The sequence below is a fragment of the Coturnix japonica genome, chromosome 23 (genome assembly GCF_001577835.2).
Source record: "Coturnix japonica isolate 7356 chromosome 23, Coturnix japonica 2.1, whole genome shotgun sequence".
NCBI lineage: Eukaryota > Metazoa > Chordata > Aves > Galliformes > Phasianidae > Coturnix > Coturnix japonica.
The window spans coordinates 3,386,456-3,530,634 of NC_029538.1; the positions used below are offsets into that span (position 1 = coordinate 3,386,456).

The window sequence follows — 144,179 nt, forward strand, 5'->3', positions numbered from 1 at the left end:
TTCTGGTCCTCACGTCTCTGTGTTAATTCAACAGGGGAACTTCAGAAACCCAGCACTGCCCCCCCAGGTAGGGCAGGAGGGGAATCACATTGTGTGCTACTGCCACAGGGCTTCCCTCCAACAGCTCATGCAAAGCAAGATGCCTGCAGAGAGCTGGGTGGTATTTATCTGATGAATAAAGTACTCAGTAAAATGCAGCTTTAGGATGATTGAGATTATTCATTATTGTATGACGAATTCAGAAAACATTTTCAGGCAAAAAAAAAAAGGAAAAAAAAAAGAATATAATTTTGTTAAATGTTAAAGATATCAAATTCTTCTAAAGGGAGCACTGCCATTTTTCATTTGGAAATGAAATGATTGGGGATTTTATTTCTGCTATTTACCGAAGAAAGAAATCCTGAATGGAAAGAGCACTGAAAGCTTTCATTTCATACTACCCACAAATTATCTTTTAATTGTTTCTGGCTGCCACCATTGCTGTGAAGCAGTGGAGCTGCTTCCTATCCTTTGTCCTTCCCTGAATGATCCATGCCTGTCCCACACCCTACCCCTACCCCTACCCTGCTGCAAAGGGAATTGGGGCTGAGGAGCTTGTGTGAGTCCCTTTGTATGTGAGTGGATGCCTACAAGGATTTCTCATCTCTGTAATACTTACCGTTTCCAAACTGCCTGGAAATAACTGTGTGCTATAAAGCCCTGTATATTCTAGGGGTACAAATCAACCACTGCCATATTTCTTTACTTCTGCTTTATTTCTGACTTCTTTAAAGCTCAGTCGTTATTTATTGCTCCTATTTCAACACAGTGAAAGCTTAATGGATATTTTAAGGCTAGGACCGTTCCGACGTATTAACGCAAGCCTACGCCTGGCTGCCCTTTTGTGTTTTTTTTTAAACACCCCATGTAAATACCATAGGAAATGTGTTGCTCAGGATTCCTATCTGGCACACCATGAAGCCTGGGTTCAGCACCGGGAGCAGTCCATTGGTGGACCTTCCAACCACCCGCTCACGGCTGCTGTTGGATATGAAGGATTTCTGGGTGCTACTGGATCCAGCAGGGATTTCTGGGTGCTTAAAGCATCAACATACATGCAGCAATGGAGACATTCCCGCTGCTCAGCCCTGCTGGTACCAGGAGCCGCTCTGACGGCCATAAATTCACAGTACTGCTTGGAAATTAAGAAAAAGATAATGAGAGAACAGTTGACATCATTTAATTCCCCAAATCCCAAGCTCTGGAGCCAGAAGGAAAAGAGCATTTTCTTTGTCCTTTGTTTCACAGGAGCATGCTGCAGTGCTGAGAGGTGCCATAGAGCGGCCTTGGGATGAACCGCGAGCAGTCAGCAGGCCATGGGTCACCCTGGGGTTTTGGTATAATTGCATTTTGATGGATGGGTGGATCAGGGATTTACATGGGCTGTTTTCTAATCTTAAACTGCTAATTCATGCCTGAGTTCCCCTCTTCTCTATTGTTTCTACAAATTCAGTCAAGTGCTGATGAGATGAAGATTTAATATCGAGCAAGAAAGAACAACTGGCTGCAATGAGAGCATCTGTCAGAGTGCAAGATTAATGGGGAGCATATGCAGGAACATGAGCTGTATCTGGCACTCAGGTGCCAGCTGTGGGCTGTGCTTGGGATGCAGAGAACATGGCACTGCCCAGGCCCTGTCACCAACCTTTCTGTGCTGGGGTTTCCATGTGCATTCATACACATAGAATCATAGATGTAAAGAATCTTAGAGATACCCTAACTTGGAAGGGACACATAAAGATCCCTGACACAGCTTTCATAGAATCACATAATGGCCTGGGTTGGAAAGAACCATAATGATCACCTACTTTTAACCCCCTGCTATGTGCAGAGTCACCAACCACAATCACTTTCAGCCAGTAGATACCCAGGACTCCTCCTAACCTCAGAGCCAAACCTAGGTAGTTAGTTTAGGAAAAACACAAGGTTTATAATCACTTCTATAACATCCATTGTTTGCCTATGTATGATATATAAGATGAAATATATGTATTGATGCATTGCTCTTTATCATGTAATATTCAAATAATGAAACAAAGAAGTGAGTGAGTAGAGAGACTTGGAAGAAACAGGAAAAGTTCAGATCTAAAAGTGAGAAAATCGTAGTAGCTTAATGAATAAGTCAACTGGGAATTAATAGGTAAAGGGTGAACTGATTACAGAACAGAGTTAGGGGCACCTTGACCCAGAGCAAGACAGATGGAAAAAGATCTACAAAAAAGGTTTGGAAGAAATAATTAACCACCAGTAAGTCAAAAATGAAGACAAGGAGCTGCTGAGAAAGACCCATGTGTCCATGGATGGATGGTTGGATACATGGGCCTTCCTCACCTGCCTGCAGCTTCACCCAGGGCCAGCAGTGCTCCCATTGCTCATCCATAAACATGGACCATCCATAATGCATACCTTCCTCCTTCGGAGGGGAGATGTGGCTGGACCTGTCTGTGTTATCTTTCCGTTTCCATGGTAATAAAAGTAGCATCTGATAATGGCTATTTCCTACGTGCGGTGAGGGCTGGCCATTTTAGAAGCATTACAGCACTGACTTCACACTGCTGCATAGGGTCGTTTGCTCCCAGCTTTAATTGCAGGTGGGTTGTAGCAGGAGGCCGTGGGGCAGAGCTCTCCTGGCTGTTGGTGACCCATCCCTGCTGCCATGCAGACTGGTGCTGCTTTGCTCTCGCTGAGCCCTGCAGGGAGCCGCCAGCACCCAAAGAGCCGGGAGCTGATTTACTGATTAGCATTAAAAAGAACTAATGCCTCCTATTTCCCAATGCGTGTAATACAACTGTGTAATAGTGATATCCAATTAATGTACTGTAGGATGACATCCAGCTCTGCTTGGATCATAACGATGCCTGCTGTGAGAGGCTTCCCCACAGCCCAGTGGCTCACAGTGAAACGATCCCGAAATGAGGAAATATTCCATTTATTCCTTCACATCTCTGGAGGCCAGCTGGGTGGTTCCATAGCAGCTTCATTCCTTGCCGGGGGCATAAAGATCTTCCCCAGGGACATCGCAGGGCTAGGATGGAGAATGAGGGCGGTGGCAATGCTTAATGGAACCAACAGATCCGCTGGGAACGATCCTCCAACACACACAACTGCATTTCTCCTGCTCTCGCTAAGCCGATCTCCAACACAAGGAGTGAGCTTTCTAATTTAGCTTCATATCAAATAATGACTGTCGCACTTAAGCTGTTGCTAATATTAGTCCAACAATCCCAGATAAGACCCAGAGGCGCCGCGTCTCTCCCGTCACCACGTACTCGCAATTAATATTTATAAACCGGGAGGGATGTGGGTTTTTTATTTTTTCTATTTATTTTAAAGGGAATTTTAAGTTGTCCTTCGCATTTTCACACACGGGCTGCAAAATTTATGGGCTCTCCTTCAGTTCTGCTTGGAGAGAACTTTGCTTTTCACCTGACTTATTTATAACATCAGCCTGTAGGGATCAACCAGTTGGGGTGCCAGTGGCAATGTGACTCCATTCCCCCAATGGACCTTGAAGCACCCGAATCCATGCATTTCTACCCCAGATTTTGCTGCAGCCACCTGCATGGGCTCAGTGCAAACACCCTCAGGCTTTGGGGTGGGAGAGGTGATGCTCAGAGCATTGTTAAAACCTGAAATCTTCTCCTGCTCTGCTCAGAGCAGCCCCACTTGAAGCCTCATCCTTCATTCATTAACTTACCTCGGCTACCTCTGGTGCAGATTTTAATAGCGTCCCATTGCTCTACGTGGAAACTTCACAATTATTTATTCACAGTATTTTCTGAACGCCTCGTTGTAGAACTGGAATTAAAATATCCCAACAGACGATGGCAGAAACCTTTGCATAAACCTTGATAGGGTTTGCCCGACAGTAACAAGTCCCCAAGTAAAACAAATTACAGAAGGAAATGTATCAAAATAACAGTTCCCAATTAAAACTTCACCCAGGGTTTGCAGTTCAACAGTAGCCTTTGTGGGGTTTTTTTGGTTTTTTTGGGTTTTTTTGCAACACAATGAGCATAAAAATGACACAGGGGAAGCCAATGAGAACAGTGCAGTAAATCAAGCGAGGTATTCACCTTGCTTCTCTACAACATGGGGGGCAGGAGCCTGGGCATGTGCATGCATTTGTTTGCAATCCCACCTGTGCACCAGTGGGCTGCAAGCACCACAGGTAGCACCAACATGTGCTCCATCCATGCACACATAGGGATGCACAAATGCATGCACACCAGCAAGCGGTCACTACAGCAGCAACAGGACAAGGCTTTATCTGCACCATGTGCCAACTATGCATGCAACTCCTCCCTTATAGACACTCCTTTGCAAAGCACGCAGAGATGCACGGGGAATAAAGCAGAAATACCCACTGATGGGGCCAAGCCCCTTAGGGAGCACAGCCAGCACAGGGGGAGGGAGCAGCACTGCACACCTCACTGCTCTCCCTTGCATTTCTTAATTAATATCAATAGAAGATAAACATTAGAAATGCAGGAATGGTGGAAATGTCAAACATCTCTCACTCACTTTGGGAAGAAGTTTGTTAAGTACCAAATGCAAATGTACAGCTGGTGCCTTTGACATTTGGGTTCCTTCTCTGGCACGGGGCTAATCAATTCCGCTCCTCTCATTTGAATTTTATCAGCAGCAAATCTGTTAAGATTTTTCAGGCTCCGATGTCGCCCAATTAATTTCTAATCAAATTACTGCTGTTCTGATGGCTTCTGCTGGTGCTCTGGGCAGCAGCTGTGAATCGTGGTCGCAGGTCCACGACGGATGGGAGCGACTCGACCACGAGCTGTGCTTGATGAGGAGGCTTTAATTAATCACCCCATTAGCATGGCGCTGGGGCAGGGCTGCAGGCCCCTCCTTATACCGCTGTGCTCACACTCCAGCCCCCCAGACCCCACTGTTCTGCCTTGGGAACGCACTGTTCTCATGTTTATTGCCATTTTTTATGGGTTGCTTTTTTTTTCCTTGTTATTTTATTTTTTGCCCGCGAGTCTCTTTGATGAAGGGTGTTATTAGTGCAGCAATTAACCAACCCGGCTATCAAACTTGTGCAATGCGGTGTTAAATAAATCTCAGCAATCATTGCTTCCCAGTTCTGAACTGTCTGTGTCTATGTGTGCATATATATATGCAGAATAGCTGCGCCTATGTGTGTTCTGCTTGATTGTCAAGTGGGGATGAATCAAGGAAAAGCTTGATTTCCCTGAGAGATACCTTTAAAAAGAAACACTCCTGGAGATCAACGATCTCACTTCTGTGAAGTATTTCCTAGAAAAATCCCATGTTTTTGGCACAGTGTGGGTTCCACATGGCCACACTGATCCAGAGCTGCTCAGAGGGACATTGCAAGGCTTCAGCATTGCAGGGATCTTTCAAGTATTAATAAAGCCCATTCTGCTGTGGGATGCAGCATGGGATGCAGCCATTCAGCTGGGACCTGTGATTTTCCCCCTTTGGAATCATTTATAGGGAGCATTTCAGGCCCATTTGGGTGGTGAATGAGCTGAGCAGAAGCAGAACCATTTGTTTCTTAAGGGGGCTTAAGCTACCTGTATTCTGAATGCTCAACCACCCAGGCTGCAGTGTCTTAGATGGACTTAACCCATTCACATCCCATTCAGTGCCCCAAATCCTGCACAGGGAAGGGATGTGCTGCAGAACATCCCACTGCCTGAGGGAGATGAGGAGGATCTGCCCCACACAGGGGTGGTTTCCATGCCCCCTATGTTTTGTGCCCTGGGATGTTGTGCTCAGAAGGAAAGGATGGACAGCACAGCTTCACTGTTTCAGTTGCACCACTCCAGGTCTGGGGCTGCTGCATTGTGATCCGCAGCCAGTAGCAATCTTTCATCTTTGTGCTTTAATTTGTAAGTCAGACAAAGAGATCCTTCAGCCTTTCATGTGCTGAATGACATGCTCAGCTCCCTCCCCCGGCATTTCCTCGCTGACTCACTCATTAGAAGCTATATAAAAGCGTGCTAATGACAAAAAATATGTTTTGATCTTTCCTCTTCCAGGCAAATACAGAGGCTCCCTTTGGGGTACATCAGCAGGATTTGCCTCTCTTCCCACCCCACGTCCACAGACCCCACAGTGATGGCCATGGATGAGTCTATGGGGTGCCAGGGAAGGGGCATCCCATAGTTATCCCTGCTCTCCATCAGCCCTCAGGCAGCTGCAGGAGATGTCTGCAGGCAGCTGAAAGCCCCGACAGCAGTTTGTGGAGGGCCAGAATCAGCTCTGAGTTATTCTGGATGCACACACACAGGTGTAAAGGAGAGCCAAGCGTTGCCCAGAGTTTGCAGGATGCTTCAGATCCTCTGGAAAGAAGGGGAGATATAAACCACTGGGTGGGTGCCAGCTGGTATCAGTGAGCAGATGGCAGGGAGGCTGCTGAGAGAGGACTGCTTTATTTCCTTGCTTATTCCTCTACAGATCATATTTTGGGTGAAAGTAAAGTAACCCGCCTTTGCTTTAACCTCACCTCCAACTCTGGAGTCTTCATCCAAGAGCAGAACAGCCCAGAGAGCCCACATAGAATAAACCCCTGAGCAATGCACGAGCTGGAATTAAGGAGACTTACCCTTAAACCCATCCACTATTTGAGGGGCAAACTCTGGAATTTGGGAGCTGGAGGGAAAGCAGCCCTCCAACCTGAGAAGGATCCCCTTCCCATCCCTCTATTGCTGAACGCTATTCCCCTTCTTGATGAAAAGAAGTTCTTTTCTGATTGAACTAATTATCCTGATTGAATTTCCTCCCTCTCTCTGTCTCTGAGTGTGAAAGGTGTCCTTAATTTGATGGGGGTAATTGTTATGCACACACTGTCAGATGTTAATGCAGTTCCTTGACTGACAGGTAATCAGCACATCAGCTGTACAAAAAGAGGGGATAGATCTGTAATTTCATTTTCCTTGATTCCATGGGGTTGGATGGCAGGGAAAGCTAGAGGAGCCAGCAGGGGATGCACTACTGGCAGCTGGGGGTGTGGGGTCCCACCCTGGGTACTGGGCTGTCTGATTGAACACTAGCAGCTGGCAACCCTGACTGTGGCAGGAGGGCTGGAACTCGATGATGCTTGAGGTCCCTTCCAGCCTGAGCCATTCTATGATTCTATCCTCTGATTCAGGAACACCTGGACCAGAATGATCTGCCTTCACAGTGGAGATGGAGGGACAATCCCATGCCAGACAGTGCCCTAAGGAGAGGAGTGAGACACCCCCCACCCGGCAGCAGGAGCATCTCAGGTCCCTCAGGTGCTCATGGCAGACAATGAGAAGAAATGGAGAGCAGCGCTAGCAGCATCCTCTGAACACCGGCATTAACATAATAAAGGGTCAAATCCCATGTATGAAGTGCAGGGAGTGAATAGCTGGATTTACCATTAGTAAGGTTTATCTGAAATACTGAAAATCCCTTTTGGAAGGATTTCTGCCTTTTAGGAGGAGATTCTGTTCCCCGGAGCCTATTCAGGGCACAGAACAGCGTTGATTTGGACCTGCAGAGCTGCCAGTCAAATTGGATGGAGCAGGGCAGGAAGCAGCAGAGCTCTGCCCACAGTGGGATGATCCAGAGCCTCGGTGAGCTTAGGGCTGTAGGGAAAGGACAGGCTGTGAGAGATTAGGCTGAGACCTCACTGTACTCAATAAATCCCATGGAAAAGAAGAAAGAGCCGTGCTGATGAAGCTCCCATCATATATAAAGTGTACAACGTGGTCTCCAGCAAAAGGGATGTTTGGCAGAAGGGAAAATCAGATATATATACATTTAATCCAGTGTAAATTACATGCAAAAGAAATTGCAAGAGGCAGCAGCAGGAGCAGCTGGTAAAAACAGATTACAAATCGGGTTGAAACAAGCATCTCCAGGAAAAAAAAACACGTAAGATTGGTTGGATTAGGCTGCTAATTTGCAATCACAGATGGGGATGGGGCTGCCCAGGAGTTGTGTTTCCAGGCAGCACAAACAGGGGGAGAAGTGGGGCTGCAAACACTGTGTTCAGTTCTGCTCCCACTGCACTGCACTGCACTCAGTGCGTGGGTCTTCGTTTCCTTTACAGCATATAATGAATGATTAAGCAGCAATTAAGCCTAACTCTAAAGCGTGCAAAGGGCCTGACGGTGGGGTTGAAGGTAATGTAAGCACTTTGGAGCAATAGAGATCCACGTAAACTCTTTTCCCTTATGATGAAAGTAACTTCCATTCCAGCACAGCTTTCAATTGTTGTTCTTTTCTTATGACTTGAATCAGAATAAACAGAAGTGAGGATGCAGCACCTCTGGGTCTCAGTGGGTGTCTGTACCCTGGAGTCCTGCAGATGGATGTGACACAGGCACTGCATTCCCTGGCTCCTCTCTCCCACCAATGCTGATATTTCCCTAGGCTGGGAACCCATCAGGCTCCACTTACTTCAGCAGGATTCACTGCTTCATCCCTTCCTATTACACCCCATCCCACTCCATCCTTCTCAAACCCACCTGACCCTATCAGATCCCATCCGATCCCATCCCAGTTCCAGGCAGCGGGTGCTTCTCCAGGCAGATCAGTGCTACCAGCACTGCTGCAGCCCACAGCTCCATCTCCTGCAATGGCTCAGCACTCAGCTGCAGGCACACACAAAACTTACAGGCTCCTTTCCCTCCAGCAGTGGCACAATGCAGCTGTAGGGTCTGTAGGTGGCAATCACACCGTGTGAAGCTGCTGTGGCCACACAGTGCCCCAGGGCAGTGTGCAGAGAACAGATCCCCTCTGCTACCCCTTCCCTCTTGCAGCCTTTGCATGCTGGCTGTTGCACCCAGAAGCCTTTCTTCCAACCCAGGGATGCTACAAAACCTGAATCAGGCTCACACCACGCTGTGCTTATCCCCTCCAGACATTGCTTTCCTGGTACCATCCTCCCCAGACACAAGCACTGCCAAAATGTGGGTCACCAGCGATCCTGCACAACAGTTAGATGGTGGTCACAGCACTGAAAATAGGACTGAAAGGCAGCGATGCCTGTGAGGTGTTTCCATGTGAGCATCTGCCACGCAGCCCTCTGACAAATATTTGCAAATCCAAACATCTCCCCAGCAAACATTGCTTTCTTGCAAACAAATAAAACACAGAGAAAACACAGAGGTGAACCGTGGTGTTATTTAGCAGGCACGCTATGACTGAGGCACTATAATGAAAGGAAAGTGTAAAAGAGTGAGGCTGTGCTGGTGCTGGAGCCAGGCTGCATGGAACAGACCAACCTACCATAGGAACATCCCATAGGGACACATGTCCATAGAGACCCCTTAGTAGGCCAGGAGAGAAGCTCTGTATCCCGGTTCCCATCCCATGCCCACACTCATAAGAGAAATATAACCCCTCCCTCCAAACCTGGAGCAGCAGACAGCCAAAGACCCCCAGCTCTCCACCCCACCCCCTTATCTCAAAGAACAACCTGATGGGGAAAGCAAATTCCTGCCCCTCTGGAAGCAGCTGTTAAGGCAAATATTAGACTGAAAGGAACATCTGCTGAGAGTCCCCAAAGAGAAGCATCCCACAGTCCCCAAAGAGGAGCATCACAGCCATCCCTGCTCTCATAGTGGGGCCATGCATGAGGACAGAGCACACAGTGGATGGAGCTTCAGCACCCCCCATTCCAGGGCTGTCCCCTTTCTTTAAACATTTAAAACCTTTGTTCAAACAAAAACACAAGCACAAAAAAAGGCTGACAACTCCCAGCCGCGCTCTCTTGGACTCGCTTCTCACTCTCTGCAGCTTCCAGCCAACATTTTTCAGTGGGTTTTGGCAGAAAAACCTTCGGGTTTTGACAGTTGTTCTTTTCTCAGCGACAAGCTGACATCGCCCGCTAAGTTTTGTGATGGTTTTTGTTGTTGGTGGTGGGTTTTTTATTCTTTTTTTCTGTTTTTAAGAGCACTTCTGGAGTTTGCTGGTTGAAACATGACACGAGGGGAAGGTTCCCCCCCAGCCATGCCATGGAGCCATATCCCTGGGCTGCATCCATCACACAGTGCCACCACTGCACTGAGGCTCCAGACCCTCCTTGTTGCAAACCTGCCCATCAGCATCAACCCCATCCCAACGTGGGGTTCTGCTATTTATTGCACGTGGACAGACCCTGGAAATGTGGCTGTTTTAATTATGGAGGAGCCCTGGAGATTGAGTATGTGAGCCAATAAATCACTCGGCTGCACTGATTAAACAAGAGTAATATTTTGAATAAGTGACTGTCTCAGGCACGATCATTGCTATATTACATTATCATTCCTCTCTACGTGTATATTGCAAACAAAATTAAATGAAGATGTCAAGTTGCAATGGAGACCAGATACTAATTAAAAGAAAACCTTCCTCAAAAGGGAAGAACCAAGCAACAGCATGGAGCATGGGAAGGGCAGGAGAGGGGAAAAGGCAGAAGGTGTTCATGCACTGCATGGGCACACAGCTATGGGGGGCAGCTCTCAGTGCAGGAGGAGCCCCAGTTCTGCTGCTCTGCTTCAGGCACTGTGCAGGAGGTGAGGTTTGATGGCTGAGTTATAAATGAGGCAAGAGCTGACGAGCTGCTGGCCCTCCCTAAACTCTCTGAAATGATGAGTTATGTCCCGGTATTCCAGGAGAACGTTATTTATTTGATCTGATTTTCACAGATAATGAATCTCCCTGAAAAGAACTACCGGTGCCTTTAGGAAACATTGGCATTTCATTATATTTATAGCTTCTTCCCAGGTAATTACTAATACATGAAGGACCGATGGTCCCTGCTGTGGTCTCTTGGGAAGGAGCACATTGCCTGCATCGGGTGGGAGAAAAGCCCACATCAAACCTTCCCATAATGATGGTAACGGCGCATCTCAGCCCACTGCCAGCAAGGATACAAGAGAACATGATGAAGGTGAATTATCCTGAACACCTTTTATCCTGTGGAGTTCTGGTGCTAGAAAACCTCACCCCAGCAAAGAGCTACCAGCCAGCAGAGCCTTATTTACAGTGTTGATGCCAGAGTGCCCCTGTGCAAGTGAATGAAACATTCGGTGTCAATAAAAGACTCATAATTCTGATAAGGAAAGCAGAGCAGTGGAATGGCAGAGGGTGGACACGTCACTGGGGTTGGCTTCCAGAGCTGTGTTCTCTTCTTTGTTGGCTTTTTGGGTTCGTTTCTGATTCTGTTCATCTCTTCAGGAAAGCTGCTTTCTTGCCCGTGTGCAGCATTTATTTGGCACAGAGGGATCTGTTGAGAGCATCACGGGGAGAAAATGTGGTGCATACGGAGAACAGTGAGTGTTCTGGCTGAGAAAGGGGAGAGAAAAAGCAGGGTGTGCAGCATGGGGCTCTGGTTGTGGGATGGCTCAGCATCATGGCAAAGGAGGGCTGCCAGCAGCGCCTGTGCTTGTACCAATGTGATCTGGGAGGCTGCTGGCACTGTGCAGCAGCTCTTGTGATGGCTGTGATGTAATGGGACCAGGGCAAGAACTGGGCAGGAGAAGGGCAGGGCCAGAAGCAGGACAGGATTAGGGCAGGACTGAACTAGGGTAAGACCAGGATCAGAATAGGATCAGATCAGGGTCAGGGCAGGATGCGAATGAAGACAGGACCAGGAACACAGCAGGACAAGGACAAAGACAGGACTAGCACAGGGCCAGAATCAGACCAGGACCAAGGCAGGATCAGAACCAGGGCAAGACCAGGATCACAACAGGACCAGAACAGGACAGAAACCTGACCAGGACCAGAACCAGAACTAAGGCAGGATCAGAACCAGGGCACAACCAGAACCAGGATCACAACAGGACCAGGACAGGACAGAAACCAGGACCAGAACCAGAACTAAAGCAAGATCAGAACCAGGGCAGAACCAGGACCAGAACAGGATCAGCACCATAATCAGAACAGGACCAAGACCAGGACCAGGCCTGGACCAGGATGAGTACAGAACCCACACCACCTCTGTCCCCCTCCTCCTGCTGCCTCCAGTTTCAGATCTTCAATGGTTAAAACAGAGATATTGCCTTTCTGCTCAGTGAACCAAGTGATAGGATTGCAGTTAATGGTAATTCAAGCATGTTTGGTCAACTAGAAATGCATAACTAGATTGAAACATGAAAATGCCCTATGAATTTATACAACTGATGTATTTGAACGCAGTCAGCTGTTAACTTCATTGCAAGAAGGATGGTAGAAATAATTTGCAACAACCCACACATTTTTTATTGAACCTTTGCAAATAGGAATAATGTATCAAACGTACATATATGTCTGCCTTACACCTACACACAGCATCACTGCTCAGATATTAGTAAGCTGCAGTGTTCAGGAGGAGCTAGAGGAGGTTTTCAGCTACAAAAGCTCTCTCCCATCTGACCTTGCTGCTGTGATTGCTGGTGCTGGCAGTACATGCTCACAGTACATCCCCTCCTTCCTGAGCCAGGGATCTCGCTCTGAAGTGGAGCCTTGGCTCTGTGAGCACCAGGCAGTCCTGCCCATCAGTTCTGTCATCTAAAGAAGGCTCTGCTGGTGTCACGGCCACATGCAGAACAAAGGACCTAAACCTTTTCCCATCTGCAGTTGTCAGCGATGCTGGCTAGGATACTACCTGTATCTAATACTGCCTAGAAAAGGTGTGAGTGCAACACAAGCCGTGCTGCCTGCTCCCCAGGCTCCAGGAAAGCAGCTGGAAGCAGCTCGAGCTGGGAACAGCCCCATAGAAAGAGCTCCAGACCCTTAGTGCTGAGAGCAAAGACTTGGATGTTTCCATGGGGATGTGCTCACGGTGGGACACCTAAACCTCTCCCCACCCCAATGGGAGCCCTGGTGCTCTGCTGGACCTCATCCCCATCACTCTGTATGTCCCCTGAGATGGAGATGAAGCTCCCAGAGGGCACATGGGAAGGCAGTGCCATACAGAGCAAAGCTGAAGCCCAATGCATTTCTGATAAGCCTTCCAGCCTTCCTTATTTAGACTTCACCATTTTCTCTTCTCGCCTTGTTAAAGGATGTAATTTATGTTGTATGCGTCCATTTATGAGCCATTATATCCTAAATGAAAGAAGAGACGAAACATATTCTCCATCTCAAGCTTCCAAAATAGGCCTGATTAATATGTCCAATTGATTGTTCAGCTGTTCTACTTGCTAATCTACAAAAACTAATTAGGCAAGTGGGAAACCAAAATACTGGGTCATTTCCATAGCTTGCTAATGAATGTTCTTCAGTTTAGCAAATGTTTTGTTTCCACCATGGGAAAAGAGTAACACTGGAGACAGATCTGCATGCAGGGAGGGAAGGCTGTGCCAACAGTTCCCACTGTTACGGATGGACACAAGTATCCTGCCCTGCAAGCAAGGTATGCTATGAAACCCATGTTTGGGGCCAGGATATAAGCTGGGTTTCTGGGTTAAATCCATTCCATAAAGGTTGCATTTTAATCAGGTTCCTATCATAATTATTTCAGGGATCGTTTCCTTCAACTTCCCATTTGCAATCTGCTGCTGAAAGAGTGAGTGCATTTGGTCGTGGTGCTCAGAGCTGGAACATCTGCGCATCACATCCTTAATTACCCCAATTGCTAACGAAGCTGATGGGAGCTGCCCAATCTCGGGCTTAAGAATGGGCACCTGAAAACATGGGCACTAACGATGGGCAAAGGAAGGGAAAGCAAAGCAGGGTGCAGAGGGGATCCACTTTCATTAAGCTGAGGAAAGAGCTGAGATGCAAATGTAAGTACTTGGTAAACAACCTTTTCACTGCAGGTTAAAAGCCAGTTTGTGGAATTACACAGAGAGCAGACAACGAAAGCAGGAGATCCTGGAGAATAAAGAGCCCGGCTCCGATCAGCGTTATCCTCTCTTGTTTGATCTGGAACTCACATTGAATACCTAATGTTGGCGCAGCCAGTGCTGGGGACTCCTTAAAATTGAATAACTGATTCCATTAAAAGGGCATTAGCGCTGCTCACTCGTAATTAATCTCCTCGAGAGAACTAATAGTTCAAAAGACTTCTATGGAGCAAGGACGTTTCACGGCGCACAGCTCGTTTTTCCTAATTGATTAATTTAAGGCGATCTCCGGAGCGGAGCTTTGTGGTGCTCCATGTATGAGGACCACAAGCAGCCAGCAGCTGCTGGCCCATGTCTTCAGCCTTGGGGACAAGCAGGGGTGCAACCAATGGAGCATGGGGACAGCATGGAGAAACAGCCTCTTCTCTGCTCTGTAGCTCTGCTCCATCCCTTTCTGCTCCGTGCAGCAGCTCCAAGCAGAGAGCATTTGCAATACACTCACTGCAGCCTTTGCCCTTTCACAAGCATGTTTTGGAGAGCGATGGCTCTTTCCTTGCAGGCACAACTCAGCCAGATGAGAGGCGAGTGCGAAGGTCGCAGCTGGAGCTGCGTTATCTCTCTGCAGCACTTTCCAGGAAGAATTGCTCCTTTCTATCTCCTCTCTCAGTGTTTCCAACAAGCACATTGCTCCATCCTCAATGCCATCCTCACTGCCATCCTCACAGGCATCCTCACTGCCTCCCCGGCCACTGGGCACCATGGGGATGCTGCACACAGCGGGGATGCGGCGTGGCATTGGGATGCTGCACACAGTGGGGATTTCTGCTGAACATCTTGGGGCTGCCCTCATTTTCTCCTTGTGTTTTGAACCAGCAAAGTTAGCCCTGCCCTTCATCTGAGCATCATGATCTGGAAGCTTTGCAGGGCATCCTATTGCAGAGGGTTTTGGAATGGCAACATGGTGCTGATGGCACCAGTTAACCCAGTTGCCACTTTGCTGCATCCTATAACTTGCCAGGGAAAACTTTTATCATGAGCAGCGAGCTTCGTGCAGCTGATCACATCAATTACTTTTCAGAGCGTGATTTTGATCCCAATGCTGCTTCAGTGGATCAGTAAATAGAAAGTGCTCTCAGAGAAAAATGGCCTTTTTATAACTGGCAAAATGCTATTGCTGCTGATGAGAGAAACCACCCAGAGAGTGCGGTGCAGCACGTATGATACATAGCTAACCAGAAGTATCATCTGCTAAATTGAAAACAGTAATATTTGCAGCTAAAACCGAACATTAACGTGGCTTTGTACCACGCTTGCCCTCCTGGGGGTGCTCACTTAGTGGGATGTTGCCATCATCTTTAAGTTATTTCATTATATTCTTATCATTGGAATTAAGAAACGTGGTGTTTTATTGCAAAGTAAAGGCATGGAAGCGATGAGTTGGGGGCAACACAGGGACACAGAGAACAGCAGAGAGGTGGCCTTCCCATCTCCAAAATGAACTTCATTAAATGATAGACACACTGAGGTCAGAAAAGACCCCTAATATCACCACGTCTGAGCCCACCCCATCCCACCACGGCCCTTCATTTCACATGGGGCAGAACTCTTCCTCACACCGTGAGCCTGGTACCAGCTGCATGCAGCTCTGTGCCACACAAAGTTGTATTTACAGCAGCGGTTTGCAGGACAGACAGGCATTAACAGCGGCGTCAGATGCGCTGTAATGATTCCTGTTATTCAATTCTCCGGGAGGTTGGATGCCTGTCCATAAGTCAGGGTTTATTTGCCTCCCGTCGGATGTCACACGTGATTCCTGGGGATATCTTTATTTGCCTAATGCAACTTTTAGTGTCCAGGTTATTTATCCCTTCTATTTGTCAGCTGGGAGGAAGGTTGCCTGGAGCCCCGAGCCTGATTACTTAAAGTAATACAGCGGCTCCAGCTCTTTCATCTTCTCAGTGTGACTGAAATGCATTTACAGCTGAATGGCTTATCACAAAAAAAATATATATCTAATTTTAAGGAGTATGGTACATTTTAACACACCTTGCATTGTGCAGAAGTAATCCACGAGCTGCAACCTGATCAGAAGGCGCTCACAGTTAAATGTGAGCATAAACTAATACAGAATGCAGACAGGGATGTGCAGAACAGGGCACGGCTGATTCCCATTGCTGCTGTTTGTGGATGGGATGTAACCAACACCCACCTGGCAAGGAAAAGACAGAACACCCCCCTGGGAGAAATCACTGCACATCAGGGATAAAACTTTACCCCCGGACTTTCTGCTCCCACTGATGATGAATCATCACTCAGCATTAAGCAGCCGCCTCGTTCTTATTAACGATGAGTGCCAACACAACACACCCAGAACTTAATGAAGCACAATGACTGCATGGAACACAGCGGCCGAGGAGCATACAGAGCGTGGGGCCGTGGGGTGACACATGGATGGGAGCAGTGCCTGCCGTGGCTCACAGCTTAATTTAGATGTCCAACGCCACGGAATTAACTCGCTGCAAAATAGCAATTAGCATCACAATCCTTCCTGCAATTAAGTACAAAAGAGCTCTGTCCAAGAGGAAATTATAGAGGGAAGTCTTGCTGCCTGCTGGCATCAGGATGTAGCAGGGCTCGGTGCTCATCACTGCCATGGGATGGGGACAGTGTTCTGTCTGCAGGCTCATTCTGATGTTATTTGTGCATACATTAAAAGCTCCGCTTTGTGCACAGTGTGAAAACGAACGGGGCTTTGTGAGCGAGCTGTCACCTGCTCTGAGAGGTGTGAAAAAATTATGAGCCACATCGTAGGGGAAACCACAAACAGTGTTTGCTCCCCGGATTAAACATACAACGGAGCTATGAAGTTGAAATTAAGTCGTATGCAGAACATGGATTTATTTGCCAGGAATTGGCACATAGAATCATAGAATGGCCTGGGTTGAAAAGGACCATTATCATCTGTTTTCAACCCCCTGCTATGTGCAGGGTCACCAACCAGCAGCCCAGGCTGCCCAGAGCCACATCCAGCCTGGCCTTGGATGCCTGCAGGGATGGGGCATCCACAGCCTCTTTGGGCAGCCTGTTCCAGTGCATCACCACAAAGTTCCACTCATGGAAATGGGGGCTCCTGTCTATCATTCACAAAATCACTCCTATCCATCGCCCTCCTTCATGTCCAGCTCCTCCAGCACTTCTGGAGCCTCACCTCTGCATAGAATTTCAGGGGTCATGGAGACAGGGAGCACTGCAAGGGACAGGTCTCTGAGGTGTTGGAGTTGTGGCACCAGGATGATGCCCTCAGAACACATCATCCCACACAGGTACAAGGACCAGCCCCAGACCCCAGTGTCTCCATCCCCTGGGCCAGACTTGGGGCTTCTTCTCCCTTTTTCCTCCTTGTCCCACTCTCAGCTGCATTATGCCTCATTTCTTCCTCTATGCTTGATGCAAATGGCGCAGATGGGAAAAACTTGGCCTATTTTCAGCCTCCTGCACTGCACAGAGTGTTTACTTTTGGAGAAGCAACACAGCTCTGCTGCTCCCCAGTCCAGGCTGGAGCCCACATCCTCACACCTCTCTGGGAGTGAATTCAGAGGTGAATGCAGGAGTAATGCAGGCTCTGAGTGCTGCCAAGTGGGGAGAGCACGGCCACAGGGAACGCCTGGCTGCTGCTTACCAAGCAAACATGCAGAACCTCATGATTTTGATATAAAACATTTCTTGGTGGCTGGTCACGAAGGAACGCTTAAAATCGCTTTAGAAATCCAAATTGTTGTTGCTGCTGTTGCTGCTTTCAGGCCACAAACAAGCAAAGGAAGTATGACCGCAAACGTCCCAGTTCTGCTGCACCAGCAGAATTGCTGAAACCAATCAACCAGTGGCAAATGTGTGCATCCAGGAGAGGCTTAAGGGCTGCCAAATGCAAAGCATTATTGTTTTTAAAAGAAGCATTAAAAAAACTCACCACTTAAGCATTACTGTGGCTTCCACAACCACATATGGGTTATTTGCCTTGTGAAAGCCATGCAACCTCACGTTCACACTGCAGTGGTTCTTCATGCAGTTGGGCTGAATGCAGAGGTGGGGAGGGAAAATACTGAGCACCCAGGTCTGAAAATCAATGTGCAAACTGCATCCTCACTGCACACAGGTAGACATCACCATCCCAGCTCTACTCTGTAGGGGAAGGGAGCAACCAGAGAAAGGAATGGGAGCCCTAAGAGCAGCCCTGCAGCACCCCAAGCTGCCCCCGCATCAGACCCCTCACCCATGTACAAAGAAGGGGAAGGAAGCTGAGGAGCTGCGGAGGGGCTGCTATGTAATTAATCTTCAAACATTAAGAACTGAAATTATATCTTTCTTATTGGAAACAGGCATTTAAGAGCTCACAGTCCTGGAAGCATCTCAAAGGTAATGGCAGCCACTCATTAAAGCAGACAATGGAAGCACAAACTCTAATTTGTCTTGAGTCAACTGTCTTGGGCTTGAAGGCCCCGGAGCTGGTTGGAAATGCAGTACAGTAATGAAGAAATTATGGGGGTTCTAAAATTAACCCAAATGATTTTACCTCTGTGCGTGAGGTTGATCTAAATATAAGCAGAAAGGAAAGAAAACTCTGTGTTACATATCTAAAGCATTTCCACGTCGTCAGAATTGATCCTTGCACTTCATTCTCTAATTGTCATTAAGTTCCTACCATCATCACGACCAAAATGCTGGATATTTTCTTACTTTTGCTTAGTTTTGAATATTTTGCTTGAGTTTTATTTAAATAGAGACCTAAATTCTCATTCAATGCACCCGTTGCCTAAACAGGCCAGTGAAGGATGCTAATTAGCAGCTTATTCCAGCAAGAACATGCATGTGGAGCTTCTGATAGGCTCTAGAAGTAAGAAGAAAGCTCCCACCCCATCCCATCATATCTCATCCCATCCCATCCCATCCCATCCCATCCCATCCCAACCCATCCCATCCCATCCCATCCCATCCCATCCCATCCCATCCCATCCCCTGAAAGCACCATATCAAAGGATTCTGGACTGGTTTTTACTAGCTTGTGAGACTGCAAAAATTAGATGTTCTGTGATGGGTCCGAAGCCACTGTACTGCTCCAGAAGAAGGGCAGCCCCATCATCTGAGAGCACACAGCAGTGATGTCCCCATTGCAGGCAGCCCCCTGAGCCCTGCTTGCAGCAGGTGCCCGGCATTGTGCTCAGCACCCCAGGGAGCAAAGCTTTTGAAATCTATAGGTTTTAAAGTGGCCTGTATGGATTTTCGATTTCCTTTGCATGTTAGAATGGAGATTACATGCTCATTTCTTAGAAGCTGAGGAGCTGCACACAAAAGCCTTAACAACGCCTATTGTCAGCGGAGAAAAACACTCCCCATCCATCTTCGATCAGCTTCATCTGAGCCCTTTCAGAGTGAGATTGTGCTCCAGCACAACGAGGAGGAGTACGTGCTGATGGTGGGATGGCAGCAGGCAGAGAATTATGGGGTGGGAACACAGCATTTCCCTGCAGAACCCAGAGGGCAATTCATAGAAGCCATCTCCTCCCTTACTTAAGCCATAAAGTGCATTTATAGGCAGGAATGGGGCTTTGCCACAGAACAGCTGCACTAGAATCTGCTTTGTGCTGCTCCCTTCCTCACCAACCCTGGGTTCAGCCAGGACAGGGTGGTCCTGCAAGGGGAATCATGAAGTCAATGCATTGCTATGGTTGGAAGAGACCTCCAAGGCCATCAAGTCCAATCTCTGACCCTCCCCATCGTGCCCACTGAACCCCACACCTAGAGAACCATAGACTCATTGAATCTGGAAAACACCTCTATGATCATCCAGAATGTGCTGGAATGTGCTGGAAACAACACCACATTGGTGCTGGAGCTGTGGGAAGCGCCTCTGCGTTCTTCACACACAGTTCAGTTGCCAATGAAGTATTGCCATATGTAAGATGTGCTAATATGGAGCTGTTACTGCTATGCAAATCCTCCCCACTAATCCCTCGTTCTTTATTTAGTGACTTGCACCGTGCACTCATGTGCCCACATTCGTGGCTTATTGCATTCACATTAATGCTGAGCTAATTCTTCAGTATCAGCATCCAGAGGTTTGACGATTGGATACTTACTTAAAAATCTAGCAAAATAATGAAGCACCAGGAGACTGGGCATTGGCAGCAACAAAACACACTGCAGGTAATCACAATGTAAGCAAAGCCTGGGGAGCAGCGCAGTATGAGACTCCTTATTCCTGCACTTCATGCAATGACCTTCACTAGGCAGAAGATGCACAGATGTGTTGCACTGTGCATGGGCTGCGTTTGCTGTCTCTCACTCTCCTTCCCCAGCCAAGGAATTGGTGCTGGGCAGAGCAGGGGCTGGGAAAGGAGCCGGGCGATGCTCCAGCCAGCAGTGCTCATTCATTTCCCATTCAGCTCCACCTGTGCATGGGGAAATTAGCTGCCGCATTCATTTTCTCACGGCACGTCAGTTCAGATCTCGTGCCTGTTCCTGGGAAACAATTTTATCTCTGTCCACACCAACAAGAAGCAGCAGGAGAACGTCGCTCCCTGACATGGGATGCAGCACCTGGAGCAGCACCTCCCAGCACAGTGCAATGCTATGCATGGCTCCTGTCCCACAGCTCTGCTCCTGTAACAAAGCAAAGAGCAGCAGCTTTGGCTGCTGAGCCAAACAGAGCATCCTGCTGGGGCTGGGACAGTCTGCAGGACCAAAGGATGCCCACAGCACAGTGCATCATGGCCAGCTCTGTGCACCACGCAGAGCCCCTTTGCAGTGTGCATCCTGCACGGTCCCCTGGGCTCCATCCTGCTTTTAAGATGTTCTGACCTGTTTCAGCCCTGACAGCCCGATATACCCTCCTCTCATTTAATGAGATCAACGTCGCTGTGAGGAGCTGCCCCTCCTTTCATTGCAGTCCAGAGGGGTGAGAAACTGCTGACCCTGGTGGTAAAATGTTCAGAATCCTCAGAGGCGGTTTGGTAGCGGATCATTACGAGCACATTTCTGCTCAGTGATTAATTTAATCACAGTAAGTGGCTCCGCCGTTCACTTTCTGGGAGCAGATGAAATAAGAGAATTCACTTCTTACCCGACTGACGTTCTTGAAGAGCAAAATTTGGGGCACAAAGGAGAAGTTTAATCTAATTACAAAACGAGATGCACTGGCAGAAGCACGACTTCCTTCGAAATGTCAGAAAGCAATGATGGAAATAAAAGCCTCACAGCGTGCAGACTGCCAGACCCAGAGCCCAAATCTACAACTGCAAGCATCAGTAAAAAGCAAAAACATGTGAGCATCCAGCTCAGGTACAAAGTGCTGCTGCTGCCCGTGTATCACAATGGGAGGAAGGAAACAGATTCTGCACAGACATCTGCAGAGCGTTGCTGAGCCAGAACTCAGGCTCTGGCCATGGTACACACACAGCAGCAGCTCTGTTGCTTCCATCCTGAATGCATCTGAAGCAATTTTCCTTCCTCAGAGCCATCTCAGCTCCCCTTCCTGAGCCAAGTATGATGCTGATGCTGAAAGCTTTGTACCCCCCACAGGCCAAGCAAGCTGCACTTCCCTGAAATGTGCCTCGGAGCTACCTAATGCCAGTATTAGAACAGCAAAAAACCCTACAAACAATTATTTATTGACTCATAATTTAAGAAAATGTTTCCTCTCTCGAGCAGAACAAAGGAGAACCAGGCTCTAATGCTACTTCTCCCACTCTTCAATCAATAACTTCAACAATAACTCAGCCCTGCTCGCCCCATCCCACACATCCAGCCTCATTTCTTGGAGCTTTAGATGAGCCTGGGAGAATAAAGGGATGAGGAATTACCCCAACTGCCTCGTATATGTGAAAGCTGCTGCCGTGCCCTCCCCATCACACACGTGTTTATTGCAGTGGTTCTGGACACCCAGCTCCAGGATGGATCGCTTTGCTCCATGATGGAACAAAGGGCCCATAGGGAACAGTGGGCAGAAGCTCCCTATCTCCTCCATAGCAGGGCCTACCTTTGTGGATCTGTCAGGGAGATCCTCTGGGAGGCTGTAGAAGCCAATAATTAACGTGTCACATCTCAATAAATCCCTGAGCCCATCGTGGTGCTGACAGCTCCAATGCTGCATGATTGGCCTGCATGGAACCCTCCAATAAAATGCCCACCAGCATCACCATAGAGATTTTGTCTTAGAGAGCCACGTCCCCCACCCCTATTAATATGATTAACAATTAGAGGGGGGGAAAAAAAGCCCCACACCTCATCTTGGAATATAATAAACATTTGAGTTAAAGACAGATCTAATAAAGCTGGGTAGAATTGATGATTAGTTCAGACATCGCTCCGCAAGAGATAATGTTGCACTGTAATGTTGATTTGCTGTACGAGAACCATATAATTTATCCTGTCACTGCTCGTAAGAAATCTTATCTGTGTGAGGCAATGACTGATGGCCTCGTGAAAACCTGCAGGGAAGCAAATAAAATCATTCTGCCCCTTTAAAAAATGCCTAATTATCACATCCTTGCTTATGACAACGCCGAGGATTGCGCCCATACCCACAAGGCAGTTTTGCTTTGAAGCTGGAAGTTTCTTTTCCTTTCAGTTCGTTTTCAGATTGGATCATTTTAGGAACCAATCCTTGAAGATGATGGATGTGATGTGGGTTAGGAAGCAGTGCAGCATCGCTTGGTGCCCAACCCAAGAGCAAAGCACAGGGTCAGGGCAGCTTGGGATGCTCAGGTGCTCATGGTACAGCCATTGGGACCAGCATCATGCCCTGGGCATAGCAGCACAGCAACAGCAAACCTCTGTGCACCAACAGCTGGGAGCTGGGGCAGAGATTCACATTGCCTTTCACATTGGGAAGAAAAATACTCCGTGATGTGTGTTTTCTCCCCACGATTTCCCTTCTGTTTGCTGTTGAAAGGATACATGGCGACGAATGAGGCTACAAAGAGAAAAAGGAGCTCCCCATCACGTCTTCCTTCCTTCAAATTTAGACGTTGCAGAGCAGGAGAAAGAGATGATTCATTTCATGTGAGGCTGTGGCAACAGAGGGAAATCATCATCAACAAAAATCCTGACAGATCCTGAAAGGAAAGCGCCGGTTCCTTTTTAACACGCTGAAAATAGGGACAATTTTTAAATTACAAATGTTTTCCCCACGCTGCAACGCTTCTGTTTGCCAGCCCTGCTGAGCCGCAGCAAGCTGCTCCTTCTGCACACAGAGCTGCACAACGTTGGGCCATCCCAGCCCGCAACCAAATGGGGCACCCCTGCATGCAGGGGAGGGCACTGAGCAAAGGGAGCAGGAGGGATGCAAAAAGCACCTTGAGGTCCTGGTGGAGAAAAGGGGCTGCTTCTCTTTCTCACAGCCCCAGCAGCTCGGAGCATGGAAGGTCATAGGTTTTGCATTTGTCTTGCTGCTGGAACGCCGCTAATCGCTGTTTAAGCAGGGTTCATTGGTGAAGAATGGTTTCGTTTCTCGCCGGGAGGAGGAGAGCTGGGTTAATAACACCTTATTTTGCAGAAAATTCCACTTCACTGGAGCATGTTTGAGAAGGACTTTGATTGGAATGAGGATTGATATCAGTCCCGCAAAGCAGGGCGGCCAAAACAGTAACAAAATGAAGCGTTTATCACCGGGTTCTGTGCTAAACTGTGACCGTATCCCCCAGCCTGACTGGTGTGCAATGAACTCAGGAGCAGCTTTGTGCTCCATCACCAGGTCATGGAGCCTTCCTGGAGCCGTGTGCATGAGCTAATTGGCATAATTACATCTGATTGATTGCTCAGAGAGGAGCCACCTCTATGGTTCAGAACCATCCTCATCCCATGTCCCCATGGCATCACCCCCAGTGCAGAACTCAATGCAGAAATCCCTTCTGGCACATCCCAGGGGCAGAGAAGCAGACTGTGGTGGCAGCAAGTCTTCATCCCCAGGGCTGCACCCACAGGGACATGGAAAACTGAGGGGTCCCACCACTGCTCATCCATCACTATCAGGTCATTGGAACAGAGCTCTGCCCTGGGTGGATCTGCAGCACTATGATGCAGAAATGTGTGGGTTTCATGGTGCTCTCTCTGTTACTTCCTTATGAAAGCAGGGAACGACACGGGTGTGCCTCATCCTCACACAGAGGGTGTGATGGGATGGGAAGTGGCAGGTGCAGCGAAGGGAAGAAAAATTGGAAATAATAAACAGGTACAACAGCGCAATAAATAAAGGGGATTAAATCGGAACAAAATCGGGCGACATTTATGTAGAGCATCTTCCCCTTAGATTACTCATGTGAAAGATGTGCCCGTATCATCACACACATCACTTTAGCTCCACGATTAGATAATACTCCGGCAAACAGCCCTCATATTTCTGCATTTTATGTGCAAGGAGTGAATTCTGCAGGGCTCTGGCAGCACAGCGTGCAGCAGTAGCCTATGAATCCGGGCTGCTGAGGTCCTTGGGTTCACCCCTGTGCTATAGGGTTGCTATGGGGCAGCAGTGGGCTTGGCATGGCATGGGGATGACCCGGCACTGATGGGATGGCCTCACTGTGGTCTCACCTCCTACTCCTATCACCTCCTGCCATCAGGCACAGCACTCACAACACCAGCCTTCCCTGTATGTCCAGCTTCTCATTGCATGCATGTACTGCTTAACGAAGCCAGAGCCTAACAAGTATCTTCAAGCACCACCGTGATGCTGAAAGCTGCCACAGTACGGGGACAGAGCCAGCACCATATCCCTTCCATCCCATTGCAGTGAGGTGTTTGGGGCTGTTGTTCTCAGGAGCGAGCGATAAGGGCCATAATTTCCCTTTTTTATTCCCGCTCTGTTCCTGGCTGGCACCTTGCATGGCTCTGTCTGTCATTTTTATTGTGACTTACAATGGTCCCAGCGGAGTCGGCTGTGATTCACTCGGACAAGAGGTGCTTCTGTCTGCTTAGAGCTGAAGTGGAAACGCTGCCATTGTTGAGACCTGGATGGCACTTAGCTAAATAAACATAAAGAAGCAACCACCAATAGCCACTTCTTCCTCAGAACGATACCATTGACACCCGTGTTTATGTGCTCCTGTGACAGTCGTGTAAGGACTGCAAAGTGCTCCTGTATGCTGCAGGTGCTTCTAGCTTGGTGTCCTCCAATGCCTTGATATGAACATGAGGACCAATGCACAATCCCATTGGGCCCATTATGCTGATCCCAGTTGTGTTCTGCACCCTACAGGAGCAGAGGCAATGCTTAAAGGCAGCATTGCCCCGTGCAGAACACTGCCCTGCTCAAGCACAGCATCCATGCTGCCTCTTTCTCAAGGTTCATTTGCAAAGTCACCAAAGCCTGTGCTGTCCATAAGGTGTAAATGCCTTTTGCAAGAGAGGAGCAGGAGATACCATCACTGTACCTCCTTTAAAAACTGACACAAATCAGATGGAAGAGACGCCTCTGGCAGCGAGCCTCCATCACTGTGTTAACATTCTCCTTCACCCAAACTGCCTTTACACCTTTTGACAGTTTTAACTTCTTCCTATTGACGAATTACACTCAGAAACGCACGTGCTAATGAGCTGAGGTCCTTCATTTCACCCATGAAAAGATTCCTTATCGACAATAAGCGCTGAGCAGGTCTGCAGCGGTGCAAGCTGAGTTAATTCTGTTACACAGGAGAACATTGATTTGTTGTCGCAAGGCATTTGTTAACCAAAAGGCATTTCCAGATGAAAAAGGTGAGAAAGAGAAAAAAAACCCTGCCCCAAGTTTCAAGTTCTGACAAATGTAACAAACTGCTTCACAACCGAGTGCACATTTCCCAATGGAGAGAAGCCCAGAGACTGATAGATGCCTCTTCTCATCGTGTGCATGTGAGCACATTGAAAGCAGCATCCCCACATTTGGCATCATTGCTTCTCTTCTACCTCTGCAAAACCCCACTGCTACTGTCTGTCTGTCCATCTGCAGGCTGCTCGGTGATGGAGGAGCCAACATTGTGCCTCTCAACTCCAGCACTAATGGACACCAATGGACACTGCCTGCAGAGTGACACCAATATGAGCATCACTGCTGTGACCCAGCAGGGATATGGGGACTCCCCTCCCTACCCCCCCCCTTCCAGGTGCTCTGCAGAGGAGTTAGCTTTGCTTTCCAGTTACATTTATTCAAATGTAAAATCCTCAGCTTAAATTGCAGAGGGTTTCGTGATATTTAATATCCAGAGCTGGGAAAGGTCATCTCTGCCTGAAAATAAAACGAGGTTTAATCTGGAGATTGTGTGTGGCAGGGTTTTTTTTATGAAAATTTGGCTTAGAAATAGATCTTAAATCCATAAGGTCACGAAGAAGAACGTTTTCCTTTCTCTGAGACTTATCGTGTTGGGATCTCAGAGGAGCTGAGGGCATTTCAGGGGAGGAAAACAAAACCCTGCACCTTCTGTTCATTCTACACCTGCATTCGGAGCTGCCTCCTTCAGTACCCATTCAGTTCTATTTATTGGAATGTTTGTGTTTAAGGTGTATCAGATGAGAAGCCTTCGTTGCGTTTTAATGCTATTTTTCAGCACCTGGATGTGAAGTTTGGGGCATTTTTTCTGCATCTTGCCAAGCAGCCCACTGTGCTGAGCATGAGGACTTCATCTCTCACAGCACAAACCTCATTCTGCATGCTTCCCGGTGGAGAACACATTGGGCTGGAGGGGAAAGGCACAGCAATACACTGCAGGGATGCCCTGCAAGCCAGGCTCCCTGCAAACCCCTCCTGCCTTGCAGGTCAGCACAGAGCTCCATGGAGCTGCACTATGCATGACAGCATCCCATGTGTGCAGACAGCACTAGGTAACACTGTAGATATGCACTCCCCCAACCACTGCTCCCTCAGCCCAAACTGGGCTCAACAATAAACCCCTCTGCCCTCATATCTTTATCAGCATCAGTTCTGGAGGTGCTGCCTGACACTGTGGAGCACCTCCCTGCAATCCATGATGCCTTTAAGAGCAAGAAACTGATGCACGCATCTGCTCCATAACGCATCTCCCAGAACCTTCCACCGGTTGTTCTGTCGTCCTGTTTGATCTAGTTAAGAATCAAAGGAAGCAATTACATCCTTAATCTTGTACTCTAAAACTGTAGCTACAGATAAAACCACCACGGGCAATGTATACTATAGCATCAACACAAAACAAAAGAGACAAACTGATACGCGATCTTTGATGTCGGATTTGTGACACCTATAAAAGGAGCTTCAGGACTTCTGAAAGCTACAGATCCTCTGTGACAGCTGAGCATGAGGTGCACACTTGCAAAACGCCTTCTTGCACTTGTGTACGAGGAACAGCAAACAGCAGCAAGGCCTGGAGATGGGGTTTCCTGCAGCTGTGGGTACGTTAAGTGATACAGAGATGGATCCACACAAGGAAGAGAAAAGGAAAGGAAAACCCAATGAGGAACTGCAGCTTTAGAAGCACGGGGACGAGATGGGACTCAGAGAGCTGTGTGTACAGTATGTCTTCTGCCTTAAAAGGGACTTTTTAATGTTCAGGTGATGCTCAGTACAGCATTAGCACCAATGAGTTCTTAGGGTTGCTCTCAACAGCACACAGTGACGGCAGAGCCCTGCACAGAGCAGCCCCACGGGGCATCCTGTGCTGCTCTGCTCACTGCAGAGCTCCCGCACTATTTGCTTTGCACAAAGCAGCTGAATCCTTGAAAAATATCTGCTCTAAACCCAGAATTACTGCAGAGAAGGTGCTCGTTGTGCCTGGAGATGGCAGACACCTGGTATCCATGGGCAGGGGACCTCATGGCTGCTCCCCAGCAGAGAGCCCTGGGGCAGAAACCCTTCAGGAAAGCTGCAAGGACCTGGTGGGACCCAGCATGGCCTCAAGCATCACTGGGTCTGTGCTCCCAGCACGACCCTCCCCACCCCAGGTACATCCCATAGTGATGGGCACAGGACAACCACAGCACCCAGCTCAGCAGAGAGGGCTGGGAAAGCATTAAGGCAGGCGCTGGGAGAGGAAATGTGACACCTGGATATTACACCGTGTAATGGAATCAGCCAAGTGGTAAATGTAGCTCTTAAATAGGTTTTGTGCTCCCCATTAGCTCCCGTGACGCTGATCAGTGCTGACGGGGAAGGGGATGGCTGCAGTGCTCCCCCCATCTCCAAGCGGGCACCGTGCTGCAGCAATGGGCCCTGGGGAACAGCAGAACCCAAAGGGGAGAGATAGGAAACTGATGGATGCAAATTTGTGGGAAGATGTTGGAATTGTGTCATTGCTTGTGAGTGCAGATAAGCAACGGCTGGTGCTGACACATACTGACACTGTGTACCAGCTCTGCAGGCTGCAGCCTGGTGTTAACATTGCTCAGCCCCGAACCAGAAGTGTGTTTTGTTATATTTAACACCTAAATGGTATTCCAGGCTATTCCCAAACACAACAAGGTGGGCTTTAACTCCGCACCCTGTCCCAGCCAGCCGTGCTTTGTGCAAAGGTTTTTATCTCCATTCACAGTTTCATGTTAGAGCAGAGCAAACGTTTCTTCACTGCTTTGCTTTTTACTACGCGCTTCCCAATACAGAACAGATTTTCCGAGCGGTGCAGCAGCTGCCTTTATTCTCCTCACTTGCAGTCAAAGCTCTCATGTTTTTTTCCCAGGATAAAGCTAATTAAAAATGCATAGAGAACAGAGGCTTATGGAGGAAAAAAACACTATGGGAAAAAAATAAAATAAAATAAAGCCAAGTTAATTGGAATTTGGAAAGAGTTGTACGATCACACGTTTAAATCCCCCAACCAGATTCCTCACCCCAAGCTGCTTGTCGGCCCCAAACCCCTTCTGAAGAAACACACTCAATAAAGTGTTAATGCAAACATCGAGTTGGAGCTCCTTAAAATTCTGGAGCAAAGATGTTCCAAGTGAAAAAGCCATTTGGATCCAACACCTCCAGCCTGAATGTTCCAGCAGAAACCCAGTTCAAGGAGGGCACTGATGCTCCCAGCTGTGTTGTGCCTTGAGATGGGAATGCCCATTCAACAGCATCAGGCTGCACCATCGTTTTCTATTCTAACCAAACATTGCATGGCTTCTCATGTAAAAACCCATATTTTAATTGCACTGCAAACATCTTTCATAAGCAGTCACAGAATTCAGCGACTCATTTCCTTTTTAAATGAGGAACACTCATTCCAAGTAGGTAGAGCACCCTCTGCCCAGTGTGATGCTGAGGAAAGAATTCTGCTTTTTGCTCCTGGAGCAGCTCCTGCTATTTATGCAAACTGAGATGTGCTGCTGCTACGCTGGGAGTCTGCATCGTCTGTTTATGAACTTGCAAAGCTTGAAATCGCTCCCGTTCGATCTAAAGCAGGCACTGCCTTACACGTGTGCACTGAGTTCCCAACCAGGCTCTAAAACAATAGCTCAGAGAACTAATTAGAGTCCTCGTTAAGCAGCAAACAGAACGCAAAGCTCCAACTGAGATGGGCTTCAGGAGAGTGCCCTGCTGGGAGCTGGGTGGTGTTTTGAGTCTGATGTGAGACCTGGAAAGTATGGGGAGAGCTCCAGCATTCTGCTTTCAATGCCCAGCCCCATATCCCCATGCTGTCACCTCGCAGTGCTGCAGAAGAGGCAGCAGAAGGACCTTCCCATGTAGCACAGCAGCTGGAAACAATGACATCCACTGGAACAAACCCAAATTCTTCTTTATGGACTCAAGGGCTTCAAGTCATCCATAAAACATCACTGCAGATGTACCTGTGCTGCAGCCCCTTTGCCTTGGCTTTGTGGTTCGGCAGTATCTCTGCTGTGGGTTTCTGGCTGTAGTGATGCTCCTGGCACTCCCAACCTGTGCTGCATCACTCTGCCCACTGCAGGAGGGTTTTGCTGGGCATCAGCCAGCCGTGTGCCATGGAAACACACCTGGCACCAGGGCTGAATGATGGACTGGTTTATCCCTATTGCTTTCTGCCAGTAATATCCTAAATAACACGCTCTCTGGCCACAGGCCCACTTCAGGTGCATCAATGCTGATGTAAGCCCGGGGCTGTCATGGGGTTGTTGGGGACCAGCCAGCGTCATCCAGCTCCTCCCCTCCATCCCATCTTCAGCCCAAACTTCCCCATGCTCCCCAGTGACAAAACACAATGGCACAGCCCCTCATCTACCACAATGCTGCTCTTCCTGCTGTGAAACTGGGGAAGGAGAGAGTGCACACTGCAATGCCCCGTGGGTTGGTCAGGGATGCAGTATGAGAACACCACAGAAGCTGGTATATATGAGCTCAGCATCAACCACTAGAAAAGAATCAGATCCAGCACAAAGCAGCAGCAGGAACTCGAACTCGAGTTCCCCTTTCCTTCCACAGAGCATGCAAAACCAACACGTTGCACGACCCTTCCAGCAGGGCATGGATGTGCAAAGCCCACCCCCAACCCCCCCAACCATCCCCAGCCCTTTGCACAGCAGCAGTAAATCTGGGACAGTTCCCTTTTATTAAGCTAATGAAATAACGGCCCTATAAAGCTCCTGGACCTTAAAGGTCATTCAGCCAAGCACAGGGCACAGCAGTGCTCCCCAAAGGGTGGAAAAACCATGGGGGAAAAACTCATCCCCTACTCACCTCCAAGTTCCCCCTCCCCAACCCTGTTTATATTAACCACAAATGGGCCGATCTCCCGCAATATGACACAAGTCACATTAACGTGGCACGTTTGGCTGAGACTTTAAGCACTCCAAATCTGGAATTGAAAAGTTATGGTTCCCACAGCAACCACAGGTAGCAATTATCCCAGCGCTGCAGATTTCCAGCACAGAAGGACTATTTGCTTTCTGCAGCCCTCCCCTACCCATACAGCAATGTGTTCGAGTACAGAATTCAATGTATTTTCCCTTTTTTTCCTGTGTTTTCAGCTGTTTGCACCTTGCAAGTCTTTTCTTTATCAACATTTTTGAACAGCAATTTTTTATATTCTTTTTTTTAAAGAGAAAGAACCCTGCTACGAAATACAGGCCGTCCTAAACAACATCATGCTTCATTGATTTCCACTTGGCCCCACTCTTTGCAACACGCAGAACTGCCTGCCTTGCCTGCACAGCGCTTTCTCTCCTCGTATCACATGCAATGAATATCACTGCAATAAAACTCATTGTTCCTGACACCCCTTATTAATAGCAGCTTCTCACGGAGCAGAACCATCACTGTGGCTGTTGTGGATGTGTGCAGCCCATGTGTTTCCTGGCAGGGATACACAGCAACACTGCTGTATGGAGGCACTGCAGATAACACGTTTGCAATGAAGTGCAATGTTTCCACCAGGATTTTTAGGAACCCCCAAAGTGAGCTCATGGCATCAATGTGGGTAACGGATCAGGAGCTTGCTGCAGGGTTAGTGCTTTAGTTTGTCTTTAATTAGCCAAGCTCTCCTAATGAACAGCCCCTTATCTACACAACCCGCTCTCCTGAGTGCAGATCCATCCCTGCCCTCCTTTGGGAGATGCTCTTCCATTTGGTGAAGTTCAGAAACATTGCAGCCACCTGGAAAACACTCCTGCTTGCTTCCAGCTTAAGACGCAGCTAGATGCTCACTCTGCCTCTTCAAACTGCTTTTGGTCCCCTCCCTGCATCACCAGCAAAGACTGAGCCCTGCTTTCTAACCCAGCTTTGCTTTCTTCCTGCTTCATTGGTGGCACTTGTTAGGACCAGGAGCAGCCCCAGCGCCTCCATCCCACACAGCTCAGCTCAGCTCTTCCCATGGCGCTCAGCTTGGTGGCAGAGGATGAATAATTAAAGCCCACAGCTCAGCAGCTCGCCTCTGTTTAACGTGTATTAATGTTGCAAACTGTCTCGCCGAGTTTAGAACATTTGTTATAGACTCGGTCCTCTTACAGCCACGATGCAGCACCTGAATTAAATTTCTACTGTCAGATTTGATTAAAAATTAAGCTGAACACAGTTGTAGGGAAATTAAATTAACATTCTTCTTGAATAATACCATATAATTTAGTGCAACAATTAATACAATTGAGTCACGCAAGAGCTGATGTATGCGCAGTGCAGCCCAGGCTTGGAGGCAGCAGGGAAAGCTTGCCATGTCCTGCTATGAGGAGCCTGAAATGGAGAGTGGATCCACTGCCATGTGAGCATCCCCACCACAGGGCAGCATTGCACCTCTGCAGCCACAGCCATCCTGCAAGGTGGGCTTCTCCTGTATGGCTTTTGGTTAACATACAGCCAGCAAACAACAGAGATGTCTGCAAATCCCCCTTAGCCCAATGGCAGCTGCTGTGATCAGCACGGCCATCCTCATCCTGCCCATCCAACACGACGCATATCCCAGTTGCAGAGGATTTATGCCATCCTGACGGGATGAGCGTAAAGTAATTTGTTCCCCATCATTCTGATGAAACATCCGCATCCCCAGGCGCTGCAGACAATGGAAATTGCAAAAGCACATCTTGACCACGTCCCAGGTGCTGCTCATTCTGCTCAAATACAGTGTGATTGATTTCCAGCCCTTAGCTCAGAGCACATCAAGATAATCAGAAAGGCAGAGATATGAGCACAGTGCCCAGACATCTCTCTTCTGTGGTCACTGGGGCAGTTGAGAGCCCAGTGTCTGGTAATGCAGCCAATCCTTTCAGTCCCCTATGCTTGGAATGGCTGCTGCTCTGGTAGTGCAGAGAGAAGAGAGCCCTTCTCAGCCTGGCACCCTCGACTGCCCCATTCTACAACCCCAGCAGCTCACCACGTGTGCACCAAACACCTCGTTGTGATGCTCCATGTGCCACAGCCCAAAGAAATACATGGGGCCAGAGATCAGCCTCAACACCCATCACCAGATCACAGAGCCATAGAATCATCACAGCCTTGCAACAAGGCATCTACAGGCATTGCCTCTCTCCAGGGGCTGAGCAATTCCGGATGGTTTCTATTTCTTTGCAGCTTTCACAGTGAATGGAGACAGCTCACACACCGAGCTTTCAATACACGGCCCATTTAGGATTGAAAAATAGAGATAGGTTTATACACAGAACGGGAGCGTTTCACAGAAGCTCTGCCTCTCACTATCTCTTCAAGAATTATTGTTCCTTATTATCCCCCAACAATAGGAGGATCTGCTTTCTTGCCAAGGTGAGAGCGATCACTTCTCCCGTCATTCTGCAAAATGGAAGGGGAAAATAAAGCCAACCCCAGGGCTGGGGCACGGCCATGCACTGCTCCCAGCCCATGCAACCCAGTGCCACTGGGAGCAGCGGGCAGATCAGCCCAAAGCTGATTCACCCGCTGTGGGTTTGTGCCATTAGTAGCATTCTGCAAACGTCACTCCGACTGCCCGCCGTTCTGAGGGTATTTTTGGCTGCTGTGAGCTCTGAGGGCCGTCGCACAACCCGCTCATTGCTGTGGCTCTGAGCATCTATTTATACCCGCATGCATGCAGGCACAGAGGTCTGGCTCTTCAGGCAGCAATGAATTAACAAGTTTCCATTCAGCCTGCTTCCTATTGCTGCTTTCTGTGCTGTTCTCAGCTCTTTCACAATGGTCTGGCTGGGCACTCTGTTCACTTCCAGCTGGACAAGGTGTGCACCCAGGGATGGGTCACAGTGCTGCATCCCCCTCCAGGTGACACTGCACAGCAGAGCTGCTCAGATGGGAGCTGAGCACAGTGCATCCCAACACACATCCAGCTGGTTGGTGTCTATTAGGACAGAGCTTACTATGGAGCCAAGGCAGCACCCACACCTTCCCCCACATCCCTCACTCACCATGTGGGTCACAGCATCACATCCCCATGCATTGGGCACTTCCCAAACCTTTTCCCTGTCATCATTTCCCAGTAGGGCTCCCCTCCCCTCTCCCCAACCCATTGATGCTGACAGAACCCAATGCTCACATTCTTCCTCCCACCAGGCTCCCAGTTGTGTTCAATGCATCTCAGCCCACATCTGCCCACGGTGCCTCTGCTCCATCCTCCATCAGCCGAACGCTTTTGCCTCAGGTCTTTAATAAGAGGAGTTTTGCCGTAGCTTATTATCACTAAAATTAAATGTCACCTTGGGTTTTCCTCGCTCACTTTAGCACGCTCTGCTGCTGCCTGCTACCTCTATAAAGGGAGATTTTATGGCTCTTCGCTCTCCGCTTCTTAAAAACTGCATGCAAAGAGGAAAACATCACCTTTTCTTCTTTTTGCTTAAAGATACGCACAAATTGTTCAGCTGCACATTGCACTGAACAGCAGCTTTCTGGGAAAACTGCAGCACTGTGCAGCACTGATGCAAATGGATTATCAGTGGCAAGGAAAGAAAGGCAGGTGGGAAGCAAATATCCTGCACTGCTTTATTCAGACCCATAGGACTTCACGTCATCCTAAGTGTGGGCAGTGTTCACCTACAAACCCTCATCTCAGCCTGCTCTGCTGCCCTGACCATGGCTTTAGGGGCTGTCTGTACAGCTGATGGGGTTGAGATCAGTGGTGTGGGGGTGTTGCTCTTTCAAGCCCAAAGAATCATAAACCCTGCATTAAACTGCTCCCCTCGCTGCTCTCCTTTCTCAAAGCAGGCTTAGGGCTGGGCGAGCTCAGATGCTGCACATCTCTGTGCAGCTCTGTAACACCTGCAGATGGATTTCCATCCGTTTGTTTTCAGGAGGATCCCCAGGTGGCCTTCCTGCTCCTGCCACCAACCCTGCCTTTAAACTATTCCCAATTGGATTCTTTCATCCTGGGAGAACACACAGCTCCTCTCCCCCAAAATAAGCGGGGTACGTTTGAAGTTGTTTTGCCAAGCATCCAGATCGAGCCGGGTTCATTTTTAATGACATCCTCCCGCTCCTGTTACACAGCTACAAAGATTGTTTTGATACTTCAAGAATACTTAACTCATCCATCAAAATAAACTACTGCAAATGAAACGAGAAACTGCCCCCGTGTACGGAGATCACTGATCATCAACACGAGCACGTTCTGTTGGATGAGATCTGGCCTGACTTCCCAATTAGTGACGATGCTGAAGCCTTCCATTGGAACCAACCGCACGAGGTGGTGGGCTGTTAATTAACTGTAGCAGTTTGCTTCAGATTCTGTCAGCTCCTAAATTGCTTTTTCTCAATGAAGACGGGGTGTGTGTACCAAGCAGGTGGGCAGTGAGGAAGGCAGAGAGTGGAGTAGGAGGGTTCCATGTTCCCAATCATGGAACCACATGGAGACTGATGGGCCACAGAGCTGTGGGAGCTGGAGAGCAGTGCACGGCTTTGCCTTTCCATTGCCAGCATGCTGTGAGCCCACTGCATCCATAATCCAGGCCCTGGAAGATGGAGAGCACCTATTCCTATAGTGCCAAGCCAGCCTGGTTATGGCTTCTTCATTATTGCTATTGCTGAAAAGCAGAAGAATTTGTTCTCCAGTGACTTTGCAGTCTAAGCTGTGTTTTCTATCCAGAAACCTTATTTTGATGTAAATGTTGTAAGTAAGGGACTGGCCCGTTCAGCTGCTGAACACAAAAAGCTCATCCAAGGAACCAGATCAAGCGTGCAGTTGGCTTCAACAGCCTGACAGTGGAGTGGGGAAGTCTGCATTGGTGGTGGGGCAAGAGACAACTTTAAGGGTTTCATTGGAAGGAGAAGTGCAAAATAGCAAGAAAAAAAAGAAGAGATCTGGGGGATAAATCTTCATTTTTATCACCATAAATGCCCCCATGTAAAACAGCCACTGTTGGACGTGGAACAAAATGGCTGCACAAAAGCTGAGTGCTGAGGCAGAGAACTCAGACCTTTAGAGAAACGGTTCAATATTTAAAGCGTTTCCTTTGCAATCAGGTGTTCCCATTTGGATTTCTTTTCAGTTTTGTTCCCCGAAATGGCTACCAGGGGATAATTACAGCACTTTCCACAAACCAAGTGCAGCCACAGAGCAGCAGCAGAGATGTCGATAGCGCAGCAGTGGTGCAGAGGCTTTTGTTTGGTGCAGAGCATCGATCCTCCCCATGCAGCAATGCGTGGTGCTGCATGTGGCGAGTGATGGGGATGCTCAGACCTTGGCTGCTGTATGTAAGGGTTTGAGTTTGGATCTAAAAAGATCCTCAAAATCCCAAAAAAGATCCTCTAAAAAGAGGGGAAGGAGCTGATGGAGGAGCAGATGAACCACCACCACGTTTCACACCACATCAGCATCCCAAACCAAACCCAAGTGAAGCTGAGATCCATTGGAACGCTGTGCATCAAGCTCTGAGCCCTCACCCCTGGGGAAGGGGAAGCAAATGGTTAATGCTGGAAAGCGAAAAGCAAACTGCTTTTATCTAATCTTTGCTGGACACAGCAGATTATGCAGAACACCAAGAGAAGGAGCGCAAGCAAGATGGGTTGGTACTTGAAGTTATCCACATTATCTTGAGAACAGATCAGGCCTACTGCCCCTTTGAAGTGCTGTCACTGTTTTTAAGTGCGGGGTGGGAACGCAGCTTTTTAGGTGGCTCCATCAGTAATTTATGCTAATAGATTTCTGTGCTTCATGCCCATCTCCAGCTCTGCCTCAGCGCAGTGATGGCTGCAGAGAAGCAGTGCATGCAGATGTGCACCCCAGCATGTGTCAGGTGCCCTCCCTGCAGCCCAGCACTGCAGACAATGGGAAAAAACACATTTTTCTTCTTGCCATGTCAGCATCTCCCCATTGCAGAGCAGCAGGGCTGAAGAGCTCAGCTCTGCTCTGTGCAGCCCATAGCAGCTGCTGTCACTGTGTGTCTCAAAGCCTCGTGTGACACCAGCGCTGTCTTTTATTGACACATAGAAGAGCTCCCTATAAAATTCATGTGTTCAAGTTATGGTGCAGCAAAAACCTCTTGTGAAATACAGCAGTGTAGCTCCCAATGCATGCAGACCCCCAGCCCTGCTCCAACCATCCGTCCCATGCACAGACTGCACTAGTGACGGGTTAACCTGATGCTGCAAAGCTGTTGCAGGCTTCACTTCCCCAAAGGAACACCTCCAGACAGAGGGGAGGGATGGCAGCACTCCGTGAGCACTGCCCTGCTTTTAAGTGAAGCACTAAAATGTAAAGCGAACCACTTTAACGTCGAGTAATGTGAAGCAAATCCCCACGGAATATCTCACCCGTGAAGGGTGATTAAGACTCCTTCCCGTGTAAGAAGGACCTTAAATAACAACAGGTCTTACAGCTTTGGGGTGGGAGAATGGACACCTCACCTTCATGGCCGAGGGGTTGTGTGATGGAGGGGCAGGGAATGAATGGGGCATGTTAGGAGGTGGTATGGGAAAGGCATTAGAGAGATGGGAAGGAGAAGATGTGATTACTGAGCATGTGGGTGGGGTGAGGGGTGAGCAAAGAGCTCTGTCCCCAGGTTCTGTTCACACTGAGAGGCACAGAGCAGGGACATTGAGCAGGGGGAATAGAAATGAGTGGGGAACTGGGGCAGTATGCCTTGCTTACCTGCCCAACCCAATAGTACCTGACCTCTGCCATTCCTATTGAGCTCTGAACTTTAATACACAGGTGTTACACTCCAGAGGAGCTGGGCAGCATCCTGTTCTGAAGGAGTTTGTGCCCATTGTCATAAACTTTCCCATGTTTATGCTCCCCCCACCTCCTCTGTAGTAACAGAAGTGTTAAGGGAAAGAAAAAGCATTCATAAAACCAACATTCAAATCAAATCTCCAATTGTACTGGAATTAACTCAAAAGGAAAAGAGAATCAATTGCAGCCCGCTCCCAACTCTTTAAGGCAGCCTCATATTGTCTCTAACGAAACAGAAATCAATAAGAAATGCTTCTTGTGTTTTTGTTTCTTAAGCTCGATACCAGCTATGCAATTTGGTTGACAATTATGAATGATCTGTTATGTCATTTGGCCCTTTTGCTGCTGCCCAGCTTGCCAAAGCCTGCAATCATGTATTATTGCTTGCGGGGACATCTTTAAATATTGGTTTGCTTTCCACTTTTCTACAATAATCACTCAGAAATGAACCGAATTTGCTGATCAATTCCATTGACTTGAAAGCAGCGGCTATTAATGCCTTCAGCTGGATGCTGGTTCCAAACTCCTCTGATCCATGAGTTATGAGACCCATTGACTGAGCACACACACCTCCCCGCGCTGCTTTTTTTTCTCTCCTTGATAACACAAAGATCTTTTGAGAGCCGCATTTCCCCCAGGAGGTGCAGCTTGGTTTTTCAAACCAGCACGAGATGATAATGCCATTTCATCACAATAACCTCCTTGGCGGGTAAAAGTGACAAAGCTATTTTTGAAGTGCTTCATTAAAGATGATTTCATCTTCTTTCCAAGTCGCGCATCCTTCTCATTCATCTCCTTCTTGCCTTGTGCTGCTGAGCAGTGTGGAGTGGAGCTGGCAGGGAGCTGGGATCGGCCCCATGCAACCTCATGCTTTTCCAGTCACATTCAAGGGCTCTTCTGCTTCTCCCACATCAAGAGGATGGCTGGAATGTGACTATGTCCCCCTCAAACCATCCCCATCCTGCCCCTGGTCAGGAGGATTTGGGTGCAGCAAATGAGGAGGGCAAGAGAGAGAAGAGCATGAACTGCCACAGTGCTCCTTCAAACCTGATAAATATCTCATAAACATCAAAAAACGGGGGGAAAAAATGGGCATCTCATCTGGAAACCACAATGACTTGGTACGATTCTGCAAATCACTTAAGCGTGATCTTATCTCAAAGCTAATGAATCAGCTTACTGAAATCAAACGATACTTAAAGGCCTTTGAAGATGCAGTGCAAAGCGCTCAGCCTCTGGTGGGGAGGTGGGAGGAGGGGTCCAGCAGTGCTGCCAGGGATGGGATGGGAGCTGTGGGCACACTGCAGCCAGCACACACCCCATGAGCTCCAAATATCCCAAGGCTTTGCATACAAATCTGAATTGCAAGCATAACCACCTCCAGTGTAACATACAAGAGGCTGAGGTGATCATCGTGTCTCATTTAGGTGAGGAAAAAATCACTTTTTCATTGCATCACTCCTCTGTTGATAAATAACCAGCAAAGCCAGGGAACCCTTGTGCTTGGAGCACATCTAACACCAGTCACCATCCCCTACAGTAGAAGATATTCCTGAAGACGTCCTATTGATCCTGAGAGCAGAGTCATTCATTCATCAGTTTGCTGACAAATGGAAAACTCAGCACTGATCAGCACCAAGGAGAGGTGAGGTTGCACCCATCACCATGCTGGGTCCCCAGCACCAGCCAGCAGCCCAACCAAGGGACAGAGCCAAGAGAAGGGTAGGTGGTGTCAGCCTGGAGTGCTGGGAACACCAATGCGACTACCCCATTACCCTGTGCTATGGAACACAGCAAGTCGAAGCTGAGAGCCTCAGTGTTCCCTCTGTGATGGTCTGTGATCTGGAGTACATGATGTGGGCTGCAGGAGGAGGAAGGAGAGGGAAAACCCCCCGAAGCCATTTGCACTTGTTCTCCTTTTGGCTGCTGCTGCACCCTTGGGATTGCCCTTCTCTTAGAGAGCAGTGGTTTGGAGGAGAAAGAGGGTGACACGCTCTCAGGAGGTTATTTACAAGGGCTCTTGTGCTGGAGATCAATGTGCAGAGCCAGCTGAAGAACGATTTCAATTTTGCCCTTAAAACTTGGATCAAACACTGCTGACGATGCAAACGTCCCTGCCATCCAGAGATTAGACTTGTTCTGCTGTTTTTAATAGGGGGCTGAGCACACTGCTTGCCAGCGGGCGCTCACGCTGCACCGTTTGTCTTAAAGCAAGCTCAGAGCACACAGAAATAACCCACGTGTGCCTGCACTCTGCTTGGGATGCTCCTGGGGCAGCAGCACGGACCCAAGTGAAAGGATATCCCACAAACTGGGTGCAAAGGGAGGGTTCCTTGAGGCGAAGAATCCAGGTTTAGCTTTGCATTGCTATGTGCTCTTCCCACGACCTTCAGCATATCCTGGTGATTGAGGGCATGATGGTAGTGTGAGGACACGAGCAGTCCTGTGCAGTGCTGGAGTCTATAAGAGGTCTATATTCACACATCCAAAGCAATTTACAGCGAGAGGCACCCCCGGCATCTCCTGGGACACGGCTGTCTGGCTGAGGCTGATCACCCTTGACTTCACCTACAGCTGTTTGCTCCCTGAGCCAGAAATTAATCCCACAGCCTCCCCACCCCGGAGCCTCTCTTGTGAGAAGTCCAATAAGAGCTGCAGGCAACTGCTGAAATGAGTGGCAGCTCCGACCCAGTGGGAGCAGCACCTGGTTCTGTCACATCCACCTTCCCAGCAGCATCGTGCAGAGCCAAGCTGAGCACCAGCAGAAACACCAGACATTCAGTGACCTCAGAATCCACTTCTGCTGAGTGTCTGTGAGGAGCCCAACATGAGCAGCTTCTTGCCTGGGGATGGATGTGGCTCCAGGCTGCTCTCTGCAGCATCTCCCAGCTGCACACGAGCACAAGCCAAGGTCAAAGCCTTCTCCCTCCTGACAAGCAAAGGTGTTCCTGCTGTCATCGTGTGCCTCGAGGAGGGATTGCAATCCTCAAGTAGAAATATATGACAGTGGGTTTTCTATTAGCTATAAAGTGATATAAAGGGATAGTGGATTAAACCTTGGCTTGAGCTGAGGAGCTGCCCTGTAGTACCCCCAGCCTCTGTATAGGGCATAAAGGACCCTCACTGTGGGCTGCACAGCCCAGCAGCAGCTCCTCTCTCTGTGGGACATTCCCCAAAGGCTCTGATGACTCATTAGTTGCCTTCAACTAACGAGGAATAGCAACAAACAAGGAGACACATTTTGGCTTTTTTTTTTCTAGATCATCACCATTCCAAAAACCTCTTCCGAATTACCCCTAAGAGCAGATGGCAATGCCTTATTCTGAGTTACTCATCACGACAGCACATTAATTCATTATTAATAAGAACAGTGTTTGTTCCATTCACAACGCTTTGAGGGGGTGCAGAGCTTCATGACAAGGATCTCAGCTCTCCTTTCCTACCTGCAAGAGAACACCGACAGGCTCACCCAAGCATTTCACCTTCCCAGGGCTATTCAGGTTGAAGAAGGAACAGTGTTTCCCCTTTTGGCAGTCAGCTCTTTGCATGAATTAATGATCCCCAGAGACACGATGCTGCTCACATTGCTTGAGCACGGCGTCAAGGCGTTTTGCTGCAAGGTTCCTGTAGGATCCTTTGCTGCATAGAGCAGAAGGGACAGTTTGTATTTGTTGCTTCTCAAACCCAGCAGCGTTTCAGCTGTGGGGCTGTTTGCTCCCTTATCCCACCACAGCTGCAGGGCACAGCTGGTGCCACACGCAACAGAGGGATGTCCCTTCATCTTTGCTTTGAAACCCAGCACCAAGAGACAGCCCATGCCAAAGAAACCCTCCCTCCAAGCCAAGAAACTAAAATGACAACAGCAAATCACGTATCCATTGCCCTGATCCCTTGCACATGGTGCTGAGCTCTTCCAGCAGCACACAGGCTGCTGCAGCACCGGGCTGTGACCGTGGCACAGCACTGCTGTCATTAATGCACTCTGGATAACGAGAGGCCAAGGGCACACAGGGCTCCAAAGACCCCAAATCCACACCCCCTCAGTGCACCTCTCCCAGCCCTCTGCATGGGGATGCCCCCATTGCTACCCACAGCAATGCCCATTGCTCAGCCCCATCCCATTGCATTCCCAGCACCCTCAGACAGTGCCCTGCCCAAATGTATCAGTGCTGCACTAAAACTAGGACTGCATTCCTGGAAGGATACGCATCCCCTTCCCATCAGAACACAAAAGGACCTGACATCCCCGGTGCTCCTCAGCACAATATGCAGACAAACACTAACGGATGGATTTCATGCAATTTCAGACATAATTTGTTAAAAGCCACTTAATCCCACGTGATTTTGGCCTTAATTTATTAAGAGCCAGGGCTCAGTGCAGGCAGCAGCCGCCCCACACCATGGGAAGGGGCTGAGCCAGGACTGGCAGTGCCCTGTGTGCCTCTGGGACAAGAAAAGTGGATTTGAACCCCCCCAAAAATGATACAGAATGCCCAATTTTGGCCGTATTCTATTCCCCCTCCCCCCCAGCTTATAATACAAAACCACAGCTATGCAGATTTATGCACTGTCTTCTTTTACACTTGAAAAAAGCCAACACAAAGTACTTCTTTATATATGACATTCTGCTTTAAATATCTGATGTTTACTGGACGCGGTTCTATTTTTTCCTTATGCTTGGAATAAAAAAAACAAAAAAAACCCACAAAAGCTCCCCATAGAAAATCGTGAACATTTGCTCTAAAGAGAGGCTCGTTGTTTTCCAATCAGGTTTCCAGATGCAAATTGTGCTCCCACCATGAAGGGGAATTGGTGCACGGCAGATGCAGCACAGCACAGCTCTGCACACCCTGCCTCCAACACAGCCAGCAAGCAGAAGGGATGGGGCAGCAGAGAAGGGGAAGCGAGGGGCTGTGGTCAGGTTGGACTTAATGATCTTAGAGGTCTTAATGAGACCCTGCTATGACTCTACAAATAGGGTCATATAGAGCCAGGAAGCTTCCTGCATTGTGCTCCTAACTCGTGACCACTGCACCATTTGTTTCCAATGGGATAAACCTTGGGTTGCTCAAGGGAGTTGTGGATTCCCCATCCCTGCAGGCATTCAAGGCCAGGCTGGATGTGGCTCTGGGCAGCCTGGTCTGATGGTTGGCAACCCTGCACATAGCAGGGGGTCAGAACTGGATGATCATTGTGGTCCTCAGGCCATTCTATGATTCTATGATGAATCTATGAAGGGATGTGGCTCATTGCTTGCTAAGCTGGGAAGTGCCACAGCCAACCCTGTGCCCAGGCACTGGGAGGTGTTTGGAACATCCCCTCTTTGATTTCCTTTTGCATGCAGGTTGAGAGGAAGCTGTCTGTGACTCATCCCAACCCTCAGTATGAGCAATTGGACATGTGGAGGGTGACTGCCCAGCCCCACTTTGGGGCATACAGATAGAAAAGGACACTGATGGGGGATTTATCAGAAAGCCAGGAGTGTGACAGTGGGTTTTTTTGTAAACTGGTTCCATGGAAAGATAATTGCAAGCAGAGTCTAATTCTGCAGCCTCTAATTTTCTTGTCTGACTAAGCAGGCATAATTTACACCCATCAGTTGCAAATGGCTTCTCCCACCAATCCTAAAGATAGGGGGGAGAAAAAAAGAAAGGTTGGTTTCTTACCTCTGCAGAAAGAGGATGAAACACACACAGAGCTCCTGGCACAGCTCTGTGTTCCTACCTGGCCTCAGCCACACCACTGTGTAGCCAAGGAAAAGCAGCAGCTGATGGAGCAGCTCCCTGGTCCCTCAGAGCCAAGAGGGAATGCACCATGAAAACAAGGCTCCCCTGTTATTCTAAGAGCATCCATCACAGAATCTTTGAGGTCAGAGAAACTTCTGCAATCCCCAAGTCCAACCACCCCCATCCCCCCTGTGCCCACTGACAGCGACCCTCAGCCCCCCAGACCCACACAGTGATGGAGCCTTGGATCCATGTAGACTCAGCATTACCCCCCTGTTGCACAGCTGCCTTCCACGACAACACACGCAGCAGAACTGAGTGTTTCAAACCATCTATTACAGCAGTGTGCTCCAACACCAATACACACCGCGCAGGGCTGCAGCTGTTCCTCCAGAAGCCACTATTCTGGAACCAAGATTGCACCCAAAAAGTGTGTTTTCCTCCCAAATCCAGCCCTCACTCCCCACCCACAGTGCTGTGCAATGCCTTCAATGAGTGAGCAGAGAGATGGGGCTGCGAGAAGTCTGCCAAGTGGGAAACCTCCATCCCAGCACAGCGCCCACCCAGCGCTCCTCTAACACAGCACATACGGAGAGCAGAGAGGATGAGGAGAGCGGTGCGGTCCGGGGGGGGGGTCGGCAGCCCCCGCAGCGCTCAGTCCGCAGCTCCCGGAGCCGGGGTGCGTTCAGCAGAGGGCACTCACAGCCCAGAAATGCGCTCCGAAGGATCGCGGAGCCCACCGAGCTCTGGGCAGCATCACTCGGAGCTGATCGAGGCTGTACATCCAAACACAACGCACGTGGGTGCCGCTGGGTCGCATCAAGCGGTTTAGACAGCGGTAGCGATGAAAAGAGCCTCTTTTTTCTTCATTAGCAAGGAAAAGTGTGGCAGCTACTGAAGTATTTTGTCTCCCTCTGAGGTCTGCGCCTCTTCTGAAGCACGGATCTGAGTGAAGGAGTCCTTTGTCACGCAGTATCTTCCCCAGATATTAATGAAATTGTTGCAACATTTCCCCCCCCCACACACACACTTTGGCAAACAGTTCCCTTTCATATCCAACAGGGAGAAGCCTTGCACTAAATCCATCCTCTTTGGAACAACCGTAAGGCTGCAGCTCTATTTGTGGGCGAGGGAACCGAGATTTCATGCATAGAAAGAATGTAAAGTGTAGATGAGTAACCTCCATGTGTGATATGCACGGCTCCAAACGCCACGAGCAGCACTGCAGGAGGAGGAACCCAACAGAGCTGAGCACCCTCATCCCCAACCAGCAGCATCCAAACAGTGTTAATATCCTCAGTGCTGTATGGAGGGGCACACAGAGCCCAGGACAGCACGTCTACACCTGAGCTCACCCCACTGTGCTGTTACTGCAGTGGGGAGCAGAGAGCAAAGCAGAAGCTGGAGCCTCTTATCATCTAACAGCAAACATCACCCCGGCAACTGCCTGATGAGAACAGTTTAAAGAATCACAACTTCTTGTCCTGAGTTACTGGAATCCAAACTCTTCTCTGAGTGTTACAGTCAGTGTCTGAGTCTGGGTGTTACATACAGAGCAGCTCTCTCTGCAGCCGTCCCCCCCAATAGCATTTTTCTACCTCCAGGTGACCAGATTCACCAGCTTGTGAGATTCGATTTTACACCAAGCCCACAGCAACAGCTGCCCTTTGTTTTTAAGCACCGAGTGAAGAAAATTCCTTGCATGCACTTGTGTTGAATCCTATCCCTTTTAGTGCCCTCAGAGCTGGGCTGCTCTCCTCCCCTGGCACTGCCAGGATGTTTCCTGCAGGAACTCAGACCCTTAGAACCCTCAGAACTGAATCCAAGGTTCGACAACGACCACTGCTCCCTATGGCACAGGATCGACCCCACAGCACTGGATACTCCAAGGGGGGGGACCGCCTCACTGCTCAGCCCTCAGTCACACCCAGATCCCAGGAGCTGTGCTCCGACTTTTAGAGTGATGGATAATCACACACCTCCCCCCCATCCCCTCCATCCCCCCCGGGTACACGGCGTCCGGGCGGAGCTGCGGCAGTGGGATGAGCTGCAGGCAAAGCGAGGTCGGCTGCACCTTTACCACCGAGCAGAGAGAAAGAGAGCAGAATTAAAAGGATGAACAGATACGGACTAATAGTATGTTTGCAAGAATATTAAAGATTTGCTCTCGAGATGTTCCAGGCGATGTAGTTAGCAGACAGCTCGCAAATGGGAGCGATTGGAAATGATGGAATAGATCGAATTATTTAAATGAGAAAAAAATAAATTCGCCCTCGCCGAGAACCGCCGGTTGGCAACGCTGCCTCCTCCCCCGGCTCTCCGTCTCTGTCACCGCAGTCGTTCCGCTCCCCCATCTCGGGGCTCTCAGTGGTGACACCGAAATGAAACCCAGCCCCAGCCCGACCCCAAACCCAACCGTGCTGCTGTGTGCTGCCCCGAGCCCGGTGGGGACACAGGGGACAGTGGGGACCTCCGGGGATATAGGGGACAGAGGGAACCCTGGGTATCCCCGGAGACAGAGGGGATGGGGGGATTTCTGGGAGCTCTGGGGGACACAGGGGACAGTGCGGAGCTTCAGGGACAGTGGCACCCTCAGGAGCTCTGGGAATAGAGGGAACACCATCATCCCCAGCACAGAGGGGCCGTTGGGGACATAGGGAGATTCCCAAGAGCTCTGGGCACCTCTACGAGCATCGGAGACACCTGGGACACCGCTCGGGGGCTATAGGGTGCCAGCATCCCTGCCACACGGGGACACAGCAGGGACACAGCAGGGACACTGGGGACAGCGGGACAACGGGGGTCAGGGAGAGAAGCAGCCGTCGGGGCGGGCCGTTCCCGCAGCCCCCCGGGGTGAGCGTGTCGGTGCGGGTGTGAGAGCGGGTGTGTGAGTGTGTGCGTGTGCGTGTGTGCACGCTCCACTCCGGGGCTTTGTGCGAGCCGAGCGCATCAGTGGTAGGAGGGGACAGAGCCGCTCCTGCGGGCGCACCGACAGCCCGGCTCCGCAGGTGCCGCCCGGTTCGGCACGGCTCGACACGGCACGGTTCGCTTTGGATCCTCACGGTTCGGCTGGGCACAGCTCGGCACGGCTCGGCTCGGCACGACGCGAGCACTACGATGTGCCATGGGCGGCCGCTCCGGCTGAGCCCCGGGCCGCAGCCCCCCGCCCCGCTGCCCCTGGGGCCGTAGGGCCGCGGCCCCGAGCCCTGCCCGACGATGACCCAGCCGTGGCCGGCGCTCCGCGGCTTGCTCTGGGAATACTGTGCGGCTCTCCTGCTCGGCGGCTTCTGGGGACACTGCTCGCATGGGATGCCGCATGTCATCCGGATAGGTGAGCAAGAGTGCGGCGGAGGGGGGGGTACGATGCGCTGCCCCGCACGGGGATGGGATGCGAGGAGCGGGTTTGGAACCGGGGCGTCTTTGGACGGTGCCTGGAGGGAGACCGGAGCGGTGTCAGGGGGAGATGGGCAAGGCGCTGGAACGGAAGGGGAATGATAAGAATGGTACGAGGAGCTTCGTGGTGCCCGGTGCGAGAAGGGATGCTGCGCTCCGGAGAGGGGGATGCTTTGCTTTGGAGAGCGGGGTGCTGTGCCCGCGGGATAAAGGGATGCTGTGCTTTCAAAGGGGGAGATGCTGTACCCCAAAGAAGGAGATGCCGTGCCCCAGAACGGGTAAAGGTTCTGTTCCTGGAGAAGGGGATGTTGTGCTTTTGAAGGGGGAAATGTTGTGCCCCGAAGAGGAGGATGCTGTGCTTCAAGAGTGGGCTGCCGTGCCCCAAGAAAAAGGGGATTCTGCACCACTGATAAGAGGATTTTGTGCCTGGAGAAGGGGACGCTGTGTCCCAGAGGGGGCATGCCGTACCGGTGCAGTGTGGCTGTGAGCTGAGTTGTGATCCTGCTGCAGGAGCAGCGTTGTTCGGAGGTGCTCTGAGCCCGGCCAGGAGCAGCCCTCGGCTCAGGATGGGCACGGGGTGCTGCCTTAGGGCTGTGTAGGGCAGGCAGTGCCGGGAGCTGTGCTGAGCCCGCAGCCTGCAAGGTGCTACGGCGCTGCGGGGGGCCGGGTGTTATTCATTAAATAGCTGAGGTCCTGGGGAAAATTAATTTTTAATGATGTTACATAAAGTAATTGCACAGATAACAGCTTGGGAAAGGGGCTATGATCTTTCTTTCTCTAATTAAACTAGATGCAGAAGTGTGTCGTGTAAAGAAAGTCTCTGATTCCCTGCTACATCCCATGCACTTGGCCATCAGTTCACATCCGCAGGGATTTGCTGTGTGCTGATAACAGCGGTCAGGACAGGGTTAGTGCCTGCACGGGGTCCAAGAACGAGAAACTAGTGAAAAACGAATAGATTTGTGGATATTTTTAGTGTAAAAAAACACCCAAAGCAACGGGACTTGTTTATGCTGATCCGAATGCGCAGCAGCCACGGGAAAGGCGGAAAGACAAAAATGCCACACCTGAAGGGCAGCTGAATTATTGCCACCTCCAGAAGGGCTGTGAGAGTGTATGGACCTGACATGGACCAGAGCTTGAGTCCTGCAGGGCACACACTGAGCCATGTAGATGTGTCCTGTGTGTGCTGCAGCACCCCAAGCTGTGATGGGAAAGGCGGATGGGAGATACCCCAAGAGCATCAGTGCTGCTCATGGGGGTGTTTGGAGACAGGAGCATCCCAGGGGCAGCGTTCAGGTTGGGCTGTGGCTCTGCTCCTCCTCACCGCAGGCACCAAGCGGAGCAATGCCAGCACTGAGGCTGCCCCAGGAGCAACACCGACCGTGCAGAGCTCTGTGCATCCCCATACAGACCCATACAGCCCCATACAGCCCCATTGCTGCTCCATTACCTCCAGCCAGCTCAGCCCCTCGCTCAGCCCTCCCTCCTCTACTAAAATAGGAACAGAAGGGTCAGAAAGGAGCTGTAATGGGGCTGCAGGAAGATCTGCATTCACCTGTGCTCTCAGCTACAACTGGAATCATTCCGGCCTCTTTAGCTTGGGAAACTGTGGCTTCTCCCCCCCACCCCACCCCTGCATTCATTTGTGCAGAGCTGCTTTGGCTTTCAAGTAATTATATTAATTATTAGGCGATGCCAAGAACTGGAGAATGCTTACATAAGTATTGTTTTAAAACCGAATATGAAAGCGGAGAAAACAGGTAACTTTCGCTAAGCTCCCCTGTTTGCCCACAAAGCTGACAATTAAATACAGCAGGGCTTTGGTTTCTTTCTAGGAGATATCCAGGAAAGGAAAAAGAAGAGCTAAAAGCTCTCCTGCTCTCACATGTGAAATATAAATATTTAATCCACACATCTAAACATAATCTACACAAATACACGTACAAAGGAAGCCGATCGCCGGGTTCTGTTGTTAATAGGTAAGAGTTGGGATCTGAAGCTTCCCCAGCAGCTGTTTAATTATGATGCAATGATAAATATTTGAAAACGCCGCAGCAGAAAACAGCCCAGCCATGTGTTCTGGGTGCTGCTGTGGCAATGGGTTGTCCCAGTGCAGGGATGGGTGGCCAAGGCTGGGAATGCAATGCTTCCCTTGGAGATGGCAGGGCTGGGTTGGCACTGGCTCTGTATGAGGCAACAGAGCCCATTCCCAAAGCATCATCAGGATCCACTCGGGATGACTGTGCCAAAGGGTGGCCCATTAGCAAGACGTACTGGCTGAGATGAATAGGAGATGGTACAAGCTGCAGCGCAGGAGCACTCGGCACGGCCCTGCTGCTCGCATTGCTGGTGGCTGCTCCCATCTGCAGCACAGCCCTGCATGGGGACGGCAGCGGCTGCAGCATTGCAATGGCAGAGCCACCCCTACCCCATTCCCTGCCCTTTTCTTTGTGGACACATTGCATTTTTCTCTCTGGTTTTAGAAGCAACCACCCGCATCGTTGGCTCTTGGCTCTACTCCTGGTTTTGTGTTTTCTTATATCTATCTATCTATATATTTTTACCCTGGGATGAGAGAGCCCCGTGGTGCACGCAGCAGCAGTGCCTATGGGATGGGTGGGGATGATGATGCTTTGGGAACGTGGGCTTCATTCCTCAGGGCTGTGTGCACCAGGGGAAGGGCTGCACAGCGACTGCATGCTGTGCAGAACAGACAATCAGAATCAGTGCAGAAGAAGGGGAAAAAAGAAGGAAAAAAAAACACCCAAAAAAAAGCATTGATTATTTTGTATAAATACACAGACAACAAATTCCGTGGATAATTACCCTCCTTTTGTGTGATTGGCTTTTTGGAGCCTCATTACGCCCGCCTGGAATTTAATTCTGCAATCACCTTCCCACACACATTGCAGGAGAAGTTGCCATTAGAAATAAGGCAGCGTTATGGGGAACTCAGACCTGGGGGGCACACGGAGCTCCTGGGCTCAGCACTGCACAGGGACCCCCCCCTCCAGGCTGTGTTGCTTTGAGGCTCTGCTGCTGCACGCTGCCTGCTGTCACTATAAGGCTTTGTGATCACCTTCGTGGATGTCCCTCCTGCAACCCCACCTGCATTTGCATGGCTGTGCAGCCTCTGCTTGAGCTCTACACGGCACAGGGAGGTGTTGTGGGTCAGGAGATGCTCTGTGCCATCACGCAGCGCATCCCGGTGCTGTAAACTGGTGGTAAATGAATTCGGAATACATTTGAATAACAATGTTTTACCTCTTTCTGGCGGAATAGCCTAATTGTTTGATCTCGGCATCCTCGTGGGAGCACGGGGTGGGAAATTAAGATCAAACCGCACGGAGTAAAATAAAACGCAATCAAAAGGAAGGAGAAAAAGAAAGTAATCGACCCCGCTCTGTCATGGGGTGACATGGGATGAATAGAGCTGCACAGTGCCCAAAGTCACAGCAGTGAGTGGGACCTCAGTGGGGCAATGCATGGCCTGGGTCTGTGTGCACAGAAGGGTCTCATGGAGGAGCTTCCCTGCACCACTGCAGCCCAGCTCTGCGCTGTGGTTGTGCCATAGAGCTGCGCGCTCACCACGCATTGCAGCCACAATTCTGCTCTACCACCAGCGGGTGCAAATCTACCTCTGTTACCTTCTGGATGCTCTTCTTAGTGAGAGCAAATGGAGGCTGATGCTAGGAAAAGATTTTCCTAAAGCCTTCAAGACGCAGTTGTGCACGGAACGATACCAAAAGCAAAACCTGCACGCCCTGTGATGCTGCTGGGATGCAGCAGTGCTCCCACCCGGCCCCGCAGCAGCAGAGGGCACTGGTTCCTCGCCATCTCCCACTGCTGGGGGTGAAGCAGCAGCTCTGGCCACCTCCTCCCCCCAGTGCTGCTGCAGTGCTACACGGGGCAGTGCATCCCAAGGAGCTGCTACCGGACTGCTTTGTGAGGACGAAGCTCCAACCATACCCGGTGCTGCGCATCTGTCTGCAGCCAGTGTTAAAGCCTCCTAATCCAACGTAGAGCATTTCCGAGCCTGTTTTGCGGCGCAATCTTTATTCCCTCTTTTTTGGTTATAGGATTAATGCGATGCCGTCTAGATTGTTTTCCTCTCCCTTTGCATGTTCTGAAGGTTCTGGGGAAGGCAGAGCACACAGAGAGCACAGAGAGGTGAAGGCTGAAGAGGGTGGGTGCATTGAGGGCTGCAGTGAGGGCTGTGCAGGTGCTGCTGTTGGCAGTGGGACAATGTGCCACTGAGCACCACGGCTTCCATGCCCTTGAAAAGGGGGTGGTGAGGCAGGACTGCCTCATTTCAGATGGATGTAGCGTGGTGGGGCTGTGCACCACTACTGATGTTCACTACCAATAAAAGCAGTTAATGTGCTTGTTTTTAGCACTCATAATAAAGCCCCAAATAGGCTCAGGCCATTACTAGAAGCAACAGCTCACAGAGCGGGGCTTTACTCCCAAAGAACAGCTCCATCCCACTGGAAGGAGCTTCCCTTCATGTACTGCATCTGCAGTGAGCACTGAGCATCACACAGCCATGGATGAGACCACTCTGCTATGGAGATAACCAGCAGCACCCAGCTCTGATGCAGACATCGCTTCCCAGAGCCACGCAGGACTCAATCCACAGCACTGCTCTCAGTTTTGCCATATAAAAACCAATGAGCTCCAGAGTCAGAAAAGCATTCCCGTTTAGGAAATCTTTAAGCATACACATTAGACCAGCCAGCACCGAGGGAACAAAACAAAGCCTTTAAATTCCAGAAGTGTTCAGATGAATTCTTGCATTTGCACTTTGCTCATTGCTGGGAAGTGGGCACTAGGGAGCCCAGTACGGGGCGTGCAGAGCTGATATAGAGAGCATTACAAAGGAGTGTGAAGGTGATGGATAGAAATGAGCCTTCTATTCTCCCCATCTGCAAACAGCAGCTTCAGGAGCATTTGCTGGTGCCAATGCAGCAGTTCAGACCATTACGGTGCTTCAGATGTCCAATAGGAAATGGGAAAAGGCCACTGCCTGCCTCATAGGAGCCACTGGATGCTCATTGTTACCAGCTAATGATACCAGCATTAGCTGGTAACGATATCTGATTGCAAAGGAGGACTTCGAGGTGAGCAGGGCAGGGCTCTGAGCCCCCCAGGTGTGTGGGGACATCTGCATTCCTAAACCAACAGTGACAGTGCTGCAAAACCCAAATTGCATTAAAGATGGCTGTGGATGGTGAGAAACCAGCGAGAGCTGTGGGCGGCTTTGCTTTAATGAATAGATGGCTGTCATCTCCTCCTTATCTCCCAGGATGAAACAGTAAATAAAATCTGGTATAACCCACAAATTTAGCTGAGTTATGACTGTCTATTGGGACTGAAGTGTTAGACTGGGTGGTTGGTTTTGCAGTGAATGCAGAGCAATCAGATGTCAGTGATTCCAACAGCAGCGATCCCGGATCAAACCCTCTGCAGGTGGCTGAGCACAGCTCAGGTAACCCCAGCACAGCACAGGTTTGCTATGGATGAAGCAGTGGGCGCTGAGCACAGGAACCAGAGATGGGGTGGGCAGAGCTGCAGCACTGGGAGCTGCACCCAATGCCTGGCTTGCATTCTTACATCATATCATAGAATGGCTTGTGTTGGAAGGGACCTCAATGATCATCTCATTCCAACCCCATAACAGCTTAACAGGGGTGCTCTGCTTCATGCTGTGGGTTCCATGCTCCCTGCAGTCCCTCCCAGCTCAGGGTTCTCTGACCCTGTGACCCTAAGGGTCCTCCTGGGGATACCCCACCACCCCAGGTTCTCCCTGCTCACCTTTCCATTCACCTGCACGAGACAGATCTATCATGTTTTCTCTTCCTTTCCTAACGCTGCATTCCTAGCACAGCTGGTGATCTATGGAATAATCCATTTCATACATTGAAGCGATCCATCAGCAGCGGATAATCAATCCAGCTCATGATTTTAAGTGTGCAAGAGTGTATGATGTGGACTTGTGTATATATTTTCACCCCGAATCGCACCGTATCGTTGTCAGACCAAATAAAGTCTGCCTTGCCATCTTCCTTTCCCAGTGACTTTTGTTTATGGCGTGTAAAAGAAAATCACAGCATTATATTACACCTTGTAAGTTTTACGGTGCTTGAGAGGTTTATGCAGTATGAATGTAAAGGGCAATGCAATAATGCAAAGGGCAGTGAGACATTTTTAAGCGCAGAAGGATACACAAGGAGCTGCAGAGATAAATCTGGGTGGATAATCATCCCAAAGTGTCTCTCCTATTTATGAGGTAAAAAGACATTCACTGCAAATCATGCTCCGGGTCACTCCTGCCCCACTCTCTGGTTCTGCTTTGCATTACAGGCAGCTCAATTGTTCCTAATGGTGCTCCTGACCTGGCACACATCCCAGCCCGTGCTGGTTCACCCTGAAGGATGCTGCAGCTCCCGGTGCTGACGGGGCACGTCGGGCTTGCCCAGCTCAAGGACTTGCATACAAGGATCGCTTTGTTGCCCTCTGTGAATCAGAAAGGGTTCATCCAGAGAATGAACCGTGGGAAGAAGCAGAAGGAATCCCAATTAGCCAGACTGCTGCTCACAGATATGTGGGGTGAGCTGGGTGCTGGCTGCTGTGACCCTGCTCTGAGCTGAGCCGGGTGCAGAGCTCTGGGCATTCAAGCAGTGATCTGTGCTGGGATAAACCCCACGGCACAGCACTGGATTGGATTTTTCAATAGAGAATCTATGAAACTTGCTCAGGTTGGAATACTCAGAATGCAGAGTTCATAACTGCAAGCAGAGCTGAAGACAAAAAGCCATCGAAATCTCATTTGCTCTGTGAGCTCATGAGGACAGAAGCACCGTGACCCCTCCGGGTCTGATCCACCTCCATGTGCCACCACTCCATCCAGAGCAACGCTCCTACAGCTCTAAGCCAGAACCGGGGCCCGTAAAAAGGAACTTCTTCATTTCAATTTCTGGTCTATAAATTCTTAAAGACTCACCCTTCATTTACAGGGAAAGAAAACCATTTTCTTCCCCATTTTACGCACTTTCCTTCTTAGGAATTTTTATTTCTGCTAGATCAGTTTTTTGTCGTCTTTACTTTGAAGAGATTCAAAGTGAGTCCTTGGGCACTCAGCTCCAGGGTTTGGCTCATCGTGTTTGAATGGAAATGGGCTCTTAAATTTCTTTTCCTATTCACCTGCATCGCATGGAAAGAGTTGTTCACAAAGCGAGCTGCACCGTCTCGGATGGAGCTGCCATCATTTCACATTCACAAACAGCCCAACTTTGCACAGCAGCACCTTCAATTAGCACAGAAGTCATAAATAAAAACATCAAATAGAAACAACCCTCTGCTCTTCTACCTGCAGCGATGTGTTTCAGCAGACAGGAGTGGTTCTGCACATACATACACTCATCTGCCTTCCATTGACTTCATTTCTTCACACATTAACACAACAGCAGTGACTTGAGGAAAATCATGTGTGGCCATTTGAGTTGTTGGATCCATCTCTTTCAATTAGGAGGAGAGCAAAGGCAGACTAAAATCTGCAACCCAACCTGATTTGCATGTCATTATGGTTACATTATGAACCTGCATTTAATTTTCATACTTTTTGGAGGCGATTCTCACCTGATTAACTTCCATTCCCTTTCTCTCTTTCCATATTCCTGCTTGGATCCAACACCCCCCAACCACCCCCAGCTCCCATTCAAGCACAGCCCTGGTTGGGACCCAGCTCTGAGTTCTGAGGGGGATGATGTGCATACAACCACATCTCCCAGCAGTGCCATATGTGGGTCTAGGCTGCATCACTGAGGTCACCCTGCGTGCTCACATGCCAATATGTGCCTTGTGAGTCCGTGGGAAAACCCATTTTGCTATGAAATATGGAAGTTTACACCAACAGGACCATAATTCGTAAATTGTTCTGACAGCTGCAGTTTGAGAGGAAGCACAGAGAAAGCGGAGCAATAAACCTCGCCATTGAGGGACTAGATCTGGGAGTCCTGCAAAGAATTCTTATCCCAGGATTATTTATGATCCCCGCAAAACAAAATGCATTTTTGCATTTCATTGCTAGAAAATGACATGGAAACACAATAGGGAACCAATGATTTTTCCTGTGTGACCGTGATACTTCACTCTGATGTTCATATATACGTTTCCGTGACCAGTTTAGCCATTGCTTTTGATTTATAGCTACAGTAATTACTTCTAAATAGTCGGGATGTTCTGGGGTTAACCACTGATTTCAGTCGGCAGAATGGAGGCACTGACAGTGATGGATTTCAAAGGGGATTGGCTGGCGGTGCATTGCTGTTTTTCCTCAGGATTGCTTTAATGGTGCTAACGGCCTCTAATGGGGAGCACGGATTATTTATGTTCTTCAGTAGGTCCTCATTAATTTCACAGTGTATTTGGTTGGAGATTCCCAATTTCTTGGTTTCTTAATTAGCGCTTCGGGTTCGACAATGCAGAGCAGTGGAAATGAATTCTGGATGTACAACGCGTTCCGAATCCCATTCAGAAGAAAGATGCTGCTAAGACTCCCTGTGCAGTCAGCACCTCGTCTGCTCAGAGCAACAACCCCAAGAGAAGGGATGGATGCAGGATCAGCATCATGCACGGTGGCACCCGCCTGGCACAGATAAGCATCCATCCAATGGGGAATACAAAGCCAGGAGGATTCCCTTGACCTGTGTTGGATCCTTAGGGATCACTGACTACAAGAAGAAGAGCAGGAGGATGGGTGGTGGCATCTCTGGAGCTAATCCAGTCCCCAAGGGTGCTCCCAGCACCATGCACGCATCCCAGCACCCATCCACTGCTTCACAGGTGAGCTCCTCATAGCAGCACTGAGAAAGCTACAGGAGGCTCAAGATCAATCTTAACAGGAAGGTGAAGCCAGTCCTGAATTACCCATCTCCATGGTTACTGGGCTGGCTACACCTGCTGGTTTTGGTGTGCTGCTCCAAACCCTTCAGGTGGAGGCAGGGGGTCCCAGTAACCCCACTGCATGTCCTTCCCTTCTGCTGCACCCCAGATATGAGCAACAGCCACCAGAACGTTCATCAGACATTACAATGTCAGCCACACATCAGCATAGGACTGACTGCATTTGGGATTGTAAGACGGCAATTTGTTAGAGCCGTGCTTCCTTTACAGACTTTCAAAGCCTTATTTTTAGAGAGGTATTTTTTGATCTTTTGCTGGCTCCCATTCTGCCCCGTATCAGACTCCCCGCCTGGCTTTGAACAAATGACTTTGCTCTTCCACGCTTCCATTCTGTACTTGCCAAACAGGGCTAAGCCTACCCCATGCTGCCCTGGGCTGCAGTAATGGGGAGGGCTTTCAAGTGTGGGTATGGACATGGAAAGAGCTGAGAGAGACAGTGATGGTGGTCTGAAGCAGAGCAAAGAGGCAGAGCAGGCACAGCCCTACTGAACAACACAATCTGCAGCCCGAGACTCTCTCATTTGATTTGTTTGGAGGGGAAAAAAAGCACGTATCCTAAATACACTCAACTGCTTATTTATTTTTAAAGTTATTTATTGAAATCTAACAACTGTTTACTCAATATGGGACTGGAAAGCCTGAAAACATACTCTTAAGAATCCCTTGGTATTTAACTGATGTACAATAGTCTGTGCTATTACATCCCAATTATACAGCCCGATATTATAGCCTACTTGAGATGCATAATTAGCAAAGAGAAGGCTCCCAGTGACCAGCTCTTGCTTGGGTCCATGCAGTGCTCTGCCCTGGTCATGGGCACAGGGAGAGCCCCTCTCACCAATGGACTGCTCTGCCTCTCACAAATAGGAAAATCCCAAGCCCTGTAATGTCTGAAGGAGGAAAAGCCCCTTGCAAACCTTGGGGTCCCTTCTAACCCAAGCCATCCTATGATTCTATGAAATCTGGGGATTGCTTCAAGGACGGGGTGTATTCATCTATTCCAGTGCTTTAATACAGCTCTTAATTGCAGGGCTGATGACTCTGATGGTTCTCAAACTGTGTCTGTCTCACCTGGAGGTGGAAATAAGTGCTCTGGGATCTGGGTGTTGGGGGGGGGGGAGAAGTTCCAAATTGAAAGGGGGAACTGCAACATCCACTCACTCCTTTGCTGTTCCAACCTCTCTAAAAAAATGTTTGGACTTCATGTATTGCTAATTACATACACTGCTGTTCTGTGCTACTTAATGCCAGCCAGTGATGGATGGTCTATAATCTTATATAAGAGAGAGCACATTTGTTTTCTAAGGGTAACTGCACACAATCTGTTATTGTATAACGCTGAATACTTTGCGGGTTGGTGCCTTTCAGCACTGAGCATAGAGCCAGGCCTCCCTGACAATAACCCCCATTAATCAGAGCCTCCCTGGGCTGCAGCATTGCAGACCACGATGTCTTCTTTGCATGTCTAAGCCGGCCGGGATCGTGCTCCGAAAAACCTCCCACCGTTCTTCCCTGCTTTTATTTTGCTTTACTTGCTTTAAATGGGAAAGCACCCTCCTGGTGCTGCTCTCATCATTTCAGTCGTGGCTCCAATTTGTCAGCATATCCACTGCTTTTAAATGAACAGCTTGAAGGGGTGGGGACAGCTGCAACTCGCTGGGAGAACTTCACCAAGAGAGGGTTTGTCTCCTTTGGTTGGTACAAGAGCTGCTGAGTGCTCAAGGCTTGAAAAAGTGCAGCCCTTTGTCCAGGTCCTGAGATGGATTTGGGGGAGAAGCTGTGGCCAAGTGGGGTCAACCTCTGCTCCTGGGTAGCTATAGGATAGAGGCGATGGCCTCAGCGAGGGCCAGGTTGGGTATTTCAGGAGCAATTTCTTCCCTGAAGATCAGTGGAGCTCTGACACAGTGGGTTGCTATGACCTCATGCCATTGCACCAGCATCATTTCAGCTCTGTCTGTTCAATATTGCTTAGGAGGAGCAGCGCCTTCCTGCCCTGTGCCCACACGGCTCTCCCAGGTTTCGCCACCCATTGCAAGTTTTTGGGTGTCCTTTTTTTTCTTGCACGGTACATTTCAAATGCTTCATTGTCAAACTGCTTAAAAGCCCTTATTTATAAAATGCGTGCGTCTCTTTCAGCTTAACTGAAAAGGCATTAAAATAACTGCAGCTGTGGAAAGAATAATTACAGCGAGTTTTGTCAAGGACTCTCTTGTCTGATGTTGCCATCTGTGACATGGTGAATGCAAAGATCATTTTAAACATAGGCAGTTAATGCAGAGAATCATTTGGGAGCTTTCGATATTTATGGTAAATTATTGAACTTTACAGTTTGGTTTTATGGCCTCATTGTTCCGTGTAGGATGGAACTCTGCGCGGGTTCTGCACTTTGATTCTCATTTTGTGATGGAAAAGTAAACTGCTGCAGAGGTTACACTTTGCAGAAGGGGACATGGCACTGATAGGATTATATTCATGCTCTCCACCACCATCCTTGATGCTTTCTTAAGGATCTATAGAGAGGAATGTTGTTAGTGACCACAGGTCGTAATAGACAGGCCTTCAAGCATGGGCAGCACCAGGTTTTGTGAACAATGTGTTTTCACATCCATTTTTTCCCCCATCTCTTAGCATTTTCTTCTTAAGGCTCTCACTATGAGGGTATTGCTGTGTTATGTCCTTCACCAACCCCATAACTGGCAGATTAAGAGCAGTGAATAACTGAATGCCAGAAAGAAGAGGGGAACTTGGCTAACCCAGAGCTCTTGGCTTCCCCAGAGCTGGCAAATATCACAGGATATTAGTGCAGGAATGGGGTGAGTGGGGCCGGATTGTGCCAATGGGGTGGAAACTTCCCCATCCCTGCACTGACGTCAGTTCCCATCTCACAGAGCAAAGATACCATCAGCTGTTGGTAACACAATGCTGCTCAAAGATGTGTCGTATGGGGAAATCCCTCCTCGGAAGACCACAGAAGCCTGTGCCAGCAGCGTGTGCTCCTTTTGTCCATACGTTCCCTTTCTGTGCACATAAAGGCACAGATGGCTGAGCCCTGCAGGCGGGCGTGCAGCCGGGAGGACACGTGTGTGTGTGCATGTGAATGCACACTTGTCTAAGGGATGCACAGCTCCGTGGTGTTGGTACCTCTGAAGGAAGAAGTGACACAATGCTGGGCTTTGCCATTGACCCAGCCATCTATTTCCCTTGGTACAACTACAGCATGAAGGTGTGTAATGAGGTCCTCGTGCACAGGGCAGCCCACGTGCATCTGACATTGCAAAACTCATTCACCAAGGCCTTGGTGATGTGGTTTTCTTTGGGCCGAAGACCAGAAAGTAAAAGCAACTCTGTGCTCTCCCATCCCCATCACTGGCTCTGCCTTTGGGTCTACCAACAGACAGCCTGACCTGAGATATTTCCATTCTGAACACAGCTCTGTAGATGAAAACAAGAGGAAATGGGGCAACCCATTGGGATCAGGCAGCTCTGGGATATGCACTGAAATGCCATGGGGCCAAAGCATCCTGCATGACATCCATCCAAATGCAATGGGAGATGGGCCCAGGGGCTGCACTCAGTGCCAGCAGTCCTTACACTCTTTGACTTCTTTACCTCAAGCCACCATCCTCGTTAACTGAAATTAACATTCATACTGCCAGATCTATTGGGACATGCCTTCCAGACTCACAGACATTTCTGTTATGGTCAGGATTAATCACAAGGGATAATTAGAGTATTAAATGAAATAATTAGAACATTATGACTCTAATAACCAAATTCATGGATATTAGCTCCTGAGAGAAGACAAATATGGGAACCGTGCAAGTTCTGATGGATGCCTCCAGCTGCATTTCTTTCTCTTTGCATTTTCAATTCCAGCACTCCCAAACACTGGCCACGCTGCAGGAAACTTCATTGCAAGGCTGGAGGGGTTGCAAGAAGCATTGACGGAGCAGCAATGCTTTGTAGCACCAATGTATGTGGGCTCCTGCCTGCGTTCTGTGTATGGCAAGGAAGAAATGAATGCTTAGAAGTATTATGCAATCGCAAATAGGGGAAGCCATGCATTCTGTGAGGCCACACAGCAGTGCATGCAGCGGGTGCACTGGGCCTTAAAATGCAAGGGAGTTTACAGCACAGAAAGAGCATTTTCATCACCTCAAGAAGCATGAACTGCCAGCAATGGGCACGCAGAGCCACACACACTGAGCTGCCCCCACTCTATCCCCTGCACAGAGAACACGTGGCAGCACTTTGAGTCTTGAATTCCTTCACAATACGCAGCGATAAGAAAAATTCTGCGTCATTCCAACAAAGCAGTCAAAATCCAGTTGCAAATGCTGCGCTGTTTATTGATAGCTCCATAATACAGGCGAGCTAGGTTGCCAGACAGCTGCATTTCCTGGCATTTAAAAAGAATTCACTGTAATGTATTGTAATACATTAGCATAATAATTGGTAAGCATTCGCAGATGAATAGTTTACTGACTGATAGATTTTGTACAGAAACTGTGAAGGTTACGTGGAGGGTGAAAACATTTCACTGTGTCAATGAACATACTTAATTTTTCTGGAAGTGCTATTTAAATTGTGCAGCGCTGGGGCATTAGCATAACAAAGACATAATGCATGAGGCTGTGCTGTAATGGGGAACGCTGCTGCCCCATGGTCCCTTCATTGGGTGACCCTTAAAGGAATAGGTTGGGGCTGCTCGTACCAGTGCAGGGATGGTTGCTCCCTGTGTGTGCTCACTGCAAGGGTGGGCAGCTTACAGTGAGTATATGGGATACGGTGGACCACAAGTGATGCAGATGAAGCTTTTCCTTGTTTTCTGCACTTATAATTGGGTTGGAAGGGACCCTTAGGGGTTGCTTGGGGGCCCACAGCCTGCAATGCACAGATACCCACAGCTCCATCACTGCTCAGAGCCCCATCCTTTGATCTGGGGGGGAACCAAACCTTCTCAGTGCAGCCCATTCCTCAGTGCCCTCATTGTAAACAACTTCTCCCTTACACCCAGTCCAAATCTCCAGTCTCTATCAGGCATGTCTGTGTTATACTGAACTTCCATCACAGCTCAGGACACGATGCCACCTCCACCTGGCAAGGTTTGCCTTGCTGCTTTACATTTGCTCCCAATGACACCCTTGCATCACTTGGCACCAACAGCCCTCACTGTGTCCCTGATGTCACTGAGCCCTCATCCTTGTTGGTCTGAAGCAGGACACCAACTTTGCCACTATCTCGGAGGAAGCAGAGATGTGGACAGAAAGTGGCAGAGCTGAATCTTCTGGGCAGAAAGCTTTTGTCTTTTGCAAGCATTTCAAGCCAGATTCTTGCTTGCCATTATATATGTTAATTCCATTGTCGTTTGGAATGAATTGGGGAAAACAGATGTGAGGAGGAATGCGATGTTCCTGAGGATGAGAAGACAAAGCTTTTATCTCTGCCGTGACCAAATGGAGAAGATCAGAGGGACGTGGAAGCTTTGCTGGTGGAGGGATCCCCAGTCTCAGGACCACACGGCCGACATTCATCTCTACATCAGGAATGTGTTTTAAAATTAAATCAAAGGAGCTTTTTTGCCTTAGCGACAAACCCAAAATACCTCCTTTCAGCACAATTATCTGCCCCGTGGTTTGGACCAGAAATGTACACATTTCACACATCTCAAGCTTTCATCTCAACAGCAAACTCTGGGGTTCAATGCGTTTCCTCCAGGACTGATGGAAGGATGAATCAAACCTCATTTGTGAAGATCTTTAATCTTCGATGGCATCTGTGCTTTTGCTTTTCAGAAGGTTCCTATGCACAGAGAGGGGAGGTCCAAGCAGGTTTGTCCCTACCTTTAGATCTAGTAACGCATCTTCCTATGGCTTTTTCTACCAGAGTAACATGATGTGTGCAGGATGGACACTGAAGATTAAGGAAAGCTTCCCAAAGGTAAAAGCTTTTCATCACCAGAAGGGATGCTCCAGTTAAGAATAGAGATCCTAAGGACTATGGGTGAAGAAATCCACTGATGGGATGTTCCCATAGACAGACAGACAGACAAGCAGAGTTCTTCCTGATTCATTCCCACCAGAGGAAGAGTCAACACAGCTCCTGCTCCTGTGATTTCAGCCCTTTGGGGTTAACCTCATGCTTGTTGCTGCCGGCTGTACACAAACATGACCCGCCTGGCGCTCCTCATCTAATTGGTAACAAGGAAATTGAAATGCAATTTATGGTAACAGATTTCTTCCTGCTTTACAGTTGCAACGTGTTTCATTAACACTTCCACAGCAATTTGCACTATTAGGGAGACATTTGCTTCACGTGAGAAGAGAGAAAATTGAACAATATGGAGAGTAATTATGGGGTCAGTGTGCTACATGTAAGTCTTGCTGCTATGCTGAGGGCTCCCAGCATGGAAAGCTGCAGGGATTGCTGCAGGAATTGCATTGTTGTTCACTTACAGTGTCCCTGTGCTCTCCAGGAGCTGAGGAGCAGAGTGAGCCCTGCTGTTTTCAGGAAGGTTTTGGATGCACTGATTCCTAAAAGGTTATTGTCAAAAGGAGGACTTTGTCAGCTCAGCACATAGACCCACTCCTCTGCTCAGTGGTAGATCTCTCCTGAGCTGGAACAACCCCATACAGAGCTTTGTACACCTTCCTGGAACCACATCTATGGTACCTCAGGACATGGTTTAGTGGTGGGCTCTAAGCTGAGAGTTGCACCTGATGATCCTAAGGGTCTCTTCCAACCTAAATAACCTTCAATATACTTAAGTCTACTTCATCCTACACCCTGTATGTTAAGAGCACCAAGAAGGGGGCATCCCATGGCGAGATGCTCTGTGAACCCAACATCAGCAGTGCTCCTAAACACAGCTCTTTGACTCATGAAGTCAGCTAAACATGAGGTCTATGGTACCCAGAGGGCTGGGATTGATGGGAGCACCCGAGCACCCAGTGAGCAGCCACCAAAGCCAAAGGAGCAGCAGAAGGACCTGTGCACAACAGCTCTGCTAATGCAGCTCTGCTGCCCTCCTGCAGCCCAGGGTGCACCGAGCTCCTACAACTTGAAAGGGAACAGCGCCACAAAACACCAAACACTCATCAATTTTTACTTCTGCCGCTTTAAAAGGTATCTATTATTTATTTCTGCTCAGATATATTTGATAATTAGCAGGAAAAAGAGAAAGCGAGCAGCAGATGGGGACATTCCTGGGGAAAATTTGGGTGCTGAATATTTCATAAAGTACAAACGTAACTTTCAGCCCTTCGCTTCAGATCGAGGGCGGTTTGCAGCTAATCGGCGGAGCTGCAAATGAAAAACAAAAGAGAAATGGCTATTTGCCTAACAAATAAAGTGTGCTTTATTAAAAAACATCAGTTCTGAAGCAGTCCCGAGGACTACGTGGAGATTCAATTTAATGCTTCGTGCCAGACGGTGGTGCCTTTCCTGATGGTGAGTGGCTTTGGAGCTCTGCAGCAGGCCTGGCTTCGTTGCATGCATCCAAAGCAGGGGCTGCAAGCAGCTCTTAGGGGAAAAGCCCACAACTACAGCATCACCTTGAGCCTGTGCTGAGCAGCCTCCTCACAGCACCTCCAGAGCCTCCAATGTATTGCCCTGGGGACGCCCTGCAGCAGTGCAGTGCTGCCACAAAGCAGTGCTCCAGCATCAGGTGTTCCATGCGCACAATGCTGCCCTATTTATACAGGGCAATAGATGCCCTTGGGGTAAGAGGAGAGAGTGTTTCATTGCACAAGTGAAAAATACCAAAGGGGGGGGGGGAAGGGGGTAGTGCTATCTCAGCTTGCTGCATAAGCAGCTACACCAAGCAGTGTGCCAGCATATCGTTTGGAACAGAGATTAATAATTCCTGCGCTGAGTGGCGGCACCGCCTGATTTATGGCAGGGATGGTATTATGGTCCCAGACTTTATTGTCCTCTAAATTATACTGCAGTCTATACAGGAGGCAGACAGGGATCTAAATCAAGGATTATAGCCTGTAAATTTGGAAACAAATAGTAGTTTTCCTCCCTCTAAATCACGGGGTTTGTGGCTTTTATAAGGTGAGCATTACGACTGTTCTGTGACCATGGTGCTCGTTTCCTCCTGGCTTTTTCCACCCCAGAGCCCTGCTCGCATCCCTACTCTTGTTCCTTTACCATTCCTTTTCCCATTCCTGCTGCTTACTGCGGGGTCTGTGACTTTTCTGCTGTCTCTTTGCAGTCCACTTTGCAGCAGTAATTGAAAAGGAGATAAGAGGAGCTGTCGCTGCCAGCCCTGCTCACCCCAATCTGCTTGGCACTGCTTTTGCAGGTGCCTGCACTTTATGTATTGTCATCTCATTCCTGAACGCCTGGACCCAGCTCCTTTATTCCTGCCCTGCCCTGTGTGCCTCTTGGCATGCCCTCAGCCTCCCCAGTGGTTCTTTGCTTTGATGGCACCATGCAGCAATGGCAGCACATTCTATAGAGCAGGAGGTACAGAGCAATACCTGTAGATTGCTGGGCAGGGTGAGGAGGAAGCAAGGGAAGGATCCTGCACCCACTGCTCCCAGTCCCATCCCAGCCCAGGAGGCTACAGGCACCAACCTGCACTGTGTGCTGCCTTTCTAACTACAGCCATAGTGCTGCCTTGCAGCGCTGTCTTCCACTTAGTGTTGTACAACACAAAGGACTAAGTGAAAACAGATAGCAGAAATGGCACCATCAAATACACACCTTATTGTTGAGTACCATTTACACACAGCAAGGAATGGCCTCATCTGGAACAGCGTGCTAAATCCCAGCCCAGCACCCCCTCCCTCCCTCCTTAAGATCACAGTGCCCTCGCAGCACAAACATCCACCGCACTTCAGCACTCAGAGCTCCTCACGTTCCTCCTGCTCTTTGCAGTCCTGCTTTGTGCTCAAGTGCAGATCTGCACTCGAGAGATGCAAAAGAGGTGTAAAGTGCCACTTGGCATCCGCAGTGCCCTCACGTGGGGAATGGCACCAACAAGAGCCCCAGCCTTGCAGCACAGCTCTGCATCCCTGCAGACCCCACTCTGCTTTGCTCTGGCTCTGAGCACTGACCCAGATGCAATCCTAACACAAACCAGGTGACAGAGCTGAGCTTCGAGCCTTGCTCCTCAAGCAGGCCCATCGTTGTGGCATCACATGCTTCTTTCCGGTGTGTTTCTTTCCCCTTTTTGTGATCTATAAAAAGCAGTCAAAGTGCTCCAGTGGGGCACCAGCACCGACGTCACCGCTGTGAGAGCCACTTCCCTCTGGCTCCTATTTTTAACCAACCTCCCGGCGTCCCCGCTGCCCACACGCTGCTGAGAGCTCTCCAAAGCTTAACAGCTTTGACATTTTCCTTTCTGTTTTCCTTCAAATCCATAACATCACCCGACTGAGCACTACAGCCCGTTTGCATCCTACTGCCTGCACGTACACATCCCCAGCCCTAAGGCATCAGTGGGCACCGAGGCATCCTGCTTCCATGCATGGCTGCAGATGACACCCCCCCATACCCATGCCCATGTCCCTAGGTGCCACATCCCTATGGTTCTGAACACCTGAAGGGATGGTGACCCATCTCTCCCAGGGCATCTGGTGCATCACAGCTCTTTTGGAGCAGAAATTGTTCCCAAATCCTGACTGAAGACTTCAAAGACATTCGGAGGGTTCGTTCTTTGTGCTTCCCATCTCACGCACACTCACCCCTCTCATATCTACTCGGCACAGTGTGCGCAGAGCAGAGCTGGCATTACCACAACCACACTTACTTCTTCCCCTCCTCTGGAGCCCAAAGCTCTGTAGGGTTCAAAGGCCCCCAGCAGCACGCTATCATCTCCGGGTGGAAGATTACAGCCAGTACTGAAAATTGCACAAAATGCCTTCCCAATGATGGAGATTGCAGGGAGCCTGGGAAAATTACCTTTTTCATTAAGGCTTAAAAACACCGCAATCTCAGCCTGTGCCTGAGATTCCAGGAACTGCTCAGAACAAGGAGAGCAGCAAAATGGAGCCAGGTGTGTTGGGACCCCGTGACCGCTCCTCTTAAATCCCCACACTGTGGCTGCTGCTGAGCTTCCTGCAGCACACAGAGACAGGGAGGAGCTGTGAGTGGGATCTGTGGGCTGCATGGGCTCTGCTCTATGCCCAGGTAAAGGTAAAGCTGCCCAGAAGTGCTGGGGCAGGAGCACAGCAGCAGGTGATAGAGCCCAGTGCTCCAAAATCAAGATGCTTTTTGCCCAAAACCTTGGGGAAGATGTAGAAGGCGAATGGTGTAAGAAATGTGGGGGTTCTGAGAATTTACTCGACTATGGAAATACATTTTCTTTGGCAAATCAGAGAAGGAAGACAGCTTTGGCCCGCAGCCCATCTCGCTTTATTGCTGAACCGAAGCCAGTAATAAAATTAGAGAAACAGATTAAAATACAGCACCAAAAGCATAAAGAAATGGGGGGGAAAAAAATAAATATATATCTATGGAACCGGTAACAATAAAGATAAATCACAAGTATGGCAAAGTAGGAAATGTGTACGCAATGCTAAATAGATCCTGGTGAAATACTCATGGTCAGCAAAGCAGGTGGGAATAGGTGACATCCCACCACGAGCCAATCCATCAGTGGGACACCATGAGATGAACGCGGAGCAGCTGCTGACTGCAATATGCAGAATAGTGCATATTTTCTGGTCTTTACATGAAAAACAACGTGCTAACTGGGGATAAAACGCAGCTCAGCATGTTTTAAAGCTCTCTGTGCTGCTGCATTTGGATGCATTGCACTGGTGTGGCACAGCTGCTCTTCTTCCTATTGCCGCTCCACCCGTATTTCCTCCGCCCGGATCAATTTCTTCCCTCATATTTATCGGGCAGCGAATCCTATTTCTTGAAGCAGTATAATAGTGGGGTGCTAAAGAATTTCATTAAGGTCGGTGGGAACAGATGCATCCTGGCTTTGAAAGCATTACTTCCAATTGAATCACCCGCTTGCATTCACTCTCAGGCAGTCCATTCTACAGGGGACACTTAATAACAACTGCTCCTCTTCTCTGCTTGCTCTCCTAGGGCACAAATCTAATACACTGCTCTCCAGCTCCAGTCCCTGTTGCATTGGCACTGAGTTTATCCCAGCAGCATGGAGACCGGTGCATCGCCACCTTCAGCTGCTCCCCAGGTGTGGGGCATGGAGGTACAGGGAGCTGGGACCCATCCCAAGCACTCCTTTATGCTGCAACTGCAAACAACCAGCAATGGATCTGGGGAGCCCTCAGAACCTGCTCTGTATGGAGAATCTTTGCTTTTATCCACTTGCTTTGTCTGAATGGATGAGTGCCAGCTGGAAGGGGCAGCACAGAACTGTGTCTGCAGACACAGAGCGCTGCCACCATCAGTGCAGCAGCACTGGGAGGGTTGCTCTCATAGGCATGGCAATGACTGACACACCAGCCAAGCTTCCAAGGTCCCTCAGAACACTGTCAGTGCAACCCCATGCTCCTGCAGAGCCCACCTGCTCTGCCCTGCTGCCTTGCTTGCTTCCTGATGCTCCCATAATAGATCTGAAGCTCTGCAGGGTGTGACCTTGTCTGATAATGTGCCCAGCCGAGTGCCTGAATCTTGGCTTAAAATAATTAATAATAAATGCCATTTATTATGGGAGGGGGGAAATGGAGCAGAGGGCACAAATCCAACCCCAACCATACCTGTAGCCTATGTGACCTCAGCGAGGAAAGACCAAAGGAGCTTTGTCCTTTGAAGGGCTCAGGGAATAGATGTCTCTTACTGAGGCACATGGAAACTTTGCTGCATTATTACTACAGGAGCAGAAGGGATTTGGCACCATTGGAGCAGTCGGTGCTGCCCCAAGCTCAGGCACGTGCCATTCCTCTTCCACTCTCCTTTCCCTTCCTACACACAAAATGTACCTTCAAAAGCCACCTGATCCAAGTGCCTTGCAGTAGACATGGACACCCACAGCTCCATCAGGGTCTCAAAGCCAACCAGATCAGGGCCAGCCACAGTGGCCTCAAGTTTCTCCCTCCTTGAGATGAATCCCTGAGCACCAGCAGGGAGGGCTGTGGGCCATGCTGCTGTTTGCTTTGCATAGAGGTGGGGTGGATGTTCATTTCTAGCAGGGGCTGCAAACAAAGCTCCTGCAGGCTCAGGTTGCTGCTGACTGCATGGTGCTGTAGGAGAGGTGCCAACAGGCAGCGCATGGGGTGCATCTGTTAGGGCAGCTTCAAGGGTATGCTTGCAAAATTAAGATACAAGTGAGCGTCTGCAGATCTGAAATACCACGTTCGTGTCTGCGGATTTGGAGAACGGGCTCAACAGACAATGGAGCATCTGGTTGCAAAAACGCAGACAAAGCCAATAATCAGCCTGATGCTTATTTTTATATCATCATTCACTGCGGTCGCCGTGCCCTGCCTCCAGACAAGCAGCCGATGGGGGGAAGGCAGCAATGGGCAGCAAGGGGAGCACACAGCACAATGCAGTCCTATGGGAAAGGCAGCTGAGCTGAGTCCCTGCTGCACAACCTCAGTGCCCCCAGCAGTGCTGGGATGGCCCCATAGCACACAGGGTGCCTGCAGTGCAGTGTGACCAGGGCAGGGTGCTGAGATCCGCTTCAATCTGCGTTGGCAGGGAGAAACAAAATGACCCGAATGTAAGCGACAAGTGGTGCTCGAGCAGGAAACGGTGCCTTGCTGAACTCTGCACATAAAATGAGTGGAGAAGAGTGGAAAACGTCTGAAGCAATTTGAAGGAGTTTATTGAATCCCCGCAGGGAGCTCCAGATGGTCTGTGTGGCCAAAGCCGCGCTTGTTGCTCATGCAGAAGCTGCACTGAGTTTTCAAGAGCATTCCTGACAGCAGCGCTATGCAAAGCCCCACAGCCACATGTTTCCCCATTGAAGCACTTCAGGGCCCCCCAGCACTGCCATGGGACCTGTCCTGCATGCCCTGCTCAGCTCACAGCCTCCCCATACCGTGTTCTTTGGGAATCAGACCCGTTCTCATCCCTACGTTGCTGCTTTATGATGGCAATCTGTTGTCATTGAGCTCTTCCATTCGGTTTTTCAGCCACGTTTGGGCTGTGGCAGCAGATCCTCCAGCATTCTCCCTAAAGTAGGGAGAAAAGGATCCTCCGTTGTCTTTCTCCTATTTGCGCATTTTTAATTGGACCGTAAATCCCACTTTGTTGTGTTTTAGAAGGTTATTTCCCAATAGAACCGTCTCTTCTCTGATGAGGGCAGAGATTTATTACCTAATTTCCGAGCTTTATGTTTCCCTTTGGGTGTGTTGCTTTAGCAGCTCCCTGGTTACACACACAGCCCCTCTTCCCCATCACTTTACAGCTGAATTTCCTCCAGCTCCTCCTCACATCATGGCTCTCTCAGCCCCTCCATAGGATGCACCCTGGCCCTCCCATGCCCCATTCCCACCTTCTCTCTTTGAGTTGCCCATAACCAGGCACTGCTCTGCAATACTGCAGTGCTTTTACAGCTCTGGCCCTGGGCTCTCTGCACAGCACCTCACGGAAAGGACATCTGAGGGTTTATTTTCATACCCCCACAAAGAACGTAGGGGTGACCTTCAGTCCAGCTGGTGATCATTAATCAATGGGTACAGCCACCACAATGCCCTACAGGAGCAGCCAGAAGCTCTCACCACTCAGCAAACTAATGAGGAGCAATTGGAGCCACAGCAGACTGGGGTGCCAACACCGTGCAGCTCAGTGCTTAAGCCAGGTCCCCAGATGTCCTCATGGTCCCCCCTTGGAGCTGAGCCACTCGCAGACCCCTCTGCACACCCTGGTGGTGTTTGTTCAAGGAAACACCTTGCTGTCATACACCGAAGAAGCCTCATTCTCTGCTGTTATATCAGCCTGCTTATACAAAATAGCACAGACTTCAAAGGTGGCAGGGGAGCCCCAGGAGCTAATTGGCCCCGTTGTTTCCAGCACTGCTTCTGGCACAGCTCTGTAATCAGAGCAGGAGCAGCGTCAGCTATCGGTGTGTGACACGGCTCGAAAGAATGAGAGCTCGCAGGATAATTCAGCACAGCTGAGAAAAATGGGCTTTATTCCCCCCTCGTGGGAAAGGCTGCAATGTTTCCACCGGTGCTGAATGAGCACCAGGAGGACCACAGAACTACTGGGGCTGGAAAAGCCCACTATGATCCCTCAGCACAGCCCCAGCTCACCCCAAAACCCACTGACCATGTCCCCAAGTGCCACAGCTCTGAACATGGGCAGCTGTGCCACTGCATCACTGCTCATCTGAGAAGCAATGTTTCTTAATATCCAACCTGATCCTCTCCTGGCACAGCTTAAGGTCATCCCCTCACATCCTATTGCTGCTACCCAGAGGCAGAGGTCGACCACCCCCTCATCACAGCCTCCTTTCAGGGCACTGGATTGCAGACCCTCTTTGCTCCGAGGGTTTGAGTTACAATTGCTCTGCAGGAAGAAATGAATGGGTTTCATTCATTTCTTCTAACACTGGCTTAAGTGAGAGAAAATAGGGAGCCCAAATCTACACCTCAGATCCGGACACTCGTTTCAGCAGCACGGCATGAAGCTCAGACAGGATCCCGTGGGCTCAGAGAACTCAGCTGGAATGAAGAGCACGGCGTGTTAATCCCGTTAGGGCTTCCACACTCCTCCCGGAGCGTATTGCAGTGTCATTACTGCATTAAGGCTCAGCTACACAAAGCAGGAGCAGGGGCTGAACCAGCAGGATTTGGGGTTTCATGAAGCCTGCTGTCTCCGAGATAATGCATTATTTTCATCTCCGTTTGAAAGCATTAACAAAAATGTGTTAGCTCAGTGTGAACGCTTTAGGAAGAGCCTCCCGAATGCAAAATGCTGAGCTCACAAGCTTGAGTGCACCCAAATTGACTCACGTTCTTGGGGAAGCACACACTTAATTACAACCATAGAGAGGATTATGGCTATGAGAAGTGTGCGAGGTGAGCGTGGAAGGGCACGGCCACGGGTGTGCTGGGAGAGGTGCTCAGAACCACAGGGATGTGGCACCTGGGTACATGGAGGGGTTTGGGGTTGGGGGTGAGCTGGGGTTGGAGTTGGGATCTGAGAGGGCTTTTCTGACCTCACTGATTCTATGTGTGTCCCCAAAAGACAAGGCTGCTCCTGCTGAGCAGGAAGGCACAAGGAATTCTGATCTCTGCTGCCCTGTGCACTTCTGTCCCATCGGAGGGTTTGGCTCTTCGCCTGGGAATAAGCTCCAGAAGTTCTGAAGCATTTGCTACAGTTTTCAGCTACAAACACAGCCACTTCCTTGGCTGCCCTGCTGCCTTTCAGCTCCCTGGTTGTGCTCGCAAAGCTGCTGCCTGAGCTCACACACCTGGAAGGACATGCAGGCATTTGAAAACGTCACTGGAGAGAAAAGCTGCAAAGAGCTCAGTACCAGGGGGCTCTGCTTGTCCAGTCAGGCCAATAATTCCCCTTCTTACCCTTAGCTTAATGCTTTCAGTGCCTGCCTGAAACTGGGAGTTCAATATCAAGCACCACTTCTTCTCTGCTCAGCTCTGCACCGCTCAGGGGCAACAAACACCCAAACCAGCAGAAGCTATTGCCTAAAAATAAATGCGGTTGTCAGCAGCAGCCGAGCACCCCCAGCTCAGCCCCTCACCCCATCCCCAGCTTCATTTTAGGAGCAATAAGTGATCCCCCAGCTGCTGAAGTGCTAACACGGCACCGGTTTGATTCCCTGCTCCCATTGCAATTCCACCTGAGAAAAGCAATTACAGCCGAGAGCGTGTCGTGCTCTGCCTGCTGCCGTGGCCCTGGGGAACCAGCACAGTGCTCAGCCCCAGCTGTGCTCAGCTGTGCTGCAGGTGATGATGCTCTGGATGGAGCCCAGGCAGAGCAGCCCCGCAGCACACAGGGCTGGTGGGCACATGGATGCCAGTTGGATTTTTAGTTGCTGCTGGCAGGTAATGCACAGAAGGGAGAGAGATGTTGGCTGATAACTGGCACAGATTTCCACCCTGGGAATATCTGTCCTTTCATCAGCTGAGGGTTTTCAGTGTCTGAGACAGCTCACGGGAGCTCCAAGGCAGCACAAACCCAGGGTTCCTGCAGAGTGAACCTGAGACCTTTTCCTCCCTTTGAATTTCCAAGTGCTTTCCTGGTGGCACAGCACTGCCAGGCTGTACCATTCAGCTTTGTGCTTCTTGTCCCATTCACTCTACAGCCCACCAGGAGGGCACATAACAGCAGTTTGCCTTCTTTTGAAAGGACAAATAGGGGGGGATGGACCCGAGCAGCTGCACCGCCCTGGTGATGCCATGGGCTGGGGGACAGCAACAGAGCTTATATGGACCACGCTGAGCCAGGCTCAGTTCTATGACCCTTAGCAGAGCCCCATCCTTCTGAGCCACGATTCTACCACCTGCAAACAGATTTCAAACCCGCTCCTTCCCCTCCTTGCCGTCGATAGCTGCTGTCGTTTTGTCTCTTTAAACTAGAAAGCCACAGCTTTCCCTTTATAGTACAAAGCCCAACGAAACGCTGAGCAGTGGGGTTATTCCAACTCATTGTCTGGTGAGATGAGATTGAGGTCAGGCCTTGAAGTATTTCCACAAACAGCATTTAAGAAGCAAAATAATTCACACCGCGCTCCCTGTGAGCTGCTGCCTGAGAAGGAACTGCATCCCTGCCCACCCCACCCTGCATGGGAAGCAGGGAAGCTCTGAGCAGCTCAGCCACTGCCCTTCATGGTAAAGTTGGGAGCCCTCAACAACAACACTCCTTTTGCTCTCCCAACGCTTTCTATTAAGAAGAGTGGGGAGGAACAGACAGGATGCCAACCATGAGGACCCCACTATGGGTTTGGGATTTTCAGCTCCGAAACAGAGCTCTGTTTGCCAATCAAACTCCGTATCTATCAGGAGCAAATTCTCAGCAGGTGGCACAACAATCTTGCAAAACCGAACTGTTAAATATTTAGGGCAGATGACAAACAATATGTCATAATATTTGCAGAGCCGCGTTTGCTATTCCGCGCCTCGTCTCGCCGTTTTTGGAGGCATCCACCGGAGAATGGGAAACAATTGACTGCCACTATTTGGTTACATTGTGAATGAAGTGCAGGATTTAATTTGGATTCCTTAAGCCTAATATTGCGATGCTGCACGCCAGGTGGATTTTAACATTTATTAGCTGGGGCCTCGCAATGAATATTGAAGAGGAATTTAATTAACATGCGGGAACTCTGATTTTAATTGGGTGCGGGGTTTTATTTAAGGCTTCATTCCAATGTGGGACACCTCTATGTTCCACTGCCACTTCCAGGCAGTGCAGCCAGGACAGCTGCTAAGCATACACAGCCCCAGAAGGGTTTGGGGAGCAAAGCAGTGACATTGTGGCTGGGAACAACACGGGACTACACTATGGGTTAGTTCTGTATCAGTGGCAACACCACCAAAACCAGATCCAGATCTACATGCTCCTGCCTCATGCACCCATCTCTGCTCCTACCTGCACCCAGCTCTGCCATCCCATACACCCAGAGTTGCACCCACCCTCACCCAGCATTACTGTGCCACACTGTGCACTGGATAAACCTGATTCTTCCCAGCATTTCCATCACCCTTACCTTGATGGAATCTACTCCTAGGAGACCACAATGATACTTTTTTAATTAATTAATTAAGCCTGCTCTTAAAAAAGCACCAAAAAAACCCCACAACAAAGCCCGTTTCATTTTAATCACGTACTATGCAAATGAGAAATGTAAATATCATTAGGAAATCTGTTGCTCACTTAATTCCTTTCTGCTGTAGCACTGCAGAAGGCCTTTGATCTCCGCTCGGCGCTTTGATCCGCTCTTGGCCGGGGCTGCTGCGAGGGCACAGAGCTCACCCCGTGCAAACAAGGAGCAGTGCCAGGAGCTGAAGCAGCCCCCACCCTGACCCACAGTGCCCCCACATTGCCCTGGTACACCAGCAGCCCCCCAGCCCTTCTGTTCCCCTATCACAACCCAGCAGTGGGGACACAGAAGCAGACACATCCCTGCGGGTATCCCATTGGACACAGCCCTTCAGCCTGCCCCAATCCACTCCTTGTTACAGAACGAGCCGCCAAATTCCATTAATTTCTCATTTAGTGAGGCTAAAGTGCTGATACGTACATTTTAGCTACAGTGCTCTTAATCAGTTAATTTAACCAGAAACATTAATAATGTATTTCTTTGCCACTTGACTGCTCATCCGTTAAACGGCTTATCCATAGGAGAAGGATGTCACCCCTCGTGACATGGAGTACCTAATACAGTGCGAATGAAATAAGATTTTGCATATTTAATGTCAGGATGAAGAAAGAGGGAGATGCCGTCTCCTGGGAGCTGAGCTTTGAGGCTCTGCGCCGAGCTGGGCGAGCTGCCCTGGCAGGAGGAAATCCCTCCTTACGGGACATCAATTGCATAGATCTCATTTTCTGCTCGGGTTCATCTCTTGGCATTACTCAGCAAATACCTGGGCTGTACGCTGAGTATAGCCCTGATGCTGACATCACCCCCAGGTCCGTCACAGAGCACCCAGACCAAGGCAAGCTGTGTTCAATGTTGGAGTGTTCTGTGGTAGCAGCTCCTTAAGAAACACAGAAGAATTTGGGGGGGGAATAAGGAGTTTTTGCTCTTCTTTTTCCCTGTAGTGATACTGACTTTGCATTCTGTTGCCTCCATCCCATATGGGACTATTGCAGTGGCCATGTGCTGAGCGGGAGGTCCTTGTAGTGACCTCCAGCTGCAGCAGGGGAGGGTCAGGTTGGATAGTAAGAGGGTCAGGTTGGGTAGTAGGAGGGTCAGGTTGGATAGTAGGAGGGTCAGGTTGGGTAGTAGGAGGGTCAGGTTGGGTAGTAGGAGGGTCAGGCTGGATAGTAGGAGGGTCAGGTTGGATAGTAAGAGGGTCAGGCTGGATAGTAAGAGGATCAGGTTGGATAGTAAGAGGATCAGGTTGGATAGTAGGAGGGTCAGGTTGGATAGTAGGAGGGTCAGGTTGGGTAGTAGGAGGGTCAGATTGGATAGTAGGAGGGTCAGGTTGGATAGTAAGAGGGTCAGGTTGGGTAGTAAGAGGGTCAGGTTGGGTAGTAGGAGCAGTGATGTTGGCACAGGCTGTGCTGGGATCACCACCCCTGGAGGTGTTCAGAGCTGGAGGGATGTGGCAATGAGGGACATATGGGCATGAGGGGGGAGAGGGGAGGCTGGACTTGGTGATCTGAGAGGGCTTCTCCATCCTGAATGATTCTGTGATGCTATGAGTGGGCACTGTTCACTCCATCCTCAGTACACAACTTCAGGGAGCTCCCTTTGCTTTCCACCAGTGTTTTCCCACACAGAGCAAGGCAGCACCCTCCCCTCAATGCACTATTCCCAATAGTGAAAGCAAAGTGCCAAACCTCCCCTGGGGGAGGGCAGGAGATGTGCAAGGCTCAACCCCAAACAGGGTGCAGCAGAAGGGGATGAAGTGCTGGCCCAGGGTGCAGGGCGAGGGAAGGCAGCAGCTCCTGAGCTGCACCCAGCGAGAACGATTTGAAACCGAGCACTTCTGCCAGGATGTCACACGGAAAGGCTGTCAGAAAGCTGTCTAAATGTGTTAACAACACTGTCAGCGGGGGAGAGAGAAGTGTTATCAGAATGGTTGTTCTTCAGAGCTAAATAACTCCGCGATTCTTTGCGGAGCAGAAGACGAGATCGCACCACGCACTGAGCGCTGAGGGAAGCTCTTGCTGAGGATGGAGCTGTTTGTTTTGTTAAAAAGGGGGAGAGGGGAGAAAGTGAAAAACCTGAATCACTCTGACTTTCCTCACCTGGCTTCATGCAAAGCTGAAAGCAGCTCTGGTTGCACCCAAGAGAGCAGAGCTGAGGGGTGAAGCAGAGGATGGGGGCTGAATAAAGCTCTGCTCTCCTGGTACAGCTTTGGATCCCCACCATCCCTGGTTGGGATGGGGCAGCAGTGCTGGGTTCAGCACAGGTTTGGGCTCAGCTGTGCACAGCCTTTCCCAGAGCTCCACAACCCGGGCACGGGTTCAGCCTTTTGCTTTGAGTTCTCGTTATGAATTGCTGCTCAATTCCCACCTCAGCAGCAGTGTCAGTGGCCATCCAGTCAGACCGAGTAACACAAAATAAGAAGACATGAAGCAGATCCTAATTAGTGCGCTTTCTCATTTGCTGATTGACATTCTCTGGAGAGCAATTAGCCTACTCTAAAGGGAAAAGACAAACATTTACTTAACCTGCCTGGTGATTGATACCTGAACTCCAAGAAGTCAGAATCCCAGCCATTGCTGGGATGTGATGACTCAGTGTTGCTCCCCATGCCTTCCTAAGATACTGCAGAAAAGCAATGAGTATGGAGCCCACCCAGTGACCTGCACTGCCACTCAGTCCCACCCTGACCATCCCATCCTGTACTCCCCAGTCTGCTCTACCACCAACTGCTTACAGTCAGTGCTGCATCCAGCAGCACTCTGCACTGAGACATCTCCTATGGGCTGGTTCCCAGACCTTGTTCCCACTGTTTCTGGGAGGGGAGGGAGGGAAATACATGCAAACAAACACAGTGTGAACCTCTATGTGAGCTGAGCAGCCCACAGCATTGCAAAGTGGATCTGTGTGCAAGGGTAAAGCACAGTCCCTCTTCCTAGGGGTGTAGTGAGCAGCAAATGCACTTCAAACTTCTGCAGGACACTGCACAGCAGCACTGGGTGCTGTGGGTGAATGGGAGGAGGAGCTGCAATCAGCAGAGACAAGAAGAAGCTCTGAGAAAAGGCTGCCAGCCCCAGATCAGGGAGCAGCAGCCACTGATCTCCCCAACACTTGGAAATAACTTCAGCAGAGCCACAGAAGTGGTTGAGTGAGAGGCAGCCACACCAGAGGGCCTTCAGTTTTACTATCTCTGATAAAACTGCTTTACAAGTCTATAAAAGTGGAAGCTGCTTTGCTGTTGGCTTTTTACAGCCTGTTGGCTCCCCATGTTCCACACCAGAGGAGCTCAGCACAGCTCCGATCCCCCTGCAGCCATCATACCCTGCAGCCCCTCTGAGCTCCCCCTGCTCTCAGCACCACTGGGAATTCTGGTGTGCCCACAGAATGGCCACTTTATGTTCATTTTGGGGGTAAATGTTCAGTTTTCAGACCTTGCACTGTCTTCCCTGTGCTGCTCAATGGAAGGCTGCTTGCTGGAGCCCTGCATCACATTGCAATGGGGGGTACAGGGGGTCCCAAGTCGCCCCGTGATCTGCAAGCTGATGCCATCCCACAAATCATCCCCACTTCGCTCAAATGGAAAAGCTGCAACAATTATTTTCATAATTAGCTGCCTTTTCAAATTAATGCCAGTTATGCTATGTAATCATGATGAAGATTATGCATTAATCAGCTGTTCCAAGCCGGTTATTAGGCTCTTTAAATAATGATTGCAATGAATATATCTGAAGGAGAGACCCAGAGCCAGGAGAGAGGCAGCACACAGCATCCCTCAGTGCTGAGCACTCAGTGGTGCCTGCTGCTGGCACCTCTGTAAACACAGATTTCACCACGTCCTGGTGTTTGCAGCACCCAGCAGTGCAGCCAGAGATATATGGCTCCTTCCTGCCTGCTCCCACTGCCTGGTACTAAATTCAAGCTATTGGGTAGTTGCACGGAAAATTTGTTTCTGTCAAAAAACCTATTATATCCAATTGGATGTCTGGAAAGGGAATTTATTTGGGCTCAAGGAGCAGTAATCCACATAGGCAGACCTTTTGTATTGTGCCCTAATAAGACGTGCTGCAAAGGAACTCTGAAAGCTCTGGGCCTCGTGTCAGCAGCTCTGTGATCGATGTCACACCAACCCAGTTATCATTCCGGGATGATGCTGGAAAACAAAAAATCCTTTGCTACAATGTTCTGGGCTGTAAATCTCTAAACAGAAAGGATGAACCTCATGTTCACTTTATTCCTGTTTATTGTTTCTAGTGTATTATTGAGCAAGAATCTTCCCTACCCTATGAAACTCGGATGAGCTACCAGAGTGCACAGGCTGATAGGGGTGAATCCATCTCTCAATAACCAGAGGTTTCAGCAGGATCCAGTGAGCACAGGGCTCCGGGATGGCCATCCTGGGCTCCTGCCCACACTGCTGGGTGTTCTACATTGGTCATAAGTGACTCCTTGGAGACCCCATAAGATTGAAATGGGTCTCCAGAATCTCTCCTTTACTCTCCCCGCCATTGCTCATGTTATTATTGAGACCTAAAACATATTTTTCCCATTGGAGACATTCAGTGAACAGCCCCAATATCTGCAATGAAATCCTTCAGGTCCACCTTAAATTGAAAAGGAAGATTTTCTTTCCACTAACGAACCCAGAGCCCATCTGTTACCAGTTGCACTTGCTTATCTCGCTCATCCATTAATTATTTTGGTTTACTTTTTAATAAGATGGAGCATGGTTTGTGAGCCTTCCCGCAGCTCTGCGTGGGGCTCAGGGCTGTGCCCACAATGATGTACGAGTGCATAATTTACAGCCACCCCGAGTTGCTTCCATTAGGTTGGCTGTCAGCAGGGAATTGAGGACAAGACGTAGCAATCCAGAGCTGTGGAGCCATGCAATGCCACGACATGAGCTCGCTGCCCATGGGGAGGTGTAATGGCACGAACAGCTCCCAAGCACTGGGTAGCATGCATCCGAGCTGTGCATTATTGAGCAGATACGCTGTGGGGTAGGCAGAGCTCTGCTGGTCTGAATTAAGGACTTGGATGAGCGAAAGTGAGTAATGATGGAAGATGGGAAGAGCACTGTAAGGGCCAAAAACCCCAATGAGCAGAACCATTTCCTGATCCTACTGCAGCCTGGGGAATGCTGTTGGTTGGCTCACTGATGGCACAGCTCCATCCAAGCCTTCTCACCCTTGCTGTGCATCACCATAACCACAGCATCCATGGCTTCATCCCACTCCTTTTGTCTTCCAGGAGGGATCTTTGAGTACACCGATGGCCCCAACACGCAGGTGATGAGCGCGGAGGAGCAAGCCTTCAGATTTTCCGCCAACATCATCAACAGGAACAGAACGCTGCTGCCCAACACCACGCTGACCTACGACATCCAAAGGATCCACTTCCACGACAGCTTTGAAGCCACCAAGAAAGGTGAGCAGGTGATGCATTCCCCACGGCCATGTGCTCAGCATAGAACTGCACGGGGCTGACCCTCCGAGGCACCAACACAGGGCAGCAACTGCTCCTTTTGTGCTCACAAAGCTCCTTTCAATGCTCACTTCTCATCCTGCACGCGGGTCTGTAGGCCATGCTGTGTTTATTTCATTGTATCTCCACGGTGCGGAACGTCGGCTTCCTTTCTTCCAGGGCAGCAGCCTCTTTCCTAAGGCCTTGCAATGAAGCAGAGCTGTCACAAAGCCCCACGCTGCCCTTTGATTTGGAGGGAGGCAACAGAGACGACTGAGAAATCATCTGTTCCTGTGAAAAACTTTAATGTTTTTTTTTTTCCCCCCTCAAACTGCCTCCAGCCCTAAATGCAGTTGTTCTGCTTTAATTTCTCAGTGAAAGCTCCGGCTGGAGCTGGGGGAAGCATTATTTGGCAGAAAAGAAACTCTATTAAAACTGATGGGAAAAGGCATTTGTCAGGGCAATTTGGGATCATTTCTGTGCTCACACCCAACACAGCCCTAATGGTGAGATAACCGGGCAGCCCCCATCCACACTCCCATTAAGAGGTAATTACCCTCTGGAGCATATTCAGCTCTGATCAATGGAAATGAGCTGCTCCGAGGGGGTGTCAGCCCCAGAGTGCACCCCATGGGGTTGGCTTGAGGGGCTCAGCACAAAGGATGCCAGAGGCAGGAGTGGATGGGTGGCCTTCTAGCTGCAGGTGGGTGATGCCTTTCTTTGGCGTCTCCATGGCTCAGTCTGTCCATCCCCCCATTGCCCCCACCCCACAACGCTGCCTCACTCTGCTGATGGCCTCTCCCCCCCTTGCAGCCTGTGACCAGCTGGCTCTCGGTGTCGTAGCAATATTTGGACCATCCCACAGCTCCTGCACCAACGCTGTGCAGTCCATCTGCAATGCTCTGGATGTGCCACATATCCAGCTCCGGTGGAAGCACCACCCATTGGATAACAAGGACACTTTCTATGTCAACCTTTATCCCGACTATGCCTCCCTCAGCCATGCCATTCTGGACCTGGTGCAGTACTTGAAATGGAGGTCAGCCACTGTGGTTTACGATGACAGCACAGGTAGGTTGCTTTGAAAGGGGGAATCTGAGAGATTTCTTATTGTAAGCCCCATTTAGGGAGTGCTCTCACGAACCCTTTTGGAAGCCAAACATCACAGTGTGCAGAATGTCCTGGGGTCCATCCCAGAGCTTTCCATCCTTGGGGACATGGAAGCCAAAGCTGGGACAGAGGAATGGGGGGGGATCAGAGCTGTGGGGCAATGCCTGGCCCAGCTCCATGGCTGCCATTGCGGATGCACTTTCCCAACTGAAAGCAAAGGCTGTTCTGCAAAGGCTTTTTTTTGTTGTTGTTTTCTGGCTAATTCTGTAAAGAAAAAGAAAATAGCTGGCAATGTTTTTCACTTAAAGAATTCTATTGATGGTTAAACAAAGCAAAGAGCAGCACAGCCCCATAGATTGAAAAAGAGCAGAAACAAAAGACGCATTGGAGAGCCTGTCCAACCTCATTCCACTAAACCAAATGGTTTCTTTAGGGGAGGGCTGATGAGAACACAGTTTGACATTCCTGTTTTGCAAATGTGGGTCACAGTATGTTCCCTTCGTGGCACATTCTAATGCACTTCTACCATGCACGAGGACTCACTGTGCTTTCCCTGCCTGCGATAGGCATCTGCTGAACTCCTTCTTGCAGCATGAGATACCAAACAGCTCCTGCTCAGCTGCATCCAGAGCAGCTTTGTACCTTCCACAATAAAACAGGGATGAATTCTAAGGACAGCGAGATGGTTACGAGTTGTGATTAAGTGCCCGCTACGAACCACGCTATTCATAAATCTAAGTGCATTTTCGTTTTGTTCTTTTGCTGTTGTGCATGATAAATACCACAGATTTTAATTTGTCATGTAGATAATTATCACAGCCCGTCCTTCCTCAAGGGCATATTTGCTTAAGAAAAAGCAGTTTGACAACAGAGATGACCGAGGTTGGGAGCAGCCCTATTCCACTCTTCCCACCCAGAGCCAGGACCCAGCTCTGCCCTTTGATAGACCCTTAGTACTCAGGGCAGGGAGAAACAGCTTGATTTGAATTAGCAGAAGGAAACAAGTGTACTCTGATGCCCTCCTGCAGGGCAGGGCAGCCCATCCCGTAACGCTCTGGGTTTATCTTTGTGCAATGCCTGAAGGCCTCATCCGGCTGCAGGAGCTCATCATGGCCCCATCACGATACAACATCCGTCTAAAGATCCGCCAGCTGCCATTGGACACGGACGATGCGCGGCCGCTGCTGAAGGAGATGAAGCGGGGCCGGGAGTTCCGCATTATCTTTGACTGCAGCCACCTGATGGCAGCCCAGATCCTCAGGCAGGTGAGCGGGGAGACGTGGGGACACAGGGAGGGGGATGTGGGGACAGTAGGGGTGGGAACATGGGCTCAATCCTGCCTATAGCAGAAGGTACAACGCGTGCAATCCGTGCTAGCTCTCCTAAGGCAGCCTTGGGGCCATCCTGCACAAATGCAAAAGTGGCACCGCTGAGCACCAAGGAAAATGTCAGCTCTAACTCAGCCCCACTCCTTGCAGCAGGGAGGCAGCCATGTCCTCCCACCAGCCCCCCCTTCCTTCCCTGTCTCCTGGCTCAATCTGGCCCAGCTCCTCTCACCCAAGTGCCATTACGTGGCAGGGTCAGCATCAGACAGAGGGAAACGGTCTCAGGAAGAGTGCTGCTCAGATCAGCCCAGCAAGACGCTGCCACACAGATTAAATAGATGCCCTGAAGGGCTGGGAAAGCAAACAGAGAAAGAGACTTCTCCTACAACCTGCTTGATGCAAAATGAAGAGAAATCAGAAAGCCTAGGAGGGATTATTAAAGAAAGCAATAGAAGGGACTCATTGTCTCCTGCCTATTATTTTAGCATGCTAGCTGTGCTCGGTGCTGTTCACTTATCATGTGGTTTATTATAGTTTATTGTGCCATCTGCTCCGCTCGTCGCTGAGAGTGCAGTGTGAGGAAGATGGAGGGGGGGGGGGCTGCAGGGAAGGAACTTCTCCCGAGCCCTTCTGTGTGTCAGCAGGGTTTGCTCTTTTGTCAGGAGCAGCAGCCTCTCCATTCCTTTCCTTCCTGGACAAACAAATCACAGCAGGACCCTATGGGAGAGCTCTACCTACTCACGGGTGTTATCTGTGCTCTCCAGCTGTGCCCATTTCTGGTCACTTTACAATGCTGTACGCTTGTTCTCTTGCTTCCCAGCCCCTCTGCTCCCTTTGGCAGCTGTCTCCAAACAGTTGCAGCTCTTCACAATGCGAAGATGTGCTGCCTTCACTTTGATGGAGCTCCCATCCCATCCTGGGGTTCACCCGCAGCTCCAACTCCAGGTTCCCCGTGGATTTATTGCCCCACCAACCCAGACGGCGGCTGTGCTTGTGCTGCAGGAGCAAGGCTGGCTGCCTGCAGCGGGACAGGGCTGCCATCCACCACCACCTCCTGAACCTGAACCCCCCCATTTGCTCCTCTGCTTTCACGTGGCCTCACAGACACCTCACACCCCCTATTTCTGCACCCAGCTGTGCAGAGCCCCACAGACTACAGGCACGAGGCACTCAAAAAGACATTCCCAAGAATCCCGGGGTGAAGGCTCACCCCAGAGGTACAATTTCAAGGCTTGTGCTCTCCATCCTTTCCTTTACATGTGGTTTTTGACATCCTGCTTCTTTCCAAACTGTCACTTCCTTCCTCGGAGCGAAATTCTGCCCTAGTAATTTCAGTAGAAAACAAGGGAAGTAAACATCTCCTGGGGGACGTGAAGTTGCTTTCCCATCAGTGGAGATTTTAAAGTGCTCCTGCATGTGTTTTGCTGCAGAAAGCACGTTCACAGTCAGCACCACAGGGAGAGCCACGACTGCCTCCAAATTATGGAATCAGAGAATCACTGAGGTTGGAGAAGCTCTTCAAGACTCCCAAGATCCAAGTTCAACCCCAGCCCAACCCTACCATGCTCACTGACCGTGTCCCCAAGTCCCCCCAGTTCTGAACCTTGGAGAAGAGTTTTATTCCCCTCTTTCCATTACTAACAGCCTTTCCCTCCTCTCCCCAAGGCCATGGCAATGGGAATGATGACGGAGTACTACCACTTCATCTTCACCACTCTGGTAACGTATCCGCTCTGTAATCCCAACCATCCCTACATTGAGGGGCTGCAGGGCGAGGGGTGGGATGCAGGGGAGGGATCTGGGCTGAACAACCCAGCAGAACCAGCAGCAGCCCTTACACCTTACACAGCCCTTACCCACCACCCTTACAGCTCCATCCTGTGTGCTCCATCTCAGCACGAGATGAGCACTGCTCCCATTCTCCATGGGCCACTTCTTCCCAACACCAGGAGCCATTCTGGTCTGGGCTTTCTAGCGTGCTGCTTTTGTTCCATCTTGGGCTTCTATTGTCTGCTCTACTGTTGAGTGTTGCTTGATTCTGAAAATCCAATTTCTCTCCCTGCCTTTAGGAAAGCAGCAGACAAAAAACTAACCCTTAAAAACTGCACAAAATTTATTTTTCAAATGCAAAAGACATTTTAATTACCCCTGCTACTATTATCTATTCCAGGCAGCTTTAAGCATTTCCCAGATAACCTCCTATTAATCAGCCCCAGCTGAGCCTAGAGTACATTTCATGTGTAGGTACAGCCTGGAGGCGGGAAAAGAAGAATTATAATAAATTAATAGATAAGCAATCACAATTAATGCCACTTTCCTGAAATAACAGTTATATCATGGGAAAGATATTTTAATCTGTCATTCCTTAAGGCAATGTTTTCCTAGCTTGCAACGCATGTGCTTCGGCATCTACAGTACTAGACCCATGGGGTGCTAATGAATTAGTCTATTATGTTATACTGAATGTTTCTAAAAGGTCCCCAGTCGATACTGAGTGCAGTGCATCAACACTTGGCACGAAATGCTGCAGCAGTGGGCTCAGCAGCACGGCTCTGCTCAGTGCTCCGGCAGCAGCAGCCCCAGCCCAGCTTCCCCTATAGGAGCACAGCTCTCTGTGCAGCTCTGCTATCCCATAATGTCCTGAGATTTCCCAGCCAGCTTTGGAAAGCAGCTATTTGCAAATATGGAAGCCAGTGTCCCAAAGGAAGCAAGGATCTTCCTATGCTTTGTGCAGAGGGAAACAGAAATCACAGCCCCCCGAGCTCAGGGTGTTATACACCATGAGTGCCCACCCTGAGTGCCCCATGGGGAACAGCATCACCTGGAGAGGGATCCCCCAGAGCCCCAGGAGCAGAGCTGTCCTGAAGGCAGTGGGATGGAGGGGAGAATAAATCTGCAGTAACAAAAACAAAGTGTCAAAAGACAACGCTGATGAGGTGGAAAATAGAACCAGATGTTCCAATTTGTGGCTGTACAGGAGTGGAAAATGAGGGAGAAACTGATAAGGCAATTCCCCCCCCCCCTGTTCTTGCTCTGATGCTCAGTGGGGCTCTGCACTGCCCAGCTGTGCTGGTGGGAGCACAGCCCAATGCTGCAGACCCCACATGCATGCCTGAGTTTAAGCAGCTCTGTGTGCCAGCTGTGGTCATTGTAACCCATCTGAAAGTCAGCATACAACCAGGTCTGAGCGCTGCCCTTTAATGAGATGTGAGGTTTGTACTTCCATCTTTCAGCAGGAAAACAAAAAAGCAACAAATGCCCACCCAGCCCAGGAACCGTGCTGTGCTGCCCGTGATGAATGGCACTGAGCAGGTTACAGCCCAGCATCCATCAGCAACCAGCCCAGGGTGCAGGGTCACGGGGCAGCACACAAGGAGAGATCAAACCCCTAAATCTTAGGAAAGCAAAACAGCTGTAGGAACTCAGATCTCCCACCGAGCACGAAGTGCTGGCTGCTGGTGAGTGCTGATTGTATTCTGCTTTGCTCAGGGTGCTGCGTTTCAGTGCTGGTGTTTCTGCAGCTGCCTGTGGGTAAAACAGAGCTTGCTGCTGTGTCTGGGTGAGCACACAGCCCAGCTACATCCTGCTGGTACAGCCACAACATACAAAGCAGCTCCAAAATCTCTGGCTGCCATGCATCCCATGACCCAACTGCACCCGTGCAGCTCTCCGCTCCCATCCAGGCTGTGCAGGCTCTGGGCATTGCCCTGGGCTCATCACTCAGCCCCATAGCAGTGATGGGGCACTGAGGATGTTCCCTGAGCTGGAGTCCATCTCAAGCTGAGAGCCAGGAGATGCATTAAGGAGTGCCCATCCCTGCTGTGTGCCAAGCCATGTCCGTGGGCCAGCTGCCAGCAGCTCAGGGCTGCCTGGCTGGGGGGGTTTATTTTTCAGTCGCATAAAGGGAACTCTCATTCACTTGCAGACTGTGTAGGCTGGTTGGAACGTCGAGATGTGTCTCCGTTCCTCTTTGATAGCTGTCTGCAAACTGGATTCAGAGTCATTCCACCATCCCCAGCACCCGGAGGGCTCCGGTGCTCACAGCAAATCCTCTCCCATCACCTCCCAGCCCCACCAGTACACAGCAGCATGGGTGCCTTCCACCCATGGGCTCTGCCATGGCACACACACAGCCCAATGCAAAAGAGATGAACACCCCACAGCTAAACCCAATGTTTAACCCGGTTTCTCTCTTTTAAGGATCTTTATGCATTAGATCTAGAACCATACCGCTATTCTGGAGTGAACCTGACTGGTTTCAGGATCCTCAACGTGGAGAACCCCCACGTGTCCTCCATCATTGAGAAGTGGGCGATGGAGAGGCTGCAGTCTGCACCCAAAGCAGAGCTGGGGCTGCTCGACGGTGTGATGATGGTACGGGACGTTGTGGTGTGGGGTGTGCTGAGGGTACAGGGTACAGGACATGGTATAATGGGGATGTGGGCTGTGATGGTGGTACGAGGCATGGTGATGGTACAAGGTGTGATGATGGTACAGAGCATGACAATGGCACAAAGCATTCAAATCCAAAGCCTTCACTGCTGCCCAAAGATAGAGCACAATGGGGTTTGTCTCCCCAGGCAGCCCCCAGAAGGAGCAGAGCACTTGGCTGGACTGGGCCAGGCACTGTCCTGAGATTGATGCAGAGAAGAAAAGCCACAGCTATGCCCAGAGACAGCTTCTGCCACAACTTTGATGACTCCTTTTAGGGCCTGATGGCAGCTCTGCTTCACTGAGTTACGGCTCGGAAGGTGCAGCACCTGCTCACCCATCTGTCTTCCCTGCAAGGCTGTCTCTGGTCCCATAACTGCTGACTGGCTGCCTCCCGATCCTTCCCACAGGTAGCACAGCTCCCAGACTTTCACCTTGAGAGGTCTCCTCGTATCCCTCTATTCTGCTTTATTTTCCCTAGGAGAACAGTCACCTCACTCTTCTCCTTTCACTCCTCTGCAGTGTTGCATGCAGGGGTGCAGGAGGGTCTCAGCACTACAGTAACACCCCATTAAATTACCTGGACATGTCCTAGTGCTCCTCTCCCAGCCCCAAACACTTGCTTTTCATGTTCTCCTTCCCCCTTGTGTATGAGCGCATAGCTAAGATGCTTTCATGTAAGGCAGCTTTACACTCCTTAGGCAAAGCAGCTGAAATAAGAAAGCTCTGTTTCTATCTCCTACATACAGAATTAGCTTCTCCATTTGACAACACAGCAGTCCCAGCACCAGGAACAGCCCCAATAGATGCACACAGACAGATGATGCTGTGCCAAGCTCTGATTTCAGGGCAGAGCTGTGCTCTTTCAACCTGAAGAACAGAAACCTGCTGTGGCTCTGCCCTGTATGCATGGATGTCACCAGTGCTCTGCAGAGCCACAAATGTTGTTCCCTTCCCTTTAGACAGACGCGGCCCTGCTGTATGATGCTGTGCACGTGGTGTCCGTGTGCTACCAGCGCGCCCCGCAGATGACAGTGAATTCCCTGCAGTGCCACCGACACAAAGCCTGGCGCTTCGGAGGCCGCTTCATGAACTTCATCAAGGAGGTGAGAGCCCAATTTGCAGCTTTAATTGCTCAAAATGAATGCAAAGCTTCTGCAGCAAGGAGCAATGTGATGTACGTACCTGCACACATGGCAGAGGGTTCAGTGCTTCCAGGGCTATGAAAACCCTCTCTTGCCCCCCTGAGTCCCCACACCAGCACCCCATGTGTTGCTCTGGCTGCAAGAAGAGCCCTTTGTAAGAACAAAGGAAGGCAGAGCTGCAGGGAGATGGTGCAAAGCCACCAGTGTGGCTTTGTAGGAAAGTCGCCTTGTTTACCCCCAGGCCTTTGGGAGCTTCTGGGGTTTTTTGCATGGGATGTCAGGGAAATGCATGCAGCAAAGGATGCACGCTTAGGGTTGCACCTAAAAGGCTGGGCACAGAATCCCATAAGGTCCTTAAACATGAAGACAGAAGCACACTGCTGGTGTTAGGGTGCTGCAGCGTGCCCTGCAAACAGCCCTGCACCCAGCCTGGGCAGCACAGCCGTGCAGCTGTGGGAGCAGTGAGAGGGATTGCTCCCATCACAAGCAGAGAATGAACCTCCTCTTAATCGGCTCTGCAGATTAAATCTCTTCTTTCTCTGCCACTCTCTCTCCCCTTTTTCATGTTTTGTTCCCTTCTGCGGAAATCTGCTCCAACTGGCTGCCAAAAGACAGTGTAAATAATTTGTTTGCTTGGTTCCTTTTGCAAATTACCCTGAGCTCACACACCACTGCCCTCCTGTCGTTTCCCATTCTGGCACCAACACAGCACAGCGCAGGGATAAGTGTGCCCCTATTGCACCCCGAGCAGCACTGCCACACACTGTGAGCATGGCTGCATTGCCACCTGCTGAGGTCACACTGCAGAAGGGCCAGCACTCCCACAGCTGCCCAATGCTCGGGACATTCAGGCTCTCATTCCCTTCAGGAGCATCAGCATCCTGCCAAAAGCAGCTTTTAATTTATGAGCTCAACCCAAGCTGTCCCAGAGCCGGGCTCCCCGCAGCCCAGCCATTCATCAGCACCACAAGGATAAATGCAACCCTCAAGGATGCTGTGATGAATGCAGGAGTTTTGTACTGAGTCATCACAGCCCAAACAGCTGTCGGACACAAAAGGTGTGAACCAAACCAGCACGGGGACTGCAGAGCGCTCTGAACATCTCCGTCTGCAGAACGCATGGAGGTGGTCATTAATTAATCATGTTCTTTGGGGAGAAAGAACCAGGAATGGGACTAATTAAAAGATAGTCGAGCGGAGGGCGATGAGCTTGTTTACGATGCCAACTGACAGCCCTGTGTTTTTCCTCCCCCTTTCAGGCCCAGTGGGAAGGGCTCACCGGACGCATCGTCTTTAACAAGAGCAGCGGTCTGCGCACAGACTTTGACTTGGACATCATCAGCCTGAAAGAAGACGGCCTTGAAAAGGTAGGCAACATCTGTCCTGCCCCAGCACAGCTCTGACGGCTGCTGGTTGTGTTGTTTTCTGGGTTTTATATATATAAAAAAAGGAGATTTATTCTGCAAGATTTCTCTGATCTCTCTCCATGCCTCTGCTGTGACTCACGGCCCCGGAGCGATGCGTGGCAGATTACAGATCCCAGCTGCAGGAATGCTTGTGGCACTTCTTGGGGACAGAGCGTGGAGCAGAAGGAATGCTCACATCAGCCATTAACCTCTGCTCACCCAGCCCGGGGAAAGGGGGGGGGGATGGATAAAACTCATCCCATCCAGCTTCTTGCTCAGCTTGCTCACAGAACAACAAACAGCCCTTGAAAGCATCATCTTGGTGTGATTTCCACAAGGAAAATTGCTTGGAAATAGCACTGGCTTATTACAGGCTAGGTTCTGGAGGATGTACTGTGTAGTTTCATTAGCCTCTGTGTTGTTTAAGGGATGATAAGGAAAAAGTAAAGTGTGTTTTCTGGCAGACCCAAGAGCTGGGCTGCAGCCTCAGCCCCTTGTATTGATGCAGGTCTTGGGGGGACACCATGCAAACACAGCAGCCTCAAGGTGAGGTCTGTTTGTTTAAGGCAAAACTGAGCAGCCCGAGGCTGCCTCATGGCCACCACTGACCCCCACTGGGCTCCAAACCTGCACACGAGGATGCTCCTGGAGCCCTTTGCAGAGTGATGCTGAGTGCTGGCTGTGCTGAGGACTGTGCAGCAGGTTTGCACGCTCCAGGGCAGCCATCCATCCACACTCTGGAGCCGTCTGCTTTCAGACAAACACAAGGTGCTGGACTGGCAGCAGTGACAAGGCACTGAGCCCTGTGCCTGTGGGCATGGATAGAGGATGGATCCCAAAGGGGACACCAGCTGGGAGCAGACGGGAGCAGCCTGCAAATCACCAAAGGGAGCAGATGCCTCCTCAGGTTGGGGTTGGGAATCAACTGCAGTGCTCACAGACTGCTTCCATCCCAGCTCCCAGCTCCTATCCCATCCCAGCTCCTATCCCAGCCCAGCTCCTATCCCATCCCATCCCATCCCAGCTCCTATCTCATCCCATCCCAGCTCCTATCTCATCCCATCCCAGCTCCAATCCCATCCCATCCCAGCTCCTATCTCATCCCATCACAGCTCCTATCCCATCCCATCCCAGCTCCTATCCCAGCCCAGCTCCTATCCCATCCCACCCCAGCTCCCAGCTCCATCCCAGCTCCCTTCTCTCCAGCAGAAGCTGTCGCCGCACTTTCACATCACTACAGATGCATATATTCTGTGCTTCCAACAACAAACCTCCAGCTCAGCAGAGCCCTCCCCTAGCAGTGCATCTCTTGGTGCCGAGAACAGAATATAGAAAGCATTATTTCAGATAAACCCTGTGACCCCCAGCCCCATTTGCTCACAGCCCACCTCGCACATGCTGATCCTTGTATCCCAACTGCTTCTTTTTTCCCCATACAGCCTGAACTATAAAGGCAGCAGCACCCAAAACACAGCTTTCAGGAGTGCTGGGATAGCAGAGAGATGTGTGAGGCAATGCACAGTGCATCCCCATGTTGCACATCCGTCTGTCAGGTGCCCCATAGGAGCGCACTGTTATCAGTGCTGTGTGCCACACACCACCCACAGCTCCATATATATTGCATGCAACTTTTGTCTGCAGCAATCCCAACATTTTGCAGCTCATCTCATTGGCTGAAAGCTTTATTTGGGCTCCAGAGGGGCTCTCAAGTATCGATGTCAAATCTCAGCCGACACCGTGCTGCTGTCAATGGTTAATCTGAAAGAACAGAATGCCAAACGGCAAACAAATCCTGCTCGGGTTCTGCATTATGTAGAACAGCTTATGTCTGTTGAGCTTTAGGATTGCACTCCTGATCCCGATACCTCCTGGATGTTCCAGGGATTACCGAAGCATTAACTAAACCTAATTACAAGTGCTTTGACTATCTGAGCCTCACAGCTCTCTTAAGGCACTTGTTTTCTTTTTTCCTTTTCTTTCTGCCATTTTTTTTTTTAAACTCATTACTTCAGCCTTAAGTTCCATGGATTTCAGCCTCATCCCACACAGCTGTAAGCAGAGGAGATGCACTCAGACCCCCCTGTGCCCATTAGCAATGCAGACCTTTGCATTGCAGCTGCTGGGATGGAGGTGGGGGGGGCAGAGGGGCTTCACTTCCAACACTCAGAGCCTTTCACAGCACTGATAGAAACTCCTCTGGAGTTTATGGGGTTTCTTTGCCAGACAGCATCACCCATTCCAAAGCCTGCTGACCCCACAGCATGCTGTCATGATGCTCCTCCTGCCTCCAGTGCTGCACGGTCCGGGTTAACAGGCTTAGAGCTGCCCGGCCAGCTTCTCTAAATAGAGACATGTTTTGCTATTTCTGGGTCAATAGACACCTTCAAAGCCTAACGACTTATTGAAATTGACAGCTGGAGAAAAGCAGAGCACCTGGAGGAGCCCAAGGGGGGGGGTGGAGGAGATGTGGTGCTCCCTGCAGCTCCCAGCACCTTCCTGGCAAGGCCCCACTCAGGGAATTAAAACCAAACTCTGATATATTTTTGCTCCCTTTAGTTCTTCTTTGCCCCAGCCCAGAGCTGACAGTCAGTGTGTTCTGACCCCCCTTTGTTTTGGGGAGACAAGCTGATATCAGTTTTGCTTCCAAACGGATGCAAGTTCTATTTCCAAGGAACACTGCTGGTGTTCTAGCAGCTCACCTCCCATCTTCTTTCATCCTTTCAGGTGGGGACGTGGAACCCCTCCAATGGTCTGAACATCACTGAGATCTCCAAGGGACGAGGGCCCAACGTCACGGACTCGCTGAGCAACAGATCTCTGATTGTCACCACTGTGCTGGTAAGAGACTACAGCTCTTCCCCCTTCTGCCCCCTGTGTGCACCCTTAAGGAGTCAGGACACCCCATGGGGACCCCCAAGGCTTCCTTGTGAGCTCCCACAGCTGGGCTGCACAGTGTCCCCTATCAGGGATGCTCATGTTCTGCACAGTGATACCAGGAACAGCCCCATACCCAGGCTGAGCTGTGACAATCGTGTTTCTTTCCCTCTCCTAAGCACGTCTTTGATAAGCCAGCTCTGAGTAATGCCATTACCCAGCAAAGCACGGCTGCTTAGTGGGCCCCTCTGCTGCCAGCTGTCACGCTGCATTTTGTCCGCACGTTGGCTATTGGATTTGATGGCAGCCATCAGATCAGAATGAGTTTTTATTTTCTATCTAATGAGTTATGACGAGTGCCATTGGTTTGGATATGGCCGTATCGTACAGTGTGGGTTCGTGGAGTGCCACCATGGGAGGAACAAGGAGCACCAACCCCACACAGCCAGCTCACAGCCATGCTGAGGGACCACTGAGGCTGAAAGCTTTAGGCTGTGCAATCCAGGGCTGTGTATGGGACGGTGGTAATGGGAGCAGCCACAGCTCCCCAGCAGATATGGGTATGGAAAGCAACAGCCACATTGGGAGCTATGGCACAAGTGCAAGTGAAGTGACAAAACAAAAGGCATAGGGGGGGCGAGGAGGATGTAGGGGGGGAACTGGGAGGTGCAGGAGCCCTCAAGGGTGAGGTGAGGCCATGGGACCACAGGAAGGACAGGGATAGATAGAGCTGAGAGCTGGGGAACTCATCTGCCAGGGTCAGGATGGACTACAGGGCATGGAAATGTCTACTTGGGGTGCCCTCCAAGACCAGGGTGTAATGCAAAACGATGGGGCTAGGACCAGTTCCTATGGACCATACTGGGTCCAGTGCTGTGCACAAGGTGAGGGAACCATGCAGCCCACAGGGAATACACTCAGTTTTAATCTGCAATCACTGCACCTTCACAGACCGGGCTCTAAAAGCCCATATCCCTAAACTGTATGTGCATTTGCACTCTGCCTTTGTCCTGCTGTGCCAGAAAGCCAGAGGAGGAACCTCAGAAGGGAAAGCATGAAAGGTTATTTTTTCCCTTTTTTGCTCGTATCACAGCAACTTGTTGGAAGAGAAATATTACCCCAGCAGTCAGCAGCGCTCTCCCCAAGCAATATGGGAACTGTGAAGTTATGAAATTGAGGGCACCTTCACTGAGAAATCGATTAGCAAACCGAGAGAGCTTGTGAATTGGATGTCTGGCCATTTTCAGTAATAAATTGTGAAATAGTCCGTGAATAAGTGGTTCACAGAGTTCAGAATTACCCCCTAGGAAATGTTTGAGACCTGCAGATGCATTACTGAAGCGGGCGCCGTCCTAATGTTCAGCGCTTCGGCTGTTAAATATGTATGTAATCCCTACAGCGCTTCCCAAAATTAATAGTGCTTTATGGCAGCTCTGGAGCTGCCGTATTTATATCCAGACCCATTGACTGGACCGATCCACAAACAAAGCACTAATTCCAGAGATAAAAAAGAAAGCTGGGGAGGAGGTGTTGGGGGGGAGCAGGGCGTAACGGAGCCATGTGCCAAACTCAGCCGCATCACAGCGGTGCCCCTATGTTGCTCTGTGCTTCTGCAGACTCTTCTCTGTGCTGCAGGCAGACACCAGCCCCATCCCTGCTCCCCAGCACGGTGCCGGAGCCCGGCCCCGCCGGCAAGGACGCCAGCCTTGTGTGCAACCCTCACTGTGGCCATTTATCAGCTGCTGCTACCTCTGCCTGCCTCCCAGCTCCTGCCCGCTGCTTCCAAGCTTTTGCCATTCCCATCTGTCCCCTCCGTGTTTCCCCCCTCGGGCTGCCCTTGTGCCCCCCGTTCCCTGCCCTTGGTGGTTGCCCATGCCTGATGCCATCCCAGGCCGTGCCGCTCGCTGCACCAACACCTGCTATCCATCACCCCATGGGCATGGAGCACTTCTCTAGTCCCCACTCCCGAGAGCAGAGCCCTGCATCCCACAGAACAGAACCAAACTGGGGGAACATTGGGCTGCAGCAGCCACACACAGAGCCTGCTGGGCTCAGCCCCAACCCCACAGCATGGGGGGCACCCGACCGTGCAGAGCTGGCTCTCCTATTCATCCCCCTGACCTTGCAGTGCCCCTCAGCACTTCATTTCAGAGCATGAAATGGATATTTTTGTCCCTAAAATCCCACCAAATGGAAAACAGTTGGCCGCTCAGAAGAGGCAGAATTAAATTTTGTGGGGTAAACAAGGTTGCTAATTAGCTGCTGCGCCGTGCAAAGTTAATTTACTCCCAGCGTGTCCCCGTGCCAGCACAGCCTGGCGAGCTGACCCTGCAGCCAGGCTGAGCCATAATGGGGTCTGTGTTCCCAGGAGGAACCCTTCGTCATGTTCCGCAAGTCTGACACGGCTCTGTTTGGGAACGACCGCTTTGAGGGGTATTGCATTGACCTGCTGAAGGAGCTGGCCATCATCCTGGGCTTCACCTATGAGATCCGCCTGGTGGAGGATGGCAAATACGGAGCGCAGGACGACAAGGGCCAGTGGAACGGGATGATCAAGGAGCTCATCGACCATGTGAGTGGGGCACGGGGCTGCAGTGGGGCTGGGGCACAGCGTGGCCAAAGCTGAGTGGCACAGCCAGAGGACACGGGCAGTGAGTGGGGTACAGATTTCTCCTCCTATATCTGCACTTTTAATGAGGCAGCTTGCAAAAGTCCACCGACATCAGTGTAACTCCAGGGGCAGCCCTGCTCTTGCAGCTGCCAAAAGGTCACTTAGCCTGAAGCCAGGACACACAGCCAGGGGATGCTGAGCTCCCTGTCGGGTTCTGCCTCCAGCACATCCCATGCTCCCCCCCAGGCCCACTCAGGGCTGTGGTGTTTGTACAAAGCTCTCCTTCCTGCTAAAGGTCTCTGGAAGAAGAGATAAGGGCAGAATTCACCTCTGATCTCCATTGCCCAGGCAGTTGCTACAGCCCTACAGCTACAGCACATCCCTCCCTCCTTCAGTCCTGTCCCAGTGGTGCAGCACTCAGACCCCCTACCAACCTCACTGACACCTCCCAGCCTCACCGCTACCTCCTAAATTCATCTGCTGCATTTGCAGAAAAAAAGACAAAAATAATCTCTTGTACGTAGCAGCCGTGATGCTCTTCCAGGCCGTGTGAGAAGGATGCATTTGCTTGGTGAGTCACTTTGGTAAATGAGCTTTGCTATGAGCAGATAACAGAGCATTGTTTCGTGGTGAGACGGCAGAGCTGGGGCTCAGGGATCTAGGTTGTGTTTCCAGATTCATCTTGTCTGCCTTAAATGACATTGGACAAGTTGCTTCTGTGCAGTACTCGCTCCATCTGTAAAATGCAGATGATAATGATTACGTCCCTTAGAGGGACACGGTGATGCTCCATCAGTTTGAGAAGCACACGGCAGTCCTTAGATGGCTCATCCTGGAGAGGCAGGAGGATGGCAAGGGCTCACGAGGACAGCCCTGGGGACCAGGACACGTTGTCTCAAAGGGGAATGTGCCACAGGCTGTGCAAATCTGCCTCTGTGCTTCTGCTTCCAGAAAGGTCCGTGTAGCTCCAAGTACAGATTGAAGGGTCTCTTACACAACAGCCCTGAGTGATGTGCATGACATGGATGTGTGACACAGGATGTATCCCCTGGTAGCATGCCAGATCACAGCATCCCTCAGTGCCAAGCAGGTCCCTGCTCCCAGCACAGCAGCCCCACTGCAGGTCGCTGGGGAACAGCTCTGAGCAGGAGATGAGATATGGGGAACAGCAGCCGTGCTGTCACTTAGCCTGACCCGTGTCACTTCCAATGTCCTGCAAGACGTTGCAGGGCTCTCAGGGGTTTTTCTCATCTTCCTAAGGCTGAAAGCGACAAGCTGAGAAGATACGGGGAACAACCTCATTAAGTCATGCCCTGCATTCACGGTCAGTCGGCACTGAAGCATTTCTTGGCCACTTAATAAAACAGTACATTAACATTCAGCAACAGCAAAGGGCCAAACCCTCTTCTTGCGGGTTTCCTTGCAAGCAAGCATCAGGCTTGCACTCTGCCTCTGACAGGTACGGCTGGGTGCAGGCTGGGCAGTGATTTACAGCTGCTGCCCAGGCCCTGTCTGAAGCCATTCTCCTTATCTACACGTCGTTGCTTTTTACAGCAGTGTTTATGTAAAGCATTAAAAAAGAGAATCTTCAACCAGTTGCGGCCCTTCCTTAGCAGCAAAACTCCTTCCTACCATGCAGGGAGAGGAACAACACCTGATAGGCACGTGGGAGAGTTCAAAGCCATTCTATGCCTCTTAGGAAACATTCTGGAGATGGCATTCAGACACAGTGAAGCCATCTCCTTCTCACCTGCCCAAAGCAGGGGGGCTTTGGGAGCTCTCAGCACATAGACAGGGGTAGCTCCCACCCTATGGGCTGTGCTGTGAGATGCCCAGGCAGTGGGGTTGCTTGGGAGGTGTGATGATTGAGTTTTGGGGTGGTGATGCTCAGCTCACAGCAGTGCACACTGCAGCACGTAGTGAGGATGGGCTGTTTGCACAGCGTGCTGCACTGCTGCCTTTGGAGTCGTACATCCTTCCCCTGTCCCTTCTGATCCAGACATGCCTGCCCACAGGCAGCGATGCCTCGGGCTATCCACCCTTGTGCAATTGCTTTGTTTCAGTCTGGCCTTAAGCATAAACAGGAAAAGCAACAGCAGTCGGAGCCACTCACAGCCTGACCTCATCCATGATCTCCAGGAGCAGATCAGCCCAAAGCAAGCAACCCTCTGCCCTGCACCCGCCTGCACAGCAGCATCCACCCTGCTCTGCATCCACAGGCAGTGAGCAGCAACAGCACATCTCTGCCCCACATCAGCACTGAGCTGTTACTGCTGCTTATTCCTAGGAATTATTATTGATACAAGCAGAGCAGCTCTGTGTGCCACGGCCCATCCATCCCACTTGTAAATCGTAGCTGTCTGCCCAGCAGAACGGCTGCAAATCTTCTGTGTTGTTTGTGGGCAGAACCAGCATAAAAAAACCACAGCGTGAATCGTTCTGGACATTTTGCACCAACTCGTTCACAAATAAAACTTCCCTTCTGCTGAGACACCACAGATCAAATTTCCATTCAATCTGAAAACTTCTTGTGGGAATAAAAAAGGCGTGAAAAATAATAGGGTTTCTAATGGAAATCCCTGCCAATGGTAACTATAGAGAAGATGTAATGTCTATCCTTAGGGACGATTTATGACAGCTGATTTAACACTTTCACAATAAATGGGCATTTATTGACGGTACGTTCTGGCAGAAATACATATTGCACCACATTGCCACGTTCCCATTAGCGCTGTGCACTGGTGGGTGTTTATCTCAAGTGCTGCAGAGTGAGGATTCATCTGGGAGCCACTGGGCCAGCAACAGCAAAACCAATTGCTGGTGGATGAGGCTCTTCTTGTTTTGCCTCTTGTTTATGCCCTGCAGGAACCTGGCGTTGGGAGGAGCCCCAGCAGCGGTCTGCATCCTTCCTTTGTACCCAGCACTGATAATTGGGTGCATTCAGACTAATCAGACCAATGGAGCAGCTGATTGAAGCACCCTGCAGTGCAGGGAGCAGCCCCAGCTCTGTGCTGGCTCCCTGCTCTTCCCTCCCTGGTGCATCCCTAGGAACCTGTTTGCTGTCACTGTGATCCCTGTGACACCCTGAGGAGCAATAATCACCCATTCCCCCCCTGAGCATCTTCCCTAAATAATGGATTGGAAGAGCCTCAATGCCCCCCATTTGGCCCAGCTCCCTGCTTGGGTTCCCTACCAGCATTCTCCTGTGGGTAGAGCTGCCCCCATCAGGGCAGCTACACCTGGGGATGCCCCAATAGGGGATGAATGTCTGGGTGCTGCCAGACAGAGCCTGGATAACAACCCAGCAAAGCACGCACTATTTACCTGTCTCTCAGGCAACGCACGCCTAATTAGTTTATGTCAACACTGAGCTCAGATTGGCAAAATAAGCACCGAGGCAGCTTACTTGCTTGAATAAATATATGTCCTGGTGCTCTGCTCCAGGGGGCTGCAGAGCTGTGGCCCAACAGAGCTGCAGATGGGGTTGCATGGTCCCAGGGAGCAACATAGAGCTCTGCAGTGAGCACACAGTGACATAGCACCAGGGCTGCCCCTGCTCCGTGATGGGAACGTCATCTCCCTGGCCTCGGTTCAGAGCAGCACTTGAGGAGATCCATAGCACTCAGAGGGTGTGCAAGCTCTGAGAAGGCAGAAGCATGTGCTTAAGTGGCTTTGCTGGATAAGGGCCTTTAAGCCGTTGGCACTCACCGTAATTCCTCATTTCTAATAAAAGCCATTTAACCGTGCAGAGCACAAAGCTGGGGATGGGAGAAAGAAGCATTCAGGGCCCTGTCTATGATACCCAGATGTGGTGGCACAGTGTGACCAATGGAAGCTGCACCCTTGGGGGGCTGACCCACAGCTTCTCCATCAGCAAAGCCTTAATCAGAGCCACCTCCAGAAGAATCTGCATTAAGAAAAGGGGCATCAAAGCGCCCCATCCTGCCCTGAAATCTGTGGGCACAGCACAGCCTGGGTTGCATCTTCCTTCTGTCTATAGGACACACACTGCTGAGGACGTGGGGCTGCCATCAGATCGCTGGAGCTGCTGAAATTGACACAGTAAAAATTTATCTCAGCTCTAAAAACGTTTTTTGATCCTTGGGCATCCATGCAGATTTTTTCTCTTCTCGTTTTCTGGTGCAAAGCAGAAGCTCCTGGCCAGCATTCTGCTTGCTCCATCATTCTGACAGCTCTGGCTTGCAGGATCTCATGCAGGTGGCTGCTGGCCCTGGCTGTAGCGCTGCTCATTTCCTCCCTCTCTCAGAGATATCAGGAGCCAAATCCTTCACTATCCCCACCAGCTCGCCCTGCTTGTGTCGGGACACACACAGCGCTGGGTTTGGAGCTCTCTGGTGAAGGCAGCAAGGACAAAACCTTTGCACCATCGCAGTGTGGGCTCTTGTGGCAAACCCTGTGTCCCAGGAGCAAACTAGGCAGCAAACACAGCTCCATGTGCTGGTGAGCAGGGCTTGGAGGGATGAGGATGCTCACTGTCTAATGGCTTCTTTCTCTTTCTCTCTCCCTTTGTGTCTCCCTCCCCTGTGCTGTGCATAGAAAGCTGACCTGGCAGTTGCTCCTCTCACCATCACCCACGTACGGGAAAAAGCGATAGACTTCTCCAAGCCTTTTATGACTTTGGGGGTCAGCATTCTGTACCGGAAGCCCAACGGGACCAACCCCAGTGTGTTTTCCTTCCTCAACCCTTTGTCTCCTGATATTTGGATGTACATTCTCCTCGCCTACCTGGGGGTCAGCTGCGTGCTCTTTGTCATAGCCAGGTAAGGGGATGCCCACAGGGCCCCAACAACCCCACAGTGTTCTGCATGGATCCAATGAGGAGCCACAATGTTAATCCTGCACATCCCACTTCCAGCAAGGGCACAGCCAGCCCCACAGCCCTCCCCATAGCAAAAGAAAGGAGAGTGCGTTGCTACGGACCCGACGATGTGTCTGTTTACAGAAATTAATATGCATCTAATTAACATGTTTCAAACCTCTATATTTAAAAGCAACGGAATTTGCATACATTTGCATGTGTTATTAATTTCACAGCGTCTTTTGATGAGATTCACAGGCCAGGGCTGCTCTGCATACGTGATGCCGCCTCCTCAAAGCAGAACAAAGCCTTTGCTTGCTCTTGGCCATATCCCTGGCCATGCACACTCCTTAGGTGCTCAGATACGTGGGTTGAGCCCCAGGGAAGCTTGCTGCACACCTCTAACCATGCAGCAGTGCTTCATAAGGCCCTATTGCCCCCCCCAGGGCTGTGCCTCCCTACAGCACAGTGCAGAAGGCAGCCCCTGCCTCAGCCCCTGCCATCCATCAAGCAGTCAGAGCAGAGATTAAACATGAAACTGCACTAACTAGAACCCATTAACCCTCGTGTTCCAACAAATCTGCAATTTTCAACCTCCCTCAGGTCCTCAGAGGCTTTTAGAGATGATTTCCTGAGTTTACTATGTAATATCCTAATTACACATCACAGCAGTTGTCAGAGGAATCCCTGCCTGGCAGACAGCACCAGCCCTCCTCAACCCACCTGGGGGGCAAAGCCATTCCATCCCACCACCCACCACAGGAGCCTAGTGTCCCTTAATGGCACCAAGGGTCCCCAGGGCTGCAGGCTGCAAGGGAAGCATTCTCCCTCCTAGTCCTTGTGATGCACCTCTGGCACGTGGCAGAGCCATAGGGAGCACCCCAGTGCTGGTGCTCTCAGCAGGCAAGTACTCACCTGGGACAGAGAAGGCTGTTAATTACAGGGAGGAGAAATACTGTGATGATTAATGGAATTTCTTCACTTTATGTCTCCATCAGCCATGCAGAGCACAGCTAGATGGACTGTGCTGCCGTAACGCCTTTGGCTCCAATGCCATCAATTATAGGGATGCTCGCACAGCTTGGAATTACAATTCAAAGACAGTTTGAACTGTTGTGAGTTTATTTCTCCCTACTCATCTGAATACCAAACCAGACCCAAATGACCCAGATCCCCCTTCCAAAGTGTGTTCACTGAGGCTCTGTACCCACACAAGGAGCTGCAATATAGGACAGTGCAGGCAGCACCCAGCCCCTACAGCATTGGTACCCAGCACTGCATGGGATACACAAGGGCTGAAATGCAGCCCTGTAAACAGGTTCTTCTCCACACTTTCTGCTCCTGACACTCCTTCTGCCTTCAGACTCTTTTAAGAACATCAAGCATTCCATGTAACCAAGGTACTGCAGGAATGACAGAGCGTTAAGAGCTTTCATGGGAGAGATATGGGATGTATTTATTGCACTCAGAAGCAACACAGCCAATATCTGCTTTTGACCCCGGCCAGGCCTTTCAGATTCCAGCCTCTGGAGAAAAACACTCAGCATCACAAAGCCTTAACTCAGAGCTGTGAGCTCCAAACCAGGCACCAGGATCCTGTGCTGCTGCTACAGCCATAGGTCAGTGCCACTCGCAGCCAACCCAGGGGCTGCTCAGAGGCAAGAATGGATGGATATGATCCTCTCCCTCTTTAATCAGCCTTTCTGTTCCCAGCCCTGGAGAACCACAATGCCAATGGCTCCATGGGGTCCCATGTGAGGGGACACAGCCACCACCCATCACCTCTAGCACAGCAGGGTGGGGATCAATGCTCATCTTAATTGCAGCCAGGACTGGGTGATCCGTGGGAGATTTCTCTGGAGGTGCAATTTAGACTCAGTAGCATTCCGTGTCAGATCTCACCTTTAACTCAGCCTTCTTTGAAATGCTGCTCCCCCGCCAAAAAAGAGACAAGAAAGTAATCAGGGGTTTTGATGAAATATTTCTCAGCCCCTGTTTTGCACCTGGCCCATGGAGCATCATGAACAGCCCAGATTGCAGCTGCATGGGGCCACCAAGCAGTGCTCACTGCTTCCTTCCATACCCCCCCCACACCCCTTTCCTTCTTTTAATGGTCCTGCTGCTTTGCAAGCACTGAAGGCAGTCGCTGCTTTGCAATTTTCTGCATATTTCCCTGTAATTTGAGCAACATCGGTAGGTTCTCACTTGGAGACCTTGAAGTTGTGCATCCTGCCATCCTGCCGGGCTCATTTCATCTCAGCAATTCCTTTTCTGTCTCACAACCCACCACAGGCAGCCTGAGAAAGTTTCCATCCTGCACAGCTCCGTCCTGCTCTATATCTCGGGTGCTTCCTTGGATTGTGAGCTCTTTGTGTTGGGACCCATCTCTGCAGCAGTGTGGGACTGAGAGGCTCACAGCCACGCTGGTTACTGCCCAAAACCTGGCACTGAAATTGCCTTTTACTTTAAGGAGCTGCACAGGCAAATGGAGCAGCAGCTCTGTGCAGCACCGTGTGTGCACAGCCCGTGTTCTGTGCCACATCCCAACTAATGAAATCCTGCTCTGTGTCCCCATAGGTTCAGCCCATATGAGTGGTATAATCCACACCCTTGCAACCCTGACTCAGACGTGGTGGAAAACAATTTTACCTTGCTAAATAGTTTCTGGTTTGGAGTTGGAGCTCTGATGCAGCAAGGTACAGAGCTCCCTGCTGCTTCTCCCACACCGCCCTTTGGTGTGGCTTTTCAGACGTACAGCTTCATTTCTATGTGACAGGAACAAGATAACATCGCTGTGTCTGTCAGATCCAAGCAGAAACCACAAAGGGACACTGCCAGCCCCGGGCAAAGCTGTCAGGGTGTGGGGAGTGGGGATGCTCTGATCAGACACAGCCCACAATGGGGTTCTTACATCTGTCTCACAGAGCACCCAGATTTCTTCTGGGTGAGAGCAGCACAGAGCATCACAGCCTCTTTTTTCCCCCTTTTTTTGGGCACTGGGTCAAAGCCCATCATCCCAAGAGCTCACAGCCCCACTGCAGCCAGCTCACATGTGCCCTGCTAACAGTAATTACTCCTAATGACATGTGCAGGTGTTGGAAGGAGCATCACCAGAGCTGCCATGGGGAATCACAGTGCAGGGTGCACATGGGCAGTGCCACACACAGCAGCAGCCCTCCAGCTCTGTTAGTTCAGCCGTGTGTTTAAATATGTGATCTCAGATCTATTGCAGAAGACAGAGCTTTGTGCACTCTGATCTGTCCCCGTTTCCATCCCTGTGTGGTCATTCTGTGCACTGGGAAATGGCTGAGAGCCCTTCGAAGCATTCCCAGAGCTGCTGGTGTGGGGTATCAGCATGGCAGGGAGCTTAGAAACGGGCACAGATAGGATTACAGCCGTATCTATGGATGCAACAGAGCAAAAAGAATGTATAGAGATGGAATGAATAGAGTAAATCCATTAGGAAGACAGCATGGAGCGAGCTTGTGAGCAGAGCTGAATGAGGAGCAAAATATAGCTGTGGTCTAATTGCAGAAAATCCCAGAATAGGAATCAATGGAAAACATCAAACACTCATCCCATGTTATTTATCCCACAGTGGTGGTGGCAGCCAGAAAGTAACAGACCCACAGCACTGCCCCACAGCAGTGGGGCTCCTGCCCACACCAGCCCCTATGGGCAGAGGCAGAGGATACATGAAAAGAGCTGTATTCTTTTTAACTCAATTCCACATCTAAGAAGAAAAAAAGACATTTCAAAGGTAGACTGATGTCACACCTCCCTTTGCATCAAAGGGCAAGGGATGGAATGGAAAGGAGAAGCATCTTAAGAAGAACTAAAGCAAACTGCAAACCCAGTGCTTTGCTTTCCGGTGCCTCCTTGCTGCACTCAGACAGGAGAAAAGCTGCACTCCACACCAGGCTTTGATGCCGCTGTACAAAATTGCTCTGCAAAGCCCAAATTGCTCTTTGTTGCAAATTCCAGGTTGGATGTATCCTGGGTTTGGAACCCAGAGCTCTTTCCTGGCTTTAAAAGGTGGCTCGGGTGATGACAAAAATAGCACAGCCCATTTAGTCCTTCATGTTTGCTCAGTAAAAGTCATTCCAGACCTGTTACACCTTTCATGCAGCAGCATCTCCAGCTCCCCCACTTCTAACCATCATTCAAAGCACTGGACCCTGATAGTTCCTTTCTCTCCCTGTTTGATTTCTTTTTCCATACCTTGTGTATTTGAACACACTCCCTGGAGTGAGAGCTTTGAAAAGCGATCTGTATGAAAGCAAAGCACACTTTAAATGGCAGAACAAACCACTCATCAAAGTTCATGGACATCTCGCTATTTCAATCTCATAAAAGCTGCCTCGTTAATTACTTCGGTTTGAATGGTTCCTGTAAGTTGTGCACTGTTACCCAAGGTCAGCAAGAAAGGGACAGAAGGACCCACTGATCTCGCATGCATCTGTCTGGATGATGCGCCTCAAAAAGCAGCTGGCTTCAATTGAGCAGCTGTTACAGTTTGACAGTGAAATCGAATGCTTCATGTATACGTACATATACACGTGGATAATGCATATAACACAGGTCCCTTCTCTCATCCCATCCCCCTGTCCCCTCCTCCCAGGCTCTGAGCTGATGCCCAAGGCGCTCTCCACGCGGATCATTGGTGGCATCTGGTGGTTCTTCACCCTGATCATCATCTCGTCCTACACGGCCAACCTGGCCGCCTTCCTGACAGTGGAGAGGATGGAATCCCCCATTGATTCAGCCGACGATTTGGCAAAGCAAACCAAAATTGAGTATGGGGCTGTGAAGGATGGTGCAACCATGACCTTCTTCAAGGTGAGACCCGGCTCGGGGCAGGTTGTTCCTGCCTGCTGTCTTCATTAAGACATTAACCCTGTCACGTTAGCTTACCTAAATTCACATCACAGCTAAATCCTTCTCTCCCAGTTGCTAATTGAAGTCGCAATTACAAAATTACAGCAATCTGACAGCTCCGGGGGGCTGCACCCAGCACAGGCTCAGACACTCCAACCTACATTTCATGCAATACATTTCATATGCAATTCATACTGCACTGCTGCCTGGAAAGGGGAAAGCAAGCCAGAGACTGGAAAAGACCTTTGGAACCGCAGCTGGCCTTTAAAAACACACTTGTAGAAAAGAGCAAGGGAATAAAGGAATAGAAATGAGGGCTGATTAACCTCAGCAATGAGCATCCCAGCTTGGAGAGGAGTTTGAATTTAATGGTGACCTTAAAAAGCTGTCTTGCAAGAAAAGGCCATGGCAGAACACAGAGGCGTGCTTTATATTCTGGGTGCCAAAGGTACGAGAGGATCCTTGCACACTACCATGCACGACTGAGCTTCAGCCTGCACACACTGCTTGTGTTACAGACACAAAGGTTTTCCTGGGCGGTGTGTGTATATTCAATGCTACCCCTCCTTCATGAAGGTAGGGTTCTGCCTCCTTAATGCTCTGTCTGTGTGTGGCTGGGGGTCTGATAAAGCCACACCACGGCTGCTGGCTAAGCCTGGAGCAGCACATTGCTGCCTTCTGAAGGCACAGCCTTTTACTGGGGTGCTTTAACTGCTCGTTCCAATAAGAGTTTTATATGGAAATAAAAGGAAACTATCTTTTTCTTTTTTTAAACCAAGGACACAGCATCTTTACGGCTTCCTATCATTATGCATCAGAATCGTTCTCTGGGCTTCTAATGGGCACTTGGCACAGCTTATTGCTGCGGCACATTTCCCTTTCCTCTGCGTTCTGCCATTGCTGTTTGGAGATGAATACTAGCATTGCCCTCTAACACACACACATGGGCACAGCACAAGGGATGCTGCACTCACTCAATGCTGCACTCACTCATCCCTCATGCACAGGCAGAGCAGTTTGCTGACCACCCTGAGACCCCCACAAACCACAGCACTGAGAGCTTCCCAACCACATCATCAGACTGCGACTGTCACCAGAAGAACCTCAGAGCAGCTATTTATTTCCTGGCGATGCAGATTGAGTTACAGGAGTAAACAGATCAATTAATTTGGGAGCAGCATCTCGCTTTCATTGCAGATCATGCCAGGAATCCTTCATATCACGCAGGAGATGCTGTCTCGCTCTGAACAAACGTGGGGTTTAATGTGAGGGTGTGTGGATGTGTGTACACAGACATTCACTTGTACAGAAATGTTAAATCCTCCAGAGTAAGTATCTTCAGTTGGGGAAAATCAATTTATTTTTTCATACAGGCTGGAATTGAAAATCGTCAGCCTGAAAGTTACTTTCTTGCCAATTTCACTGATAAAAAAGCATATATGTCTTGGCAAGATGCCTCATATTGCCTCCTCTAAACTATTCCATTAATTTATTTGGGTGACTGCTCTTGAAGCATTGGTTATTAAAGGCAGCTCCTGAGCTGTGACTCTAAAGAATGAGCTCAGAGGCGTTGAGTTCCTGCGCTCCCTGCACACAGTGGGGCTGCTGCCCACCTCTGTATGCCCCTCACTCAGCTCCAGGGCAGGGGCTGCTTACCACCATGCAATGCCTTGGGCTGGAAAGGACCCCAAGGATCATTAAGTTCCAACCCCCAGCCTCCAGATCTTGCCCAGGGCTCCATCCAACCTGGTCTTGAGCACCTCCAAGTGCCGTATTCACATCCCACAATGTGAATACAACGCATGTACTCACCAGGTATCAACTCAATGCTAACAAATTAATGTGCATAACGAGGATGGGTCTGCTTCTAGGACATCACCCACAGCCCACAGATAAACCAGCCCCTCTGAAGTGAGGTGTGAGCTGCAGCTCCCGCGATGCCTGATTGATGGCTGCTCTCACCATGACTGACAAATGCTTCTAAATTGGACTTCTAACAAATAGGCAGCTCTATCAAACCGCTGGTGCTGCGCTGAGAATTACAGCTGGCGAATTTTCACTTGGAAAGGGACCGCTCTTATCTCCTGTTAGCCGAGTTAAAGAAACTAACTGGAAATAAATTCCCCATGGGGAGGTGGAGGGATGCAGACTGCAGAGCTCAGCCCAAAGCAGAGCTGTGCTGAGCTGCCCTTGCAGGCACAGCTCACCCCAGGGCTCTGTTTGGGGAGGATGAGGATGAGGATGAGGATGAGGATGAGGATGAGGATGAGGATGAGGATGAGGATGAGGATGAGGATGAGGATGAGGATGANGAGGATGAGGATGAGGATGAGGATGAGGATGAGGATGAGGATGAGGATGAGGATGAGGATGAGGATGAGGATGAGGATGAGGATGAGGATGAGGATGAGGCCACAGCAGCTTGCTGGGCACAAGGCTGGGGTTGCAGCAAGCAGGAAGGTCTGCAACCCAGAACCCAACACTGAAGCCACACAGCATCCAGCCTATTTCCAAATACAATGAAGTCCCTGCAGCAGGTCAAAAGAAGGGATTTAAGAAGAGCAGAGAAGAGAAAAGTGGGTTTTTTTTTCTGTTCCAGGCAGCCCTGTCTCGTGTAATTTAAGCTGCCTGAAGAGCTACAATGCCTCATGCAAGTCCTATTAGCTTCACTAAATGCAGCCTATTGATTTTTTGCCAGTTTATTTTGCTCTGTGCTTTAAACTGGGAGAACACTGATGTTGTTTAAGAGCCCTGTGTCAACACCCAAGGAGCATTAAATGCAGGAAGAGAAAGAGCAAAAGGGAGAGCCAGTGAACCCAGAGGCCTCTGATCTGAACTATATAAATGTTAAACAAGTCGTTATCGGCAACTCGAGTGTGCTGTTCATTTCAATTACCCATCGTAATGCACAGATATTTAATAATCCTTTTGGAGGCGACATTTCTTGCTGCTCTTTGAGGCTTGATAGATGCCACAAATCTGGCTCACGGGCACTGGACCGGATTTTCAGGCGAGGGAGATTATCCTGCCTCCTGAATGCAGCTCGCTCCCGTACCGCAGGTTCATCAGCGGATTATAAGGAGTCTGAATTCTAATTGACATCAATGAGTCCGTGGCTGTTCCAGCAGGGATGAGCACATGGGTCAGCGGCAGAGGAATGGCTCTTGTCACTATTTGGCACTACTGGGCCTGGGGTGCTGGATGGGTGACCACGGCCATAAGTCCATATGTGAACCAAGCACAAAGAGGGGCAGTATGGCTTATCTCATTTCCCCCTGTATATATATATGTATATGGATACATACATATGGATAGCAGCAGCCATAACCATGTGCAGGATGAGCCCCATGCCCATCCCCAGCACAACAGCAAACCCAGAGTGTGGTCACAGGCAAAGACTGTATTTAAAACGCTATGGAAAGACCAAAAAGAGCCACATTTCTTCTCACCCAACACGTTTCCTAGAAGAAAAACCTGCCTGTACAAAGAGCAACGCTCCTCTTTGCTAACAGAACGCCTGCTGCTCATGGAAGAATACCCTATTTTTAACCAGAAGACAATCTTATCCAATATTTCCAAACCTCTGTTTACTTGGGTATGTTAAATTTGCTTGGCAGTTGCACACAGCTCAGAGGAGACGTTCCATTGTGATGCTTGGGGAAAGACAGGAATACAACAGAGCCTGTAAGAGAGGAAAACAGACCCTCCAAAACATTCTCTGTCTTCTCTCATTGTCGTGAGATGTCATTTTTTACTGTAAAGATGCATTTTTCCCCCCATCAGACAGCATATTAATTCTTATTTTGGTATCATTTCTCCAGAAATCCAAAATTTCTACCTTTGAAAAGATGTGGGCTTTCATGAGCAGCAAACCCACAGCTCTCGTTAAGAACAACGAGGAAGGGATCCAGAGGACCCTGACGGCCGACTATGCGCTGCTGATGGAGTCCACCAGCATCGAGTACATCACCCAGAGAAACTGCAACCTCACTCAGGTCGGGGGGCTCATCGACTCCAAGGGCTACGGGATTGGGACCCCCATGGGTAAGTGGCCATAGGGAGACAATCCTCTCCCAGCAGCCCATTTCCAAACAACCAAAGCTCATATGGACCACCTTCCCAAAGAGAGGTTTGGAGGTTCTCTTCACCAGGAGGACATCCCCACTTTGTGCTGTTTGCCTTCAGGATCACCTTATAGGGACAAGATCACCATTGCCATCCTCCAGCTACAGGAGGAGGGGAAGCTTCACATGATGAAGGAGAAGTGGTGGAGAGGCAACGGCTGCCCTGAGGATGAGAACAAGGAGGCCAGTGCCCTGGGAATCCAGAACATCGGCGGCATTTTCATCGTGCTGGCAGCAGGTTTGGTGCTGTCAGTCTTTGTGGCCATGGTGGAGTTCATCTACAAGCTGCGGAAGACGGCGGAACGTGAGCAGGTATCATTCCCTATACCTCCCTACTAGCCCAGCATTGAGCATTTCCCTTTCCTGAGCCCACAGCACCCCTGGGTGCCTTCCCCATGCTCCCTGCCTATCCCATCCTGAGGACAATGAGTGTCCATGGCATGGAAAGGCAGCCTATAGGAGTGTCCTTCCTGCGTGCTGCAGTGCAGTAATGGGAAGTGCATCCATGTGCACAACCACAGCAAAACAGTCAGCCTGTGTGTCGGGCAGACAGCTGCAGGCACCTGCTCAGTGCAGCAGGACTCTGCCTCTCTGATTCATAACCCTACCAGCCCCCAGCAGCAGGGACCACACAACAAGCCCTCCAGAGCTCTGACAGAGTTAGTGTACCCAATGTACAACCCTACCAAAGCAGAGAGGGTCAACCCCAAAGCTTGCACACTGCTAAAGTTCCACTGAGCATATCATCACGAAGTCACTGAGGTCAGAAAAGCCATCTCAGCCCCAAAGTGCAACCCCATGCCCACACATCCCTCAGTGTCACATCCCCACCATTCTCAATGATGGTGACCACACCATTCCCTGGGCAGTCTGTGCCACTGCATCGCATTGGAGAAGAAATCACTCCTAATATCCAACCCGATGCCTTCAGTACACCCTAAACCTTTGCTGCTGCAGAGCTGAGCTCCAACACTGCAGGCATGGGGCAATAATGGAGTGTTCTATCCCTCCTCTCCGCAGCGCTCCTTCTGCAGTGCAGTGGCCGATGAGATCCGTCTGTCGCTCACCTGCCAGCGCCGGGTCAAGCACAAACCTCCACCCCCCGTCATGGTGAAGGCGGATGCTGTGATCAACATGCACACCTTCAACGACCGGAGGCTGCCAGGGAAGGACAGCATGAGCTGCAACACCGGCCTGACGCCTGTGTTCCCATAGGCAGCGGGACCTGGGGGCGGGAGGGAAGGATGAGCGAAGGATGCGCTCCGAAATAGGGAAGAAAGGACTTAAAAACAACAACAAGAAAGAAAGGAAATAAGAGGGGGAAAACAAAAAAAGAAAGAAAGAAAGGAAAAAAGAAACCAACAAAGCTTGGTTTGGTTCATTTCAAGAACAAGGCCTTTCAACACAGCTGCATCCATCACCGGCGCAGGAGCAACAACATCAAAGCACAGACTGCATTGCACTGCACCGCACTGTGGGTCTTGGGGCTTCTCCGTTTTGTTTTTCTTGTTTTTCTTGCATTCCTCATATTTTTTTACAGCTTTGCTCCCTGGCCTCGTGCAGCCCAACGCTCCACCACAGTCTGATGTTTACACAGCGAGAACAAGCGGAGGCACAACTGAATTGAGCCAAACTGAGCCCCGGCGGGCAGCGAGGAGCCCCCGAGCACAGCTCCTCCAGCATGGCAATAAAGGGACACGTTGTCCATTGGGTGTGCATGGCACACCTGGGAGAAAGGGACAGGAGAAGCCCCCCGATGCACTGCAGCTGCTGGCATGGAGGAGGCATCCCAGCTGCCATCGGTAGAGCCCATAGCAGAGCCCTGCAAGCTGGAATGGAACTGCAGTGGGCAGGAAGGGGCTGGCATGGTGTGTGTGGGGACTGAGATGAACTGCTGCCAGCCTGGGGCTGCCCCAATGCCCCACACCACACAGTCTGGTTCCTCCCCCTGCTGCCAGGCAGCAGAGCCCACGGGCTGCAGCAGAGATGGGAGGAGAGCTGTGTCCCAGAGGAGGACAGGATGGGTGCCATGAAGCTGGTTGCAGCTCTGTGTTCATACCTGAGCATCCTGGTGGGGTCCCAGCACACGGTGCCAGCTCAGCCCAGTGCCTCTCACCCACCCACAGCTCCACACAAATGCACTCGTGTTCTTAAGGAATCTTCCATGCACTGTGTTCTTCTTTTCAGGTTGCTAACCCAGAAGGCTGGTCCTGAGCACCAATCGAGTCAGAATTACCAAAGACCCCTCTGCTAACAGAAAGGAAAGCTGAGCAGCGCTGCTCTGCTCCATCCCTCCATGGGAACACAATCCATTTCTCCCCAACCAACCACTGCAAAAAGAAGCAAGCAGACCCACCGTCACCCCCAGCACCACAAGCACCTGAGCACTTCCCACCCCCTAACTCCAGGCAGATTTTGTCTTTATTTTGTTCTCCCCTGATGTAAAGAAGTAACATAGAGACCCGAACCTAAAGATGGATTTGTCATAGTTAGACTCAAGCAGAGATATGCAAAGAACTCGCATTTATTTCCACCTTCTCATAGCAATTGTGGAAAGTCAGAGCTGAAATCTGCCCCCTCAGTGCTCATCACTATGGTCGTAGTTTGCTGACTGGGCACCCACAGCTGAGGATGCACCATGACACAGCTCTGTCCCACCAATGCTCCTCAGCACCCCAGGGCTGGGCAGGGCAGCAGAGCTGCTGCTCCCCTTGTAGATTTATAAGCCATTAGACAGAGATTTTTACAACCACGACAAAGATAAAAACAAAGCTTGAAACCTGCTTTACATGTACCGAGAGCAAACCACCCCCCAAAGCAAAGCATTCACTTTGCTTCTCTGCAGACCTCTTTTTTTTTTACTGAGCTAAATATCACCACTGCCTCAAGCACCAGTTATTCATCTTTGACACCAGCTCAATTTCCTTTTACTCACAAATGCCCCGGAGTGACAGGTGAGCACCAGCACTGCTCGTGCTGTCGGCCAGCAACACAAACCACTGCAGCTCTGCCTTCTCCCTTCTCTCTCCAACCCCACACCAGCACTCCATACACCCTTGTGGTTCGGCCATCACAATCCTGCTCGCACCCAGGAAGCACCAGCTCTGCTGACAGCACTGTGCTGCTGGGCAGGGAGCTCACAGCAGAGAGAGACCACCAGCCCCGTGCCCTCCCAGCCCTGCTCTGGGCAGCTCTGATCTCAGCATCGCTGCTGTATGAAGGAGCAGGATGGGATGCAGATGGGATGCAGATGGGATGCAGGGGGAACGCAGCTGGGATGCAGCTGGGGCTGGGCTGTGCAGTGCTGTGCAGGCAGCAGTGAGAAGCCTGACAGATGGCAGAGGGGAGACCCCATAAGGTGCAGATATGATGATGAAGCATCAAAGCCTTTTGCAAGCTGCCCTGAGACCTGCTCATGGCTACCAGCGACTCATGTCTTAGGGATCTGACTTCCAACTTTCAAGCAGGTTCATTCCTTGCTTGGTGGGCAGAGGGACTGAAAAAGTGAGGAGGAAACAAATAAAACCACCTTAGGGCTACAGAACTGTACCCACAGTGTTGCCATCCCCCTTCACTGTCCCTTTCTCACCTGCTTTCTCCCTCTAGGTCTCTTGTGGGACAGAGCAGGGACATGTGGGCAGATCCTTCTGGGGCTGCTCTTTTATTTAGGCCAATCTGATGAGAGCTGGGTAAAGAACCCAACACTACAGACCCATGGGACCAGCACATGGAGGGGAACTCTCAGCCCCACAGCTGCCACCCGTGGGGGTCCTCGACCCACAGCCCTGCAGTGTGGGGTGCCCTGCAGTGCCCACACCTCCATCAAACAACAATAAAAGGACAGAAAGAAAAGGAGAAAGGAGAACAAAAAAACCAACCAACTGACGGCAATGGAAAAAGAGCATGGAAAAATATAAGGAAAAAATAGAAGGGAAAGAAAAAACCCAACAGAAAAACAAACTGGTCTCCTTGACATTCAGGGGAATTTCCTTTGTGGACATGCAGAATTTCTATGAATATAGTTTTTTGTAAGCATTTTGTAACGATTTTGGTTTCATAGTAACTGTGTTACTGGCTGATCATTCGAGGCTGATGTAAATAAGATTTCCAAGAAAAGAAAAAAAGAAAAAAATGCCGATTATTTTCCTTTTTCAGACACTGTGATCTATCGAAGTGCACAGTTTGCTGTATGAAGTAATATGGTTTTAAATTTTAAATAAATAAAAAAAAAACAAATCGTTTCTAGAAAACAACCAAATCCGCCCCATTCTGTGCCTGACGTCTCCGTCTCCCTTACTTGGAATGATGTTCCTAATTGTATCCAACCCATCACAGTATGGACTGTGCTCACTGCAGGGGATGGCACAGCCATAGGTGGATCTCAGCCCTTCTGGGCTCTGTGTGTGCATTGAATTGCCCCCAGATCTGCCATTCCCTGGTCAAAAGAATCCCATCCCGCTGTAATTATTTCTAAGGGTCATCTGATAAAACTCATCTCTATGTTTCACACCGGCCCTGGAACAGCATCAACGTCCTCACCAAGGAGGACCCTGCAGAGCTCTTCTTTTTGTTCTGAGCCCTGATCAGCATGCAGAGGATACGGCAAAAAGAAGAAGGGGAGAAAAGGTAAAAGCAGCCGATGCCTCCGCGTGGCTCCTTCAGCACTTGGGGCACGTGGGGCTGCTGCTGGGAGCCTCCCAAGGCACCACGCTCTGCCGGCTGCGGCCATGAATCCTTATCACCAGGCAGTAATTAACCCTGTCACTCAGCCCGCACAGTGCTGCCAATCATGTGTGATGAATATTTAACCAGACGATGGATTTCACTCATAAAAAGGCTCCGTGCTCCTTGCGAGCATCAGTCCATCCCATTGGGTAGAGCAGGGTGAACCCCAGGGAACGGTGCCTGCTGTCTGCAGGGCCTGTCTGTGTTGTGGATTCCTAACCTGCTCCATCATCTGCAGCATCCTCTGATCCTAAAGCAGAGCTCCAATGGCATAAGGACAGAGGATGCCAACAGTGGCCCTATAACCACTGAACCCCACCCCAAGGTCTGGACTGAACGTTCCCATGAGATGAATGCTCATCACTTGACCTCAAAGAACACAGAGCAAAGGCCCCTTGCTTACTACAGTCATGCTGTGTTTGGAGTATACAGCATAGCACCATTAACCCCTTTCAAAGCACTGGTGTAACACATGGGCTCCAGCTAACGTGCTTTGAAAGGGGTTCATAGGGCAGGGAAGTGATGGGCACAGCCAACACAGTGCTCTGCCACAGCCAAAGTGAGTGGGTCCCTTCTGTGAGCATGGAGGGGGGGGTTGTTAAATGAAAGAGGGGCACAGGGTGAGGGCATCACTGCAACATGGGGAAGAGGAGAGGCAAGAAAGGCTCTGGGTTTCACTGCAAGAATCTCTTTCATTCTGCCTGTGGCTGAAACCGCTTTGAGAGGCATCGTGGAAGTGTTTAAGAAGCATCTGTCATTATTAAAACAAAGTTGCTTTGCAATTTTACTATTTTGCTGCAGTTTCATTATCTTATGCAAATGAGCCGTCTATTCCCTTCTGTAGTGTGGGCTGCAGCGGGACGGGAGCCCCAGCGAGACTATTTATTACCAGCCTCTCACTCTTGAGATTATCAATTGCAAATGAAGGAGCATAAATACATCTTCTTTAGCTGCTTATGCCACATTAAGGAACACGCTCGCAGCTAATGGCTTTGCAGCTCTCATCTGCTCAAACAGGAGCGGAGCACGGGGGGACTCCTTTGGTTGGCAGCAGAGGGTGGCTCAGACGTGGCACAGCTCAGCTGCAGCCACTGAGTCCCAGCAATTCCACCCCCCAGCGTTGCCCCCAGCCCTGCAGAGCCTGCAGGCACCCCACCAGCCATCACTACATGCCCCCTATCTGTGCCACCCAGCAGCCTCCAGCTTCAGCAGCCACCGAGGGGCAGGAGAGAAGAGACAATTAGCAAAGGAGACAGCCAGGCTGTAATCAATATGCGATCTGACAGGCTGCCAAAACAGTTGTATTCTGCAATGGGAATGCCACTAAGCCCTGTCCCCAGCACAAGCACCACTGCAGGCTGAGAGATGCTGGGTGCAGTGCAATCCCTGCAGGCAGGAATGGTGCAGGGCTGGCAGCCAGCACAAAGATATCCCCCACAAGTGGGTAATTGATGCTATCTAGGGCCAGGTTATTGCAATCAGCATCTCTCTCTTTACATCAGCATTCTCCGCAGCCGAACCCTCTTGTGTTCCAGAGGGTTAGAAAATGTTATTATCCAGACAAACCCTCTAATTCCAACCAATTCGATTAACCAGGAAAATGGAAATGACACAAACAAAGCTGTCTGAGATTCGGGCTGCTCGATGGCTTCCTGCTGCTTTGATTTACTCCTAACTGGATTTACAGAGCACATCCCAGGCATGTTGGTCCACCAGCACTAGGAGCAGTGCTGCACTGGGGCCCCTGCAGCCCCATGGCTGTACCCATCACCATCCTCCAGTCATCCTCACCCACCCTGAGCACTCCAGATCCAAGCTGTGCTCTGAGATCATCTGGAGACACTTTGCTCTGTTACGTCCTGGAATATGTAAAAGTCTCCCAGCGTCTGGTGGCAGGCCTAAGGCAGAGCTCTAATGAGGCCATCAATAACCCAGAGCAGCTGCTCAGAAAGAATTCAGCTGTTCAAAGATGGAAAAGTCCATTAAGTTTATTGCATGAAATGTTGGACATGGTTTAGACAGGGGATCACGGCCAAATGATATAAACTACCAAAAACCTGCCAAATGGAGCAAGTACGGGCAGGACGGGGCATTTTTAAACTGTCATTGCCCCCAAAGGGAGAAGCAGACCCATTTGTCTGGTGCTGCTGTCCAGAAGCAACGTCTGATGACAACTGCAGAGCCACTGCTGAGCTCACACAGCTAATGTAGGAGAACAGGAATAGAAGGTAATTATCCAAGTATTTCAGTAGCTGCAGCAATTAAGTATTGTGGTAACACTTGGAAAACACAGCCATAAAACAAGAAACACGAGGAGCTTCAACATACTGCAGTGGTGATGAGGGGAAGCACGTTCTGCTTGCACCTATGGGTTCCCTGACCTCCCACGGCCTTTAGAAGCTGAAAGCAATGGGCAACCAAGAAGCAAGGGCATGTTGAGGGACATGGGAGGGAAGGACATGGGCAGTGTGAAGGTGATGGGCACAGGATGGAGGCAGCAGTGCCAGCTGGGGACACGCTGGCTGCAGAACTGGAGGAGCGGTGCTGGAGCTGAAGGTACTGCACAGCAAATCAAAGGATCAGCCACCGGGGAGGCATTAAAGTACAGCACACGGCTGGACCCGGCGGCTGCTGAAGGATGGGATAAAAAGAGGGACAAAAGAAGAGACTCAAAGAGTCCTATTTTTAGGCAGTGCTGCTGGTGGCCAGGCAGTGACAGCCACCAGGTGTATCCAAACTGTGCACTCATAGCCTATGCTGGGGGGCCCAGCTATGCTCCATGACAGCCCCTCTGCAGGGAACAAGGGGGATTAATTTGTGGGGGTAAAGACTCCCATCAGAACCCATAAATAAAGACTGAGGCCAAGTCTTATCAAAAAGATCCTTTTCTTCCCTCTCCAGGTGCCAGAAATTCCCACAACGCTGAGAAAATAGAGAACAATTTTTAAGCACTGCTCTAGCAATAAAATACTGATCTCCGGCAAATGGAATTCGGAACATACAACAGTGGGCTATACATTATCCTGCCTAAAGCCTCCCCCTGAGGGAAACCAGGTTATCAAAACTTCGGAGGGCTTAATGCAAACGCTGCTCCTTCTCCTGCACAAAATGCCACTATTTGGGGGGGTTGGCAGAGCGCTGCAGAGCCTGACCCCATCATCATCTATGAGCTGCTGTTCCTGCAGCAGGCACTGCCCAGCACTCAGCATTGGGAGAGATCATTCTCATGGCACCCCTCCTGCTGCAATGCAAGGATTGGGTTCACAGAATTGCTTAAGTGAGAAAAGTCATTAATTGCACTGAGGGGGATCAGTGCAAACCCTGAGTAGGTTCAAAGCAATTGCTCCCATACTGCCCTCACTATCAGGCTGGAGCCAGCTGCACCCAGAGGAGCACAGCAGAGCTGTTTACCCAGCTGCATACCCATGCATGGGTTGTTTTGCTTTCTACCTGCTCTGCCGTCTGCTTGAAACCATCATGCATCTCTCTGGGGTGCCTCAAAAGGCTGATCCACAGAATCCAGGCTGAGTGTTTGTTATGTTGTGCTGAGACGCCGTATTTAGCAAGAGGAGACCTTGAGAAGCGTAATTGAATTAGAGAGATCCAAATGCTCTGCAGGATGAGGCTTCATCCCATTGCTACTGAGAGGGGTCAGGGGGGAGCTGGGGGCTGCTGTGTGTGCACCTACAGCTCACAGCCCCTTTGTGGTGTCTACAGAGGGAGATCCCATAATGGGAAACATGGTGATAACTGTAACCTGCCTCATCGATTTTAAGACAGAAATTATGTTTCCTTTCCCTAAATAACACTGTATTCATTCAAAGAGGGCACGGCCTGGAAGGGGATGGCTGGGCTGAGCTGGAGGATGAATGCAGGCAGTAACACCAGCATTGATGAGCTGAGAGCCCCAGCAATGGGGTGGGAATCAAGGAATGAAGATGGGAATCTTCTGCTGCACTGCAGCCTCACAAAGGTATCACCAACCAAAACCTGAGCTGCCAAAGACAAGAAATTTCGAGCAAAATAACACTTGTCACTCTTCCTCCCCCCCCCCCCCCCCCCCTTTTTCTTGCTGTTCACAATTAATTTGGGCCTCACATACCCCCTAAAACATGGAATGATTTCTTCTGTGGTCCCACGAGAGACATTAGGCTGCTGCAATACCAATCCAGCCCAGGCCTTCCTGAGATTTCAAGTTAATCGCACTGATTGCAGCTTTATTTACTCACTGAGGTCTACTTAGCCCTTCCTTTGTTGCTGTAAAAGGCTTGTTATTCTCTTTAATTGAACCGCTTTTATAAACTGCATGCATTCCCACTAATTATTTTCCTTGATGAAAGTGGAGCTCCTCATCACTAATGCTCTCCTGAAAGCTGGCATCTGGCAGGGAGCAGCAGGGCAGAACACACGCCAAGCTGGGCAGGAGGGGCTCAGGACCCGACCACACTGTTTGCATTGCAGGGATGGGATGATGGGAGCTGAGATCCAGCCCTTCCACTGAACCACGAGCCATAAAGTGCTCTGTGTACATCACCATTAGTCAAAGGATGGGGCTTGTTGAAGGCATTTGCCTTTGAAATGTGAAGTCGAAAGTGACTTTTGAATGAACCTTTTCTCTTTCGGTAAGTTAATTTCCCTCAATCCAGCTTCAATTCAGTATTTAAGAAATCAGAAACGTTTCTTTCAGCTCCCAGACAATCAAAGCACCGTTTGATCGGGAAGTGTGCCGTGATTTTATCATTCTGGCTGCACTCGGAGCGTGGGGAAGAACCAAATGGGGCAGCAGAGCTCTGTGCCTGGAAGGGTGAGGTCAGGGTTAGGGTTAGGGTTAGGATCAGGGTTAGAGTTAGGGTTAGGGTCAGGGTTAGGGTAGGGTTAGGGTTAGGGTTAGGGTTAGGGTTAGGGTTAGGGTTAGGGTTAGGGTTAGGGTTAGGGTTAGGGTTAGGGTAGGGTTAGGGTTAGGGTTAGGGTTAGGGTTAGGGTTAGGGTTAGGGTTAGGGTTAGGGTTAGGGTTAGGATCAGTGTTAGGGTTAGGGTTAGGGTTAGGGTTAGGGTTAGGGTTAGGGTTAGGGTTAGGGTTAGGGTTAGGGCTAGGGTAAGGTTAGGGTTAGGGTTAGGGTTAGGGTTAGGGTTAGGGTAGGGTTAGGGTTAGGGTTAGGGTTAGGGTTAGAGTTAGGATTAGGGTTAGGGTTAGGGTTAGGGTTATGGTTAGGGTTAGGGTTAGGGTTAGGGTTAGGGTTAGGGTTAGGGTTAGGGTTATGGTTAGGGTTAGGGTTAGGGTTAGGGTTAGGGTCAGGCTTAGCGTCAAGGTTAGGGTTCTGGTTAGGATCAGGTTTAGAGTTAGGGTTATGGTAAGGGTTAGAGTCAGGGTTAGGATCAGGTTTAGGTTGAGGTTCATCTCCCTTTGCAGAGATGCTGCAGACCCCTCCATCAGCTGTAAATACACCACAAACGCTTCTCCTCACGTCTGTATTCATCTTTCCCAGCAATTCCCCAGGTTCAGGTCAGTAAAGCTGCTGTAGTGACTGAGACAGAACCGCTCCCATCTCTGGGGGAACTCGGGAAGCATCAGTGCTGAGTGTGACACGGGTCAGGGCAGAACGATCCGCTAACCAGATTAGATGCCTTTCATAATCTCTGGAGAGCTCTCATAAATGCATTACCGGATTTGCATAACAACAGGCGGTTTAAGTGGCGCACAGAAGGAACAGATGATGATCTGCTAAACAAATGTGCCCGTCTGAACACGGCTCTGGTCCCCCCAGCAGCAGCACAGCAAGGAGGGACCCAGCAGCTCCAGAGCTGTACAGGGGTGATGGGGCCCGAGGAGGAGCTCATGTGCCTCACACAGGAGATGCAGACATAGGGCAGAATGGTTGTGTGGGGGATGCTGGGCTGGAAAGGAGCAGGAATGGGGGGAAGAGCCCGAGGTTAGAGCTGACTTTGTCTGTCTCTCAGCTCCACAAACACTAAAATTATCTCCTCTCATCCAAAGGTATGTTCTGTGTTGTGTTTTTTTTCCCCCTTTTTTCAAAGAAAATCCGACTGGAAATGACAGTCTTTGCTGTGACAGAGGGCTATTTGCATTCCATTACACATCTCCCCCTCCCCAGATGTGGCGAGAAAATTACACACTCAGCTCAGAGGCGCAGCTGGATGCCAACCTCAGCCTCACCTCTCCCAGGACTAATGAGACGCTATCAGGAGAGAGGCTTTGATAGCTCAGCACATCACAACAAAGAACCTCGGGTCACGCCTGCAGCCGGGAACATTGAAATGAGCCGACCCCAGTTTTAGAGCAGGGCCACTAAGTGGAAAGCTTGCTATTTTGGGTAGACACAGAAGAGTCCCTGGCGTATTTAGAGCTCTAGGAGGACTGTCGTGATGGGCAGTTCTAATGAAACCTCAGCTGCAGAGCTATTTACACAGATGTTTTACCGGCTCGTAGTGAGGCAGGCTCTGCATCGAGACCTTCTGATGGACCCAGGCCCAATTATCTCCCAAATGTTCTTCAGCTTTCCTCTGACTAGCGCTAATGGACCCACTTACAGCTACAAATAAAAATTGCTTAGCTTTAAATTGGACAAAATACTTCTCTGTGTGTTCATGTAGGGGGCAGGGTTGGACTGGAATAGCAGAGGGACAAAGAAGAGCAGCAGGACTTGGCTGGATTGGCAGAACAGAAAGAAATGAAATAGGAGAACTGCAGCAAAAGCTCCACTTAAAGCCACTATCAAACTCTGTTTACTGAGAAAAGCTGCACAACAGCCCCGAAACGCCCATCTTCCAAGCAGCACCCACACAACACCACAGGCAAACAGAGCAACAGCACAAAAAAGATGGAGAAATTAGCAAAGAAAAGGGAAGTTTTCGGTCTGTGTGTTTCCTCCCAGTCTGAATAAGCGCCGACGTGGACGCTGCTCTGTATGAAACAGCTCCAAGTGAGGTTAAAGCTCAGCAGAGCTCTGTGACTGCACTGCCCGAGGGGAGCTGCAAGGAACGCTGTGCAGCGAGGCAGCACTCACAGCTCCACTCCATCCCAGGGGCACTGTCACCTGCTGCTGACCTTCGCCTGCACATCACACGTCAGACCCTGCTCCATCTCCCCCCATCTCAGCACTGAACTCTGCCATTTCCTCTCTGGTGTTGCATCTCTACTTGTGCAAACCCTCTTTTTGAGGCTTTAGATTTCCTCTACAGTAGGTGAAATTCAACACAACCCATGGCACAGCAGGGACTTGCCTTGTTCCATGCATGTCATGGAGGGACCACGTGTGATCCACAGAAGGACCATATATGAAGGACCACATGTTCAACACGACAGCCTAACTCTGGGGTTGGCACAGAAGGCTTGTGCTCATCCCATCCATGGATTTCCACCCCAGACACAAGGAAGAGCTGTCAGCTCTCAACTGGTTTGAAAGCCAACCCCAAAGCCAACTCCAAATCAAACTCAAAGTTAACCCCAAAGCCAACCCCAAAGACAATCCCAAAGCCAACTCCAAAGCCAACCTCAAAGCCAACCTCAAAGTCAACTCCAAAGCCAACCCCAAAGCCAACCCCAAAGCCAACCCCAAAGCCAACCCCAAAGCCAACTCCAAAGCCAACTCCATGTCAAACTCAAAGTTAACCCCAAAACCAACCCCAAAGACAATCCCAAAGCCAACCCCAAAGTCAACCCCAAAGCCAACCTCAAAGCCAACCTCAAAGTTAAACTCCAAGTCAACCTCAAAGCCAACCCCACACTCTGCTCAGCTTGGAGACATCAGGATCTGTGCACACTGTTACAGCACAGAGACCAAGTCAGCAACAGCCCTGGTAGGAGCTATAATAGGGAGGAGAGAGGCTGCTGAAAAGAAAGTGCTTGTTCTGACAATAATCCTGTGCTGTTTTTCCTGAAGTGCTTTTAAAACCGAAATAACATCAAGTTAGAAAGCTCACACACCACATCCGAGGTGCAAAGGGGTGAAAATTAGCAGCTGATAGGAATTTTCCGCAAGTGCTTCTCAGAATCAGCTTTGACAGAACTTGCAATTCCAAAGAATATTTCCTGACCATTTCATCTGTCACTCCGGGTCAGGCGGGGAGATGGAAAAGCAGCCGGGTTTGAAAGGAACCAGCTTTAGTGGAGGAATCGGGACGAGTGAGCAGAGCAACAGGAGCAGAGTGAATAATGCATCATTTATTCACGAACTGTCAGCTCGCCTCTCCTCTCTGAATTGTCCCGGCTTCCTCTGCTTTATCCTTCAGCCGAATAACGCGTGTGATGAAATACCAGCTGTAATTCATTTCGGAGCAGTAGCCTGACATTACAAACAGCTGCGGTTGGGCTCAGAGGCCACAAGATACATCATGTTTCTGGCTGAGTGAACACAACCTCGCAACCCTCGGTCTCAAGCCTGGGAGGAGGGCTGAGCTCGGGGGGATGCTGTTGTGCTGCTGTGCATAGAGAGCATGGTGAGGGATGGGGGGCACCCCAAGGAGCCCCTCTGCTATGGCAGAGCCTGGTGGGATGCCATGGGGCAGCAGCTCTAGGCCATGGTGAGCAGCGTGTCCTCATGCTGTAGCTTCATCCCAGCTCTGAGCACGTACCTTGGGTGCTCAGTGTGTTATCTGCAGGAGCCCTAAGAGCGAAATGTCGTATTCAAAACCATGTATTCATAGCTGGCTAATCACAGCTTAATTACAACAGCTCAGCAGGCTCTTGTAGGAACACCACGTCTGAGGCGGTTCCACTAGGAAACTTTATATGAGATAAGCAGAAGCATCAAATTGCTTCAGATGTGTGAGAAAAAACCTATTTAGTGTTAATTGGGGCAATTACCTTTCGGCTAATTTGCATGTCTCATGAATATTAAAAGCATAATAGAAAGAAAATGATGTGACTGGCCAACTGCTGCCCAAAGCAGTGTGTGGGGAGGAGGGAACAGCACCAGGCTTTGGTGCATCCCAGGCAAGGGAATCCTCAGCAGAGAGCAGCCAAAGCAGCACCAGGTTTGCTGATGGAGCTAACTGAGGGTTAGAGGGTCACTGTAAAGATGCAGATGGAAGTTGTGTTGTTTTTTCTCCCAGGAACACATGCTGCTCCTGTTTAGACTCCCCTTAGAGCAGATTTCAGCTGTACTATATCTATTTGTACACAGTTGCCTCCTTCCCAGCCCCACAGGTTGCACAGGGCTGGATCCATATCCTGACCGAGCAAGCAGCAGGGATACAGCTCAGCAAACATTCAGAAGATCTGGAGCCCAAACCTTCACTCCTGGCCATTCAGTACTCCTGGAGCACACAGCCACACAGGCAATTTATCATCAGCCAAGAACAGCATGCTGTTATTGTTCCCTATGTTCAGTAAACACCAGCACTGTGCTGCTCCAAGCTCCCCAGCCCATGGTGAGCTGCACTTCCCAGCTCTGGGCAGTGGGCAGGCCAGCACAGTGCATCCCATAGACCCCACCTCTGCTTTCATCATTTACTGCTACTAAAGAATCATAACAGAGCTATTTACAGCAGCCATTAAATAAGGCAATATTTCAGCATTGATTTTGTGTCTTTCCCGGCAGCGCACACATCTTTTGATAACTCAAAGCCTATTGATTTTTCTATAAACAAAAAATTAATACCCGCAGCAGCAGAGCACAGGGCTGGTCACAGCAGTGACAACGCAGGGCCTGATGTGCACTGTAGGAGGACAGAAAGGCAAAGGGGAGAGGAGGGGGGAAGCAAACACACTTGTGGCTGTCTGCCTGGGATTAACTACAAGCAGGAAAGGATGAAGAGCATCGCGAGGCACCACCTGATTCATGCTGACCTCTCAGCTGCCTGGGAAACACTCTTCATTTCTTTTATTTATTTGTATTAAATTCCAGCAGTCTTTGGAAGACCAGGAGCCAGCACTAAGCACCAGGCACAGCGAGGGGCTGTGCTTATAGTGGGATGCTGGGATCCAGCCCAGAGCCAGCACACCAACCAAACCCAGCATCAGAACCATGTGCTGCTGCAAGTCCAAGGACCCACAGGTCAGTGCAGTTGCTCCTCACACCCAGTTTGGTGCTGGATTCACCCAAGTCCTTTGGTCTCCTTTTCTGTGCTGCAGCACAGAGACAACACACATGAGGCAAAGCACCTCTGCACAGCCAGCTGGCATCCAACCACTTCCAGGACCAGAACTGTGAGCCTTGCTGTGCACTGAAGGGTGGCAGCAAGCAGCTCTTAGTCTACAAGTACCAGGGCAGGAATGATGGCAAAATGTGGCTGCAGACAGGACATGGATGGCACAGCATGGCACTGCATGGCATGGCACTGCATGGCATGGCATGGTACAGCACAGCCTCCCCTGCAGGGTCAGCATGGCACCATAGCAGTTTGCAGCCCAGCCATGGGCTTGGAGATAATTGGGTGCGCTCACAGTGCGCCTGCACGCGTTCTGCTTCTGCTTATTTGTGTTTGCTGGGTTGTTTGCAAACGGCTGCTGGTTTTTGGCGGGCAGCTTTGGATGGCAACTCATCCCCGGTTTGACAGGGATGATTGCTGGGGGAGCTGTGAGATTAATAAAACAAAAGCAAATGATAGGGCAGCCGTGCCATCTGCTTTTGAGAAGACAAAGGGGTCAGGGAAACTGCTCAGCTAATGACGATAAACGGTTTTCTCTGTGCCATGACATTTGTAAGCCAAATTTACTGTAAAACAAAAATTACTCTCTTGGTTTTTTTTTTTATAAGCAATAGGAGTGAGCTCACGGGATCGCTCACTAAGCAAGCCAACCTGCAAGTTAATTCGGACCTCAGGCTCCTTAATGAGGCTGAGCAGGGCAGTGCAGCTCGTAGTGCTCCCCTGTTTGGGTGTCTTTTTTGATTCTTTGTCATTTTGCATTATGAGATTCACAGGAAAAGCAGGGGGGGCAGATAAAGGAATCCAAGCAAACCCTAATGGAGAAACCCATTTCCTTCCGACAGCCAAGCAGTGTGACAGACAGTAATGGATTTCATACCCGCCTGATGCAAAGCTTATGTTAGGCTCAGGAAAATTTAGTGATAACAGTTTATCAACATATTGATGGAAGATAATGGGCTCCCGTCAGACCTGTCCACACTCCTCAGCTTGTCAGCTATTCCAGGCCCGTACCACGCCGGTCTCTCCCTCACATTAATCCCCACTGGCACCGTGTGCCGCAGGCAAAAGCCATGACACGGGATTAGCATAACGCCTTCAGCTCTCCATGCACAGCAGCAGCTGTGAGCCCAGCACAGAGACCTGAAGGACACAAATCCCTTGGCTGCCACTGCTTTCCATTTCAGGAAGAGCTACAGAACTGAGGTTCCATGCAAAGAAATCTGTCCGAAGTGGCAAAAAGTCAACCCTAATTTTGAACCACTAATACAAATAATACAGATGTCATTATAAACATGAAAACTAACCCAGGTGGCTGCGCAAACAGCATCAAGGCTGGTGCAGGACCCGGATTATCAATTCATGCTGTTGTAAAAGGATTAGTGGGACTGCACTGAGATAAGATGGAAACAAATCTGCATGGATGAAGATGCAGATTCCAAGGGTGTGATGCACAAACATGGAGTTCCCTCAGTTCTCTCCCTCTGCTCCCCATGCTCCCAGCACTCACACCAGTGGCTGCATGCAACCATCACTAACGCACACCCTCACCCCTCACCCTTTGCAGCATTGATCACATACATGACACCGTGCTGCTTCTCCTGCTCATACCCATATGCATCCCCAGCACAGCATGTAAATAAACAGCCAGTGGCACGCAATTTATCTTCATTTGTCAGCAGTGACAGGATAACTCACTTGTGACTGCCCCGCTCCATCCTCTCCTCACTCACAAAGATTGATGCTCGTGCAGACATCCCCACAGTGGTTGCCAGCCATCCACACTCCGGTTTGCTGTGGCCAAACCCTATTGCCCTACCCTACAACCCTGCCCCATGGCCCTGCCTAACAGCTCTGCATTGCATCCCTGCCCCATGGCCCCTTTCAGGCCACAGGAAAAGAACAGAAGCCCTAAATATACTTCTCGAACTTTCCCTGCTCTCATTGCTCAGCTGTTTGGTCCAGTGGGTTTGGAGATGACTCACAAGAGCTCCTTATTTCCAACACAGCTGGCGGTACGGAAACATCTCTCAGTGCTTATGGCACACAGGTACCCAGGAGCTCCCCACACCCAGAGTTAACAATTATCAAGGAAATACATAATGGAATGAGAAAACTGTTTAATAACACACACCTGTATAACAACATTAGCAGAATGAGCGCAGCCCCTTTCCTGGCTATACAGGTGCTCCCCAGGTTTTAAATAAGATTGCATGTGCCCCGTCATTATAGCAGTGATGTGTGACACAGCCCCAGCATTCCTCACTCCCCGGAGAACAGAATTATCCTTTATGCCATCTTTAAGGTAATGACAAGATTACGATTCTCACAGCGAGGTAATAATGAATTAAGGTGATGGCATTTCCCAATCTTACATCTAGACAGAACGGATTGACTCCATGCCAACCCCTCCTGCTGCTGCTCACCCATCTGATAGAGTTGGATGGACCGAGCTGTGGGGAAGGCTTCAATCCCTACGGCATTAGTTTGGCTACAGCATCCTTGAGATCAACATCAATCATAAGCTCACGTGTCAGCATTATAAGTACCAACACGGCTTACCCATCCGACCTTAATAAAAGGAACCAACTCTCCTCTCTTTGGGGTTTGGCCACGTGGCACAGAGAGCTGCCGCCACCGACCCAGCCTGCAAACGTTCAGTGTTAATTTGTAAGCGAGAATTGATGCACATTAACACAGCCTAAGGAACATGCTGTGAACATTTAGAGCTGGAGCTCCCATACTGCGAGGCTGACAAAACCGAGCCCGGCGGCGCGTTATTCTTGCCAACATATGCTAATAGCAAAACATGTTCAAACTATTTTTATTTCAATACCACCCATTCAAAATTAAACCCAAATTCATACAGCAAAACACAGAGAAGCGGGTTTGCCCCGGGCTGCCAATGCCCTGTTGCTGTGATAGCAGTGATGCACATGCAGTGCCTGGTTCATTTGCTCAGCCAGGAGCCCCCGCCCTATAGAGTGACACAGCCCCCTCCATGACGCTGCTCCTCAGTGCTTACAGCTGCATGGAGGGCAACTCAGGATGCAGGAGGTGGCAGAGCTCGTGTAGAAGGAAATAAAGCATTTCCCTCATCAATATAAAGCAATTAGCGCAGAATTGAGCATCTATGTAAAGCGATTCACCTCTAATCCGGTCACTCCCAATGCAGATTGGATTGGAAATGAGGAATGCTGAAGAGCTTCAGTCCCCATCACCAACAAGGAGGAAGGCTGGCAAAGGTCAGCTACAGACCAACACCAACATGAATGGAAACCAAAGCCCCAGGCTGAGGCTGCTCCATTCCTCCTAAGTGCCCATTCCTGGAGGAGCAGGAGAACACAGCGAGCTCAGCCCTGTGCTCATTCACATTCCTCTGCACCGGGGTTGCAGATTGCACTCAATCACATCCACACCTACAGCCGTTCTGCTCCTGAGTGTTCTGATTGCGGTTTATACAGCCACTTGCAGCTGAAATTACACTGCCTACAGCCCTTATTGATGGACTGGCAAGGTAATTAAAAAGGAGGCTTTCCCAAAAAAACCTGTATAAACATTGGGGGAATAAATCCATACGATTACTCTTTAAACTCCAAGAAGGACAGAGGAGAACAATCCCCACTTATAATGATGTTCTAAAAGAAATCTATTAAACCCGATAGTGCCGCATATATCTGACGTATTATGAATGTATTAATACCTAATCATTTTTTATAAATATTAATAGGAGCTCACATCTGAAGGAATCTGAAACCCACGTTCTTAATTAATCCAGAACTCGTTTCACCTCTAAAAATACACATCATTTTGGGCACGCATTGCAGGACACCTGGCAGAACACAATGAGCTCCATCTTCCCCTCTGCAATGGTCAGAAGGTGGGCACTGGACCTGCTTTGGCTCCCATAGGGAGTGTAGGTGTGGTGTAGGAACCAGCCCTGGGAGGCAGTCTGGCACTGCCATGAACTGAGAAGTGAAGGGGAGCATCTGCCCAAGGACTGGCTAACACACAACAGATGGCTTTTGTTGGAAAGGTGCGAATGAGAAGCTGCTTGTGTGTAAAATTGTTTCACAAAAGGCATCTCTGCTGTTGTTTAAAATATCCTCCTGCTCCCCGGAAGAAGGAAGAATTCCTTCCCTCTAAGAAGGAAGAATAAGTCCCACATTGTTATTAAAGGTATTACCATGGCACCGTTATTCCAGTGTTTTGTTGTTAAATGATTTCAAGATATGCCTTCCTCCATCAGTCAAGAAGACAAAATACTCATTCCAGCCACAGAGAGGATTTCAATGGGCTTTGGGCAAGCACAGAACAGTTCTGAGAGCAGAAACCAATACTGCACCAACTGCCCACATAGACACGTCATTCAGGTCAGTGTTTCCCCAAGGTGTCACTTTAGCTTTGCTTTCTACACCCTTCAGGCTCTGCAAAGGGTGAATGAATGGAACTGATATGGCAAGAAAGGGGTTTCTTGGCTGTACATCACTTGTTTCACACTCTCTGAGTTCCAGCAACACCGAGCCCACAAACGTCACCGTGGCTCAAATGTCACATTATTAAAGCGTGGTTTAAGTAAACACAATAAAAACCTTCAAACAGTGGAATGAAACAGAAACAAAGCGCGGCTGTTGTTTCTTTTTTTAATCTCATTTGACCAGCTGCTGAATTCATCTTTCCTTTTTATTTCAAGCAAACTCGGGACCCGGTGTTTAAAAATTAAATTCTCCCTCTCTGCATGAGTCACTGCCTTGTTAACTGCTGACCTACTTTAGCTGCCAGGCTTCGCATTGTTTCGCTTTCTGTTCCTGATTGATCAGGTTTTTGCTGCAAGCACAATCTTCAAGACCTTCCTCCTGGGTTCACACTTCACTCATCTCTTGCATTTTCCGTGGGTTATTCTAAGAGGCACTTTCACGCTGTCATCCCATACAGAACCCGATGCCTTTTAGGTGCCAATTGAAAAGGTCTCCTCTCTGCTATACCTTTCCCATTATGCCTAATGTGGTCCCTCGTTAGATGCGCAGTCAAAGCCATTTGTAAGTCGGGAACACAAAGGCCGTTCCATTGAACCCTGTGCAGTGCATACACAGCCACTTCAGTGCCCTTCTTTCTAGCAAAAACCACCAAATAATTAAGAGCACACACCAAGAGGTGAACGTGCTTCATGACAGCAATTTAATTCATGGATGCCAGCACTTCCTCAGTGATGAAGGGGAATTTGTCTTCATGTGGCTCTCCTGCAGCCCATGGAGCAGGAGGAGCTGGGCAGTGCCCTCTGCAGCTGCCAGGACCCAATGGGAGCATCCCCTCCACAGCTTCTCCAGTTAACTTGGAGAGACCCACCAGTGTTTGCAGTTCCTATTGCAGATTCATAGGACTCAGTGACCAAAGAGATCTCCGAGTGCCAGAGGGACACACTGTGGTCTGCTCTGCCCCATGCACTGGGAGTGATAGGACAAGGGGGAATGGTTTTAAACTGAGACAGGGGAGGTTTAGGTTGGATATTAGGACTAAGTTTTTCTCCCAGAGGGTGGTGACACACTGGAACATGTTGCCCAAGGAGGCTGTGGATGCCCCATCCCTGCAGGCATTCAAGGCCAGGCTGGATGTGGCTCTGGGCAGCCTGGTCTGCTGGTTGGTGACCCTGCACATAGCAGGGGGTTGGAGCTGGATGAGCATTGTGGTCCTTTTCAACCCAGGCCAGTCTATGATTCTATGCCCTGGGTAAAGCTGCAGCAGAACTGCACTATCTCCCTGTGATCCCTAAGAACGCACCTGGTGATCTTTTAGGAGCAGCAATTAGCACAAAGCCAGCACTCCAGCTGACGCCAAATGCCACTTTCTTAATTTTTTCCTAATGACCTTTACGTGCTTCTGCTTTTCTCCTCGTGGTATTTCAACCAAACACCCGGAGTCTCTGGGGAGAACAGAACACTGAACACTTTACTCTGTGCTACTTCACAGCAACGGCCTCCAGAATACCCAACCTCTCCAACCTCTGGAGACACAGCTAAATGTCACCCAGGAATTTCTCCTCTCTTGAGACAAATTAGCCAGGGATGGAGCTCAGGTGCACAGCTGACAGCTGCCATTCAATCTTCCATGCCATCTTTTTCTCCCTTCATTCGACAATTCACGTTTCCAGCAGTTGGAGCCAGCAAAAACACACAGCGAGGTCTGCACGCTGCATTGGGACACAGGGCTGCAGCAATAGGGCAGGGTGGGAGCATTGCTTTACTCTTCCTGAGATTTTCCTCCCTTTTTGGCTTGCGAGGACTATGAGGCAAAACAACCAAGTGCATCCCCCATCCCACTGCCCACTGCACACCCTGTGCCCTCACTGAGGAGCATCACCCTACACCTGGGGCTGATAAAAACCTTCACACTGACCAGATCCTGGAGCCACCAGCATCAGGTGCTTCCCTGGGAGGAAGGGTAGATCCAGCAGCACTCAGTGCTGTGCCCAGCAGCACTTTGCCTCCTGCCTGCCCTACAAAGGAGCTCCCACAGCCCTGATTAAATGAATGAACTCCGTCCCGCTTCTGCAATGCTTCTTCATCACTTCTGTATGAATCTTTAAAAAATAACTTAAGGAATCATTACTAAACAGAGCTCAAGGCACAATCCCACGTGTGCTTGCGGTGTATGTCCTTATAGATCTGTTGAAGCAGCATTAGTGGAGGTTTGCAACCAGCTGGCTGATAACACCTCTGAGAAGCTAATGTAAATTGACAAGAAGATGCTAAGTGATGTGACTCGGGTTGCAAACTGTGAGAGCAGCTCGTCTGCTGTCCTTGAAAGCAATTTCTCTTACGGGTATTTCGAGCTTATTATTTTAGGAATCTAAATTCACATATCTGCAAATGATGCACAGGTTTCTATTGGTGATGACTCCATCCTAGGAGTGCCCTTGATAATCGGTCACCTCCCCACGCAGAGCACAGCACAGCATCAGGGTGACAAAGCCGAAGCTCTTCCTAATGCAGTAGATCAATCACTTGACTGAAAGATACACAGACACAGAAAACACGCTTTATACTTGTCATATTCAAGGGTAAACTTCCAGCACTCGAGAAAGCTGCTGAGATAATTCTGCAAAGCAGACAGTTGTGCCAACCTCGGTGTCTAATCAAAAGAAAAATATGTTGTCTGTTTAACAATACCAACACCTGGAGACTCCTCCGAGCTGTTAACCCATGGGCACAGATCAAAGGCATCTGGAGTTTGGCTGAGAACGCACATGATTGAAAACCCATGATGTAAATTTTAGTCATTGAAAAGCCAAGCTGAGCCATCAAACAAAAAGCAGTGTCTGTACGCTGACATATCTGGGAATAGACACTGCACTTCTCAGGTGATAAATAACCTGAGAGCACAGGCTCCCATCACAAGCAGTTCTGCTCTGTGCTGCAACCTGCTTCCAGACATCGGAAAGTTCAGCCCAACTTTACTTGGGCAATAAGAGCTGAAGGTCACACTGCGCATCACCACCATGACAGATCTTAGAAGTGCTCCAGTAATCCCTCCTGAGCAGCGCTGCCATCACGTACGTGGGATTAAGAGAGATCCAATGGTGCGGAATGGTGATGAGGTCCTCTGAGCATCCACTTTTGCTGGTGAGGGCTGGGAATGCAGTGAAAGGCAGCCAGGGAATGCCCATGGACACTGCTGTCAGACAGGAATTGCGCTGATTGCAAACATTTCATCCCATCTTAACTCTGCAGGGAAGCATGGAGGATTCTGGGGGGGGGGGATTACAGGGAGCAGGACACATTACACCATTAAAGGCAAGACACCCTCAGACTGAAGCAGGCACATTTCAATTCAAAAAAGGGAGCTTTCCCCCTTTACCTTCACAGAAAGGATGAGAGATCACAGTTCAGATATAGCATCTTAAATAGTAAAAGCACCCAAGAGAGGAAGAGATACTTTCCAAATAGCCAGATAGCAAAGGTATTGCTTCAGACTCGGACTCCTGGTGTCCTTTGCAGGCAGTGACAGCACAGCCCTCAGTGCAGCAGTGCCTTGAGTGTAAGCATCCAAAGGAGAATCCCAGCACAACCTCCAGGATCTGCACTTTTGTCTTTGTTACAGTGACCTCCAGAGGCACGAGGGAACAACTGAAGCTTGCGAGCAGCTCATCCACACCTACAGGGCTGCACGCGAGGAGCGTGAGATGGAAATTAACACCGAAAATAAAATATTCCTGGAATAAAACCTCACCCCCAGCAAACCCAGCTCTGAGGTTAGAGATGCTGTAGTGTCAATGGTGCTTCCACCCATCCCTGCTGCTGCTTTGAGCAGTTCTGGAGCACAGATCCTAACGATCTGAGAGTGCTAGATGGAAAGCAAGCCATATAAAGCTGCCATGTCCATGTGAATAAACGCTACTCTGCTGAAGGATTGGAGCAAGGAACATCTCCCCTGCAGCACAGGGCAGCCCAGAGGTGCACCAATCTGTAACCACACAGCATTGCAAGCAAGGGTGGGGGGTGGAGGGGAGCAAACATTGCACTGCATTTCCTAACATTGTTTTTATTTCCTAATAGAATTTCCCATCTCGGATGGTGTTTAGAAAGAACATTACGCAACAACTCATTAAATTCTTCATAACTGCGGTACTTTATTCCAGTTTAAATTGCAGACATAGCCTATTTTTATGCAAACAAATACTTTCCGAACAACTTTGAGCTCCTGTGTACACTAATTAAATCTGTCACATGCACAGTGGAACCTTAAATTATATTTGTTCAATCCTTCGGCAGTAAATGGTGCTTTGAACTGAGTACACGATGAATGAAATTGCATTTCTTGTCCTGCTTAGGGGAAGGGATGGGGAGTAGAATCATCATAGAATGGCCTGGGTTGAAAAGGACCATAACAGGTTTCAACTCACTGCTATGTGCCCAGGCTGCCCAGAGCCACATCCAGCCTGGCCTTGAATGCCTGCAGGGATGGGGCATCCACAGCCTCCTTGGGCAGCCTGTTCCATAGCATCTTAGATGCAATTCTCATCTGTTTTGTGCTCAAACAGAAGTCAACCCCATATATCACTGCAGGGGTGTTCTGTGCTGTGTGGGTATTGCAGTGCACAGCCGGAGGATGGGATGGAAGCACCCAGCTCTGCTCTCCAGCCCAACGCTTTATCTGTGTTATTGCAGAGAGCAGCAAAGTGGTGCCTGGCTGAGAAAGCACAGCTCACACCCCTTGCCTTGAAGTAGCAGGAGTCAATGGGAACGGTCCTTATTCTTGCAATTCTCGCTGCTCTCCTCACGGTCACAAAGTACTTCTGATTGCCCCGAGTTTCTGGGAGATCAGCATGTATTATTCATAGCAGCAGGCAGCTCCAATAGAAATACCCCTTCACTTTGCATCCCTTTGCGCTGCTTTTGAAGCACGCAGAAGCTCAGCTCCAGGGAGCACACAGGGGCTGCAGAGCTCCTCCATCCCACGTCCAGATCATCCCTTCAACTCAATGTATTTTTAGACACGCCATTAATATTTAAGGAGACAGCCCACAGCAAGTTAGATAGCATAGCAATTAATTTTTAACTGGTGACATTTATAACAGCATGTAACTGCTACCTAACTTGCTGTGGGCTATCGGGATAAATGTCAGTTAAATATCTAATAATTCCTTACAACTTAGTATGAGCATGAAGAAAGAGAAAGGGAAAGCGCCCCGTAATTACCCATTATTTGCAAAATTTAATTGAGATTTTAATTTGGGCATTTGGGTTTCTTTGCTCCTCCTCCAGCCTCTGAGCCCAAGCGATTGTTGGTCGTTTATACGTTGATTCATTCAATTAGCTCCTTGTCATTCTAAAGCCATGCTGGCAAGGTCTGAGATACAACAGGGAAAGCCCTGAGTGATGCTGCAGCTGCCTGCAACAACACCCAGCAGCACCAGCAATGCTCTGAATCAGCACAAGGCCTGGACTGGGTCTTCTAAGGCTCATCCCTACCAGAAAGGCAGAAGGGTGAGCACAATTATTGCATGTCTGCTACAGAAGTGCCATAGGAACTGTAATCATAAAGTGTTTTGGTTCAAGGCAATGCTGCATCTTCAGAAGCACTGAGCAGCTCGGATAGCCCAGCAGCCATCCCAGAGCCTCCATCAGCTCCAGCCAAGTTTATTCACCCTGATTTACCCAAATGGTTTGAAATCAACAAGCGATTTAAACACTTGCTTCCACTGAAACAAAACAAAAGCCACCACAGGATCCATTCATCTTCCCTGCAGTAAAAATGATGCATACCCGCAGCACTTGCTGAGATGGAGTTTACTGTGATTATTCCCCTTCTCCCGCAGCGCCCCATCTCCCACCATCCCCCCTCCACACACACACACACACACAGATGCCATTCAGAAAGCAATCATTAGCTCAGGCAGCAGGGAATGCTTCCCATCCCACCATTTATCAGCTGCCTATGGAGAAGTGGTGAGCCTCCTGCTTGAGATCATCTCCAAACACTGAGGGCAGCCCATGATGGAAACTCCAAGGTTGACTGCTGGATGGAGGCTGCATCCCCAGCATTGCAACTGTACAACTCCATAGGCATGCTTCTTCATTCATGTGTGAACTAAGAAGGAATACAGAGGAGAGAGGAATGCCTTGGCCTTAAAATCATGCTGGCACTGTGAGTTGAAGTCTTTCTGGCTAATTAATTAGGGCTGACAAAGGATAGTCCAAGTCAATGCTAAATATGTGCTATGTGCAGGAGCTGTTCCTCTCAGTGGCCCAGAATTGAAGTCTATACCCACAGCCAACACTGTAGCCCAAAAGGAGAGGGGTAAGCGAAGCAAAGCTTGGGCTTGGGCACTCATAAGGGCTCCTTCCCCCCTGCAGACCCCTCTCCCCTTCTTTAAGGGGGCTTCCCCATCTCAGCACAGCACCCACTGCTCACTCACAGCCTGATCCCACTTTGTGCTTCATTGCTAACATGGCCCAGTGTATAAAAAGCTATTGAGGCTTCATGGAAACACACTGCTTTGGAAACAATTCTGCTTGTACATCATACATTTTCCTGTCATTTTTATTCCCTTGGTATTTTATTACTGAGAGATATTTGCATGAAAACAGGATCTTTGTTTCATAAGAATTCATCTGCTTCTGCTACCCTGGTCCTGGAGGAATTTACGGTGAATGAACACTCTGTATTTCTCATGTTCTCACACACACAAAAAAAATGCCAATTATTTAAATTATTGTATCTTCTGGAGGCTTAATTTCCCACCATGAATCTCCCATTCAATCAATGCCACTGCAACATCGAGGACTGAATGGGGAGGAGAGCAAGGCAAGCAGCGGCTGCAGGAGCACAGCAGTGTATTCCAGCTCTAGAAATACAGGGCTCCCATCCTGGAGGGGGCTGCCATGGGATTGGGGCTGTCAGAAGCATCATGAGCTGTGAGATGGGGCACCACAAGGAGGGGATGAACGCCTGCTATCTGTCTATCAGCACCAGGCAGTGCCCTTCCCTGAGGACACGTCTGTGCCCCTGAGGGCAATGGGTGGAAATGAGCACGTTGGTGTTGTTCATAAGAACAAATTACCTTGGGGAGCCCTCCTGTACCAACGCACTCCTCACGTTTCAGTCCTCGGAGCCTTAATCAAAATTTGCTTTGAGATGCTTTTCAAAACGTTCACAGAAATATTGTATTTTCCAGGGGCTATAGGAAGAATATTTGCAATGGAAAAAAGCAATAATGGCTTCGGAAAGTAACGTGATACAACTTCCAATTAAAATCTTTGACTTGAAACCCAAGGACTTCATAAAGTGGAATATGGGCTTTGTGAAGGGGAAATGAGGGTTTGGCTCCTGGAGCACATCTATATCACAAGGCAGGACTCTTCAGCCTCAGCCATCCTCCTCCTCCTCCTCCAGGCACTGCTGAGGATGCAGGAGGAGCAGCACAACTTCACTTTGTATCCATAGAACCCTTCCCCATCACACAAGGATTCACCTCACATTACCTCCTCCTCCAAACCCCCCCTTTCAGCTGGAGCTGCAACATCCCAGCCTGGCTGCTGAGCTCCCTGTTGACTGCTCTGCCCTTATTCTGCTGCAGGTGGGTTCCTCTACAACACAAATAAGCCGTTCTTAAGTCCCAAATGCAGAGGCATTAATTCTTAGGCCAGAAATCCAAGTAAATCCCATGGAATCCTCGGTCTAGGATACTTCTGAACAGGCATTCGGTTCCCTCCTCCTTACTTAATTGAAACAAATGCATCCATTTAAATCTACACGTCTTCCAAATTTCCTAATGCCTCCTGTAATTCACGCCAATCTTTTATCACTTGAAAAACAATCAGGTTCTTTACTTGCCTAATTCTGTTTTGCTTGCTCCCAGGCAATTTAGATCCTGAACCACCGGCTCGTGCACATGTTCATTAGCCTCATCCATTTAGCTGCTTGGGCAGCTGTGCTTTTTAATGGAGCTGAAAAAAAGCTGCATGAACGCTCCCTCCCAATGCAAGCTGGAGGGATGGAACCTGCAGGGTTTGCTCTGGCAGAAGCAGCTCTCCCAGAGGCAAGGAATGAGCAACAGAATGAGCTCTTCTGTTGGAGGCTGCACATTCTTGGGCTTCCTGCTCGCGTTTCCCCATCTCTTCGTGTCAGCTGATAAGAGAGAAAATCTCACTGCTGGCTTGAAACAAGTGCAATCTCACTGCAGCGAAACAGGAACAAAGAGTGATCCAAAAGTACTTGCAAAGGGGTTTTACAGGAGTTTCACAACTCCGGCAGATATGAAGTCCAACGTGTTGAAAACAATCAGCAAAACAAGCCTCCCTCCAACCACAAAGCAGCAGGATTTGAGCTGTGCCCCCAGCACATGGGGACATGGCTTTGCACTGCCCTTCTTGCACGGCTGCACTCCTGTTGTCCAGCACAGCACTGCAGTGGAACTGCTGGCTTTGGAACCCAGCTTCACTGTGCTGGGATGAATGAAGGGCCAGGAAACACATGGAGCTGCCTGCAATATCTTGCTGACTTGCAGATGGAATCAAAGAGCCGAGCAGTCCCATGAGGCCGCCTCCTGGTCTTCACTTGAGTGAGGCCGTGCAAACAGAAGGGCTAACGAAGCCCAATTAGTGCTCAGCAGCATCTCCCTGCATGGCTCAACATGTGTAAACTGTGGTGTAAACTAATAGTTAAAAGCTTCTGTTCTTATTCCTTCCAGATGAGCAGAGTACGGTTGTGTCCATCTCTCCCCTCAATAACCAAATCAAGCATAAAAACCAACTGCAGAACTGCTCATATTGCACAAGAAGATTGAGCTCAGCCATGAGCAATGCAAAAAGCAGTTGGGCCATCGTTTGCTAACAGGCCAGAACTTCAGGACCCAAACAGATGCATTCTGCTTTAGGAGGGCTTGAGATCACATCCCACATCCCACACTGCTGCAGGAGGGGTTTGCACAGTGTGGGATGCACCACCCAGCCTGGAGCACAGCAATGAGTTGGCAGCATCCTTCACCTTTCCAAAGGGCATTCCCTCATCACGCACCATTTCCAGCCCTTTACAGCAAGGGAGGACTGGGAGACCAGCAGCTATTTGAGCAATAACCACTGAAAGCTCCAAATCTACTGGGCCCACAAATTAGGATGGATTTACCACAAACCCTGGAGGGACCCATACGTGGTGCTCATTGCTGGGGCAGCAGGAAGGCTTTGTCAGAGCTCCTCTCTGCAGGGAGATGATCATAAGAGGAGACGCAAAACGTTTCTGCTTCTGGCAAAGCAGAGCACAGACCTGGGAGTTGATCAGACTGTAAAATCCATTATCTGAGCTTCAGTTGTGTGTTGTTTCTGAGAGCCATTTCCAAGGGTGGAAATAGCCACGTTCGTTTTGAAACACGGGGAAATGTGACATCACCAAATCATCTACCAGACACCCTTTGGGATAAGTTGCAAACACAAACACAACCCCTATGCGTCACCCCACAGCAGCACAGGGTAAGGGATCGCATACAGCTCAATGTACTCCAGTGGATCTCAAGAAGGCTCTGCACATCCCCTCCCGCTGCTGGTGATGCTGCTTTATTTCTCCTAAGGGAATGTATGAACACATGAGCACCTGAAACAACGCACGTGTAATCCACCAACAGACACAAAAAGCCCGAGGAGCCTATCAGTTCTGACAGCAATTTCCCCTGGGCTATCCAATTACAATACAATGAACTAGAGCTACTAAGAACCTAAAACAGGAGCGTATGTCTCTCTGATACAGAAACGAGCCTTAAGCCACAATTTAAAAGCCGTGCATGCAATGTAGAGATATGGGATGGCTTCTGAAGGGGAAGATGGAGCAGAGCTGTGGAGCTGGGGGGGCTGCACAGCCCCAGGCACGGCACAGACAGCACAGGGGGCTGCTCAGAGCCCCTGTAGGAATGGGTCCCTGTGTAGTGCTCATTAACAGTATTACATCCTTCCTATCCAAATAGAGAGCTGCTGAAAGCCAGGATGGGGAAAAGCACTTCATGTATTTGGGGTCTTTCTGGGGTCTGTTTGCAAACAGGTGCACCAGCATTGAACTTCAGAGCTGCAAACAGCTGGTTTTCATACAAAGGGTTCTCAGCCTGAACACAGCCCCCACCTGATTGTGCTAATCACTTCACCTGGTGCTCATCAACCCAATGAAGTGCTGATGCCTCATTGTAATAAATCACTCCGTTTAACAAGGAGTGCCACGGAGCTCTGCCACCGGCACCATAAATTTGCAGGGCATATAGAGAAGCATTTTGCCAGTGGCAGAACCTGAAAAGTAAAATATTGCCTCATTTGTCGTCCCTCACCGCACACAGAGCTGCAGAGGCAACAAGGCCTTCCCTGCCTTCAATTGCATGAGCAGGAGTTTTAACACAAGGATTTATTTGTGTAGGTTTTTATTCAAAAAGTGAAGACAGGGCTGTCCCTCAGGCTGCTGTGTCCGACAGCAGCTCCTCAGGCACAGCACAAGTAATTGGTCATTAGGGTAGAGCTGGGCTGTGGGCAGCTGAATGCACTGACCATTATAGGGGTGCAGCTCTGCACAAGCAGCATAAGGAAATCACAGTCCAAATCTTGCTGGGAAAGCTCAGGCATCATCACGCCTTCCCACCCCAATCTGTGCAGCTCAGTGCAGGAGGGGCTGGAATTCACTTGAAAGCATTAGTTGGGAGCTGCCCTGCAGTCAGCCCATTGGAGGATATTAAGTATCTACAGATTAAATGGATGTGACTAAAAATAAACACAAAATATCGCTTTGATTCCGCTTTCGGATGGGGAATTTGCTCGCGCACCGCTGCCAGGAGACTGTGTTAATGAAGTGCTCGTGCAGGCTGGAGTTTGCTCGTGCCATGAGTTTCAGCAGGGCACTAACAGTGCCAGCACACCCTGTATGCAGCCCCAGTGCTCCCCACCAGCAGGGCAGCACATCTGGATGCTCAAACACACCACCAAAGGGCTTTGCTCATGAGGTCAGGGATCCATTTGGCCCCTTGCTCCCATGCCACAGCTACACAGTGAGCCAGAGGCACTGGGGAAGGGACTGCAACACCAAAGCACGTTTGCTCCATGCACAAACAGCACAGAAAAAAACCACAACGTGCTTTTTGCATCCTCTGTCATCACTAAGAGATGCTGCTGTGGGGTCAGCTGGGTGCCACCCCACTCTGCCTTCCCCGAGGTGCAAAAAGGATTAAAGATATCAGAGTGACGATGTTGGTGTCAGATGGCACAATTGGACATGGATGGAACAAGAGGCAGATGACATTTGCATCTGTTTTGTTTGTGACAGCACAAGGATGTCCTGCTGTCAAACAGCTCCAAGTCATTTAATTCCACAGAAGAATTTAGGATTAAAAGATAAAAGTCGTCGGTGCGGTGTTTCAAACTCACCCTGCCCACCCCTTCCAAGCAGCAACATGAAGGGCCTGAAGAGATTATGTCTCCTAAGCATGGAAGACATGGCAAGAAATTGATTACATGGTGATAATAGGAATATGCTAGCTGTTTAGGTGTCAAATGAAACATAATTCTGAAGAGTATTTTTGCCTTTAGAATAATACATCATCCTTCCAAACTGCCACGAGCTCCCCTGTTATTAATGCTCCTCAGAACGACGACAATTGAAATGATAATGCGTTTCTAAATTAATATTGCATCTTCCCATTTCGGTATCTGATGAGCTGTATCAAAACTTCATTAAATCACTCCATTTCGCCGGCTACAGCCCATAATCAGCCATGAGACGCACATCTGTGCTCCATCAACCCACGCTCCCAGCCCCGTGCTGCTCTACCAGCCCAGCTTTGAAGCACAGAACCCACCTCTATGGTGGTTCCCATTACCTGCCCTGAATTCCACTGTTAAATGACAGCACCCAGCCAAGGGATTGAGCCCCGTTAGGTCAGAGTCAATTCATTAGGAAGCTGTTTCAATACTTGTATAAACTTCAGTCCCACAGCTGCCAAGGCCAGACTCTGCTCTCCCCTCTTTGTTTTTGTTTAGTGTCAAAACGGGTTGTAATTAAGCTGTCTGTGCCAAGCCAGGATGATACCTGCCTTTTAAATTAAAACAGCCCCTTCAGCGCCTGCTGATAGACGCAGCTAATTCATTTAAACTCTCATTTCAAGACAGACGTTTCGTTTCGAGCTTGAAGCTTAATTACTTGGTCAGAGCCCAGGAGACCACGCAGCCATGCAGAGCAGTGCTGCCGGCCCCATGCAGAACACTGGGACCACCAAAGGACCCTCAGACCCGGTGGCTACAACACTTCTTTAAGGCTCTCCATAAAGAAATCCCAGGGTGGCATTTATTTAAAGGCAAACATCACCATGCATTGAGTTCCACCCTTGGCCCCCCAGCCGTGCTGCAGGGAGCGCTGCTCTGCTGCTCAGGGCTGATGGGCCCAATCAGCTGCAAGCAGAAAAGCCATAAATCGATCCGTAGCAAGGACTAAGACATTGATTTTTCTTAAAGTTGGTGTATAATGGCACTCCATCTGATGGGACAGATCTGGGAAAAAAGCAAATAGATCAGCTGTTAATTTGCATTAATGAGCCTTAACAGCGTTGGCCAGAAAGTGATTAAGGAACTGTGTAGTAACCTCAGTGTCCATTGACACAGAAGCCATCCCAGCAGCTCCCCAGGCTGCAAGCAAAGCAGCAGCTCTGCTGGGACAGCCCACAGCCCCCTCTGCTCCCCAAACCCACATGGGCACGTTTTGCAGTTGCTGCTTCCAGAGCTACAGCCTCACTTTCCCTATGGAACAATCCAAAGCAAAACCCATTTGCTTTCAGGCTGGCTGAGGCTGCTTTCACTGCTGGGGAATTTGGGGCTGAACGTTTTCGTTTTGAAAGCGTTTCTCATCGTTTAGGATCTCAAAGCCAGGAATAAACGATGCTTCTTTTACCTCTCCAGCATGATTTTGCACTAAAACACAACCCAGCAGAGCCTGCCCTCCTTTCCAAGGTATTTCATCGCCTCCGAATCGTGACTTTGGTAAGTTGAGAGTATAAAGAAGGGGGGGGGGGGGGGATTGGATGAAAACACATCAAAACAACAACGGAAATGCACAACAAGAGGAGCATTTTGGAAGCGTGGCTGCAGCAATGTTACATAAAAAGATTTAACGAGTTCAATGGGAAAAGCAGCAGACACACTCAGCAATTCAGCTGCGAGGGATTTTAGCTCACTTGCTCAACAAATAGGTTGCAGTGGGACTTCAACTTATTCTGTCACTTGTTAATGAATTGCAGCCCTCTCTGCTCTGTTTTTTTCCTCCCTGTTCTATACACGCTCAGGGCTGCCCTCCCAGCATCTGGGTATTCCTCACGTTCAGATTCAGGCACTGCAGTCAGCTCTAATGTTTCTCTTATGCCAGAATCTGGGATGCTCAGAGATCCAGACAAGTCAGATAAAACCATGGCTGGGAAATGGATTGAACAGATATTAAGCAGAAAGCTGAGTGTGAATTTAAAATGCCACTGAAATTAGAAGGCAAAATAAGGAGAAACGCATCGATTTCTGGAAGAACTTGTTATAAAAATGCCAAAGTAAAACGACCCTTCAAAGGATCCTTTTACAAACCAAAAGCTGTTCAAACTTGAAGATATTTCACACCCCGAGGTCTGCTTTAATCCAAACCCAACTCTGTCTTGTTTGTGTTCCCCTTCCAAAGGGAGATGCACTAAAAACAAGGCGTTGCTTGGCTCTAAACTGACAGGTTTAAGAGATCCGTTTTTATCTGCTCTCCTGTGAGCAAAGCCAGTTCACCACAGCCACTGGTCAGAGCGAGGAGCTGAGTTAATAGGAATATTGGTCTCCTCTAAGTGTTGGGGGCAGAGCTGAGGATGAAAGACGAACAGCTGAATGTGGGGCAGCTGGTGTTTAACTCAGCTAAGGAGGACCAGTTGTCAGCACACCAACCGAGGCAGCCATTTGAGGACGGCTGGATGGTAATTTTCCTCCAAGGTACCCAAATTACAGCTTTTACACATCCATGATATTACCCAGCTGCACGGGCTGGGCAGTGGGCTGCCACAGAAACCCTCTGATTTGTATGTTAATACACGTGCTGCTGCCATGCAGAGCCCCAGGGTCAGCGTGAGCTCCTCATCCCCTCCTCTCGTGCCTCCCAGGTTATAGATGCTCACCAGGAGCAGCTACTGTGGTTTTCACATCGTAATTAGCATGTGATGCTCCTAGCAGTGCATTCTTACAACCCATGATTACCAACAAGCTCCTGCTCCTTTGCAGGAGTTCAGTGCATCTCTGTCTTTGTGGAGATGTGAAGATGGGGCCAAAATCCACCCCGAGCTGCTGAGCAGCACTGAGAGCTGCCCTGGCACTCAGCTTTGGCACAGCCACACAGCAGGCAGCAGCAAGGCCACCAGGGAACGCTGGCAGGGATTGCTGCACAAGGGCTACAGAAGTGCATCGTGCCAGGCTTTGTTCTGTGATTCATTATTCTGAGCTGCTGAATAATTCAGCATGCAGGATTGATGGCATATGCCACCGTGACACGTCCCATATGGCACCCAGCTCCCTCAGGACCAGAGCTCTCCAGAGGTGACAGTACAGCACCAAGCAGCAGAGAGGAGCTGGGCATGGGCTGCCCTGCAGCACAACAGCTGGGAAGCCAGGGCTGATGGGGTCCCTGACCCACAGCAATGGGACAGATGGGGGGTGAGCTCTCCTGTTCATACTACAGGGGCAATGGTAGCATCAGAGCTCCAGCCTCATTCCAAAACATGTAACAGAGCAGCAGCAGATGTGCCAATGCCAATGGTTTGTGGCTTCAGCTCCCCGCAGCCTTTCAGCAGTAAAGGCTTTATTCTTTAGTCATTTTCCTAGGCAGATTTCAAACATTCCAGTGCAAAAAACAAAATACAGAGGGATCTCCCCATATTATTTACTGTAGTTACAAAGCACAACTGCACATTTCTCTTCCCTTCTAAACCAAAGCCAGTCCAGGACATGGAATGGGTGGTATCCAGTGATCTGAAGGTGGCACCAGGGTATTGAAACCCTCATGCTGGAAGGGTTTTGCCATGGGTGAAGAAGAAAGGACCAAGTCCTGGAGGGCAGAGAAAACACTGTGTGTGAAGGGATAGGATTAGTACCAGCATCTTCCCACATCCTAATCAATAACGATTGAACGGAAAGTGATAACCAATTCAGAAGATAGAGATCTCACTAAATTAAATTAACATGTACAGTGTAATCAACATTCATTAAGCCAATTTAGTCAAGTGATGACCTCAGCAGCTTTTAATCATATACTTAAATGTCAAATCAATATGTAGATTCAGGATAAGTCCTTTCCAATTAGATCCCATTACAAATTTTGAAGTAAATAAAATGTAACTGAGTCACATCTGTGTCCAAGGAATACAGACACAGAGCCCCAGGCCAGGCAGCCCCCACTACCAGCAGCAGACACTGCATTGCTCTCCCTCTGCTGAGATGCACACTCATACATACACACACTGTGGCTGCAGAAGTGGAGCAGATTTGTGGTGCATCTCCCCACCCCACCATGCAGGCTGGATGTCTGGGCAAGCAGGTGCAGGCTTGCAGCAGTGCCAAGGACCCAGAACGAAGAATATAAGCAGTGCCAAGCAACCAGGCTTGGCAGATGTTCCTGGTGTCACAGCAAGAAGCTCCAGACCTGATTTCTATTCCTGGAAGGAATGAAGTGAACAAGTCCTTGCAGTTTCACCTTGCCATCACCTCCTGCATCTTGCCCTGCAAAAAGAAATCTCCCCAGCTTCTATGGGGAGCGCAGCTAACATCACACCAGTTTATTTATGGGGCAGCCATTTGAATGCAAGAAGCAGATGAAGGAGAGAGAGGAGGAGAGGGGGTCAGGCAGCAAGCTGTGCTCTGCACCACAACTCTCAATGGTTTAACTTATCAGACTCCTCATCGAAACCTCCCTTACGTGGGGAATAAATCTGCTTTAATGTATCATACCTACCGCTAACTCACGGAACTGAAAATCTCATTTCATGGGCTCCAGGTTTACCAGATTACAATTCCACTGCAGGGAGTTTAAGTAATACAAACTGCTAATCAAATATTAGAGGTAAGAGCGGTATTTTCCTCCCTGCTGCCCCCCCAGCAGCATGCAGTGACACGGCTGCATCCCCCAGCCCTACACAGCCCCATGAGGGCACAGAGCCCTGATGGCAGCAGCTTTCCATTGGTGTGCTTATCTAAAGGGAAAAAGCATTTCCTCCAACAATAGCTGCGGATTTATGATCAGCTCAAGATGTCAAGATTGCTGAGAGACACCCTCTTTAAGGCTGCTGTAAATTGTTTAGACAATGGGAAGTGACAGCTTCTTTTATAGCTTACAATGGAAAACCCAGGATGGAGTGCAGATGTATTATTTTTCAGGTAAAGAGACCAGTGAATGAGTATCCTTCAAAGGGAAGCAGGCATCTCTAGCACCGTGTATTTGGTTATTCCCTGTCTGTACTCATAATTCAACCCACTGAACAGCAGTTTAACTCGCTCCTGCCCTGCTCTCACTGCAGGGCTGCTCCGAGGTGCACAGGGATGGCTGCAGAGTGGGGTCAGGAGCCTTGCTGGGGGGTTCCATGACAATCCTATGCCTCAGCCTTGCCTTTACACCCCAATCTGTGTCCTTTATTCACAGCCAAGGATCAGATCTATCAGACTCCATCATGTGGAAAGCAAAGCCACGAAGACTAAGTCGCAACTGCCTGAAATCTGAATTAAGCAATCAACTGATTAATTACTTTTGTCTAATAAAGCTAAACATGAATGATACCGGAGAAAGAGTTGCATTCCATTACTGCAGCTTGAGGTCCCCCCCTGCTGCATGGCATGGAAACGAGCACCACACTGCAATGAGCAGACGGGGCCACCAGAAAAACCCTTTATCACAGCCTGGCCTTGTTTGGTTTTGATGCACATCCTTTACAAGCAGGGAATATCTGTGCATACATCAAGCTACAAACAAACAGGACCATTTGCACACCAAATGCCAGGACGTTGTGGACTCTGGCACAGAATGAGATGTTATGATTTAACAGTCCTTCATCAGCAGTAAAGTAGATGCAGCCCATCGTATCTTTCAGATTGATTTCACACTGATAGATGTGAGCCTGTCATTTTGGTCAGCGCTCCCAAATACATTAATCCAGTCTGAGGTCATTCTGGGCTCATTTAAAACAGCTTAATGTCTCTCTCTGCCCCTGTGATACATCTGATAAATGGCCACTGGAAGACGGTCTATCCTGAAGCGTGTCACGGCCACAAAAACGAGGGCTGTCAAAAAATCAACATTAAAACTTGCTCCATGTGCTGCTTCTCTGAAACCCTTTAAATGGCACGGGCTGCCTGCTGACATTAATCAAGGGTGACACGTTCTTTGGAGGGCCGTGTGTGTGTGTCAAAAGGAACTTCTTCAGATCCCAAAGATGTGAATCACCTGGAAAGCAGCACAGGCACCGTGCTATGGCAGGGCTCTTCCAGCTGATAGCAGTGCCTTGCC

General features: G+C 49.7%; 1 protein-coding gene across 1 annotated transcript; it reads left to right on the forward strand.

Annotated features, from left to right (window-relative positions):
- Positions 1-45,956: 45,956 nt before the first annotated feature.
- GRIK3 (glutamate ionotropic receptor kainate type subunit 3) lies at positions 45,957-111,575 on the forward strand. Its single transcript, XM_015883756.2, has 16 exons — positions 45,957-46,402; positions 78,395-78,571; positions 79,421-79,678; positions 80,801-80,982; positions 82,708-82,761; positions 85,243-85,416; positions 86,436-86,579; positions 87,878-87,985; positions 90,749-90,862; positions 93,267-93,470; positions 98,067-98,290; positions 100,906-101,024; positions 102,950-103,167; positions 107,028-107,250; positions 107,392-107,642; positions 108,351-111,575. The coding sequence occupies exons 1-16, from the start codon at positions 46,288-46,290 to the stop codon at positions 108,543-108,545; spliced, it is 2,760 nt and encodes a 919-aa protein (XP_015739242.1). The 5' UTR covers positions 45,957-46,287; the 3' UTR covers positions 108,546-111,575.
- The last annotated feature ends 32,604 nt before the right edge of the window (positions 111,576-144,179 follow it).

Bases quoted from the DNA above. Each gene is read 5' to 3' on its own strand.
- GRIK3 (XM_015883756.2), top strand. From the start codon at position 46,288: ATGACCCAGCCGTGGCCGGCGCTCCGCGGCTTGCTCTGGGAATACTGT. The intron at 80,983-82,707 runs GTGAGCGGGGAG...CCTCTCCCCAAG, and splicing joins CAGCCCAGATCCTCAGGCAG to GCCATGGCAATGGGAATGAT. The intron at 107,643-108,350 runs GTATCATTCCCT...TCCTCTCCGCAG, and splicing joins AGACGGCGGAACGTGAGCAG to CGCTCCTTCTGCAGTGCAGT.